Below are 144,179 nucleotides of genomic sequence, written 5' to 3' on the forward strand. Positions count from 1 at the left end.
GGGAGGAAACTGGTGTTTCCAACAAAAATTAACAGGGAGAACTTACAAATTCTACAGTGTACTCATAAGTCATGCGTAGAAATATCACTGCCGGCTTTGTTATTGTAACAACCAAATTTAGATATAATAAGTCTAGATTTAATATTTTTCTTAATGATATGTGTTTAGTTAAGGTGTAGAGCATACCAAGGTTGCACAACAACCAATAAATCTCTTAATATTTGTGACTGTTATACTCCCATACTCTTACCACACTGTCAGGTATTACAGTTTAGCAATTCCCCTTTCCTGTAACCTCAGGCAATTATGTACAACACCAAAAGAGGCAGGAGAAAAATTACACATTTATTTATTTATTATAGGACAAATAGATATTGCCACTAAACCAAAATGCAATATAGCATGTGAACATCATACAGTCCAGCACTGCTAGATGTTATGTCTTTTCCGGGCAGCCAATTTCTTGCTATGATTGAAGTGTCTGCTGTAATTCAGTGCATTCTTAAATTGACTTTTCCCACAGCCTTTCGGATCAAAAAACTAATCTAGGCACGATGTGGTCATCTTGTCTCCAAGATAACTTTACCTTATTAAAATAAAATTTCTTATCTATGTAAAGTGCACTCAGGACTCAGATGTTTCTGTCATTAGAGTCTGAAGTCTATAGTGAGGTGTGCTTGTGTAACTAGGAATAAAAATTTTATAAAAGTTGATAAAATTAAAAATCATGTTTCCAAAATCAGCTACTTTAGCGTCCACCTTTTTAAAGAACTACTTTTTAAATATTACAAGAAATGTCCTTTTCTTTCCAGAAAAGTTCTGCTCATTTCTCCAACAGAGTCCTACATGGTGGCTGCCTGTTCCATGGCCAGCAGTCTGGTAATCTCATAAGAGGTAGAACTCATTGTTCTTATTTTCCTGCTCATTGTTCCTATTTTCCTGCTTTACTGGTTGACTCCTATTCAACCAGGAGCTAGCCAGGGGTGGGCAAAGTCATTCCTGGAGGGCCGCAGTGGCTGGAGGTTTTTGTTCCAACCCAATTGGTTAATAAGAAGTACTTATTGCTCAAGTAACACTTCTGCTTCATTTCAGTTGTTTCACCCATTAAGATTTTGAACCCTTAATGCTTATTTTAGTCTTAAACAGCTGTATTTTTGGTTTTTAATTACACCTTATTAGCAACCAGATGCAAATGACAAAAGAAACCAGCATTTCTCCATTTAGTTTGTTTTCATTTACACTTGTGTGTATGTATTGTGCACTATTTGGTTTAATTAAATAGAAAAAAGTGAAGGACTGAGAATTACTCATCTGTTTTAGTCTTCAGATCATTTGGATGATATCCTTATGTAACCCTATTCTTAACCCTAGGGGTTAATTTAATTGTATATTCAACAAGAATCCTGGATCCCCGGCAGTTGAATGGTGAATTAGGCCGGTAACGTCTTTACTTTCAGTTTTAAACTTTAGCAGTAACTTGCCTCTCTAGTCTTAATGAAACCCAGACTACAAAATTGTAACAAGAAAACAAAATAATGATTTATTGTATGACAATAATATAATAGTGGTCAAATGAAAAAAACATAAACCTCTTCTCCATTCTCCTTTTAACTTTGTCTATTGGAATAAATAGCAACTTGGTTAAAACCCTGGTCAAAGACCTTATTTCCCCTCAGGACTATCTAATACCAGAAAACCCTAAAACAAACTAACAATACCTCATCCCTCCCAGGTGAGTTCAACACTCGAGAAAAAAAATGCAATTCACAAAAGTACGTGAGTCCGTCAAATAGTTCAAAAGTTGGATCGATCGTTAACGTTGGGGCCCATTCGTTGGTGCACTAAACAGAAGATGAATTTCAATATCAATCCTTCCAAAAACTTACTTTCTCCGATGAGTTAATTAAGCAATCGTATATTCACCGTACAGCACGAAGACTCAGCGTTGTTCACGAGCCGTCTTGAGATCCCAAATGGATTCCGTCGATCCACGTCAAAAGAAGAAATGCCCGCTCTGTCCTGTTTGCGGCACTTCTGAAGACTTCGGCGGTGATAATTGTTTTATCAGCCATTCTCGCTCGTTTCACACAAATGTCTCTCCCGTTTCTAGGCATGTGAGTAACACACACCTCGCAGCGTAACGAAGTGAGGACTTAATATCGGGAAGTGTCGCCAGTGTGGGCCAGATATCACAGTCAATACCCTAGTCTCCAAAATCAGATGACCCCCCCTCTTCTTTTCTTTCCCTTGTCACGACAAGAAAAAAAGAAAAACCCCTATCGCTGGTTACACACCCTCTTAACCAGCTAGACTCAATCCCGCCCCATCTCGTGACCAAAATCAGGCCACCTCAAGTTCAACAGCGATTGGCCCGCATCAGTCACCCCATATCCCACGAACTTCCCCCTTTTTTTTTCTCATTGGATAGTGCTTCCTGGGGTTCCTACACTTAGAAAGGAAAAATAAAATCTAGGATATGAGAATTACCTGACATGGCAGAGTTAAAGCACTAGCAAGCCATGACATTAAATAATTGACAAAGATTGTTTTTAAATTAAGCAGCTGGGTTGAAACAAAAACCTGCAGCCACTTTGGCCTTCCAGGACTGAATTTGCCCACCCCTGAGCTAGCCTATATCATGTTTATCTGTGTATCTGTCTGTCAAACCTACCTAAGTGTCCGCTGCTTTCTGTCTTTCCTGTCTAGCTGTTAACAGTATGGACAACTGTTTTGTCTCTTAAAAACTTCCGGCTTGAACTCTGTATAAAATTCTGTTTTGTTACACTTATTATTACACCCTGTGAACACGCCTATTTTTTTTATTTGGGCACTCCTTAATGCTTAAGTCAGATTGCTCACTTTTGGGATAATTATATTTGTGTCTAGATAGTATAGCATCTTGAGGTAACAAAATACATGCTTTAATTAAGTGATTTGTATGATATTCAAATTCTTGACTTCTCCAGCCCACATATAATATCGACAATCCAAAGCTTAAAAGACAAAATGTTTTCGGTTTTTTTTATTTTATTATTTGCACATTCAGGTGAAAGTTTGTAAAATTTGTTGTGTTTTTAAGCAATACAAAATCAGTTTATTTGTATTTTATTTTTAGCTTTAATTTAATGTTCATATCTTCTTTTGCAAATGCACAGTGATGTTACTCATTCCTTTAATCAAACTCTTGTTTTGAATGGAAATAGTTATACCTACAACAGCATGCCAAGGGAACTGCCATCTGTGAAGCCATAAATTGTACTTAATAAATAGTACTTAATGTATCTTCTCAATGCAGCTTCCCATTCTCCTTGACTTTTCTCTCTATTAATTAATTCATAACACAAAGTATGATGGAATTACTTCATGTTTAAGTTTAACTTTAAAAACAAATCTCTAATCTAGTACGTACAGGGTCGTCTTTGCTTTTAATTTTTTTAACCAAATTTACTGTACTTTTTTGACCTTTCTGTTACAGGAACATTGGTTTCTTGTACTTGTAAGTATTTTCTGTCTGAATCAGATTTGCTACTTATATGCCAGCAGTGATGCTTATCGTAACAGAAGTGTAATTTATAACTGCCACCTACAATCGGAAAAGCTCACTGTTACCTAAATAAGCAGGGATACCCTTTTGCTCTTGAAAAATAGCTCAGTTTTCCAGTACTTCATACTCTATATATCTATTACTTCTATTAGAAAAACTATACACCATTGCCTTGAAATAAACTATAACAAATCAAAAAAAATGCAAAAATTATTTTGCAATCTTATTATTTTTGAAAATCTCCATTATGACAATTACAGCCTAATATTATGAGGTATAAGACAAACTAGAGTACAACAGTGGAGTGGAAACCTTTCAGGGAGTGGATGTAGAGGTGGTGCACCCCTAAAAGTACTTGGGGGGTCCACATTAATGACAGGTTGGACTGGTCTCTGTCCTTTTAAAAGCAGCAGTGGAAGAAGTGTGTATGTTGATGGTCTCATTATGTCAGTGTTTCTCAGTCAAACAGTGATACTGACCATAGGTGTAAGGTGTACATGGGTATAATGCCTGCCAAAATGACCTACAAAAGGCTTTAATTTCCAGGCCAGGCATCCTTGGCCTGCGTGGTAAAGACTCAGCCCAATGGGATGTAATCTCAACTTTACTGGCCTGCCTCAGGCCTAGCATGTCCGAAAAGGACTGAAAACTTCTAAAAGAAGCTTAAAAGTCCTAAAAATATAACAAACAGCCCCACATGTAGAAGGGTTGCTGTAAACCTTGTCGTGTAACCAAAAAGACATTAAAGTGATATTTAAAAAAGAAGGATTTATTAACAAAAAATAAAAAAGAAAAATTGGAAGCAAGTATCCACAGAGAAAAAACAGACAAAAACAAACACTGTGGGAGATACTGTATACATCTAGGATGGTGCTCCACTGACAATGTTGTTCATTTAACTTCCTTTTTATTTATTCAAAATATCCTGTATTTCATTAACCAAACAGGGATTGCTTACAAGGTTATTAAAAACATGTGGATGAAACTAAGGGGAGAGAAAGACTTTAAAGAGAAAGAAAAAGCAGCTAAAGAAGCAGTTGTTAAGTTCAAGTTCAAGTTCATGAACATTTGAGGAATCGGAAAAAAGAATGGATCAGCCACAGCCTCACAATGCATCCACTCTGGACGACAGAGAATATGGGACCAAAAAAGCAAAAAGGAAGCGAGGAGGGAAGTTAAAAGGTACTGATCACCACTCTCAGGTTGGATTTTAAAGGATATAAAGAGGTCATATTGACATAGGTCATAAAGAAAACACTCAGCAGATTAAATATGCTGAACCAGGACATTAAGGGTCAGGAGATACTGTACATTTAAGCAATAACTTTGATGTAAAGTTAAGAGAAAATCTAGCAAAATTAGACAAAATATATAGGAAAATATGAGAAAAATTGAGAATAAAATTAAAGTACTTGGTACTCACCTGAAGAAGATGTTTATGACTTGCATCATAAAGTAAAACAATCTGTTCCAATAAAAAATAACTGCTCTAGAATCCAAATCCAAATGATCTCTGATAAACTAACACTCTTTGAAGAAAGTTATCGAATGAATAACATCAGAATCAAAGGGCTTCCTGAAAACCATATAAAGTCTTAATCCAGTGAAACTCATAGTTGAATTATTTTCTACAATATTTGGAGACAACTTTAAATCTGATTTTGAGATCTCAACTGCTCATTACATGTGTGGACTGAATTCCTCAAAGCCTAGAAGTCTGATTGTGAGATCTGACAAATTATGGCATAAAGAAAATTTGATGTCAGTTCTCAGACAGAAATAGATTATATTCGGAAACAGATGAATTTGCATTTCCCATATTTCTCTCCTTCAAATGCTGCAAAACAAGATGCATTTTACAGAATCAAACAGAGCTCACGCAAAGCTGAAATTAGATAAAGCTGCTTGTTTCCAGCTAAATGGAAAATAACATTCAGTGACCAACTCTATTTCTTTTACCTAAAAAGCAGAACAAAAGCAAAGAGGACTGATCCCAACATCCTTTACAACATTAACAGGAGTCCTATCGTGTCTTGGTCTATCTTCAATATAACAAGTTTACTATAATACCTTTTTTTCTTTTCTGACACTTTTTCAGTTACTATATTGTATTTTCTTTTATTAAAACTGTCAGTGACAGTAGATATAATACAAGTGTGCATGGAGGTTTGTATGTATTGTATTTACATGTGCATAATCTTTTATATATAAGTGTATGAAACTAATTTTAATCCTTGTTGGTTTTGGTTAAACCACACAAGTGGAATAAATAGAAGATAAAGCTATAGATAAACCATATAAAAGTATATAACACATGTTGCACATCTCTTTTAGAATATCTATTCAATTGAACAAAACATCTAATTTTTTTTCTTCTTCTTCTTTCAAGAGACTGTCTAACATCTTATTCTAGGTTTAATTGTATCCAGACTGTGCCCTTATATGTGAATTTAATCCTTCCTAAACCGAGTGTCTCTTTTTGTTTTGACTATGTCCTGTCTCTTGACATTTCAGAGGACTGAGACTCTGTAAAATATGCTGTAGCCACACTTGAGGAGGAAAACTGGGTGAGGATTGTGAGAGTTAGTTACTATTTATATATTCTTTTTACCACCCACAATTCTAAGTGTGAAGGCAATGTCAAGTTCCTTAGCCATAATACCTGCCAATAACAATACAAAACCAGTGTTAAAGCAAAATTATGAGGTAATGCACTACTTTTACTTAAGATTGTTAAGAAGCAGTATTTCTCTGACCAAAAACATTAAACTTTGTAACCTAGAAAGTCAAAGTCCTCAATCATGATCTAAAGTAGGGATGTCTAACTCAATCACAAGGAGGGGCCAAAATTTAAAACATAGTTCAAGTTGTGGGCCAGACAGAATTAACATTTATTGAACAGTCTAAAACTGTTTTTTATTGGAAATATGAATTTTAACAGACAGCTTTTCCAACTTTTTCCTCATAATAAAATGAATTGTTATTGAAAATAATTGTTTTCTTCAACAGTAACATCAAACAAAATGAGAGTATTTAAAATGTAAAAAAGCTAGTGAAAATGTGAAAATCTTTCAAATAAAAAATTGTTGCAATTTTAGAAAAAAAGGGCCAGAACAAATATCAAAAAACAATTGAGCTCTTCTATTTAGTTTTCTCTCTCATGTCATTTTATCCGAGCCAGATTCTTAACATCTTTTTTTAGCTAAAAGTTTATTCATATTTAGGGTTAGGCTCTGAACTGTGGAAACTCTCAGTATGGAGTAAAGATGTTCATCAGTGAGACAACTTCATGGTGTGTTTTTGTTCACACAAAAATGGAGAGCAGAAGCAAACATGGAGAGCATTCGAGTAGCCTGTTGGTGGAGCTGCGGCATCACTTTAGGGATGAAGCTGGGAACTGTGCGGGCCCCACAGAGTTATACTTTGCCATCAGTGTGCTGTTACACAGGAGTTCTATCAGCTCCATCTGGATGTTTACAGGTGCTTTCGCCACGTCAACTGTAAGCAGTTCAAAATAAACTTTCTGTGCTTTAAAGCGCTGTGTGAACTCCATGCAAAGTTTGCTTAGTTTATCAGCAAAACAGGCAGCTGGAAACACAGCAGTGAAGACCTGGTTTGCAATTATTTGTGAAGTTCCTTCTCTGCGTCTGTGTCTCTCACAGTTGTAGCTCGACCTGAAAAGCTTTCACTGCATCATACATGTTCATAATCACACTGTTCCATCCCTGAAGCTTGAGGAGTAATGCATTCAGATGCTTCGATATGTCGCAGCTCGAAAAATCTGTTAAGCACTTTTTCTCGGCTCAGCTAGCGCACCTCTGTGTGATAAGCCATGTCACAAAATTCAGACTTATTTCCTCCAAAGAATAATGAAACTCACAGTGATTTAAGCCTTTGGCTCTTACAAAGTTAACTGTCTGTGTTATAGTACTCATGATCTTCAGGACAGCATAGTGTCTCCTGGTGTATGATGCAGTGATACGCTATCAGCTTACCTGTGCCATTCTCCCTCTGCATCTATTCCCGCTTCCTTCCCACCAATCCACTCTTCTCCCCACACATTGCAGGTGCTCCATCCATCATCAATGCTGTAAGGTTGTCCCAGGGCAGTCTCATGTCATTAACACATTTAGATACATCTTCAAATATCCCTTTTCATGTGGTTGTGCCATGAATTGTTTTAATACCCAAATGTTTCACTGTAACGCATAAACTGGAATCCACTCCACGAATGAAGATTGACAGCTGTGTAGTGTCAGTCGTGTCAGCTATGCTTGTAAATCAGTGGTAAGCTCACATATCCGATCAGCAACAGTATTTCTGCTGAGACTTACATTTGAAAATCCCTGCTTTTTGTCTGAACACAAGATTTCCCACTCTTTAAATGGCCGGGCTGATTTGGCTATCTCATCTGCCACTATAAAACTAGCTTTCACTGTAGCTTCACTTTGTGATTTTGCTTTTGTGAACATAGCCTGCTGTGACACCAGACTCTTTTTAAACTATTCTGCCTTCTGTAGCTTCAGCTGTGTGTCCAGGTTTTTGTATTTGTCCTGATGTTTTGTCTCATAGTGCCGTCTTATGTTATATTCCTTAATTACAGCCACATTAGCTCGACATTCGAGGCACACAGGTTTACCTCTGATGTCTACAAATAGGTACTCTGCCTCCCATCTGCTTTGAAACTCCCTGTTTTCCAAGTCCACTTTTCGTTTAGCCATTTATTTTGGGGGCTAGTTTAATTGTGATTGTAAAAGTGCTAATCAATGCATTCATCTGCTGACCACTGATCAGTGTTTCATTAAAGCAGTAGAACAGTGGGAGGAGCGATGGTGCACTGGTCCAGGTGTTACAGTGCATTGTGGGATTTGTAGTGGGAGTGATATTTACCAGTGAGTCATTAATAATAGACATATAAAATTATCTTGCGGGCCATATATAATTATAGCATGTGGCCCACAGGCCTTGAGTTTGACATGTTTGATCTAAATTGAATAAAACATATTCTCCCACCTTACAGGCCTAAAGGCTAAAGCAGTATTTTTGCAGGAGGCTTACTTAATAGATAGATAGATAGATAGATAGATACTTTATTAATCCCAAGGGGAAATTAACATACTCCAGCAGTAGGAAACTGATAAAGAACAATATTAAACTAAAGAGTGCTAACAATGAAGGTATAACAGACAGACAATTTCGTATAATATTAACGTTTACCCCCCTGGGTGGAACTGAAGAGTCGCATAGTGTGGGGGAGGAACGATCTCTTCCGTCTGTCAATGGAGCAGGACAGTGACAGCAGTCTGTCGCTGAAGCTGCTCCTCTGTCTGGAGATGATCCTGTTCAGTGGATGCAGGGGATTTTCCATTATTGACAGGAGCCTGCTCAGTGCCCGTCGCTCTGCCATGGATGTCAAACTGTCCAGCTCCATGTCTACAATAGAGCCTGCCTTCCTCTCTAGTTTGTCCAGGCATGAGGCATCCCTCTTCTTTATGCTGCCTCCCCAGCACACCACCGCATAGAAGAGGGCGCTCGTCACAACTGTCTGATAGAACATCTGCAGCATCTTATTGCAGATGTTGAAGGATACCAGCCTTCTAAGGAAGTATAGTCAGCTCTGTCTTTTCTTACACAAAGCATTAGTATTGGCAGTCCAGTCCAATTTATCATCCAGCTGCACTCCCAGGTATTTATAGGTCTGCACCCTCTGCACACAGTCACCTCTGATGATCACAGGGTCCATGAGGGGCCTGGGCCTCCTAAAATCCACCACCAGCTCTTTGGTTTTGTTGGTGTTTAGTGGTAGGTGGTTTGAGATGCACCATTTAACAAACTCCTTGATTAGTTTCCTATACTCCTCCTCCTGCCCACTCCTGATGTAGCAGTGTCTTCTGCAAACTTTTGCACATGGCAGGACTCCGAGTTGTATTGGAAGTCCAATGTATACAGGATGAACAGGACCAGAGAAAGTACAGTCCCCTGTGGCGCTCCTGTGTTGCTGACCACAATGTCAGACCTGCAGTTCCCGAGACGCACATACTGAAGTCTGTCTTTAAGATAGTCCACGATCCATGCTACCAGATATGAATCTACTCCCATCTCTGTCAGCTTGTTTCTAAAGAGCAGAGGTTGGATGGTGTTGAAGGCGCTAGAGAAGTCCAGAAACATAATTCTTACAGTACCACTGCCTCTGTCCAAGTGGGAGAGGGATTGGTGTAGCATACAGATGATGGGATCCTCCTCTTCCACCTTCTCCTGGTATGCGAACTGCAGAGGGTCAAGGGCATGGCGGACCTGTGGCCTCAGGTGGTGAAGCAGCAGCCGCTCCATGGTCTTCATCATATGTGACGTCAGAGCGACAGGCCGGAAGTCATTCAGCTCACTAGGACATGATACCTTTGGGACTGGGGTGATGCAAGATGTTTTCCAAAGCCTCGGGACTCTCCCCTGTTCAAGGCTCAGGTTGAAGATGCGCTGTAGAGGACTCCCCAGCTCCAACACACAGGCCTTCAGCAGTTGTGGCAATACTCCATCTGGACCTGTTGCTTTGCTGGCACAAAGTCTCCTCAACTCTCTGCTTACCTGGGCTGGTGTAATTGTGGGTTGGGGGAAACTCTCTCATATGATGGTATCATCAGAAGGATGGGTGGAGGGTGCAGTACTCTGAGGTGAGAGTGGGTTAGGGTGGTCAAACCAGTTGAAGAAGTTGTTCATTTGGTTTGCTCTCTTCATGTCTCTCTCCATGGTGGCACCCTGCTTCTAGCTGCAGCCAGTGATGATCTTCATCCCATCCCACACTTCCTTCATGCTGTTATTCTGCAACTTCTGCTCCAGCTTTCTCCTGTACTGCTCCTTCGTCACCCTGAGATGGACTCAGAGTTCCTTCTGCACACGCTTGAGCTCATGCTGATCACCACTTTAAAAGCCCTTTTCTTCTAGTTCAAGAGGCCCTTGATGTCACTATTAATCCATGGCTTGTTGTTAGCATAGCAGCGTACTGTTCGTACTAGAACTATGTCCATACAGAAGTTGATGTAGTCAGTAGTGCAGTCAACAACCTCCTCAATGTTCTCACTATGTGACCCCTGCAGGATATCCCAGTCCGTAGTTCCAAAGCAGTCTCTCAGAGCCTGCTCTGCCTCAGGGGACCACTTCCTGAATGAGCGTGTGGTTGTAGGTAGCTCCCTCACTCTTGGTTTGTAGTGAGGCTGAAGCAAAACCAGGTTATGATCTGCTTTCCCAAGAGCAGGCAGCGGGGTGGCGCTGTATGTGTCTTTTACATTTGCATATAGTTGGTCGATAGTCGTATTTCCACGGGTGTTACAATCCACATACTGGGAGAAGGCAGGTAATGTTTTGTCCAGCGTCACATTGTTAAAGTCTCCAGTGATTAGCACAAGTGCCTTAGGGTGCTGTGTTTGTAACTTAGCAACCGCAGAATGAATGATGCCACCCGCTAGCTACACATCCGCCTGAGAAGGGATGTAAACAATAACAACAATGACGTGTTTAAACTCTCTGGGCAAGTAATGGGGACGCAAACTTATGGCCAACAGTTCGATGTCCCTGCAGCAAGTGGAGATTTTAACGTTTACATGTCCAGATTTCCACCACCTTGTATTGACATAGAGAGTGACACCCACTCCTTTCTGCTTCCCGCAGGTACTTGCATCTCTGTCCGCTCTAACTGTGCTAAACCAGGGTAACTCCTTGTTAGCATCTGGGATGTTAGTTGTTAGCCACGTTTCACTAAAACACAGCAAACTGCATTCTCTGTAGGTCCTGACAATTTTTCACCAGTGCAACCAGTTTGTCGATCTTATTTGGTAGTGAGTTCACATTTCCCAGGATCACAGAAGGCACCAAAGGTTTCTAGCGCCACTTTCTCACTAGATGCTTGACTTTCATCTTAGCGCCGGCTCTGCTGCCCCGATACCGCCTTCTTACCTCTTCAGGTAAATAGGGAACCACACCGGCATGGGCATTTGTCCTCAGTGCTTGAAGTTGACTACTTGAATAGACGAGTCTCGGCATGTAAAAATCCATGTACAAGTGTTAAAAGTAGTAAAAAGTGTCCAGGGAACGAGTCCACATAAAAGAAAAATGGTAGGAATGTAATAAGCACCACTTTCAACTGCAAAAGGACTGGAACAGTCACATTTTCCATTCTAGTAATATAAAGAAAACAAGAGGTGTGGAAATTTATAGACAAAGCAAGCCCATTTGTAGCATCAGATATATCATCTAATCCTGAAGGCCACTATGTCATGGTGATGGGTACTCTATTCAAATGTAAAGTAATTTTGATAAATATATGTGCGCCTAATGTAGATGATAGGGGTTTTATTCAAAACCTATTTGCCTCCTGGTGATTTTAATTGTGTTTTAAATCCAAATGTGAATGGATCTTCAACTTCAGGTAAGATAACATCTAATACTGCAAAGATAATTACACAGTTTGTAATGGATCATAACTTATCATATCCATGTAGATTCTTAAATTCAAAATTAAATGGAATATTCCTTCTTCTCCACAGTACATTGGGCTACTCCAGAACTGATTATTTTTATTAATATTATATTAGTATATTAGTATTTATTTATTATAACTTACTGCCCACTATTAAATCTTATAAGTATGACACTACTGTTATCACTGATAATGCTTCTTTTATCTTGGAGCTTGGATCATTATACCCTGCAGACTTATCTCATAACTGTCATCTGAACCTCTTGTTGTTAGCAGATGTGAAGTTTACAGGGTTCATCTTCAAAGAAATTGATTATTTTTAGAGACTAATGCAACCTCAGCGTTTTCTGCTGGAATACCTTGGATAAACTTTGAAGATGTCTTTAAGAGGGTAGATTATTTCACATATCTCTCATGAAATAAAATGGAGAGCAAAAAGTAATCAGAGTTAATCAGTGAAATTTCTGGAATAGATCATGAATACGCCATGTCACCAAATGAGGCACCTTACTGGGTCTACAATCAGAATTTAATCTCTTGTCAAAAAAAGAAATTGAACAACTCATCTTTAAATTGTGGCATCATCATTATGAACATGAAGAAAAAGCCAAAAAAAAGAGCTCAACAAATCCACAAGCAGGAAGTTTTCAACTCAATAACAGAAATTACCAATGTAACTGATAAAAATATAACTTACACATTTAAGGAGCCATTTTATTTTACTCAGTTCAAAGAGGATGAGACACAATCTAAGTTTTTTTCTTTTACTTTTTTGTTTTGGTACAGTGCTATTATAACAGCTCAATACTCTTAGCGCAGAAGAACTTAACAAACCTTTGATACTCTCTGAAATACAGGATGCTATGAACTCACTTGAAATAGGAAAGCAGCAGGACCTGATGGCTACCTAGTGAAATTTTATAAAACAAAATTCAACTAAGTTAGCTCCATTATTATTAACAGCATTCACAACAAGATTTCACCTCAAGCAGACATTATCATTTTTACAAAAGAAAAATAAGAACTTACTGTACATCACAAAGACTGATTTCACTTCTGAATAATTATGTTAAGGGGCAGCATGGTGCCGCAGTGGTAGCACTGCTGCCTCGCAGTTAGGAGACCCGGGTTCGCATCCCGGGTCCTCCCTGCATGGAGTTTGCATGTTCTCTCCGTGTCCGCATGGGTTTCCTCCGGGTACTCCGGTTTCCTCCCACAGTCCAAAGACATGCAGGTTAGGTGGATAGGCGATTCTAAATTGTCCCTAATGTGTGCTGTGGGTGTGTGTGTCCTGCAGTGGGTTGGCACCCTGCCTGAGATTGGTTCCTGCATTGCGCCCTGTATTGGCTGGGATTGGCTCCAGCAGAACCCCGTGACCCTGTGTTCGGATTCAATGGGTTGGAAAATGGATGGATGGATGGATGGATATTCTCCAAAGCTTTAGCTAGATGGATTGAGAAAGTGCTTCTTTCTGTAAAATCATAAAACCAAACCGGTTTCATTAAAGGCAGTCCCTTAACTTCAAATCTTTGGTGCCTATTTAATGTAATATACCCATCCATAAAATCTAACACTCCAGAAGTCTTATTATCTTTGGACACAGAAAAAGCCTTTAACAGAGTCAAATGGGACTGTCTGCTCACAACATTGCACACATTTGGGTTTAGCGCAAATATATCTGTGTAGATAAAATTCCAGAAGACTCCATTCATATTAACAATATAAACACAGAGTACTTCAAACATAGGCACTTGACAATGGTACCCTCTACCACCATTGCTTTTTGAAACATCAGCTGAGTCATTGGCCATTCATTTTCAAATATATCAGAGATAAATAATATTAACAGGTCTGGAACAGAAAATATCAAGATGATATGGTTCTGTGCATATATAAACACAAATATCTTTACTATTAGTCCTTAATGCACTTGCATAAGGCTCCTCATGAGTGAGCTCCAGTTTCCTTCCACTGTACTAAAACATAACGATTATGTGAATTGGTGATGCAAAATCAGCCCCTGATGTGTGTATGTGTGTTTACCCAGCGATGGGCTGGCGCTGAGGCTCCATTAGTACAGATTCATTGTCAGCTTCAGTGCAACAGCAAAACTATGTTTAAACTCAGCAAATTGTGCATGTATGAAGCGAACAGTTCAAGAAAAGCGGCACAAGTGTCATGTCTGTTAATAATAACCTAGGGGATTACTTTGATAAAATGGTGTAAATACTGTATTCTTTCTTGTTATAGTGTATAAAATCTACAAATTATTCTCTATATTTTTATTATTATATTTTGCTCAATACCAACAAGATGAATTCAGATGTAGGACATTTGTATGAGCATTATAATAAAAAGACATATTCTTTTTCCTTACTTTTATAACAGTTGTTCACAGCATAGTGCTAAAATGGCTTTACAGCCTGGGAAAGGAAGACTGAGCCTGATGCCTCAGGATATTGATTAATTTATGGATGGACACCTGGGACAACAATTTGGTTTACAGTCTGGGAAAAGATAGATTAAAGAGTTTGAGCAAAATTCATCCATCATATTGACAGTCAGCCAATCAGGTGCATGTAACAATCATGTGTTGTAAAACCATGGCATGAAACTTTATAATAAATATGCCTCATTTGAAAGCAACATCAGAAGAAGACAAAACAGCGACAGCGGAAAAGTGACATCAGAGAAGAAAACAAAGAAACGTGTGACCAGTTTTTATCTGATTGTCAATTAACAGCATTTTCATGAACATTGATTGCTAACGCTGCCTGGGACATTCATCCTTGACATCACTGATTCCTTGTCATTTCTACTTTTTTCCATAAGCTTTTTCTAAAGACTATATATATATCCAGACTTTTCTATCAGTCTTATTTTCTATTATTCTTTGTTACAGTGGTATTATTATTATTCTTGTAATAAATACCATGCTGCGTTTAACTTTCTATGCTTTGTCTTAATGTTTATAGAGTGATTGAAGTAATAAGTTATATTTCTTTGAGCACCTGGTGCAGCCAGAGATTTGCCATTACCGCTGTGCTGCAAGGTTTATTAAGGCTGCGAGTGAGAGCTCCACTCAATAGTAGGGAACAGTACATGTAGTAAGGTATTCTTGGCTGATAAATGGCCTATAGTCAAGAGTGCTGAGTCTTTGTATGTGTAAATGTATTCTTGCAGACCCAAAGTAATATTTAGGTCTGAGATATCATTAAAACACCATATGTTGTTTGTGACGATTATAAATAAGTCTCTTGAAGTGCTGAGTGACAGGCTGTGTTATTCCTAAAGCACTTATGTGGTTTAAAGTGCTAAAGGTTAATCAGCATCTGTGTGTCATTCATGGGGCACTGTTGTGGTTAGGGTCTGTGTGTAAGCGTATAGTTATGTATGTGTGTGTTCATCTTAAAGTGCAACAGTAAACCAACCCGATAACGAGCTTGATGAGTACACTTACCCTTGAGCGAAAACCTGTAAAGGGTAAGTAGAGGGAAATACTACGATAATACATTTCTGTATTTATTTTTATAAATTTATTGGTGTTACTTTTTGACTTGTCACAGTTGTAATTCCACCCTGAGCCAAGGGTTGGCACTGATACCTAATGCTTCTCCTCCTTTTATTCCTACAGATTAGCAACCAGTAGTCCCTGAGATGCCACTTCCAGGTTGTCTTCTCTTGGCCCCATTCCTACTGGTCTGACTTACTCTTAAGGGGTAGCACCACCCTCTTTGCCTCAATCAAATATCTAACTCCAGTCTGAAAAGACTTTTGAAGCTTTTACCTCCATTCCTTAACTTTTGGTGTCCAATATATGGGGTTTGCCTTTGAAGTGCCTCAACTCTAAGTGTCCTTTGTTTTTTATTACAGACTTTATAATATACTTACAACTACATTTGATAAATTATAAGGTTTATTAAAATAAACAGTTTAAATTTTATATATGGTTGCTACTTCATTTGATAAATGAGAAGGTTTATTAATGTAAACAGTTTATGCAAAAATATGGTATGTTTGTATTGCTAAATGTGATAATTCATTCTTAAAAGCAGTTCCTCCAGCTTTGATATAAATAGCATTTACTTTAAAATGCATCTAAGTTAGTGAGGGATGATTTTGAGTTTTCTTGAAATCTTGCTCTCCCAGATAAAATGCCATTGCAGATAAGACACAGTTTCTATTTTAGTTAAATAATTTACATCCAAAAAAGCCTTAAATGAAGTCTGAGTGTGTTTACTGGTTAAAGGCTAGATTGCTCTTATATTTTATGAAAATTTTATCACTAGTTTACATAATATAGAGAAAAACGTAAAGGAAAGGTAAATTCAACAATTCATTTCACACAAATGGCAGTAAGCATTAAATACAAATACAGTACACTTTTTAAATATATCAAAACATTTTACTTGCATGTGATTATATATTAATTATTTTGGTAATTATTTCACCTATAATATTTTATTTCAGATGAATCCAATGCTGTATTGAGAACAATATCAATGTGCACTAAACATATTTTGCTGATCAAACCCTTCAGGTCTTGGTCCATGAGCTGCTGGAAGGTGGCCCCAGCATTTTAAAGCCCAAACAGCATGACTATGAATTGGAATATGCCTTCCGGGTTATGACTGTGGTCTTCTTCTTACTCCTCTCATCCATCGGCACCTGCCAGTAGCCGCTGTAGAGTTCCAAAGTGATAAATATAGCAGCTCCTTTCAGCGATTCCAAGATCTCATGAACCAGAGGTATGGGGTTTGCGTCCAGGCTGGTCTTCACGTTCACTCCCCTGTAGTCCACACAGAAGCGATAGCTGTTATCAGATTTCTTAATGAGGACTACAGGGGACTCCCAGGTGGAGATATTTGGTTCAATGATTCCCTTGTCAAGCATCTTAACTAGGTGTTCCTTGATTGCTGCCTTCTTCTGCGGAGAAACCTGATACACCCGGTACCATAGGGGAACTTCATCAGAGGTATGGATCTTCTGGGTGACCCCACATGCGACGTTTCAGAAACACCTCCGGCCATTTTTTCAGCACCAGCTTCCCTCCTCAGATTGTTTCTCCACAGGGGCTGCTGCCAAAATAACGTGATCCCTCCTTTTGGCCTTCAACATAAGTCCAGATCAGGTCTTCTCTAGCTTTTTGTGCAAAATCTCATACCCCTTCCCCTGGCACCATATACCACCAGGGATTGAGATGAATGGTCATCTTGATGGTCGTCAATGACTCCAACCCCAGGAGTAACGGGATGGACAGGTGCCGATCATCCAGGACATAGGTGTCAATCTCCCAACATGTGGAGTGCAAGCTGTACCTCAAAGGGACTTTGCCCAAGACTGTGAGTTCATTCCCATCCGCCAACAAAAACTTGATGAATGGGGCAGATGTCAAACTGTTAGACAGTCAGCAGATCTTCTTCCAAGTGTTATGCTGAATCAGGTTGTGGTGACTACAAGTATCAACCACTGCATCCAATTGCCACCCTTGTAGTATCACTGGGATGACACAAGTGAGAGGACAGCTTTTGACTGGCCAGGCTTGGCCCACTGGGATTTTAGGGACTGGGTATCTCGGGCCCTGGACTGTACTTTATTCCAATATGCTTTGGAGTTAGCCCAGTCCTGTTCCACTTACGAGACAATTCTCACCAGGTCTTCCACCTAGAATGGACTGGTGGCCACCGGAAGGACAGGAGACGTTCTCTAACCTACCTCTGTAGAGAATCTTCCCAGCGTTTATCCCACCTCTGGAGTCTAAGTTGTTCATTAACATATTAATTTGTTTCCTCCTGGAAGTTGCTGATCCAAGAGCGGAGGTTGTCTTCATGAGCTATTGTGCTTTCGGTTACCTCTGTAATCCTCTCGTCCAGCTGGTCTAACTGCTGTGCCACATCTTCCCACAGAGGCAAGGGGTTGTCCTGGCACTCCTCTTCAGGTCCATGGTGATTGTTGAGGTACAGCAACTGCAATGAATCCACCACCTTTTGAACCACTGAATATGTTCAGACCGTTACGGGCAGCACCCTGGCTACTCCTTCATCACACTGCACCGAGTCAACAATGGTATCATCCTGCTCGGCACGCAAAAATGACATGATGGTAATTCGAGAAGTAAAAAGAAAGGGTAGACAGTAGGACTAATCTAATATCTAAGTCCTCAGAGAGGGCACCACTTTTGTAATGATCGACCCACTCGAATGGCAGCTACACCACCAAGACCCATGGCCTGGCAAACTGAGGAAACATTACACCAGACGAGCCGTATTTCTTCCAAATAACTTCCCCCAATCGACAGAAAAATCATGAAAAAGTGCAGTATATAAAATAATATAGTATATATATGTTGAAAGTGAAAACAAATAACAAAACAATATATATTTCTCTCCCTCCAAAGTCCCCACACAACACATAACCCCAAAAGTGACTGGTGCTAGTAATAAAATGTGCATCGATAAATACACAACACAAACTCTCCCTTGTCCCGAGACTGAACATGAAACAAGTATGACGCACAGAAAACCTAAAAATAAAAGTCCAAAAGATTAAACAGAGAACGATTAGTGAATGTGAACCCTGTCCACCTGGAAAGTGTCCTACGGCAATTATAGTCAAAATGGAATTGTTGGCTTGCTCCTCTCCCAAACGACAAAAAACAGTCTCACTGCATTACCTTCTGCGGGTCGGTATAATCCAGGGTTTTGAAGAGTGATGGTAAAGTCGTTGATGTCTGGCATTGAAAGCGGCAAGCAGGAAAAGGTGTAAAGTGATCCATATTGGTGTTCTCTCTTGGCTATTTTATCTACGGTGAAGTGTTGGTGTGGTAAGAATCCCCATTTTCCTATCGTTCTCTTGTTTAAATAGCAATGGCCTGGATGGAACTGATGTGTTTGACAGGGAAAATTACCTTGAGGGGTCATGGTTCCACAGCACTCTCCTCTCCGCCTTTGTTTCCAGGGGACAACATTTAAACAGACACACATAGACCATATAAACAGGACAACACTATAAAAGACACAACAGAACACATTTAAGACATTCATTTATATAGCACCGCTACACCTATAAATTTTATTTCTTAACGTATCAGTAAATGGTAACATTTAAAGGCACATCTGTTTCTGTCTAATGGCAAAACACAGACATGTAACACATGCAATTGCTCTGCAAAGACAGTTTTGTGCTGCAGTAACAACAACATCTGTTTTATGATAAACTAAACATTTTTGAAGAACTTGTTTACAGTTGCACATATTCCCTATTAGAGCTGTAGAACATGTCTCAAACCACACAGAAAGGCACATTGCTGAAACATTTTTGAACACAGTGCATAAACTATAAATTATATTATGAAAAAATAAAAATGTTAAGCTCTCTTCAGACATTTTTTTTTTTGCTTAAATAACAATAACAACAACAACATTTATTTATATAGCACATTTTCATACAAAAAAAAATGTAGCTCAATGTGCTTTGCAAAATGAAGAATAGAAAAATAAAAGACACAGTAAGAAAACAAAATAAGTCAACATTAATTAACATAAAATAAGTAAGGTCCGATGGCCAGGGTGGACAGAAAAAAAAAAAAACAAAAACAAAATAAAAATAAAATAAAATAGTTTATTTTAAAGCAAAGAGCTTGTTTAATCTATCATAAAAAAGTGACTTCTAATAAAGACAGTAAAGTCGCTCTGTTTAGTATTGTAGCCTTATAGGTTAAGCCCATGTTTGCTTGCTTTTTTGTAGAGTTTGAACACTTGCCCTTGTCTACATAAGCTTTCTCTGAATAGGCTTGTTTTCTACCACATAACATAGAATGCAGGTTAAGCATCCTGTGCAGGGTTGATTTCTGAATGGTATCTAATGCTTGTGCTCTAGGTTCCGACACCTTAGGGAGCCATTAAATAAATGAATGTTTAGATGAAATGTATGCCATTGGAATCTTATGTGAACCCTGAGCCTATAGATGCAATGTTAGATCATTTTGTCGCTAAGAATCCAAATAGATATGGTAGCTTTGATTTTTAATACATATGTAATGCTCAGATGGCATCAATGCACATGTTTATTTTGTCTGTGTTTATAAAAAAGGCACAATTATATCACCATTGGATACAGAATTCACAAGTTCCAAAGAATAAGAAGCATTCCTCTAAAAAATCCTATTTCCAACTGAAACAGACATTTAAAAAGCTGGAAACTGAAAGTCCTGTTCTACTGAAAGCTGCTCAAGTTGAAATGGGGGTATGTGAGGTTATAAGCTAAACAGCAGTAGGTAAGCTCTGTTCAGAATAAAGTTATTCATTTGTTGTGAATCTATCTGTCAGAAACAAATTGCTCTGTGATTTCTTTTTTTAAGCTTAGTTTTTTTTTTGTTAAATTGTAAAGGAGTGAAAATGGGCTGTCTTTACAATCAAATGATAACGCAATTTTGGCAGACTGTAAAATGCATTACATTTAATTAGGTACATTATTCTAAAAGTGGATTGGACCCACATTTGTCCTCAAAACATTCTGAATTTGTGAGGACAGGACTCAATAAAATGGCAGAAGTGTGGCTCAAGAATAAGTATAATGATTTATATTATGGCTTTTCTGTCTAACATAGTTTCTGTAAATTATCTAGTGGATGGAATAACTCATTCTATCTAATTCCACAGATATTGACTTTAACTGATATAAAGTGATTAGGACGATTTCATATTTAAGATAAATTTACTTTCACTTTTTTGGTTTCTTTTTAAGACTTCCTTAGCCTTGTTTCAAAGTTTATTACTTTGTACAAGCCTTGAAAGTCTTCTTCAGTCTCTTTCATCAAGTCTTTTTCTGACTAATGGATCTCCATTAGCTGGATGGTTTTTAGGTTAAAGCTTATTCTGGAGAACAGAAAACTATACTTTTGAGCGAAAAACCTCTGTGGTATTGTTGTTCGTGATATAGTCATGCTGGCACATCTGGCATCAACTAACATGTCTTATTCATGGACACTTAAATCTTCAGTCTTGCTTATTCCATTTCCCACTAAACTTATATCCATTTTTTATGGTGACAATTACAGCAATAATACAGTACTTAGACATCCTAGATTTATTTGATATTTACTTTTATCTTTTCCATTAGTGCATTGAAAAGAAAAATTTGGCAAAAAATAATGTTATAGAGAAATGTTTGTATTTCATTAAAGAAAGAAACATATTATATAACAGAGTTATATATAAAGGTTATTATATAACTTTTCAGATTACTTTGCAGGCCTATAAGCCAATGCATGATGAAAGAAAATAACAAAAAGGGCTTAAAGATCAATGACATAATTAGATAGATAGATAGATAGATAGATAGATAGATAGATAGATAGATAGATAGATAGATAGATAGATAGATAGATAGATAGATACTTTATTAATCCTAAGGGGAATATCACATATTCCACCAGCAGCAAACCGATAAAAAACAATATTAAATTAAAGAGTGATAAAAATGCAGGTATAACAGACAATAACTTTATATGATGTTAATATTTACCCCCCCCGGGTGGAACTGAAGAGTTGCACAGTGTGGGGGAGGAACGATCTCCTCAGTCTGTCAGTGGAGCAGGACTGTGACAGCAGTCTGTTGTTGAAGCTGCTCCTCTGTCTGGAGATGATACTGTTCAGTGGATGCAGTTGATTCTCCATGATTGACAGAAGCCTGCTCAGCGCCTGTCGCTCTGTCACAGGTGTCAAACTGTCCAGCTCTGTGCCTACAATAGAGCCTGCCTTCCTCACCAGTTTGTCCAGGCATGAGGCGTCCCTCTTCTTTATGCTGCCTCCCCAGCATACCACCGCGTAGAAGAGGGCGCTCGCTACAACCGTCAAATAGAACATCTGCAGCATCTTATTGCAGAGGTTGAAAGACGCCAGCCTTCTAAGGAAGTATAGTCCTCTCTTGCACATAGCATCAGTATTGGCAGTCCAGTCCAATTTATCATCCAGCGGCACTCCCAGATATTTATAGGTCTGCACCCTCTGCACATAGTCACCTCTGATGATAACGGGGTCCATGAGGGGCCTGGGCCTCCTAAAATCCACCACCAGCTCCTTGGTTTTGCTGGTGTTCAGTTGTAGGTAGTTTGAGTCCCACCATTTAACAAAGTCCTTGATTAGGTTCCTATACTCCTCCTCCTCCCCACTCCTGATGCAGCCTACGATAGCAGTGTCATCAGCAAACTTTTGCACGTGGCAGGACTCTGAGTTGTATAGGAAGTCCGATGTATATAGGCTGAACAGGACCGGAAAAAGCACAGTCCCCTGCGGCACTCCTGTGCGGCTGACCACAATGTCAGACCAGCAGTTCCCCGAAACGCACATACTGAGATCTGTCTGTAAAATAGTCCACGATCCATGCCACCAAGTGTGAGTCTACTCCTATCTCTGTCAGCTTGTCCCTAAGGAGCAGAGGTTGGATGGTGTTGAAGGCGCTAGAGAAATCCAGAACCATAATTTTTACAGCACCACTGCCTCTGTCCAGGTGGGTGAAGCTAATTGAACCAAACTGATTAACAAAATAAAAGGTCTGGATGTGGCAGATGTAGTAGTGTAAACTTCAAATTGTCAGTTCTTATACAATGGAAAGAATAAGCATATCATCAAGAAATACAGTGGTCATTCTGCATCAGCGAAATCTGACCTTACCATTTGTTTTTTGTTACTTATTCTTTAATGTTATTGCCTATTCTTAATTATTTTTTTTATTAGGGGGCTTTACACGCCAACCCTCGTGTTTGGTTTTCCAGATACACACTTGTAAGATTTTTTTTCTTTGAATTGTTACTATTTCATTAGTTTCACTTTTATTTCAGAACTTCTGTAAAACCAAAATTTGAAATCTTTCGTGTCCCAGCATGCTGAATCTTTAAATTGAGGTCTGTGAGACTTGTGTTTTATGACTTTGTACCATAATTTAGGATAGGTTACTCTGTTTGTAATTTCAGCACAGACAAAATGATCCACGTCATCAGCAGTTAATAAGTTTTTAGCAAAGTAACCAATAGATGCATTTGAGTTAAAACCCGTTTTTGAAATTCTCTGACTTAAACTAATTTCCTTTTGTTTTTTGTCAGTGGGATCTGTGCTATCTTTTTTTTGATACTGTAGCGACTGACATAAGTGTCACAAAAGTTCTACTTTAACAATCGCCGACTGCATAACCCCAAACATAACTTTCTAGCACCCTCTCCAACCCATCCTCCCACGAGTCTCGCCTCCCCTTTACCGCATCAATCAGCACCCAGCTATCAGTATGCTGTGCTGTACTCTGCCCTTCCTCGAGCGGACTTAACAGTCACTTAAAACAAAAAAGGCTTCAGCTTTGCTGGGACGCTACAATACTTTCGCCTGTTACTGCTTTCACATTCTGTACCTTTCTCTGCATACAGTATGTATCGCGCCTTGGGTGTCTTTTCAACGTGCTGCTCTTTCTTCTTTGCTAAAGGCACAGGATCTGTGTGTGCCACGTGACTTTACATGACTGAATGTTTTGCTGGCTGTCCTTGGTCTTATTTGATAAGAAGGGCATGTCTTGCAAGAATCTTATCTTCCATGGTCATGCGAGACGCTCCGTTGTCAGTCTTTTTTGGCTCGCAGGTCTTTAAAATGTCTTTCGAGAACTTCCGAGAAAATGACGTCTCGTCGCCTGGCTTTTACATTCCAGGATTTTCTTTTATATATAGAGAGATGGCTTGTAAAGCACTTTGAGCTACATTGTATGGAAATATGCTATATAAATAAATTTTGTTGTTGTTTTTATGTCCAGAATCTAAAGAAGCACATAGAAATGTGCAAGGCTGAGGACCAGAAATACAGATATTGCCCAAATAAACTGAGTACTACAAACAGGAGATACAATAAACTGACACCCTTTCAGAAGACTTTAGGACAACATTATCAGAAAAGCAACCCTTATGATCCCTAACTCTATGCTATCCTCATCATGGTTGTGCCTTGATATAGTGTTCAATCAAGTCATTAAACTTATCCTTGGTGGGGACCCTCTGTCACATTAATAAGACTTAACTGAATATCAAATATTTCAACACAGCTATTATGTATAAGTGAATCAGAATCTCACCAGAATCCCATATTCTTGTAGCATCTACCACACAATACAAGATCCACAAAGCACATGTACACAAGATTTGAAAATTCCAATGATCCTTCAAATATTTTTGCAAAGATAAAATACTGATGCATTACTCCATGGCTAGGATAAAATTTGAATTGACTCTCTAGTCTAGACCCAGTGCAAAGGCTTTCCCAGGGAATGTGAGGAGTGCTGTTCCTCAAATAAGCACAAGTTAGTTCCTTTTTATTTTCTCGTATACAAAGTATAGGAAAAGTATTGTAATCGTCCAAAGATTCAATGTTGAGATTAAGATGAATCTCAATGTTTCAGACCTCCCTGAGTCCGAAAATACCATTTTTGGAGTTATGTCTGCATGTCTGTCTGTGTGCTTGTATGAAACACAATAACTTGAGTAAGCGTTTATACTTTTTATTAGGTACAAAGTGTAGATTTCTATCAACTTTTGGGCTATTTCCACTAACCAATAGTGGTACTTTTCCTTTTATTCATGCAGCCGCAGAGTCCAATTTATTCAACTTTACTTTTATAATAATTGTATATTGTTAATTTGACTTGATTTGTTGTTGATGGTTCTTTAATGTACATAATATAAAAATATCATCATTGTCTTGCGGTTTACTCCTCAAATATCTATCCCCATATCTGAGTTTACGAGAAAGTCTACCACCATCCAAGTCAGCCAGAGGCACTTTATTTTCTCATAACTGTAAAAATGTGCCTTGAAACCTCTGCAAAATCGAGTGCTTTCAGGATTAGTAGCTGATTTTCATTCATGCCGACAGCCTTGCCACTATGTTGATTTTCATGAACATAACAACCTAAGCCACAGAAATCGATCAAACCCAACTAATGCTTCTAGCACTGCCTCATCATTGTCAACTTAATTTAGGTGTTTCTCAAAGTATTCCTTTACAAAATGTTTGAGAACAGCCTGGGCATTGTCTCAACTATCCTTCCAGAGTTATCAAATCATTTGCTATAATCTTTCATGCCACCCAAAAATCATTCTAAATATCCTCACCAATCTTTTCCTGCACATGGGCAATCTCTTCAGCTACTGCCACCCTTCACCTTGCAGGTGCTGAACCCACACTGTGGGTTCTTGTGACTTTGTCAGAGAGATTCCAACCAAGTTATGTGGACCAAAGGGCCACCAGACACTTACCAAGTCCAAATCGTTTGCCCAGCTCAGACATCTTTCATTCCTAATTTCCATCTACTTTGTTAAATACCAACATACAGTAGCTGAAATATGGTATACTTCAGATGCCACACGTAATTTCTTGTTTGTTTCACATTTCATTTCAAATGTTATGAATTTGAGTCAACTTCTATATGAAGCTTGAATGTTTTCTCCACGTGTATATGTTTTTTCACATTCTAAACATTAACTGGCATCTCTAAATTGGCACAATATATCATCATATATGTGCTTGTGTGTTTGAGGGGCTCTGTAATGGACTATTCCTTTTCAAAGTTGGCTGTCACGTTGTACCTAAAGCTGCTATGGCAAGTTTCTGCACCCCATGACCTCTGATTGGATTAATAAAGTTTGGGGACTGTTATAGCAAAATCTCTGAATACAGCACGCCCATCACCTTGTGATTCTTAAAACAATGAAAAGCACATGTCCTTCTTTATACATATTGCTAATGGGAAAAACCATCAACTGAATTGTTTTTTTTTTTTTTTTAAGTTTGAACAATAAAGTCATTAAAAATGTTATAATATGGCCTTAAGAAATATACTTGTTTTAATAAAAAACAACATACAGCCCCCATTTTAATGCACTACCTTGACCTTTGCATATATTAACAGCATTCTGAAAATTGTTTTAAACCGTTAATTAATAAGTGGGTCTGTGTCACTTTAATTGCCAAAATGATGTACTTCAGTTATTCTGCTTCACCAAGCACATCTATTCCCTTTAATCAAGGTTTTCTTACCTTTGTTCCATTTATTAAGTGATCCACTGGAGCTGAAAAAGACTCTCATACTTTCTAAGTTATCTTTGGGATAAGGTTTGTTTTATATACAGGTTCAAAAGTATAGTGTCATTCAGGTTAAGTTGATTGACTAACTACATTACTTATGTTCACTTCTTTAGATAATCACAGTATCAGAATTAAAACTATTAAACCATGAAGATTAAATCTAGACGAGTGATACAGAGTCAGATGAGAGGTTAGCAAAGTGTGATTTTGTAATCTTATTTAGTCTGGTTGCTTTGATACTTGCTGATTAAATTTTATTATATCAGATTATCTGGATATCCCAGACACTCTGACATAATAATCATATTTCTACATAATATAATCCAATATATTAAAAAAACTAATTTTGGGATCATACAGAATTTGAACCTAGACTTAGGAGAATGCTCAGGGACATACAGTACATGAAACTGACGGATTTTCTTTGGAATATACAGGCAGTCCCTGGGTTACGTACAAGATAGGGACTGTAGGTTTGTACTTAAGTTGAATTTGTATGTAAGTCGGAACAGGTATATTATTTTAATAAATGCTATTGTTGACCGACTGTAACCAAGTGCTCTGCCAATGGATGATGGAGTTTCACCTCTCTCTGACATTTTATTATTTGTAGTTTATTTTCAATGGTGATGGTTTTTCTCTTCTTTACTGTATCACCAACACTTGCATCAGATTTGTGTTTCATAGACATTCTTGAAGGGTGCAGATAAAAGGTTAAGATGAGCTCTTCTGCACAGCACTGTACACGCTATCACAGCAGGAAGGCACCAGTCGTCAACACATCTGATGTACTGACAAGAGACAATTTCTTGCTATGTGTGTACAAACAGGCTTGCTATTGAGAATGACTTGGGGTGGCGGGTTTCATCACTCACCCACCACACAGTTACCTCCACTACAGTATGCTGCCTTCAGCGTCCGCCCACCAAGAATGAACACGGTGCGGCCAAAGGCGGGTAGTGAATCGCCCAACCCCAATTCAACAGGCAGCCATCCGAGGAACACTACAATGCTACCCCCTGCCGCCTGTTAACCCTCAATGGCTTCCATTCAGCCACAACCGGGTCAGCGCTTGCAGCATTACCAGCCGTGTGTGCTGGGCAGGCAGTGAAACGGCACCCTCGGTTCCATTCATCCTGCGTCCAGTTAGGAGCAGTAGCTGCAGCGGCGTAGTTGGCGGGCAGCGAACCATTGTCCTGCACACGAGCGATAGCTGTGGCCCCGTTGACTATGGACCACGGGTCACCGCTTGCCACTGGGAGCTGCCCAAGGGACACTACACTGCACGAGCAGTGAAATCGCCCCCCCCTCCAGCCACCGCTTGCAGCATCCCCAGGCCGAAGATGATGGAGCGGCAGTTACTAAGGTGCATACATCGCAGCTGTGGCCTCATTCGTAAGTTGTAGGTCGGATGTCAGTAACCTGTACTTGTTTAATTGTTTAATTGTTTAATTCGGATCAGAGGTTATGACAATATTAGAAGTTACCCAATCACTGTATTGCTTATTATGCACTGTAAACTGGACATTTAAAGAAGTTACAGAGGTCATAAAGAGCATTCTTTCATAAAGCAGCATTGACCCTTTTTTCTTGCCCTGCATTAAATGATAAGGATAACAAATCTTTGAGTCAGTATTTCCTATTCACATCCCAACTGCTTAGCTTGTTTAATGTTTTCTTTTGCATAATCTGACTGGTCATTAAGATATATGTAACTTTAAAATTAAAAGCTTTTGTTAAATCAAAGGCAGTTTTGTATGTGTTGGTTACTGTTCATCTACTAGATTGATGAATTTTCATGATAGTTTTTAGATGTCATCCAGATTCAGTCCTATATGTAAGAAACTGACCTATGCTTTGTTCTCTTTGACTTTGCTTTTCTCTTTACCCCTAAAGGAACATGTCCTGTCTTGTATGTATGCCATCCTTCACCTGTCCAAATTCATTTCTGTTTTTCTTTGTGAAACTCTCACTGGATATAGAAAACAACTGCTCTCTGAAAAGTGCAACAAACTGAATACACATATTCTAACCAATTATCAATATTACAATTTAACATTTTTCACTGCCATTTAGTAAATAACATTGATATAATTTGCTAGCCGTGTTGAAATGTAAACATAAATACGTTGTTCTTTCTGTAGTCTTCAAATGAGATGAGTAAAAAAGTGTCCAATTTTGATTGCAACCTTAAACTTTAATGTGCATCAATGTCATCTACCTAGAGGAATCTAAGGTCTGTGTGTCATATTTTGTGCAAATGTGTACCAAAGAAACAAATATACTTTTTAATATAATGTAAAGTGTATCTGCTATATGGCCTCAGCCATCCTCCACATGCAGCATCAAAAAAAAATAAATAAATAAATAAAGACACTTTGCCTGAGATGCCACATTTAATACCTCAGCATTTCATTTTGAAGGTAAGAATAGCAGAGTGTAAAAACATTCAGCAAAATAAGCAAATGGGTTCAACATGAAATAGAAAGACTGACTGAATGCCTGGCCAACAAAGTCTGGGAAGAGGGTGGAAGTGATGACAAGGGACTATGTTACCATTAGACACAAGACACATTGATATATTTATATACATAATAATGATAACAATGGAAAAGCATTTTATTATAAAGAATTTTTAAGAATATCAAAATAATAAGGAGACCATACTAGACTAGGACAAAATATGCAGTGTCTGCCACGGCTGCCTGAATGCATCCCTACTGATGATAAAATGGGAAAAAGCAACACAGAGGCCACTTTAAAGAAAGAAGGGATGCGAGTAAAGTTCCTCTAGAAGTCACAAGAGCCATTGTTCATTGGAAACACTGGATTTCCACCCATATTATTAGCCATACATATCTCTTCTTCATTGGTTTTGAAATTATGTGGCTTCCTGCTGCTTTGGTCAACACATTGCTGTCCAATACAAATTCTTTGTAACTTTTATATTTTAATGTTCAATTTAAAAGATTTTAAAGCACTGACTTTGCTTTAAAGTATATTGCATACAATCCACACCTAGTTTGTTAGAAAAGTTTGTGTCTGGAGTTGATTTCCTTGTACTTCAAACTCTTTTAGAAAAGTAGACCATCCTGTTTCTTTCACAGTTGGCTTGCTTTTCTCTCAGAGGTAGTGAACACTAAGCTCTGGGTTTTTTTTTTTTGTATTTGTCCATTGGCATAGTGGAGAAGGTGTTATTGCTGCAGCCTTACAGCTTCAGATCCCTTGCCTTGATTCACATCCTGGTCACTATCCATGAAGAGTGTGCATGCTCTTCCCATTTCTAATGGCAAGAAGGAGAAATTCCACTATTTTGTATCCAACTAAAAATATCTATGTGAAATAAATATGCTTTTTTAATATCCTCATGAGTAGAAATCAGATTCATGCTCAGTACTTGTTTTTAGGTTTTAGTTAAATTGCCTTTGAGAAAACACATGTGGGTTACTTTTTAAGAATAGTCAAGTACTGAGAATCATAGTGGTTAAGGGATTGGATTTCAAATCCTGAGGTTGTGGGTTTAAATCCCACTACTGATACTGTGAGACCAGGACTAAGCCAATTCACCTGCCTCAGCTGAAACTGGAAAATACAAAAGAAAGGTAACCAATTGTATCCCTGAAATGTTATAGGTCACCTTGGATAAATAATAAGTAATAATAAAATGAATAATTAGTAGCAGTAGTAGTAGCAGCATCTTCATGGTTTATGGTTAAATTTAACACTGTAAATAATATCTATACAATTATGATGTATTATGTATATAACAGGGAACACATTGAGGAACTATGAATTGTAAAGAATGAGCCATAAAATAAGTTTCACCTTATTATGACAGACCGCAGACATAGCATCTAAGGCTAGCATCAAACTACAAAACTTTTCCATGATTTGTCAGCCATAGCTTTCTTTTACATATATTTAGAAAGCTGTAACTAGTCACAGTTATGGGCTATAATGGGGAAGAATCTGGAATAATTGTGGGGGGCTCATAAATGGTCAGTGTAGAAATTTATTTTTTTGTAAGGTGTCATCAGTTACAATATTCACCAAAGGCAGAGGCAACAACTGTATGGACTACAGAAGGCAGAAATATACTGTATAACGACTTGAACTGAGCAGACTATAATGCAAATCGGTTCTCTGCTTCTATAACCCCACTACCCACAATAGGACAACCTCAGATATTTCACAGGTCTGACCAGTGATCCATCTAAAAATAGGGGTTTGAAATCTTTGAGAGAATACCTCCTTAATTTGCAACAATGTACCATGAAAGACTGAACAGCCTTGTCATCCTGTCAATTGAGTGGGACCCTGTGCATCAAATGAGTTTTGTAGATGTCAATAATGACTTTGCAACTGAGAATTCTTGGAGGAGGATTCTGTAGAAATTAATGCAGTATTTACTAGCTTTGTTTTACCTGAGTGTAGTGTTACGAAATACAACTTAATAATCTTTTGTATTTGAATTTAAATAAAAAAATAACAAGAAACCTGCTGATAATGTTTTGCATTTAATTGGTAATGTTATAAAACATTAAAATGGCACAACAGGTCCCAGTGTTCGCCTGTGAACTCCAGTCATTAAGAGTGACATGGTCTCCAACTCAAAGTTGTATAGTGAGATGCCGGCCTATGGATATTTTAAAAATCTGAGTTGAATTCAAAGGTGTACAACATAGAATGCAGAAATAGTTCATCCAAAAAACTGCAAGATTACAGAGATGAGTTAGTACAAAGATTAAAATAGCTAAAATCAAATACAGGGCTTGGCTAAGGAGGATACAAATAAAATATTGAACAAACTTATTAAATATATACTTGGACAGAATTCAAACTTGGATAGATAATGGCTTAATGGGAGGCATGAAACTTTAACGTAAACCTTATAAGAGAGTCCACAATCTATGCTGTCTACATAAAGACAATGAATAACAGGTTTATTTAAGAAGGCTAATAGGATGTTAGCTTACATAACAGTCCGTGTGGAAAACAAGAGAGGTTGATTTGAAACTGTACAATGTACCTGTAAATGTTTTGTGCAGGTTTATCTTCAAATTGCTGAATTGTTTAGTTAAAGTGGTACAGCAAAAATGCATCTATTGTTCATTGACTCTTATGTAACAAGACCTTAAAAATGCTTTGGTTGGTCTTCATAACACTTATAAAACATCAGTAGATTGGTTATTCATCTCTTTGCAGTCTGGCATACTGACATATTGGAAACATTACTTGTTAATGTGAACGATTCACAGGTCTTATACAAATTATGTAATATCAAGAGAAATGTGTCTCAGCTAAGCCACCAGTCCAAAGTGAACTTTTGTTAGTAGATCACATTGCAGAGATGAATAAGCACTTTATTGAAGGTTTGTAAATTTAAGAAGACCCCAAGACGTGTTTGTTAAGGTGTTGTATAATAGTAAATGAGTAACCGGTGAATTTTGCTGTACCTAAAGTATTACCACTATGGCAAATTAATATTAAAATAAACAAAAATGTTTAACTTTATGAGGCGCAATTACTAGATTTCATCTAATATTTAAATGATGTTGTGAAGGATGGCCAGCTATATATTCCGGACCTCCCAGCGGCATGGAGGTTCACCGAATTTCAGCAGAGCCTCATGAACCTTGTAGTTTTTATAAACAGACCTGCTGGATACCATGGGGGCCACCAGGAGCCACTATAGGGAGGCTTGGGGAGTGCTACGTGCCCTATAACCCGGAAGTACGTCCTGGTCATGTGAACAGTAGGAACGACGTACTTCCGGGGTGAAGAAAAAAACTTTGTATCTGACCCAGAACTGATAAGGAATCTCACGGACTGTAGGGTGGATTCACTTCCGGGTCAGGAGATATAAAAGGACCATGGGAAGTCCCAGATGCTGAGCTGGAATTGGGAGGAAGTGCAACAGAGCATCTGGGAGGTGTGGAGGATTGATTGATTATTGTATTAAAGTATTGTTTGAGCAGTGTGGATTAGTGGTGCTTGGTGCACATTATTATTATAATAAATAATAATTATTGGACTTTTAGCTGGTGTTTGGCGTGGTACCTGACGGTTCAAGGGAGCAATAGCGCCAACTACTGTCACAATGTCAAAAACAAGAACACAAAGACAAAGGTGTTTAAAGGTAAATTTCATACTGCAAACTGCAAATATTTTTATATAGGGAACAATGGATACTTTAAGTAACCAAGCAACTTATAAGATAGTGGTAGCATGGATACATTTAAATATGCAATCTTCAATATTTTGAACATTCAGAAAATGAGGAGTTTTTTCAGCCATAATTAACTGTTCTTATCATTTTTATACTTTTAATAATGTTTTAGTGTGTCTTTTGATAATTTTAGGTTTTACTATTATTTATCCATAACTTGCTTATTTGATTTTTCGACGATTTGTTTTTTTTATACTGGAGCATTGAATATTTAAGCATAAAAGAGTAAAATTAATTCTTACTTTTTTACTATTTTTTTTATATCAGCTACTGTATAATCACGAATCAGCACAGTAGTGATATGAGTAGTACTGTTGCCTAACAGCTGCAGTATACAACTGACTGCCAATATGAAGTGGGCACCATCTCCTGGGTCTTCTCTGGATACTCCCGTTTCCTCCAACACCCCATATTCAAAAAATACACATCTTTACTTAAATGCCATTTCTAAACTGGCATAAGAAAAGTAGTTTGATAACAGATTTTAATTCTCACATTGAAACTGGTTTGAACAAAACCCTTAAAAAGCACGAGCTAAACTAAGGAAATAATCACATTCTTAGATATTAGGATTAGAGTAGCCAGCTTTTCCCCTGCAGTACTGTATATGCAGTAAATAGCATTAATTTATTATTAAACAATTTTAGTAATCAGAGAAAAATGTAACTTTCTTTATATGGCCCATATATTAAATGTTTTTCTTTTTGTCCTGATTCTCTTTTGTTTTATGTGAACTATGAAAAGATGTGTTTAACTTTTTGAATTACAGTGGAATAAGACCATGGTATTATACATTAAATAACATTCTTAGTATGTCATTCAGGAGTTATAAAATTGTTTTATTTTACATTGAGCTTGTTATATGGGACACTGACCCTTTGTGTCTGATAAGCGAAAATCAGCTTCAAAGTCTATTGTACAAACTTTCTTCCAGTGTGACAATGAAATATTAAAAAATTTAACAAGTGAACAGAACTGAAAGAAATCAGTGATAAAAAGAATGTGCATTAACACCCTTGAACAAGTTCTCTGTTGTATTTTCAACTGAAAATTCCCTTTAGTTGAACATCAGATCAGCAAACTATGTGAAGTGTCTGTGTATGTTGCCACAATCCAGCTTTTAAGTGGAAGAGATAACTGTAGGTCCACTGATCCTTCAGTTCAAATCATTAAGCTTGCTGATGACACCACCATTATTTGTCTACTTAATAATGGCAGTGAAACACATTAAAGAAAAGAGGTGTCTCATCAAATGTCTTGGTGTGCTTCCAACAACCTAGTGCTCAATACCAGCAAGATAGTAGAAATGGTCATTGATTTTTGCAAACAGCAGTTATAGCCTCTGCCACTAGAAATTAATGATTCTGCAGTCAATATGGTGGAATCCTACACATTTTTGGGCACAACTATCACAAACACTCTCATCTGGGACATTAACACCACTTCCATCAATAAAAAGGCACAGCAGTGATTGCACTTCTTATGCCAACTAAAGAAATTAAACATTTCCCAGCCAATCCTAGTTCAATTTTACAAAGCTATGACTGAAAGTGTAATCACATTCTCCATTGTTGTCTGGTTTGGCTCAGCAGCGGCACACTCCATATCTACTTTAAATTAGAGCAAGTTGCGAGGTCTGCTGAGAAAATAATTGGCTGTGCTCCTCCATCTGTGGCAGACCAGTAGACATCTCATTTCACTAACCATGTCAAAAGGACTCATCTCACCCTGCTCATCACTTATTTCAAAAACTGCTTTCAGGTAAATGCAAAAAAGGTCAAATAAAACTAAAACTAACAGACACCACAACAGTTTCTTTCCCCGAGCCATAACTCTCTCAAACCAGTAACTTATCCTGCCTCCTTTGTATATTCATGCATTTTGTCAGATACTGTACGAATGTGTGTGTGTGTGTACAGTATATGTACATGTAGGTGTGTGCATGTGCATACACACTACATACTCACACTTTCACTTGCATATCATCATTTCCACATTTCCTTTATAGTGGTACTATTCTGTAAACTTTTATGAAGTTTTTCTTTTTAACTTATGTTATTAAAATGTTTGTATATGATGTTGTGTTCTGTTTAAGCAGCTCCAAATGTACCTAGTCAAATTCCTATACATTAAGTACTGGCTAATAAAAGTGGTTCTGACTCTGATTCTGATGACATAAAACAAAGGTAGGCTTTTGCTACTGGAAAAAATACTTGCAAAGTATTACTTACTATGGAAAAAGTACTCTGTCTAGTAGGCAAACTTCAGTCAAAAATACTAATATTGACAAAACTAACAAAAAGAAAATAAAAAAGATTTCTTGATGATAGAAGAAACCTAGAAAATTAGTACGAGAGTTGTGTTATCGTCTCTCTTTCTGGAATAAACGGTGCTGCAGGCTTGAATAGTCAGCTAGTCGCTGTCCATGAAAAGCAAAGAATAAACAAGACAGATACACCAAGCAGCCAAGGCCTGAGTGGCTGGGCCAGAGGAACAGAACTAAGCAGATATCTGTAGCTGACAAGCTAGAGAGTTTAAAGAAGAGCAAGGGCTGTAACTGAGGAGAATGGGCAATAGCAACTGCAGAGACGAAAATGGAACAAGGCAGCTGTTGTATGTATATCCACCAATTACATAGACATGACAAGAAAATGACCTCGGCTGCTAAGAAATAGAATTGCCCAGAAACCACTCTTTGATTAAGTTCATCAGCCCCAGAAACAAAAGAAGGAGAAGGAGAAGGATTGGACAAGGGGAAAATAGACAGCACCATCAGCACATAGCTTGTGAATGAAAATACTCAGAGGAGTAGTGACATTGTTGAATTCTAAAAGGAATTCTATATTAACGTACTGTATATGTAGCCCAAGCAGGTAGCGTCAATAGAAGTGGTTCCTGAAAAGGATTTAAAACCACCTTAAGCGAAAACTGCATGGAGTTTCTAATTTGGATATGACATTGACTTTAAGTATTTCTAGTGGAAAAGAGACATGAGACAGAAACACGGGACATGAGAAGAAAACTTTTATACACATGATGCCACCTAACAGACAAGCGTGCAATCAAGCAATAACTAGAGCTGGGTGGCTGCCAGGATTTTGTTTGTTTATCGAGTATGTTTTAGTTCTGTTTGTAATATCTTATACTGTATATAAACGTCTACGCAAGTGTGTGTCTGTCTGTCCGGCCCAGATGTGCAAGGCTACAGCATGAAGTTCAAAGAGCCGGCAAGGCGTCCCCAAGTTAACAAGTCGGAAGAAGAAAGGACAAGGCTACAGCATGAAGCTGAAAGAAACTGACTCCATTGCCAAAGGAAACCACAGAGGAAAGACAAACGAGAGAGAAACTTGCTTAGCCGATGATAGACAAGGGGGGTGAGGACGTCCATAAAATGAAACTGCCGAGTCAGCTTTTCAATTTTTTACTGACGATTTCAATAGTTTCTAGGAGCCTAGACTTTTTACAGCACAGGCTTACACAGCTAGTAAAGTAATAAACAAGGTATATAGTATCTCTTTGATCTCCAATATTAAGCAGAGCAAACTTCTCACCTATTATTTCATTATACCCTCACATTTATGACAATGAGAGGAGAGACATGTCGCAAGAAAATGCTTAAAGCGTACTGTATAGCAGATCTGGGTAGCTAGCTGTGTCACCTGGCTTTTCCTGAGAAATGTGCTATGTCACTGGGCCTTAGTTATAAAATCCAAAATAGAAAGACAATACTATGCTAACAACAAGCCATAGATTACAATTGATATCAAGGGCCTTTTGAACCAGAAGAAAAGGGCTTTTAAAGGCAGTGATCAGCATGAGCTCAAGTGCGTGCAGAAGGAACTCTGAGTCCAGCTCAGGGCAGCAAAGGAGCAGTACAGGAGTTTTCCCCCCATCCACAATTACAGCAGCCCAGGTAAGCAGAGAGCTGAGGAGACTTTGTGCCAGCAAAGCAGTAGGTCCAGATGGAGTATCGCCACGACTGCTGAAGGCCTGTGCGCTGGAGCTGGGGAGTCCTCTACAGTGCATCTTCAACCTGAGCCTGAAACAGGGGAGAGTCCCGAGGTTTTGGAAAACATCTTGTATCACCCCAGTCCCAAAGGTATCACATCCTAGTGAGCTGAATGACTTCAAGCCTTTCTCTCTGACGTCATATGTGATGAAGACCATGGAGCAGCTGCTGCTTCACCACCTGAGGCCACAGGTCTGCCACGTCCTCGACCCTCTGCAGTTCGCATACTAGGAGAAGGTGGGAGCGGAGGATGCCATCATTTATATGTTACACCGATCCCTCTCCCACTTGGACAACAACAACAACATTTATTTATATAGCACATTTTCATACAAAAGAATGTAGCTCAAAGTGCTTTACATAATGAAAAGGAAATTTTGGAAATGGACAAAGGCAATGGTGCTGTAAGAATTATGTTTCTGGACTTCTCTAGCACCTTCAACACCATCCAAACTCTGCTCCTTAGTGACAAGCTGACAGAGATGGGAGTAGATTCACACCTGGTGGCATGGATCGTGGACTATCTTACAGACAGACCCCAGTATGTGCATCTCGTGAACTGCAGGTGTGACATTGTGGTCAGCAACACAGGAACTCCACAGGGGACTGTGCTTTCTCCGGTCCTGTTCAGCCTATATACATCGGACTTCCAATACAACTCGGATTCCTGCCACGTGCAAAAGTTTGCTGACGAAACTGCTATCGTAGGCTGCATCAGGCAGGAGGAGGAGTATAGGAACCTAATCAAGGACTTTGCTAAATGGTGCGACTCAAACCACTTACCAGCAACCAAGGAGGTGGTGGTGGATTTTAGGAGACCCAGGCCCCTCCTGGACCCCGTGATCATCAGAGGTGACTGTGTGCAGAGGGTGCAGACCTATAAATATCTGGGAGTGCAGCTGGATGACAAATTGGACTGGACTGCCAATACTGATGCTCTGTGCAAGAGAGGATACATCCTTAGAAGGCTGGCGTCCTTCAACATCTGCAATAAGAAGCTGCAGATGTTCTATCAGATGGTTGTGATGAGTGCCCTCTTCTATGCAGTGGTGTGCTGGGGAGGCTGGGTTCAGTGGTTGGGGAATGATAGATTGGATGTAATAATTATAGCAAGTATGATTGATCTGGATTCGAATAGGGATCATGCATGTTATATAGATTCTACAATACATGTCCGCTTTACAAAAATTCCAATAGTGTTCTTCCCAAAAACAACAGGTTGTGTGAATTTTACATTTTCACTTTCAAGTATTAAAACAGACTTATTCACCCTTTACAGAATTTCAAATTAATCACTGCCCACAGGAAAAACAAAAATTTAAAAGATTTACTATTAGGAAGAAAAACAAATTTGCTTGGGAAATTCCATTTGTCAGCAGAAACATTATAACAAAAAACATGAAAGTGAAATACCAATTTTTCAGAAATTCAAAATTTAAACTCAAAACTGTATTTATGCAATTCAATGTGGACTGTGGAGCAATATACATAGGAGAGAGGTTCATCCAGCATCACAGGTTGATGGAGAGCCAAATTAAAAATATTTTTCAGATAGTACTCATCACTCCATCATGTTTGGCATGGAGCATCATAATAGGTGGAATAAAACTCAATGTTTAAAAAAAGAAAAAGAGAAAGAGTGGATTGAGACTTTGAATATGTTTTTCCCAATGGCCTAAATGGAAAATAATATTAGGATACACACACACACACACACACACACACACAATTTAATTTTTTTGGTGTTTGTCTTTTTTACTGAAATATGTAGTAGTGTAATCATGTTTTATTAACAGGAACCAGTCTCACTCCTGAGCAGCGTATTTACAATAATTGGCACTCCAGAGCAAGATGGGTTGTAGAGAATGCTTTTGGAATTCTTGCTGCCAAGTGGAGAATTTTTGAAAAGGCCATGGATTGTTCAGTTGACAAAGCACAAGACATCACAAAAGCATGTATTGCTCTATACAGCTGCTTCTGCGCTGGTGACAGTATGGAGCCTGAAGCAGCACAATATGTGTCCAGACACCTGGTGGATGACGGGGACACCTCCAGGACACCTCACTGCCAGCCGGGCTATAAGGACTGTCACTCTTGTTCGTGACTGTCTGAAGGAATATTTTCAGACTGTTGCAGGGAAAGTGTCCTTCCAGAATACGGTGTTCCAGGGAGGCTCAAACAAAACTGTGTTTATGCTATTTGTCATTATTGGTCCCTCAAAGGTTTAGAATGTAAATAGTTATCAAGATGCCCTGCAGTGGGCTGGCGCCCTGCCCGGGGTTTGTTTCCTGCCTTGTGTCCTATGTTGGCTGGGATTGGCTCCAGCAGACCCCTGTGACCCTGTAGTTAGGATATAGCGGGTTGCATAATGGATGGATGGATAGTTACCAAGATTTTAGGAGATTGTCATTTTTTTTAAATACGTGACTTTTTTTGAAGAAATATTTTACTTTTGTTGCACCAATGCTGTACAGTTCTGTAAGATCTTTCACACAGAGTTGTTTTGTTATATGTGTAAAACTTTAAATAAACATGCTATTTTTAAAAATGTTTGACATGCAAAAACATATGTAAACAATCATAACACTTATTGTCCTTATTTAAACATAAATAAATGTCAAAGTCCAATAAATAAACACTAATATATATGCAGTTTCCACCTTCAACAATGAAAACAATTGCAAACATGAACCTGTAAACAGTCCTCTCCTTCTTTCAGCTGGTGCCGTTAGGGTTTGCCATAGTGGATCACCTTTTTCCATAATAAACCTATAAACAGTATGTGCAAAAAATAAATACAAATGTGTACATACAGTAGTTTCCACCTTCAAACATTAAAAGCTATTTTAAACATAAACCAATAAAATGCATAGTACAATAAATAAACAGAAATGTATATGCAGTTCACACTTATAACAACTGAAAAGTATTCTAAACATCAACATGTAAAACTCAATTTGCAAAAAAAAAAAAAAAAAACGTATTTACAGTTTGCATCTTTCAATGAAGGCTGTAAGTGTAAAACTTTAGTGGTTTTGAAATGCTGCTCATAAACTTGCAAGAGTTGCTTTACCTCTTTTACCAGTCTCTTGGCATCTGGTTCTGCAAAAGGAACTGTTTTAAGTAATTATAAAATACACTGTACATGTTTTGGTGAATATGCTGATGGGATAAAGTCTGAAAAATAGCAACATCAACAGGGTTGACTTTATTGTCTCACTTTCTCCTCCATGATGCTTCTGAAGCTGTTGGTGTTGAAGACCGTCCCGGACTCAGAAGGACCTTGTGAAAGGAACTCAGTTGTTGGTAAAGTTACATTTATTGTACTTGGTCTGGGAATTTCCTGGTTTCTTGTCTGTAACCACAATGAATAATGCAATTTATCTCTGTCAACAAACTGTATTGACTGCAATATGTGAGCAAAAAATATTTGGGGGCAATATACCTTTACATTTACTTATTTGTCTGATGCCTTTATCCAAAGTCGACTTCCAAAATTTTAAATACAACTGGTAGCATTTCATTTGTTTTTGCACAGGTGGGTGAAGTGACTTGACCTGGGTCATACAGGATTTTACAGTGGGATTTTAACCCAAGATCTCATGGTTTGAAGTTTAAAGCCACAGTGCCACACTGCCTATATACACAACGTATGTGTAAATATTTCACATGTTGCTAAAAGATAATTAGGATAATAATACATAAAGAAAACAGAGTAAAAATAATTTACTCCATAAATACAGGGTAAGGTAATTTTATCTAGGCCTTGAATTAAAATAAAGTATACTATACTAAACAATATACTATAATATATACTATATGTTAAACATGAGGCTTTAGCAGTTACCACAGTATCGAAATATATGTCGGTTGTGTGATGGGTCATGAAGTTTTGCAGCCATGCAAGATGCTTGACAATCTCAGGACAAGATATAGCTTCGGTCGAATCCCTGCTTCTTTTTCCGGACATTTTCCACTTTGCACGGACATTCCTATATTGAATTTGCTTCCACTTCCATAACCACTTATAAAGACCTGCCGATTTGATTCCAAACGTGTTCTGACATGTTTGTTTGTCACCGTGGAGAGGGGTCATCACATTTTAAAGATGACGATATTTTCCAGCCTCTTCTATCAGCTCTTTCTTGAAGCATCATATTCCACCTTGAACACTCTGTGCTCCCCTGTTTTTTTGCTGGTACTTCAACTTGCGCGCACATTGCGTCAATTTCTGAGGATGTGCTCAGAGGACGTGTCAGATGAATGCTGGGAGCGCGTGGCAGCCATGATACATGCGTGTATACATTCTGAGCGTGAAGTATAAACCGGCCCAAAGCCTAACAGAAGCCGTGAAGTGCTATCCCATCAGTGAAAACAACAAAGAATGTAAAAGCCTGTGAGTACCCACAATAGGCTAAGATATTTTTTTAGGAAATAAATGTACAAATGTCTATTATTCATTCATTCAAGAGAGAAAGAGCACAAGTATAATAATGTATAATGTATTTTATTATCATGTAATGTTGATAATCATCTTTTTTTGTTTTGTTTTATTCTGTTGATATGCTCAGCATCAAAGTGTGTCCTTTTTTTGCATTAGTTTCTCTGCGCAGCTGTTGAACATAACAAGCAGGGAGCTACAATACAAAATTTCTATGTGCATCCAGCCATTCCCTGTCTTTAGTGGCTGCTGTCCTCTTTCCTCATTTTGTCTATGCAGTCTCTTGGCCTCATGAGACCAGCAGCTGCTATGTTCTTTTTTTTTTGCACAGTTGGCCTCCTAAAAATCAGTTCCCTTGTCTGTTTTCTGGATCCAGCAGGCTTAAAAGGGAAAATGTATTGCTTTTTCTTCTTAGTTTATTTGGCAAATCTACAGAACCCAATTTCCTCCAGTTAAATGTATAAATCATGTTAAATGTATTTTTATACTTTTCATGCACCTTATGTGCTAAACAAACCAAGCTTAATTTATGCTTAAGTATCATTTATCATATTTTGCTTTACAGATTTTACTTGAATAATGTAACAGTAATATAATCACTTACATTGGCTTTTACACAACAAGAGGTATTAGTATGGTGTGCTTTTACTGATGTTGCCCTCTACTCTGGCATCTAATCATGCACTGTAGTTATGCCTAATTTGGAAGTATTTGCTTGGCTGCTGTTAAGACTGGCAGAGGCTCACCTGCATCACAGAGAACAACATGCTTCATAACATAAATTACCCAACTTGTTATCTCCTTTTTAAAATACATTTAAATTTCATTTTTAAAAATGATGACTACTGTTTTTGCAGAAATACATTATTTGATATTTTAATTTAAGTTTGCTTCTTGATTATGCTGATTTGTATTCAGAATATACAGCCATGCATGAGTGACTGAGGATCACCTTCCAGGCTTCTATAAAGTATGCAATACTATTTCAGGACTAGAGGGGGCACTATCACTAACAGCATCATGTCTTTTTCCTCTGCCATGCAATGAGTTCAGCCTGTTCCCATCCTCTGTCTCTTCCAGTTGAGGCAACCCATATTGGAAAAGAGACCCCCAATATTGATCCACTTCAAAGAACTGATCATTTGGACAAGCCTAATAGACTCCATGGACATTTATTTTGACTTTCTGTTGCACAACTGCATGCTCATATTTGTTCTTTTTTTGTGGACTTTGGCAGTAAATGGGGTGGCTCATTTGGCACCCCACCTATTTTTTGCATCTCCTCTGCTTTGTTCAACCATGATACTGCATACAGATCTAATTATTGCTACAAGTTGTAACCTCAGTCAGCAGTGGTCCTGTACATCTGTGGGTTATGCCTTCAGGGGTGGTTGCCCTCTTAGCATGACCCTCTTCTCAGGTTGAGCCAGTTGCACCAAGTGAGGCCTGTGAGGATATAGAGCAATATGATGCCCACTTGTCTATGGTAGGCTGCTTAAGCCAAGATAGGGTTACCAACCTGAGTGAGAAAGTAGAAGAGGAGCCTTGACAAAGAGTGAAGAAAAGGAAAAAAAAAACGATTGTAAGTATAATCCAAAGAACAGGAAAACTTTCAAAACAAACAAGCAGACAAAGCACAGAAAAAGGTCAAAAACAGGAAGGCACCAAGACTTAAAAAGTAACTAAACTAAACTATTTTGCAAGGCTGCCTCTTTTATTCTCTTTGCTTCTCCTATCAGATGATTGCAGTGCAATTAACTTCACTTGGAAGTCTATGTTAGGAGGAGGGGCCATTGGTAAAAAGAACACAACATTTTATTTGAACTCCACAATGTTATTAATTATACTCCATTTTACGAAGTACGAAGAAAGTTGTGCTTTTGCTTCCACATAAGACATATCTATATACCCTGTAGTTCATCCAAACGGAATAAGATGTCTTAGGGAATTGTTATTTAAATAACAGCTAAGATCACCAATTCAATGTATCCAATGAACAACCTTTATTCAACAGATCTGAGGGAAACACAGAATTGATTGCATTTATAAAAGCTGAGCTAATTTGCATAGTCTCGTTATAACATTCACTATTCTGCAGCAATCAAGACAAAGAGAATAGCATATTCAATTTAACAACCTGTATCTTGCATGGCTGTGAAAGATACCACATTATCTGGACAGATTAAAAATCTTATCATTGAATAGAAACTACTTATATAAATACTACAGTTAATGAAAGATGATCTCATCATCTTTATGGTGGACACACTGGAAGTGATAGGCATACTGAAAAGCACATAGTAAATGTCCCTTAGAGATACCAAAGTATTTCAAAGGGATTAGATTGATCTTGAAGAAAACGTTTGCCATAAAATCTCCCGTATTGCAGCAAATACTCCCCAAAAATAACATCTAGAACTCTTAATTACTTATGAATGAACACTGCAAAGTTCACTTTGAATTATAATGGTGAAATGGCCTTTTAAATGCCCCTGGATTCTAGGAAAATGTCTGCTGATTGTGCTGGAACAGTGTTTTTTGGCAAAAATGTGACCTGAGCTGTGAGGCAGCAGTGCTAAACATAAACAATTAATAGCCACAAACTAGCAATGAGTAAAAAAAAAATACCAGTCTTTGGTGCACTGATTAGCTCTGCCACAAATGACAGCATGGAACAGGCTAATTCCATTTTGTGAAGTCATGGCTTCACTCAGCTGACACATCATTTTTGCTTCCAAACTATCTGTGCAGATGCTTCTGACTTTTTTCCTCTATCAAAATGGTGCCCTGTAAATAGTAAAAACATCTTTCACTATCATCATTATTATTATTATTTTGCAGGAACTTGTTTGTTTTATGACTCTGGGAGGGAGAAAGGGAGTGCTCCTTAAAGCATTATTTTTGACTCAATGATGCATGGCTAATTCCACATGCTATATATATATTTTTTTTTTTTTAGTAAACTGCATTTTCTTTAATGTGAATAGTGACATCCTTCACATCTTATATAACTCTGTGATGGCCAGTACAATATTCTACACTGTGATGTGCTGGGCTGGTAACATCACTTTAAGAGAGGTCCACTGAATAGACAAGCTAATTAAAAGTTCAGGCTGAGTTACAAGACACACTCTGGACCCCTGTGGTTGGGAGCAAAGAAAAGAATGTAAACAAAACAAAATGCTGTACATCCTCTCAATGACACATTAAGACTGAGTACTTTCAGCCAACATATTATTCAGCAGAGGTGTGCCAAAAAACACTATTGGGGCTCCTTTATACCAACAGTAATACGCTTGCATAATGCCTCACTATGACTGTGATGGGCTAAGCCAGATGTTTTCTTTCTTTTTAATTTTCTTTCTTTTTAGTTGTTCTGGTGTGTGTTCAGACCATAGTGTTTCTATCTATCTATCTATCTATCTAAAGACATTCTGTAAAAAGACAAAGTTCCCTTTAGGAAAAATAAAGTCTATCTATTTATCTATCTTTATATAGATTGCCAGTGAGTGGGCTGGGTCTCCAGCTGCTGGGACTAGAAGAGTGGTTCTCACTACTCTGTAATGGCACTTCCTTGTCTGAGCTTTAGAGTACCACCTGTCAGATACTGTATATGAGGGATCCACATTAAAAACTCAGGGACTGTGCCTGTTACTACCTGATCTGTGCGATATAGCAAGGAGTATAATGTGCCTAATTCATAAGTGAAGATTCCAAGATCAATGAATCTATGCAAAACAACAAAATATTTTTATCATATTATCACTACAGTCAGCTAATATAAATTTTCAGATAACCTAAGAACCCATGTTGAATATAGATGTTCAAGTAATGTTGCATTCTTGTATGTTTATTTTTATAAATATGTTGCAGATATGTTTTGAATTACTGTTGTATTTATCAACTATAGGTAGGAAATTTACTGCAGCCTCAAGAAGTCAACTGTGTATCAATAGGAAGTTAACACCTAGCTAAAAAGCTCCACTAAGACAGCAATATTCGGTCTTTTGACTTAGTTGTGGCTCTTTTAACTGAACTATCTACAGCAAATGTGTCAGAGTTGCATCTCTTGTTCTAAAGAACAATTTGGACTTGAGCCTGTGATGAGAAAGACAGTCAGCAAGGAGTTTAAAAACCCAAAGGTATGGACAGAGAAGTTCAGTATAATTAATGAAAAGTTTCGGTGCACAACAAGGCAAAGAGATCTAATAAATGTAAGCAGTCTACTGTGGCACAGTAAGGAATTATCAACAGATTCACATACATATTTGATGACCAAATGATGCTACTACACCTCCTTCAATACCAAAAGGTAACAGGGTAACAGCTGCATCAAATTATTTCCATGTTGCATCTAAATCAGGATAATTTCTGTATAATCAGACAATGAAAACTGGATAAGTATTATTTTACTACGATGTTGCTGTGATTACTGAGATAGGCTAATGCATAATACCTAGGGAAAAATCAAACTATTTGTAAATAGTGTAACTCTGAGTAAAGTTTACTAAAAAAAATCACATTAGAAAATAGGTGCTGAAAAGCTGAGTTTCAAATTAGGTTCAGTCATTGAAAGGAGTGTACAATCATCTGAAAGTGAACCCAACTTAAAATCATTAAGCATGTAACAATATTCTATAGATTATTCTGCTTTTCATGTTTTGTTTGTTATATAAGCATTTTCTTCATGTTATACAGTAAATATGAAGGAGGCATGCAGTGTGAACACTTTGCCTCTTAGGTAAGGAGGCAGGGAAATCCAGATGCCTCAAAGTATGCTAAAGGAAGTATTCAACTAAAACCACACTGAGAGAAGTCAAAAAGAACGTAAAGGAGGTTGCAGAGCACATAAAGGTCATCATGTAGACCGCTCCTTCTGGGTAGCTGACTCTAGCATCAGATAAATTAGCACAGCACAAAGGACTGGCTGGTCACTTATGGTAAAAAAAAAGGGAAGTACTCTTCTCTGAACTAGACAAGCAGACATTGTATGCAAAGAAGTTACCTAATATTGAAGACTTGGAAGAAGAAAGAAGATGACAAAGGCAGCTGTAGAGTCTCCATTATTGGACTTATTTGATTCTGAGAAAATCTCCTGAATATAATTAAAGGAAAATTTTTTTTTAGAACTTTGTGAAGCCCGGTGAAGGACATTCTTTCTTATATTCATTTATCCTTCATTAAGGAATCTCTTGCTTTAAGAGACAAAAAAATCTTAAAGAAATTTCGTTAAACTTTATATAAAACTCCAAGGTGTTTATTATTAGGAAGAACACAATGCACAACATAAGGGTAAAACAATAAAAACCCACAGGACCTACACATACAGGTGTATACACTGTATTATCATGTTTAGTGTCTGTTCAGCTTACCCACAGTACTAATAAAAAAACTAACACTGCTCCACCTGGCCTCTTTTCCCCCTGCTAGTTGAGCCCTTGTCACATGCTGAAATCCCATCTCTTAGTTCAAAACCCAGGGGCTTTTAATCCTTAGCCAGAAACTAAATCTGAGTGCTTCCTTTGAATTACATGTCAGGTTCCAGAAGTTGTATTGAAGCCCAGAGGTTATATGCCTTTGGTGGCCCCAAGTGCTCCTGCACTCCCAAACATCAACCATTATTTAAAGAGAAATATAACCTCACAGAGACATGTCAACAGAACAGCTGTGACAAGAACAGGCCATGCACCATTCACCCCAGCAAGTTCGCCTTTGGTATATAACACAAGGCAGACGCCCCTGAATGATTTGTGTTTATATATATTGTGGAGCCGACCAGAACACAGACAGGCGGACATGTTGTTGAATCGCCACCACACGTATTTATTTACAATATTTACAAATCAAAGTCCAAAAGTGCACAAACAAACCCCAATACACACAGTCCTGGCCACTCAATGCCTTCTTCTCGGGCCACCTCCACTCTCCTCTCTCCTCTCTTGTCTCGTCCTGCTTCCACCCGACTCCAGCCTTGAATGAAGGGAGACGGCCCCTTTTATACTCTCCCGGATGAGCTCCAGGTGGTTCCCGGCATTCCCCTCTTGGCCACGCCCCAGCGTGGCGGAAGTGCCGGCTGTCCTCCCAGCAGCTCTCCGGGTAACCTTCTAAGTCTTCCCCCCAGCACTTCCTGGTGTGGCGGAAGTGCTGAGGCAAGAGGTCCCCAAGGCATTGGGGCGCCTCCTGGCAGTGACCACGGGCCCCTACAGGGTGGGGCTTCCATGCCCTCAACCCGTGGCCCCCAGAGTAACCAGGAAGGCGGCCCCCACGTGATCCAGGGTGGGCTTTGACCCTCTTCCAGTCCCTCATGGCGTCCCGGCCGGGTCGTTGCCCCTGGCTTCCCTGACAATATATATATATATATACAGGATATAGCGGGTTGGAAAATGACTGACTGACTGACTATATATTATATATATATATATATATATAAACGTATATTAAAACGTATTTTGGGTATAACACTAGAATTACCAGAGCCTACGAAAAAACTCGTAATTCCGTCCCACCTTAAACTGCTTCTTAAATCCCTTCACACCTCTCCGCCAGCATCTTTTATCCTCTAAATGTGCTGATAAAGAGAAGCTAGGAGCAGCTGGCTATTCCATCCCCCCACCAATTTAGAACGTGCACGAACTTCTCTCAGCTCACGCCTTGATTGAGTATCTGGGAGTGAAGTGGAGTTTTAGAGTGGAAATAATAGATCGTTGTTTGGAACACACGCATTTCATGTCTGTTCCGTTTCTAAAGTAATCTGTGTCAACACATTGTTAAAACAGAAACGTTTTTTATATTCTAGTAGTAGATGACAAAATGTAGGCATAAACTATATAATGTATGAAGCCTGAAGTCCTAATAGCAAAGAAACATTTTCACAAGAATAACACAATTGCGCTTTTATTCAAAAATATAACTGCAGAAACAAAAAGCCGCCTAAACATGCGACATTGACACCACTTTATTGTAACTGCCTCTGTGGTTCAATAGACTCAACCCCGCTTGGGAATGAAGAGGTCACGAGTTCGATCCTGCGCCCCTCCTTTTTGAGAAGTAAACTGCTCTTATTCTTACTGTATTAGAATAAAAGCATACATTTGATTTCAGCCTATAACAGCCGGTGCAATTTATGATCCTTGTAAAGGTTAGCTTTTTTTTATTATTCACTTTTCATTCTCTCAGTCGCGTTCAGAATCAATCCATACAACCCCATCTGACACGGCTGTTTTCACTAAAGACGCGCTATAGCTCTGCAGTGTACCACGATGCATACTAACGCCAAACAACCCCCCCCGGGTTCTGACACACAAACGCTGGCGAAGCTGCCTTCTTCGTATCTCACCGTCACTTGCTTTTCTTTTTATTCAGTTTTCTTGAGTGTCCCTGCATGTTACTGTATGCTTTTTCTTTTGTACTCCAGCACATGCAGAGGAAAGAATGGTAAAGACCAGTAACTTCGGCGCTATATGCAATCATCAGACACTCCCCATCTGCCCGTGTCATTCAAACACAGGAACATATATTGGTGTAAAAGTATAACAAAAGTGCACTTTTATTCAAGTGCACTTTTTCCATCGCCTTTTCCTGTAAGAAGCAATGTCTCTCTATGCTGTGGTTTCTATTACACACCTGAAAGAAAGAGACAATACATGTGAAAATATCCAGCATACAGCAACATGCGGGGACTGGCAGGAACACTCAATAAAACTGAAATAAAAGAAAAGCAAGTGACGGTGAGATACGAAGACTAATAAAAAGAAAGAAAACACTTTAGAAACCAAAGTGGAAAATCACTTATAGAGATTAACCCCTTTAATAAGGGTCACTTTTTATTAATTTCCTGTTTACAAAAATGATGAAGTAAAATGGTGTATATCTGTAGGAGCAGCAATGATGTTTTTGAAAAAGATTTAGATGCCTTACAAGCACTGAATTATGAAACTATAAACAACTAGCATTCAAAGTGCCATGTGTGAATACTCCATAATCAAAAACATTATCTCTGAATATATCAAACATGCTTTACAACCAGACATTTAAAAGCAATAGTTCATTAACCTGAACATTTCTCCGGATGTCACTGATGTGATTTTTAGAAGCATAATGTAAAATATCTTGTTTTAAATCTTTAGTTTAGTGTCAGAAGTGATTTTTCTCCAATTAAATACACAAACAAAGCACACTGCTGTAGATAAGCAGGAGAAGGTAATTATCTTTCCATATCTCTAATTACATTTTAAAAGCTCAAGTGAATTTGTAATATTCTAGCAATTGCATAAAAGGGAAATAGTATGCATCACTAACAACCAGTGTATTGTGCAGTCAGCCTTCCAGACTCTCATTTAGTGAAAAACTAAACACATGACATGGCAGATGGCTGTAGTAAATATGGGATAATGCAGGACAAGTCCTTCCTTTTTACTTCAGTCAAATATAGTTTCTGGGTTTCAGTTAATTATGTATTTTTTGTTAAATATTCCACACGCAACCATCTGGATCTAATTTAAGAATCATAAGTTAATGGTCTAAATAATACAAACTGCAGGTTTTGTAAAAAAACATTTTAAATTGTAATTCCCTATAACTGCTTGGTTAAATTTAATATAAATTGATAAGAAGACTCATTTTCTGTTTAAATTCATATAAAATTACAAGACAAAATTTGTGTAAACTAAATTTTAACTACAATGCAAAAATATACATTAAAGAGCAGAAAACGCATGGCACATGCACATACACTGACACAAGCTTTCTTGAAGGCACAGCTGCTTGACAGGACCATGTGAACACCACTTTGAACAGTGACATCATGGTAGCCATCTATGGACATGCAACACATATAAAACTTGCTTAAACTTTGTTAAAAAGGCTTTTTTGGGGAAGGAAATAATACTTTGAAGAAACAATTATTTTAAGACTTCTGGGAGATTTCTGGGGCTTTGACTTAAGTTGAGTTAGGGTTTTGATTCATTTTCCACCCATACTGTTGCAAAAAGGAACATTTAGAAATAATTAAAAAACAAATTCTGTCATTCCTAAAACAAAAAAAATGATCAGCTGATCATCCCACTTTGTCATTTGTGTTAATGATGAAAATGACATGCAAACCATCTTTAATTTTTTTAATTTTTTTTTAAATTAAAGCAGACAAAATTAAGTATGTAAAGACCAAATTAACAGTTTTTTTTGGAGGGGTGGGGGTTCATCACAGCATACTGTCTAGTCTGATGTATTGCAGCCTTCATTTACACTAGAAACTATAGTAGCTTCTTTTTTATTTTTACATTCTTGGTATGCACATTTTAAAATTATTCGAATTCCACATTAAACAGCTACAGAACATGTTTTACATTGTGTTTGTTTATGATATTGTAGCATTCCTGTAGCCTGGCAGATGAAGGACTTCTGAGACTCTTCTGAGACTAGGAGGGAGGGTGGAGAGCGGCACGGAGGACTGCCGTCAAGGAAATAAATGATGGAAGAAAAGGAGTAGTAACCTGAACAGAGGAGCTGAAAAGGGAGGTAGGGGTTTCTGGACATTTCGGAGGGAGACGAGAAGGTAAGGAAGGTGTGATATATAAGAGTGAGATATGACCTTAGAAAAAGAAAGAAGAGAGGATTCAGCGTTGGGAAACAGAATATTTAGGATGTCTTTCATGACCACAACAATGAAACAAGTATAGGTAATTGTAAATAGTTTCTGTTTAATTTCCTCCTGTGTTGTTTTACGTTGTTGTGTTTTTTTTTTTTGTTCTTGCAACGACTTCATTTTTCTGCTGTGTTTTCCCTCCAAACCTTTAACGAGTTGTCACTTCAATATTCCAACGATAGAATCCAGTTTATAGACTGTTGTTTACATGACAACCTCATCTATGCCAGCTGGAACAAAATGAAAACATATAAAATTTATTATAGAGTAACAGCAGACAATCACCATAGTAATTCCTGTCAATTTTCTCATCTTTTTATGTCTTTTTGCTTAAACTAAAAAAGTTCTATGTACTTTCTCTAATGATTTACTTCTTTTTTGTAGTACTAGGTCAAAAACTGCACACAGTACTCCAGCTGAGGCCTCACATTACATAGCTTAATTATAACGTCCTTGGACTTGTAATTCATACATTGTACTATATAACCCAAACATCATGTTACCCTTCTTAATTTCTTGTGTACACTGTCTAGATGTAAAAAAGTGAAGAGCCACCCATGATCCCTAGCTTCTTCTCATAAGCTTTCAAGTTATATTCATTGAGTATTCAAATACAGTATTCATTGTGTGTTCCAACATGCAATTAAATACATTTATTTACATTAAATTTCATTTGTTACAATTGGGCCCAAAGCTGTATTCTATCGAAGTCCCCCTGGAACAATTTAGTGGATTTTACATTATCAGTCATTCCACTTAATTGGGTATCATCCGCAAATCAGCTTTTTATTTACAGCATACTCTTACCAAGAGAGGCACTGACCCCAAAATGGCAACACTTTTAATACCTTTTCACTTAATACAAATTGTAATTTTGCTCTCCTCTAAACAGTTGCTTTTGAATTCCAAGTTCTTTTAGTGTGAAAATAAGCCTCTCATGACAGAACATTTTAAAAGTTTTCCTGAAAAATCAAGATTAGTAATATCATATGCATCTCTCTTATCGTATGGTTTTGTTGGCTGCTTATAAAATTCCAGCATGTTAGTGAAACACAACCTGCCCTGTCCAAACATATGCAGACAGTTTAATAATATACCTGCTCTTGTTGTGTGTTGCTCCATCTTTATCTTAATAATTGCTTCTCTTAATATACTTGTGATACATGTTAAGATTACTGGCCTATATTTATTTGGATTAGCCTAATCATCTTTTTTTATATAGTTGGGTAACATTTCCTATCAGTGTGAAGTGATTTTTGAAAAGTATGTGTCAAGGGTTTATATGTGTACTAACTATCCTCTTTAAGCATTCAAGTATTAATATTATCTTGATTTGGCGATTTGTTTGATTTCAGTCATTTTAATCAAAGCAGCACTTCTCTCCCTCTCTCTTCATTTTCCAAATCTCTATGTGCCTTCTTGGTAGTCCCTACAACTGCTGAGAGGTTATAGAGTTACTTGCATGTGATACTTTAGAAAAATATGAATGCAGAGCATTTGATAATTTTCTGTCTGTATATGTTAGCTTGCCCTACTGTTCCGAATTCCCTTCATTTCCTCATTGACTATTTTTTTTACTACTTGTTTACTGAAAGAATCTCATTGGATCATTGTTTGCCTTTTCTCTTTAATTGCCTTGTAGCCTTCCTACTATTTTTAACTGAGTAATGTGTGGTGTTTGCAAGTACTGTTCTTTTTTTTTTTTAGTTTAATTTAATAATTTAGGTTGACGGCACACTGTTAACTAGTCTGATAGAAGTTAGTGCATTTTTGTTTCTATGAATGGCTTATGATTAGCTATCTTGTACCCTATCTTCTTTGACCCTTGAAAGGATTCAGATGGTTAAAGATGGATGGATATATAAGTGACAGAAAATTAAATAAGTGTGAGGATGAATGAAAATTTGACAAAATATTTCTAGTGATGTAAACTGAAAGGTAACTCTTATGTTTTAAATTAAATCTTGAATGGCTAAGGGCATCACAGAGGTGCAGTAATATCTCAAAGTGGTGGAGTGTTGGGTAACACTGATTTACTGTAAAGTTGGTAGCGTTTCTTAACATAGTGATAAAGCATTATTGCTAATCCAGGATGTTCTTCTGATTATTAGCACACAGCTCACAGGTTCATTTCTCAACCACAAACATTCATATAAGTTACAATACAATACAATACAATACAATACAGTTTATTTTTGTATAGCCCAAAATCACACAGGAAGTGCCGCAATGGGCTTTAACAGGCCCTGCCTTTTGACAGCCCCCCAGCCTTGACTCTCTGAGAAGACAAGGAAAACTCCCAAAAAACCTTGTAGGGAAAATGGAAGAAACCTGGAAAGGCAGTTCAAAGAGACCCTTTCCAGGTAGGTTGGGCGTGCAGTGGGTGTCAAAAGTAGGGGGTCAATACAATACAATACACAGAACAGAACAATTCCTTAATACAGCATAATAATAAAAATTTTAGAAGTACGGGTTAACAGTAGATGATATGACATAATTAGGTTTGGATATTTTTAGAGTCCTGGAGACCTCATCCATCTAGCTGCCTCCCCATTTGGCCATGCCACGACTGAAACGTTGCTCCGATGAAATGACCCCTCTTTCCCATGATTCCTGTGATCCTCCATCAGGGATGACTTTACCATAGGCAGGCAAACAACTTGGCAAGTGGGCCGTGGCACCAATGGCCACATTTGGGTACCGAGAAAAGAAACAGAATAGGTGAGGGTTAGTATTCAACTATAATTATCATGTTACTTATGTTTTAGTGCTAATGACTAACAACAGAGATGCAGTATGTACAGTAAATCAGCAGCTCTAGTCAGGATATGCTAAACTGAAGTAGTGAGTCTTCAGCCGGGATTTAAAGGCTGAGACTGAAGGGGCATCTCTTATGGAAGCAGGAAGACCATTCCACAGTTTAGGGGCCCTGTAACTAAAAGCTCGACCTATTAGTGTCACTCATTTGTTTTAACTGATATTTCTTGCACAAAATGTTCTAACCTTATGAAGTTTGGTGCTGGACTATTTTAAATGTCACCAGAAGGCTAAACTTGTAAAATGAATGAATTATGTTAATAAAACCTGAATATCTTTGAAAGTTATTTGAAAAAATAAGTTTAAAACTATGAATAATACATTGAACATGTTCTAAACAAATGAATTTTGCTTTGACACTTTGGAGACATGGTTAAAAATTCACTGTTTAGTTAAGTCCAGACTCTGATTCTACAATGTATAAAACATTGAGAATGGTTAATTTTAGCATGGTGTCTGTATGTTTTGTGTGTGTGTTTGTGCCTGTGGATGGTAAATCAAAATTGATTTTCATATCTTAAAATTACATTTACTAGCAGAAAATTATGCATTTTTGGTGTTGTGTAGTTCCTGAAAATCCGTCCTGAACTCCGAGAACCTATGCACAATGATAGCATCAAAAAAAATCTACATTTTCCAAACAAGTCCCATTGTGTTTGTCTTGTTACAGGCTTTAAACCCATTGTTTTTAGTCCAGCAGCTCTCCCCATATCCTTCAAAAATGGTTTGACCCTTATGTCCAACAATAGCTGCTTTAGGAATTGCTTACTTCTTAAAATTATGAAAAAAATATCTTCATTTTCTGCCAGTTTATGGTGCTGCTATATTTTGTTTTGTATTTTAGTATGTATATTAAAAGAGATATATTTTTGTTGTGTGTCTATGAAGAATTTTCAGTAAGATTTTTTGAACTCAATGAATGTGAATGTGTGGCGTGGTGGCGTAGTGGTAGCACTGCTCTCTCGCAGTAAGGAGAACAGGGTTCATGTCCCGGGTTCCACTTGTGTGGGGTTTTCAAGTTCTTCCTGTGTCTACATGTGTACCATGCTTTCCAGGTTCCTCCCTCTATCCAAAGACATGCAGATTAGGTGAAATGGTAACGTTAACTTGGTCACAGTGTGTGTTTGGAGTGCATGTTCACCCTGTGAGGGACTGGCGTTCTGTCCAGGGATTGTTTCAGTCTTGCGCTCTATGCTAGTTGTGATAAGCTCCAGCCAAAGTGACCTTGGTCTGGATTAAGCGTGTTAGATAATGACATGACATGAATGTGAATTCAATATGCACTCTAAAGAATTAAATCAGTATTTTTTATTAGCCCATAGAAATTCAATATTAAAAACTATGAAATCCTTCTTGAAATATGCATACTGAAATTATTTTTCATATTGGATAAAGTGGAATGAAAATTAGCTATCTAAAAGGTACATCTTAGATTCAATGTAACTATTAAAATGCTGTAGATAGCCTGAAGGGACTTGATGTTCAGAATTAATTTTTATTTTAATTTTTTTCTTATTAATGGTTACTTCAATTATTGCAATTCATTGGAAGTGCAAATTAACACTGTTCTATAAATGTTAAATGATATCCAGATAAATTACACAGTCGTAATATACAGTAAATTTTACTCATTGTAACCTAACAATATGGCTTTTTATAGAAAACAGTAACAAGAGAGCAAGCAACTAAGTTTTAAATGAAGTTGCATACCAAACAAGGACATCTAACTCTCTTATGAAAGATTTTAATTTAGGGAGTATACAGTGCTACTTTTTACTGTTAAAGTACTGGGTGCTTGTCTTGGTAGTTACATGTGTTTTTTCCAAAAATGTTCTTTCTTACGTACTCATTTTACTGATCAAAGATGGCTGTCCCTTAGGATTAACATTTACTCTTTTAAAGGATGATAAAAGACATGAACATCTGAAAAATATTAGATTATCAATGTCAATTCTGATTTTCTAGATAACAATCACACACTGCAAAATACATGCATTGCACATGTTGCATTTTGGCAACTTTTTATAAGACTATTTGAAACATAGTTGCCTTCTGACATTTCTAAACCTGACAATTACAGTGGTGCTTGAAAGTTTGTGAACCCTTTAGAATTTTCTATATTTCTGCATAAATATGACCTAAAACATCATCAGATTTTCACTCAAGTCCTAAAAGTAGATAAAGAGAAATCAGTTGAACAAATGAGACAAAAATATTATACTTGGTCATTTATTTATTAAGTCATTTGTTTAACTGGTTTCTCTTTATCTACTTTTAGGACTTGAGAGAACATCTTATGATGTTTTAGGTCATATTTATGCAGAAATATAGAAACTTCTAAAGGGTTCACAAACTTTCAAGCACAACTGTATATTGGTTGTAGTTAGGCTTATGTCACTTTTAAGCCTCAGAACATTAATAATTCACAAAAGAAACTAACATGACTAATTACCAAGTAAAATAGTGCATGGCTTTCATTTACCAGTAAAAAGGAAATGACAACGCTTTGTTTATTCTCAATGCCTTAATGTAAAAGGCCCTTTCATTTTTTTTGTATAAAGCATAATTACAAAGTGTCTTTTCCATATCAGTACTATGTTTCTTACAAGTGGAAGGGCACAAAAGGTGAGGGCTTCTCAGAGAAAAATGCCTATAATTATTAACAGTGGGCTATCTATGACAATCAAAATTAACTGCAATGCGTTCTGAAACATTATGCTGTAAATGCCAATGCCTTATCACGTACAGTACTGCATAATTATTTAAAATCAGACAACTTTACCTACTCAAACTGTGCAAACTAGAAAAGATTATAAACTATTCTTTCTTTACCCCAATCTTTCAATTTTCAGAGTCTGCTGGGAAAAGTGCAAAATAAAGACATGACAGGTGCACCTTGGCAATAATCTGACACTTGAGATCGTCCTTTCAGGTCCCAGTCCCTTAGCAATATACTGTCACAAGTGCTTTTAAGAAATACTGAGGACTCACAAAAAGACTGCATTATTAACTCAAAAACAGTTCTGCTTCACCAGGGTTGAGGCATTTTAAGAAGTTAAGTGCATAGACACCTGCAAACGAGCAATCAAGGAGCAAATGTTCTTTTCAACTTTTGCCAAGTGAAAGACAAAGGCTCATTGTTCTTCAAAACATCAAAAGGTACAGCGTAAGGAAGAAAAGAACAGAAAAGATCCAATTGCAGACTTTCAATTTATTTGTGTTTGATTAACTTATTGTTTGATGGTTATGCCTTTGGTCTAAATGAAAAATAATTTATTATTGCAGCTTTTCAAAATAATCCTTCAACCCTAACATGTAATTATACAGTAATACATTGTTCATTCATGTACAGGAGAGAGCTACATTCATTGAGAATAACCGAGAAAGACAGATAACAGCAGAAGCAGTTTGTTCATACTGAGCATTTGCCAGCTTCCATACAAGCATAAAAAAGTTGCATTTTTTTTGCAATTCCACATATAAGCTCAGCACAGTGCTTATACTTCAAAACACACTAAATCCCACCGTGACCCATAGAAAATAAAGGCCATGGAAATGACAGCTGTGTAAAATAATAAGAAAAAAATCAACAGTCATTACAATTAATTAAAAAGCAATGTGAAACACCCAAGATTTTCCATCCATTTATCTATTATCCAACCCGCTATATCATAAATATAGGGTCACGGGGGTGTCTGCTGGAGCCAATCCCAGGCAACACAGGGCACAAGTAACCCGGGTCTCCAAACTGCGAGGCAGCAGCGCTACCCACTACACCACCATGCAGCCACCCAAGATTATGTTATCCTAAAATAAGGAGTGTTCAGCTTTAAATTAAATGTTTAGACCACTGTGGCTTTCTCTAACATTGGTAGGCAAATTGTACCACATAGCAAAAGGTTCTGCCTCCAACTCTAGTTTTAATTACACTCAGAATATTAAGGAGGCCTGTATTCTTCAGAGGCTAGGATCTTGAAGGCAAGTAGTAAGAATAACCTTTTATGAGTTTATACAGGAGTAGGTCAAAATCTGAACTAAGCTTAAAAGAAAGGCACTGAAGTGAGTTAGGAACTTAGTTTAAGTGAAAATTTTGAACAATCTGGTCAAAAACCATTACCAGAGTCAGTTATTCATGAATAAACTAAATTTTCAAGATGCTGCTGCTTAAGAAATCACCATAACTGTGCATTTCTATTAGTAAGTATTTCAATGTATGTGTTATAGGAAAGTTGTGCTACCATATTCATTATTAGTTACTGTATATTGGTAAAAGAAGTATTCATTACCTTCAGCTAATGCATGCTTTCAGTTTTCTTAAATTTTGGAAGGGGCCTAATGCCCAAACATCCACAATAAATATAGAAAAACTAATTATAATGCATGTTCAGTATCATATTCTTATATTATGATGATGCAGCATTAATTATCTGAAAGATGCAAATATATGACAAGAATATAAGACAGTATACTTGGACAGATTTCAAGACTTTCAAGAATGATAGAATGATATAGTGATCAAGAGAATATGAACTTTAAGACTCAATGAAAGAATATCATGGTGGTATTTAATGTAGTTTGTGAAAAAGTACCTGAAAGAAAGTTGCCACAACTGAATCATTGGATTACAGCATAAATATACAGAAAGATCGAATAAAAAAAATAAAAATGGAATTTAAGAACAGCAAAAGCAGCAGCATAGTTGCAAGTAAAAATATGAAACAAATGTATAATATAATCAGAAAGCTGACAGGGAAGCATGCACAAGCAGTACAGCCAATAACTGACAAGGATGTCAACACAGTAATGTGGTGGAGCAGCAGCATAACAGATGGACATAATATTTTGAAGAATTGCTATAGAGACCAGCCACTGCAAATCCACCTGATATTAAAGAGGGAATGAGAGATTTACCCATTGAAATCAACAAGCTTTTGACAACAGAGATCAGAAGGGCAGCAGTACAAATATGAATGGAAAATCACCTAACTTTTTGATTCCAACAAAGGCACTAAGGAAGATGCAGACATGGACATAGCTGTTTGAAAGGATATGGGTGGAAGAAAATTTTCAAGCAGAGTGGAAAGAAGGAAATTTGTTCAAAACCTTAAATAAAGGCCAATATTCAAACTGTGGAGGTATCATTCTTCTGTCAGTGCCTGTCAAGGTATTCAGTATAATCTTATTAGACAGATTGAAGTGCCAAGGGAACCAGAAATTTCAGGATCAACAGACAGGCTTCAGACTGTACAGATCATACATTTGTTTACAACCTTTCGGGTCATAGTAGAATAGTTCATCAAGCGGACTTCATTATTTTGTACACTATGAGAACATGATTGACAGTACAGACACAGAGCCACTTTGGAAGTTGCTATGACACTATAATGTCCAAAAGAATATTATGAACTTGACACATGAAGAAATGTATAGATTTTTGTCTGACCAACTTTCAGAATACTAGAAAGTCATTAAAAGCCTGTAAATGTGCTAACCAGTACTGTTTGGAAACCCAGTACAGGGTTTAGCTACCGGCCAATGCCTCATTTTTGTAAAAAGTTTATAAGTTTATGAAAACAAAGGAAAAAAGCGGTCATATGGACCAGAAAGCAAAGCATATGGTGAAGAAGGATGTAAGTATGAAGTCATGTGGTAAAATGGAAACTATATGCTGGAAACCGACGAACCGTATGGAAAGCAATCTAACCAACAACCAAGGCTAAAATTGATTGTATTAATGTAACAGCTATAGGTCAAGATTGAGATGGCAGAAATGAAATGATATGTAGAACTCTGGAGAAGAATGGTGTGGATGTATGTGGTCAGGTAAGGTCAGAAATTATGTCATCATACGGCGATCGGAAGTGATGTCATCTACAGGAGCCGGAAGTGATGGAATGGAAAAGGAGCCATTTTGGGAACCCAGGATAGTGAGTGAGTTAATTTATGTTTTTTCATCAGTAATTCTGGTGAAAGAAGGAGAGAAGCATTAATACCCGATATTACCTCTTTGTCTCGTAATAGTTTACTCACCTCAGGGCTTGTTGGCTGCCTCCTAAGCACACGTGTGTGACAAATACATACCTAAATACTCACTACAGCAGAAATGCACAAGGTACAAACAGTTAGGTAGATCACCTCTTGATTAACCGAAGAAGGCGAACATCAGTAAAAGACACAAGAGTGTATTCGGGGGCGGGGGGCAAATTTCACCAATACAGACCATTGCCTGCTCCTATCAAAGATCAAGATTAACTTAAAAACAAGGAAAACTCAAAGTATGGCGACTCAAATAGATTTAGTGTGATTGCAGAATCCAGAAATAACACTTGACTTCGAACTGAAGATGAAAAACAAATCTGCATTATTGAGAGATGAAGATCTGGAAAAGAGATGGGAGCGTATGAAAGAAGCAACATCAAATGTAGCTCAAGTAAAATAAGTAAAATAAGAAATAATGGTTTTATAACATAGTTAAAGGTCTAGTCAAAACAAACGTTAATTATTTAACAAATGGCAAGCAATTGGTACTGGGCTCTAGTTCCTTGGCATTAAAATTTCTAGTTTTTGTGCTGACTCCACCAGGTGACAGCAGTTGAGAGCTTCAGATCATTGGTGGAAGTCGGGAAGTAGGACCTTAGCACAGAGAAGATGAGGGCTCATACAGGCAAAAACTTGGCTGACTTGGAACTCGTGCAGAGGCACTGGGTACGTGAGCACGTATCTCAATAATTTCAGTGTCAAATAAAACTCTGGAGCAAAGTTATGCTTCCGCTGTCTGTGCAGGGCCAGGCCTTCCTGGGTCTACGTGGGCCAATCAAAGATGTATTTATAAATAGTTTTCTAGCGATGCGACTGGACCCAACTGGCGAGGCAAACATCAACCAGAGGTGTTGACACTGGCAATGAAGACCTCTTCTGATCTTGGGAGGCAGGCTCGAATACGCATGCGGTCCAAGACGCTGCGAGTTCCATGGACACAGGCAGCTTAGCCTGAAGGCCAAAGGAGTCCAGTAGATTTGAGGTGGTCTATCGCCCTCGGGTGGAAGTCTTGTTTTCGCGTGACTAACAGCCTTGGCGGACAGCAGATTAACTGTCTGCGAAGCCTGCGGACTGAGAAGACACAGAATTGATAGGCATTGTGAATGATGTCTACTGTAGCTCAGGGGACAGTGCCGAGGAATCCGCCTGCTACAGGAGTGATTGGGAGTGTCTCTGCTGCACCAGGAAGACTATGAATGCGGATAGGAACTGCCAGTACTCGGAAAAACTCAATCTGACTGTGAGAGTGGCCTCAAGGAGCAGCTGTCGCTGTGAGCTTGACGTAAATCCTAGACTGTTTCTTTCATCAGGGCTGGCAGTGGTCGAGAAGTCCTCGTGACCAGCCAACGTTTAAGAAGACTGCGTGTCTAGGTGACATATGAGTGCAGTATCGGACATTCGAGTAGCAACTAGCTAGCGCTGGAAGGATGCTACGGCAAACTACGCTGTGGTATATCTCACAGAGGTGAAAGCTAGGAGTTGCAAGTTTCAACATGTCTAGTGACAACTTTGGATACTGATAGCTTGCAAGAGCAAACTCGTCGACAGAGGCGGTGGTTTCATCAGCAAAAGAAATCCACATTTGTTCTTGAAATGTCATTTTTTCCCTTCAGCTTCCATGCTAACACGGCCACTGTGAAATATTAGCAATTTAAGATGTCCTTGTCTATAAAATGCCCCTACTAAACATTCACCAAAAAATCATCCCTCATTGGAAATCAATAAGGTTTGAACAACTGGGAATTTTTATATGTTGTCATAAACATGATGTAATGTTAATTCTTTAAATAATTCAGTGACCCGAATTTGGGTAGCTGTACCCCTTTCTCAATATCACTTTTATACATTATTTACATAAATGTTTCCATTATTTTCTCAACTAGTTCTGAGTTAAAAAGAAAAACGTAAAGCAAAACAACAAATTCCACTTTTTTTCTCCTTATGGTAAAACTCTAGCACTAACATGAAAGAACGGTCACAGAGTCATGGATATTTTGCTAGGGTCATTCGCAGAATGCAGTACTCATGGACTAGACAGTCTATTGTTCTAGCTAGATGCTTTTAGCCTATGGGTTTCAAGATTTCACTTCAAATAGTCTCTTAAGAAGCTAATTTATCTTTTATTAACTCCTGACTTAATTAATTTTTAACTTTCAAATTTCTGTGCTCTTCAGTGGTGTATACATCTTCCAGAGGTTTCTGTGTTGCTTTCCTAAAAATGTAATAAAACATTACTGTCTCTGTTTTTTTTTTCAATTTTAATACTAAAATGGGAAAGAACTATGCAGAATAGACTCAGGAGTAAATCACAAAGTGTTTGATGTGGGAATGATTCCCTGTCATTCAAAAACTTTTCCTTGTTCATTGCAAATTTTGTATTGGTTAAAAAATTATTAGGGCTGTATTCAGGGCAAGATCCAACCTGTGAACGCTGCAAACTAGTTCCAGCCTCACTAGGTCACATGTTCTGGGCCTGCACCAAATTAACATTATTCTGGACAAAAATTTTTAATTACCTTTCAGATAGCCTTGGACTCACAATCCCTCCTAACCCATTAACAGCTGTGTTTGGGGTTCTTCCAGAGGGGCTTAAAGTGGAGAAGGACAAACAAATTGTGACTGCATTCACTACACTGTTGGCATGCAGACTTATTCTGATAAACTGGAAGAACCCAAACTCTCCTCTTTTAAGTCAGTGGGAAACTGATGTGTTATATTATTTGAAATTGGAAAAAATCAAATACTCAGTTAGAGGATCTGTGCAGACTTTTTTCAAAACATGGCAGGATCTAATCAGTAATATTTTAAAATAAGTTCATGAAGCATAGAGAATTTATTAATTTAGGTATGTTTAAAAGCTGTAAAATTTTTTATGCAGTTTGGCTTGCTCTCTCTCTCAAGGGTGGGGATTGATCTGTTCTTAACTCTATTTTTCTTTTTGTAAAAACTTGATTGCTTTGTATGGAGTGAAATAAAATTAATAAAAATAATAAAAAAAAAAATAAAAAAAATGATTAGGGCAAAAATAAATAGTCTGAATAGTAACAACTCTTCTGTTATGTTTTATATCAAATCCCCAAAAATCAAATGAATGAATGAATGAACTGTGAATCTAAATGAATTTTTCTAATTTTGTAGGATAAACAGATACATATCAAACATACATATTGATGTGTATTCCCAAGATCAGTAGACACTGTATAACAATATACTTGGAATTATTTTGGTAACAAACTATCTGTCCAAAACCATATATATTTTCATTCATATTTGTATGAGCATGAAAAATTTGCTTTAGTTGGAGAAATGGCATATCTGGGAAGAGTAATCACTCACCCCTTCAGCCATGCATGCCTTTGTATGAAGTGCATGAGTGATGTGAACTTGGCAAATAAGACAATAAACTTTCTCATAAAAATGTGCATCTCAATGATCCTTACTAGTTTGTTGTATGAAGATATGAGCCTTAGATAATATTATCCGTGGAAAGTTGTTCTAAGGGCAGGAGACAGACAAAAAGCAATCCATGAATGATCCTCACGTTTATATTCCAACTAAGATACAGCAGACTTTTGGGGAATGATGGAAATACTTGGGGAGGCATGACTGGGTGGAGTGGCCTTGATCTGATTGTGAGCAGTCAGTTGTTAATGGATAATGGTGATAATTATGGATTAGTGTAACAAATACCACCTTAAACCAAAAAAGAAATTTATAATTGTGTCAAGTACCTAAGTTCAATGATTGAATTTGTTATTGTGTAATCTGATTTGAGCCCATATAATTTGGACACTTGGATGAAGATATGCTGCACTTTCAACTGATTATTACTTGGTCATGAGCTGGGTCAGACAGATAGAGGGGCCACTTTACTAACCTGGCAGATACTGGGTTGGGATAAACTAGCAGATCCTCTGATTAGAATGAGTTCAACTTTCAGCTATGAAAAAGCTTCTCCAGCACTTTGGGAGGAGCCTGAGTTATTCAGGGTTGAGTCTGAATGGGCCTTGTTCAAGACTTTGACTGCAATGATCAGTTTCCAGAAGAAGAATATAAGCGTCCTTCCTTTTATTTTTAACAGGAGATTCTCTACATCTGTAATATGAGAGACTGGCAGGCAAAAATGGTACCAGCTACTAAACCTACTGAAAATGACACCAGTGTGGGGCTCGTAATTAATCCAGAAGCCTCAAAGAGGAGCTGGCAAGACTCATACCTCTAAGAAACGGACTTCTTTAAAACTAAATGAGTAAACCATGATCAACATTATTCTGCTCAATAATGCTTAAATGCGAAAATGCATGCAGACAGAAAAGAAGTAAAAGACCTTTATGATAAATTGGTGTCTCTTTTTTAATTAATACAGGCATCAAGGTGTAAAAGAATCCTTATAAGTTATGTGCCCAATTCATATGTTTTTAAGGGGAAAGATAGGAATGTAGTGTAAAGACAGATAACAGGCTTTGTAAAAGCAGTAGAAAGTGAGTGAGAACAGGCAGAAATAACATGGGACTGTTGGGAGCAGCCTGGAGTGAGATCAAAAAATTAGTACCACACAGAGTTTTACCTGAATCCAAGCATAAGAGTTTAAAGAGTTTGAGTTCTGATTTATCCTCAGTGATTTGAAATATTTACAGAATTCCAGAGCACAAATAAATTTTTAGTGAAACCTTCTTCACCACACTTGTTTTTTCTCTTGCAGTTAAAGTAACTTGGGTCTACTGCTTCATAAGCGAACAACCTAAAGGTTAACTGCTTGCCTTTCACCTATGAAGAAAGAGTCAGTGAGTTTATCTTCTTTTGTGTCCCAATGAAATTATTTAGGAAAAATATTCACTGAATGCTAAGTTCTTCTAGAAACATACTCAAAATATAGTGTTTAATGAAATGAAAATTAAAAATAAAATGTAAAAATACATTATATGGTAAATCTAGGTTTACATTTTTACAATTCTGCTACTCTTATTGGAAGGGATTGCTGTTGTAACTTCTAAATATTATTATTTATAGTCCACAAAATAATGAACAAGGTATGATTAAAAAAGAGAAGGAGTAAAATGACATGTTGTTAACACTGTTACCTGAAAACATTAGGCATTAGAGTCACCAAAATGGTATTTGATAAGCTAAATTTAAAAAGTGAATAAAGTCTACTTTTCACGATTTCAGGCATAATTTTCTTATGAAGGCAATGGATCAATAAATAGTAAATTTTTCCATTAATCCATTCATGAAACTCACTTTCTTAAATGCAGGTTCAGAGAAAGCGAAAACCACACTTTATTGTAGAATGCCAATCTAAACTTGGCAGTTGATGTAAAGTGCATGTTCTTGTGTTATGGTAGAAAATTGAAGTGGCAGGAGAAAACCACAAGGACACTTAAACAACCTTCAGCGCCCACAAATTAAAAATAAGTGATCTCTCTTCCATAAACTTCCTTGGAGCTCTGTGGTAGCTGGGCTAATCACCATACAATGACAGCTGACATATTATAGACGTTTTATATTTTTATGTGTGTTTTGGATTGTCCTATGAATTTTACTGTTATCTCTGATAGAAGCCTAGTGAGCTGTAAGAGCATTGTGTGTATAACAGGTTAAAACTATAACTATTTCTAATATGTAAAGAATACATTTATTTATACGTGGATGGAAATTTAAAATTTCCCTAAAAAGTTTTTATATTTAATTTATCAATTACAAAATACTGTACAAAGAAGATTTCTAAAACCATCCACATGGCACACCATTTTACTTTTGCGCCCTTTGTAAGTAAAGCCTTGGTGAAGTTCACAGAGCATAGTGTGAAAACTGTTTGCCAACAGAATACTCATTTCCTTTTTAGTGTTGCAATACAGCCCTGGAGGAGTAATTACTTTAAGGAACCTAATAAAGAATAGATTAAGCCTTAGCTTTGAAGAACTCATCTCAAAGGGCCAAGGAACTGGTGTCTGAAGGCAACATTATCAAGTATTTGAACATGAAAAAAAAATGTTGTGGCAGATTTAGGTCACTTTACTGTTTAAGAAAATAACAAAAAAAGTTGCAAATGTCTAATTTAATGTTATGTTTACTATCTTCATTTTAGTTAGTTTTATTTGCATTTTCCTAATATAGGTTTAAGCCATTTTCTCCTTGTGTAAAAAAGGGATTTTATTGAACCAATTGTTAAGCTTGTTTGTTTAAATTTGGGTTAGTTTTTTTTTTTGTAATTAGTTAATGTAGGCTGACGTAAGTGCTGATTCTGATGTTTTCATTTATTTCCTGTTTGGCTACATCCGCACAATCACACTTATACAAAAAAACACAGCATATACTTGAATTCTCGTGGCAGTGAAACATTTAAATGACAGCTTGTTATATTTTGGATTAAGGATTTTATGAAACATGCCTTATTTAAATATTTTTAAGGAATGAAAATACATTTATTTTACAGCTTTTGATTGTGGTCCCCAAGAGATTGCTGTGCATGTCACAGACTGCAAGGCAGACAAATCAGTTTTGCATGAGATCAAACCTGATTACGCACTTGGATCATCTACAGTCAAGCTGAAATAAAAATATCTGGGACACATCATGTGAAAAGATAGCTAAGTACAGAAAAAGCACTATTGCTGTGAAAAGTAAAACAAAAAGGATGAAAAGAAATACAGAAAACAAAATGGAGAGCTACCATCAACAAATATGGTACAATTAGTAACAAGAATTAAAAAAAATATATATATATCATTGCCAAAAAAAAAGGTAAATTCTTGTCCAGTGAGTAAAAAAGAAGCAATTATATCAAGAGTGGAGATGCGCCACAGTTTCTACATGCTGTCAATCCTAGTGGTATCTTAATCGATACCCGGTTTTCATCTTTTAGGATTATGATTTAATATTAAATAAATTATTGTTTTGTACTTTATGCATTTTTTTATCAAACAAATAAGTTTGACATTGTCAATGTGACTCACAAAACATAAGAATTAAAAAGTATTAATAAAAGAGAATTAAGTCATGATATTAAGTCTTACTTTTGGAGAGTTAGGGGCTAGTGGTGAATGGTTATACGTTGTATTTTTTTGGTTTCTGACCTTGACTAGGAATCTGGCTCTCTATGGACCTATATCATAGGGTTCAAATGTCAAAATTGTTCTATTAAAATTGAGAATATTTAAATGTAAGCACATATTTTAATCTTTCAAATATTTGATACAACTTTTCTTGTTTATTTGTAACTTTTCTTGTTTATATGTATTTCTGTCTCATAATGTAAATCATTCAGATTCTTATGAACATCCTGAATTAGGCCAGGTTATTCAAATTCAGATTTTCCGTTTTTGTATCATAGAATGTTTACCGTGTCGCCATTTTGTTTTCAAATAGATGCTGCCGTTTAGTGAAGCCATTGCCTGGTCCCAACAGTCCGTTGCTAGGTGTGGGGTTCCAGAAGATAAGAAGTGACACATCACAGTTGTAACAGTATGGAAGATGTTGACTTAGAATCAATGTCATCTGAAAGAACATTGCGTGCATTTTTTCCTTTTATTTTTTTTTTCTGATTTCTTTCTTTTGATTAGTGTTTTGGGATGGATAACCACTTTTGTGGTTTAGTCTCTGTCTTTCTAACCTGGTCACCATCCCTTCATGCACTTAGACTATGCTCCATCTTTCGGTCCATATTCTCCATTTTTCTCTCTGTGCAGGTTTCTTGGCAGAACCACCCTGCCTACTGAGGCTATGCACAAGCAGGGCAGGGTAGAAAATTATGAAATCCCCAGTGCCTGTAGCCATGGGCATTTTCCATTCCCCGAGATATCGATAGTCATGAAGCATGAACTGTTTAATCAGCCAAATGCAAATAAATGGACAGTTTTATTATCCCTTGTCATCCAATAAATAATTCCAATACTTCAACTCAAATAGTTAAATAAATAGTATCGTAAAATTCTCATCACAATAAAAATGGTTCTCTTTAGTATTGGATGAAAAATTAATTTGTCAATCAAAAAAAAATGCTGTAAAAATGATCCCAATCCCTGGACCTCCTTACTAGTTAAAAACAAAACCTGAAACTCTTCTTTCGAGTATATGGGATCAAAACCAGATGTGCCATCCTGCATTTGCTAAGATTGGATCCCGGTTTCCCTTCAAGCATCATCAGACTTACTGCTTCCATGCACTGGCCTTCCCAGTGATCTCACTGTACCACCTAGTTTTGCTTCCCCCCTGCCATTTATGTGCTATTCATCTGTCTCTCTATTACAGTTGCTCAGTGTTTGAACTGCACTTGCCTTTCCTTCCTGCTTTGTCTATTACCTCCAAGTCTGCATCTCCCCTCAGTTTTTGTGGTCTTCATCCATTCCTCTCTTTCATTCTTTCAGTGAAAGAATCTAAGCTGTGCATACACCCCAGTATCCAAATGTCCTAGTCAGCTGTACATCACTCCCTGCCTTGGCCAGGCACACTCACGCATTAAACTAACGCTCTTCCCTCAACCAGAGGTCACTCACAATCAATAATTGACATACTTTATCATTCCCACTTTCTTACCTGTAGTCACCTTTCTGGCTCCTCTCCTTTCAGCGCACTCTGTCTACAGTACCCCTTCCATGATGCCTACAAGCTTCACCACAGCTGGTTACCTCAAATGGGTCCTGTGGCATCCCAACCACAAAACTACAGAAAAATTATTAACAGCATTACACAATCCCAAAATCATTACTAACTAAAGTAACCATACTTAATTTCTGCTTCACAGATTTCAGCTGTGTTCTAGTTAAAGAACTGATTTTAGAAAAACATTAGCAATGTTTTTATGTCTATAATGTCATAGTTTCTCTCCATATTCTTGGAATACATTTTACATGCCAATATTTTGTTTTTAACAATGATCACTATTATTTTTAATATTGGTGTTGTCATACATTATGCTTTCATACTAGGTTGCCAGCCTTGACTAGCATCATGTCATGACTGTGGCTTAGTAATAGGTTGCCAATTTTTAATCAATCATCACACCCCAAGAAGGTGCAAGTACCAAATAGGTGCAGATGTGTGTAAGTGTGTTTCGCTCAACAGTTAATCAGGGATCTGGCTGGCCACTCCGCATACATGTGTGGAGGTGGACAGATCAGCTCCTCACACCCAAACTCAGTTGAATCGGCACTATAAAGGAGAGCCTGCACGGGGCAGAGGTAAAAGAAAAAAATGAAAGAAGGGAGAGAGACACAGGTTAATAGAAGGGTGATAAGCAGGCAGGAAGACGGTGAGACCCCGGAATGTGAGTGAGCAAGAGAGCGAAAGAAGGTAGGCAGCGAGGAGGAGAACCCCTTGAAAGGAGTGTGTGGCCAGTTCTCAGGGGCTGGTGAAGTCTACTCCCGGTGAGTCATCAGGGAGCTGAAGTAACCACCAGATGCTGTTTCCGGGTAAGTCTGAGAAGGCAGCGGTAGTCAGGGTGATCCTTACCGGGGCCACAGATGGCCGCAGGGATCCAAGCTTTGAAGTGACGTCTGAATTGGAAGTTCTCCTGGGTGCAATGGGGCAGCACAGACCCGGACCTGAGGAAGAAGATTGGCTGTGCCTGTCGGTTGATCTTCTTCTCTGCATCAAGGCCCCATTTGGGGTTAGCAGAGGAGACATCAATTTTAAAAGACTGCACCTGGGACTGGTTATTAAACAAGTTTCCTACCTGGGACTTTTAACCTCGTTTTTTTGGATTTATTTATCTTAAATTTTAAACCTCCCCTTGTACTATGATTATTTATTTATTGAACTTTTGAGCCCTGGACACTGAAGCAGTGGTCATATGGACACTTTGGTTTTCAATAAAAGCACTAATCATTTCATGCACCTACACCTTGCTTTGTGTGTCTCTTCATTTGCCTAGCGGTGGCAGGTTCAAGAGGCTTCAAGAAGGTACCAGTCGCATACAGCTGATCCGCACCATCACAGACACCAAATGTATAAAAAATGGCAATGAACAGATCACAACGTCCAAGTGTATGGATTAAAAAAAACCCAAACAAACAATAAATCAAGAATTACAAATCATATATTGAAAAACTCATTATTTAGGACCTCATGCTTTGTTTTTTTCACTTTGTCTTCCGCTTCATATTTTGTTGTTGTCTTTTGGAATATTTTGGTCTTTAACTAATTTTGGTCAGTTAATTGGTCCCTTTGACTAACTTTTTATAGCCCTTTGCCCCCTGTCAATTTCTTAACAGTGCTTGAGACAAGCTATTTTTCCCATCTTGTCTGATACATGGTAATGCATATTTCTACCACAAATACTGTTTGCTTAAAATAAAATAATTGAATTTTTCAACATTTTCTCTCAAAACTCATTATTTCCCTTTTTGTGTAATAGGGAAATTAACTGGTGACCGGAAGCTATAACACCTAAAGAAGTGGCAGTGTCTATAACCAAAACAAAAACTGAAGCTCAGAGGCAGATATACTAGATAACCAAGAAGTCCTAGCTAGACAAACTTTGCCTAACTAGTAATGAATAAAATGATTCAATTGAAATTGAATTAATAAAAAATGGATTCGTAAAAATGCTAAGAAGTTTGCTTAGGCAAAAAAAAAATAAAAATATTGAAGCATTAATAAAGGTGTTTTTTCCCTGTCTGGAAGTGTTTTCTTGCATTGTTTCCACCTGTGTCTGCCTGTCATTTACTGTTTAAAAAAAACCACTGGACTCATTTTCTGTCACATGTGAACATGATACATGTGTTATGATTACTCTCATAGTGCAATGCCCTCTTTCCCAATAATGATGACAGTCTTGGTAAAAATGAAACTTGAAGTTGCATAGCGCTTTCATCCTGAATATGCTAATCATTATCTACAAGAATCAAGAAACAGGAAACAGTGGTTGTTAGAAAAATGGCAATGGGATACTTTCCATATATTCGGTTAATCTGCAGAGAACATAGTAATGTGTGCAGTCATTCATTTTGGTGTGACTTTGTGTGGAAATTATTCAGCATATCAAATTTTTAAAAAAATGCCTTGCACTCATCTGCAGTAATGTGAATGAGAGAGATAAAATAGAACTGATTTGACTGGCTGAATGCTGTGGTTTACCTGCATTATGCAACTGTTATAAAACACAGGTAAATGCAGTATGAATTAGTTTTAGGGAGCAAATTTCTTGTGTTTTACTTCCAAACCCCACAGAACTCTTTCAAGTGAGTTTCATATTTTGCGACTGTGAAATATTATACAAAATAAATTTTAGCATCAATTTCATTAAACCGTATGCAATATGAAACTTGGCTTTTTCACTAATCACTACCACTAGACTCAAAATGTGTTCATAACACTTGTTCCTTGTGGTTCTGACATTATTCTGGATTGTTCTGGGCTTTCTCGAGCCCTGTTTAGAACTTTTTTCCAAATATGGGAGCAAATCTTTACATCACCTTCTACATGTATCACAAGGTAAAAGTAACCTCCATTGATTTCGGCTTTATACAGAGTGTTATGTCATTCAACATTTGATTTAGCTCCTTAATCATTACTCTGCACAGTCTTCTTCTGGACAATGTTAAGTCCAACAGAAGAGACAAGCCTTTTCCAAGTTTAAGACGCCTCCAAATTGTAATTAAATGCAGTATTTTTTGTGTAAACCTTTACTTTTATTTATATTAAACTTTATCTACCACGTCTGCATTGTCCTCAGGTCTATCTGCATTGATGTTTCTGCCACTAGTTTATCTGTCAGTCCTTCTGTTTTAGTGCCTTCTGCAAATCTTCATCCTTATTCGGATTAAAAAAATAGTAGCATTAACATTAATGTCTAAGGCAACCCATTTTTAAAACCACCTAATTTGAAACATGTTCTTTGCACCCCCAAGCGTCACTTATTGCACATAATTCTGCATCCATCTGAAATCTTAATCCACAGTCTCTGCCTCCAGTTTGATCACTAGTGTCTCATGGAGAACCTTATTAAAACTTTTTTAACATTAAGGTGAATAATATCTCATGTGACGCTTTGCTTAATTTACGTCCACTTCCTTATATAATTCAAACATTTAACTTGAAATAAATCTTTCCATCTAAATATTCTCTTTTATTTCTGAAAAGTAGACTTCGTCTTTTGTTTTAGATATTTATGTATAGTTTTCATAATGGATTTTAAAAAAATCAAGTATTTTTGCAAGAAACAACCATAGCTGTGAGTAATAATATTGATCTTCCACAGAAAGAGAGAGATAATTAAGAGGTTCTGTAAAAGTAATTCACATTTAAATAAGTAGTAAACGAGAAAGCATTAAAATGCGGAAGTCAATGAAAGGCACAAAATATCCTCTAAATTAAAAAGAATATTTGCATTGAAAACTTGACGGTGGCCCTTCTGGATTAAAGGCCAGTAATAGAACTGATTTTTCTTGGATTCTTATGATGTATGAAACATTTCTTCCAGACATCCCTGAGCTGTGAGATTAATCTAGTGTTGCATTCCATGATAATTTTTCCTAATTTATTAATATTGATGTTTTCTCCCTCTGTATGAAATCAGTAATGACCATGTTGACTATGTACTTTGTGTATGTAGATAAGAATAGAAGGTGTTATTTCACAACTTAATTATACACCATCAGTTTTGTCTCATCAGCTGACCTGGTTCATGTATGAAACTATGTTACATCTCCTCAATTAACAAAATACTGTAACTATGCCAGCTAATGAACTGAGAGTTTGAAAACAAGGAGCATATTAAGTCGCTCTGGAACTCAAGACAATTGAAAGTACACACTGATTCAGAGTACTTGTATCTATACTAATAAAAGGCGAAGCCCTCACTGACCGACTGACTCACTGACTCATCATTAATTCTCCAACTTCCCGTGTAGGTAGAAGGCTGAAATTTGGCAGGCTCATTCCTTACAGCTTACTTACAAAAGTTAGGCAGGTTTCATTTCGAAATTCTAAGTGTAACGGTCATAACTGGAACCTACTTACATACATATATATACGGCCATAGCCTGCAGCTCGGTCGCCGTGTGAGGCGGAGTTGCATCCCTCATCGTCACGCCTCCCACGTAATTGAGTGCCTGCCCATATAAGGCCATCCGTCAGAAGCAATCCAATAGACATGCTGCCGCTAAATATTCGTGGGTGAAGGACTGTGCTTATGCAAATGAAGATGAGATGGTCAGGGATAGACTAGTGTTTGGCACAAACTCAGCGAAAGTGCGAGAGAAACTTTTATGCAGAGAACAAGCAAAAGCTCCAAAGAGCACTGAAGAAAAAACGCATTACACAATTGAGAAGGCAGCAAAAGAATATGAAGCGAGTGATGCATGCAAGCATATTCATAATCAATCAACATTTATTTATATAGCACATATTCATACAAAAAATGTAGCTCAAAGCGCTTTACAAAATGAATAGAGAAATAGAAGACACAATAAAAGATAAACATAAGTCAACATTAATTAACATAGAATAAGAGTAAGGTCCGATGGCCAGGGTGGACAGAAAAACAAAAAAAAACTCCAAAGGCTGGAGAAAAAATAAAATCTGTAGGGGTTCCAGACCAAGAGACCGCCCAGTCCCCTCTGGGCAATCTACCTAACATAAATCAAACAGTCCTCTTTGTATTTAGCGTTTTCATCGAAGGACCTGATGATGATGGTCACGTAGACTTCTGGCTTTCAGTCCATCAATGTTGGTGCATCATGATGCTTTGAGTAGGTGGTGGTGGCGCAGGCCGCCACCACAAAGAAACCGGAAAAAGAAACAGAAGAGAGAGTAGGGGTCAGTACGGATTTTAGAGCCACCATGAATAGTTATTATGAAGAATTGAACATACAGAGTATCAGTATTAAGTTAAAGTGAAGTTATAAAAAGGCCATGTTAAAATAATGTGTTTTCAGCAGTGTTTTAAAGTGCTCTACTGTATTTGCCTGGCGAATTCCTATTGGAATATATAAGTGCACCTACTGCGGAAACAAAGCACAGTGTAAACCTTAAGTTTAAATTAAGTTCATAGACACGCTGCCACTGGCATTTGTCATGCCTAAGACGAATACGATATTCAAGAGATACAAGTTTACTGAGAGGGCGCAGGGCATAAACGAGACTTTTGATCACTTTGTAACTGAGTTAAAATTGCTGGTGAAGGACTGTGCTTATGCAAACGAAGATGAGATGGTCAGGGATAGAATAGTGTTAGACACAAACTCAGCAAAAGTGCAAGAGAAACTTTTAAGTGCCTGGTCTGAGCTAACATTAAGTAATTGCTGGTGAAGGACTGTGCTTATGCAAATGGATAGGAAAGCAAGGTGTAAAGCTTAACTTTAAATTAAGTTCATAGACACGCTGCCGCTAAATATTCGCAGGCAAATCCACAACTTAATACCGGGAATGCCTGTTAAACATCTTAGATTCACGAGTACCGATTTGTGTAGTGAACACTTAGATGAATGAAATCACTTATCTTTACAACGGTTGACAAACACAGAATATAACACATCCTCCAAATACGAACCTGATTCAAAGAAATAATGATAATCAAATCCTTGATGACAGCAACACTCATAACAGTCACAAAACAATTACATTGACAATTATGTTACGTTATTTTTAAAATGTTTCATTTTCTTTTTCATAACTTCTTTAACACACTACTTCTCCGCTGCAAAGCACGAGTATTTTGCTAGTATTCAATAAAACACAAAAAACTGAAATACTTCCAAGAAACATTTTCATTCTTAAAAAGTTTCTGGAATAACAAATATCTCATTATAACATCATTACTGTTGACCACTCTTCACTAGCAGCACACTATGTACATTTCCATGCTATTTTTTATAATTTCTGATTAATATTTCTTCAGAAATGTTCAGTTACCACCTGCCACTTAAGTTCTCCAAATCAATTGACTTTACTTTCATATATCCTTTCCTTGTTGAATGTTGTGGTGACAAAGAGTCAGGCTGGATATTTTATATTACTACCTGAATGTATGTGTATTTTATGTTTTGGTGATATTTTTAAATTATTTTTCAAATCTTTATATTACTTATGTGATGTAATTATGTACTATAACTTTAAGTGTGCCTCCATTCCATGTACTTCCATGTCCCACTAGGAGGCGTGTCCACCCCAACATCACTACTCTTGAGCCTTCCCCCTGGATATTTAAGGCAAGAGAAGAGGAAGCGCAAGTAGTGTTTGCATCTGGAGTTGTGCGAGTATGGACATTTCTTAGTATTTTCTGTTTTTGTGATTTTTGCTCTTGTTTTCTTCGATTTCTGACTCATAGAGTATATTGGGGCATGTTTGCCATGGATTGCCTTTTTAGGCAACTTGCTTTTGCTCTTTTGAATATTTTACTCTATTTTTGTATTTTTATTAAATAAATCCCTCATTATATAAAGATTATTTGCATGACTTTTCTCTGCAAGTCAGATTTTCGTGACTTCTCCCTCCCTTGTGTGACATTTTGAGATATTGTGGAACTTTGCTTGTAATTTGAACTTTTAAAGCTAGCTTTTCATTGTTGGGGTCTATCAGTAGGTAGTAAGTGGAGCCTGACTGATTTTAGGTGTACTTGTAGAAGGAAAAATTTTAATATTAGCATAAAAATAGCAAATTAACATAAAGAGCCATAAAAGTAATTAAAAGCTTCTACAACATTAGATTAAGCATAAATTAGAATGTTAAGCAAATAGTTAACTAAAAATTAGTCATATTTCATTATTTTTCCAGCTTACAGCAGAATTGCTAGTGTGAGAACGTACAGAAAAAGAACATAACAAGAACAAAAAACCAGCTTAGAACAGGATAGGAGATTGAGAACACCTGTGTTCAAGGCTGGGAAGCTAAGGAAAAGATACCACAGATAGAAAATGGCTGTTGTAGGCATGTAAAGAAGCCAGCTGGGTTGATGAGTCAGCAGAAAGGCAACAAAAGGCTTTTGCTGTAAGCAAGGTCACACTGATGTAATGTATGAACGAAACATTAGTATATTCAGGTATTAGCAATACATTTAGAAGAATATATTAGAAATTAAGACAAGTCAGGACTACCACACGATGATTAAATAAAAGCATATACCATATTTCTTTTAAATTAAAGTTGAGCTTTGGGCATCAGACAACCCGGCTCAAGTCTGAGAAAGAGGAAGTGATGAGAGGAAAGCCCATATAAGGAAGATGAATGTCTGTACCGGCCTTGGCCAGTGAAAGAAATGAGCAAAACAGAAACTAGAAATGAACAATAGACAGTGAAATACTAGGAGCCCAGCTGCAGGGAGACGAGAAATTGGCTGGACAGGAGTAGAAGGGAGTCAGAGGAGAACAGCAAATGAGCTAATTGAACGAGGTCAAAAGTGATTGTAAAGAAATTGTTATATAAGCTTTGATTACTGAACTCAGCTCAATTTGGCTGTATTGGGTTGAGTCCTTGCTATTTTTTGTGTTGTTTTATTACAATAAAGCTTTAAAACTCTGTCTGTCTATCCCGAGTCCTAATAGCCTTCATTTTCAGGTAAAAAGCCTTCTGATGACAAATTTTTCGCCATGACATACTTCATTTATAAAACTGTGCATGGTATACTACAAGCATGAAAGTATGCTTTAAAAAAGGAAAAAAAATGAATACAGCAAAAAAAAATCTGATTTATAGAACCTAGCATACACACTTTTCTATGCAATTTACTTTTATAAATCACAATGATCATGTAAATGTGCATAGTCAATATGCCTCTAACTCCATCTGGTTGCCAACCCAACATGCACTATGCTAATTAACCTCTTACATATACAGTCATAATGCTGTAGACCAGGGGTACAGAACATATGGCTCAAGGGACGCATATGGCCCACCACATGGTTTTGTCCGGCACATGATCTGATTAGTAAAATACAATAAATATTGTCTGCTGTTTATGTATATGTACTCATAGGCTGCAACAGAAGCAGTGGAAACTGAGTGGCTCCCATAAATGGCAGTTTTTAATTTATCCAGTAGATGACAGTTCTGGTTTGCACTTGTACCATTTCTGTCTTTTTGCCAGACTTGTTTTTTCTTTATTTGTTTGATTTGTTTTGTTTGTCGAAATTCAGTAAATTTGATTGGAGAATTGCTAGTAACCATTCAGATTAAGATTGTTTTAGGATGTAATTCACTTTAGTTTTGGCTGTCTTTCCATTCAAAACCATCTTATTAATCTGCCAACCCTGATTTATTAGATATGTGAACTAAACTTTTTTTCATTTGCAGTTTGAACGAGATAAGTCAAAATGTCTTTATCTAAGAAATGCAAGGTGGATGTTGAATGTCAAGTATTCCAGAAGAAATGGACAACATAATATTTTTCTATGAGTGTGGACCACAAACCGACTTGCTTAGTTTGTTCTCAACAAGTGGTGGTAGCCAGAGAATTTAACATCTGAATGCATTACAAAACCAACTGCTCTTAAAAAGCAACAGTCTGTCTTCAGTCGTAGTCATTATACAAATGATGCAGCCGTGAAGGCCAGTGAAAATTTTTGCCAGTGAAACTGCATTGGCATCGAAGATGTTTTCTGAAGGAGAGTTCATTAAAATGTATATGGTGTAAGCAGCTGAACTTGTTTGCCCCAACAGACGTCAGGCTTTTACGAATATAAGTTTATCGAGACAAACGGTTGCAGAGTTGTAGATATGGCACAAGACTTGCACAGGCAATTGAAGGGGAAAGTAAAGACATTTGTTTTTCTATTGCAATAGAAGAGAACACAGATGTGACTGATGTGGCCAGTCTTCCACAGAGCAAGAGGTTTAGATGAATGTTTGAATATTTATGAGGAGCTTGTTGAACTTATTCTTATGGCTGACACAACTTCCAGTGACATGTTCACATGTTTAGTCAAATGATTGGACAAGTGAACTGGTTTCTTACTGTAAGTCTAGCTACCAATAGTGCACTGTTGATGTGTGGAAAGAAAGCAGAAGTTGTCGCCAAATACAAAGAAAAGTTAAATCAATTGTAGGTAAAGAATTTTGGGGAATACATTGCACTCCCCACTATGAAGCATTATGCAGTAAATCACTTAAAATGGATAACATCGTGAATGTAGTTATCAAAACTGTGAACTTCAACCTTCTCAAAAGGACTCAGCCACCAGCAGTTCTATACCTTGCTTAATAAACACAATGTCAGACAAGGTGTACAATGCCACACAGAAGTGAGGGTAGTGAAGTTGCAGAGCTGTGCAAGAGGGTTTTTAAGAACTGGTAATAAAAAAGGGGTGAGAGAACTGGATGATCCAAGATGGATTCATGACCTGGCATTTATGGTGGATACAACTGAGCACTTAAATGTTCTGAATACAAATCTGCCAGGTCAAAACAAACTTGTAAATGAGTACATCGATTGTATCCGTGCATTTCAACGTAAACTGAATCTGTGGGAGACACAACTTGTGGCTAACAATCCTGTACATTTACCCTGTTTGAAAGAATCAAATACTGAAGGAGTGAATGACAACATGGATCAATACAAGAATAAAATAACATCACTAAAAACTGAGTTTCGGCAGTTTTTTCTTGGACAGACTCGGTCTGATAATCAAGAAATTTACCTCATCTTTCATCATCCACCCCTTCTGATCCACCCATAGACCTGCACTGACTTACAGTGCAATTCTGTGTTGAGAAACAAATTTGCCACTGTAGGTCTGCACAGCTTTTACCAGTGTCTTCTGCCAAAATATTCACAACTGACTGCCTTTGGTTCAGTAGTTCTGAGCGTGTTTGGAAGTACTTACATTTATGAGGAAGCATTTTCAGTTATAAATGTAAATAAGTCAAAATTGGCTTTTTGTCTAAAACACATACACTTACATGATATTATGAAAGTTGCCATTACTCAGAGGATTTCTCCTGATACTGAAGAGCTGGTTAAAGCCATAAGATGACAGGTATCTTCTTTTAAATAGAAGCCTAATGTTATAACTCTAATGGCAGTTATATGGATTATAATATACTTCATACAGAAGGAATATTTGTCACATAATTTAACTATGTGAGCTTTTATGTAGCATATTAGAATGTCTTTGGTATGAATATTATTGAATATTAATGCTCCAATAGAGGCCCCCGGCGTTTATTTGTAAAACTAGCCTCGGCTCCCAGCGCTTAATAGAGACCGGCTGCTATTAAAGACCAGCCATTATTAAGAAAAACCTTCAGAACGCAGTATTTTTTTCACGCGTGTTGGTACAGGTAGGTACACAAAAATATCGGCTAATATTACAAACAGCTACTTTATTTGAATTTCACATGCTGCATAAGACTGTTAAAGATAAATGGCAATGTTTTTCTGTACCTTTCGCTGCTATTAGTTGTCCGAATCCGCAATGACGGCTTTGTTGTTGTCCAGTTCACTATCATCTTCCTCTTCTTCCAGGTTTGTCCGTATTTTGGTCAACCCGGCACGAAAATGAAAGGTTTTAGAAACCGGTATATACATATTTCTTATATATGCAACATGCTGACTTGCACATGTATTACACACGTCTATAAAGATACAGACGCTTACAATGTACGCCATTAGGCAAATATCAAAGACCCGGCTACTGTTAGAGACTGGCTATTATTTGGTCGCGTCCCCTCTGAAGCCCGGCGCTTATTAGAGATAAGATACAATAAGAGGCTCTGCGTTTATTGGAACATATATGGTATATTATATAATTATATATACTGTATATATAGTGTACCTCTGGGAGGATTGAATACAAGCAATGATGAAGCATATTCAGTACCATGTTTTACTATTCAGTAAATATCACAGTCACATGCAATGTAAATGTGTTTTAGAAAATGGTTACAACATACATCTATTGATGCACTTGGACACTTCATCAGTGATGTAACCTAGAGTAATCGAGTGTTTTAGGTATGTCAACATCAGACACCCTCATCCAGGTGACCCAACCAGGAGTGATCAATTCCCAGCTTGTACCCAAATAGTAAGTGACCACAGTTCATACTTTTCTTTATTACGCTCATGGGTCTCCTCAATCCTCTCCTTGCAGGGATCTATAAATTCCAACATAACCATCTGCTTGGATGTTTCAGAAAACAAGATGATGTCTGGCCCTAAGTTGATCTCTTTGATGCTATCTGGAAATCAGAGCTACTTCCTCAGGTCTAACTTCACCTGTCAGTCTGGTGCTGTTTTCAAGAACTCCAGTGCTGCCCTTGGCTGATGTCTGGGCTTTTCTTCCACTTTGACAAAAGCAATCCTCTACCTCAGTGGTCCACCAGCACTTGACCAGATCTCTGGCACTTGAGATAGTCCCTGCAATCACCTTCAAAACTTGGTCATGCTGCCAATGATAGTGACCCTCATCCAATGCTTTTGGGCAACTGCTAAGTATATGCTCAAGTGTCTGTCCTCTCTGGCACAAGGGACATGCTGAAGAGTCAACCTTGACCCAGCAGATGAGGTTGGAGGGACTTGGCAGGATGTCATAAACATCGGAAACCTGATCTGGAAAGGCTTGGCCTGCCGTAGCACGGACAAGGAGATCTTGTTGTCCATAGCCCATTCCTACCACTTGACTCCCCCAAACTTCCTCGACCCTTGCTCTCACTTGCTCTTGTACTAGGTGGTGCCTGACTTTGCCTTGGGCCCTATCATAACAGGTTGTTGGAATGCTTCCAAGCCCTCCTCGGACAGATGTCACTGGCTCCACCAGAGTCCTGTGGCGTAGCAATGCCTCTGCCCAGTCCACTGTATCCTCCACCCTCCACTTCCTTCCAGTCCTTACCTCAGTGCAGGCCTTGGAGACTTTAAGGTCGCTAGACTTCCTGTATTGAAGCACCTCTCTTGTACGGATAACTATAAACTCCTCACTCAGCCTACTCAAAGAGACATCTTAGTTTGTTCTTTCTCCCATCCAGAGCGATGCTGTTCAGGCATTGTGGGAATCCCAGAAATTTATGTAGATGATGGCTGATTCTTTTCTCAAAGCTCTCTACTGTTGACAATGGAACCTTGTGCACAAGCAGTGGCCACAATATCCTGGGAGTATACCATGCTGAAAAATCCAGACTTTAAAACTACTCGGCAGGCCTGACCTATCAACTACTGCAAACCAAGCCTCTATCTGCTGGTTTGTGGCCTTGATAGACCAAAATTCCTTCAGGATGTTGTCAAAGATCTTGCCAATGCCCTTGACTGGTTTCTCAGAGATTGTTGGAACTTGTGTACCATCCAGAAAGAAGCAAACCTGATCAGTCTCTTTCCCTTTCCTTAATACCAGAGACTTGGATTTAGTTGACTTAAAGCACATCCTTGCCCCAATGATGAATCACTGTAAGCACTGTAGAATCCATCTGCATCCTGATACTGACATTGTTTTTAGTCAGGTCAACCATAAAGGCTCTAATGGGTGTCGTCTGACAAAGGACTTGGTTAGCGGGCCTTGACTCTCTACCTCAGCTGACTTGACCAGCATGTTCATTGCCAAAGTAAAGAAAACCACTGAAATGCTACATCCAGTAATAATCCCTTTCTCCAGCTGGTGCCACTTTGATGTAAAAGACCCAGCTGTGACTCTCACATTGAAATTTCTGTAACAGTCCGAAATGTGGTCTATAATCTTATCTGGGACCTAGTGTTGTTTTATTGTGATCTTAATCAGATTATGAGGTATAGATCCATATGCATTTGTCAAATCCAACCACAGAACTGTCAAGTCTCCCTTACCTTCTTGTGCCTCTCTGATGAGCTGGGCAACCACTCTTAACATCCAGGCACTCTTGGGATTTCCCCCCTCATTAATGTGGTGTCAATATACTGGTTCTTCAGGAGATATTCACTCAGACATCATGCGACAATGCTGAAAAATATCTTCCCCTCAACACTTAGCATGTAGATTGGCCTAAACTGTTTGATCATCCTTGAGTTTTCCTCTTTAGAAATGCAGACACCTTCTATAAGTCTCCACTGATGGGCTACCTTGGCCCTCCTCCATATCACCTTCAGGATCTTCCACAGTTGGTGCAACAGCCTGTGACACCTTTTGTACACTAATATGGCACTCCGCTGGGCCCAGGAGCTGAACTGGCTCTGGTAGTTTTCACCACCTCTTCGATCTCTTTCCAACTGGGCTCTTTGCTGGCAAAATCAGTTGTGGGTCTAGGCTGTTTGATCAGAGCCCTACACTCTCCTAGCTCCTATTCCCTCACTTCATCACTAATGGTGTTGTGGAGATAATGGTCCATGTCCTCTTGGGAGCCAATAAGGTGTCCAGTTCGTTTCTGGCCCAACAACTGCTTGGTGAATACAAAGGGATTTGAGATAAAAACTGTTCATTTCCTGGTGCTCTCTTTCACCTCTCCTTCTATGCCATTCAGGTCTGTGCTAATCTAAATAAAAATGTTATTGCATTAGAACAAACAAAACAATTCTGTTTATTTATCCAATACCAAAAAGGTGGATAGAATTAATGATTCTAATGTTTTATCATATACAGGTAACAATTGGTTGAATTTTTGTGATAAACTGTTTTTGCCCCATGTCTCTGAATTTTTTACTAATGTAGCCTCCATCGATAAATGAAATTTTCCACCCTTGCAGTAGACCTTGGCTGGCAGAGCAGCCTCACAGTTAACACATCTTGCTGCGCTCTGCAACAGAGTGTGCCAATAATATGCATGGCATTGCAGCACCTCTCCTCTGTGCTCTGCCGGTCAGCATCTGAATGGGAACCGAATATCATTTGGCACATGTAAAGATATGATTACTGTCACAAGGAATAGTACAGGCTATATGAAAATCTGAAGGGTCAGTCAGTTGTAGTAATCCAGCGATTGTATAGAGACCCATCAGCAAATCGCCTACTAAAGCTACTTTGCCTCAAAATAAATTAATCATGGGTCAACGCAGGTCACCAAGTCATCATGTTGGTCAGTCTCACTTTGACTTCATAGATGATTTGTTTGTTAATAAAATCCAACAGCTTATGGTTAACAAAAGCAGCATCATTCTTGCTTACAATATGAGTGCTGTCAATTGCCCTGATTACTCAAAGAAAACCAGGCACTACTGCGTTTTTTTATGTTGTCACATACAACCAGACCATATGGAAACTGGATGTAATGCCTCATCATTTGTTTATGTCTTCCATTACAGTGGGCATGATGGTGCTGAAACTTTGGTAAAATATTCCTGACTTGTCGACCAGTCATTGCTGGTATGTGCCTGTTGCTGGAAAGTCGACCATTTTTAAAACCTGAATATATACAAGTAGAGCCTGATTTCAGGTGTTCTGCCTTTCTAAGGCCGGGTCCAACTCAGTACAAAGTTCTAAGAGAATGGCACTAGAAAGTCCATGTTGGCTTGTAAGCCAGTCATTATCACTGGCAAAAAAAATATTGCTGTTACTTAAAAACTCATTCCCTTTATTTATGGCCATTTGCATGGTCTTCAAGCAGTGCTCAATAAGCTATGTTTGTAAAAAAGGAAAAAGGTTTTCTAAAAGTATAATTGGAATCTAAGAAAAACAAAGCAAAATCTTTTAGCCAGGCTAGACATAACTTGTGCTGAAAGTCTGCTTTATGTTTCATGCTTTTTGGGATTCATGTCATGGCTGATCAGTATTGAACAAAGGATCTTAATTATTTATATTTTTTACCAACCATTATAAAAATGAAAGGGAAATTGTAACAACTGACCAAGTAAGTAAGTAAGTAAAAGCAGAAAACTGTGGATGACAAAGATAAAAAAAAATTAAAATAATGACAATACTAAAAGCAAGAACATATTGTAATTGATCGATTTATCTAATGTATTTTTTATAATGATTTTTATCTGACCCTCAATTTATGCTTTATAAAAATCCAGTTCAGGGTCACTGAACAGTATCTATCTATATATCTATATACTGCTTTAATCAAACTTGAGTTTTTTTTTTTGCTTAGTAGAACCCAACCACTTAATTCTGGCCAAGGGCAAAATCACCATTTATTTTTGAGATTTATAAAAGAACTTTCTCTTGTATATTTTTGGATTTTTGCTAAACATCCCCTAGGGCCAACAAAATGTTCTCATCTGACAACTACACTCAAAAATACCACTCTTCAAACTATCAAAGTTAACCTTCTTTTCTAAGATGATTTTCTGATACTGACAATGCCAAAAGACATAACTTTTCAAAAGCTAGTGATTTCAAAGCATTTCTGCAGGTTTGACTTTATTTCAAACTTGGAGGCTAAAAGATGGAAAAATTACAATTTTTATCTCAGTCATTCAACCACATTGGACAACACAGTAGAGACATTCTCAAAACAGTCAACCTGTCATGCAAAACACTAATGTGATTAGCCAAACTCATCATTGTATCTGCAAAGATATGCCAATCAAAACAATAAACACTTTCAGGAAATTCAAATAATTAAATTAAAACAGAAGCTCACAGGATTACATCACTAAAACATACAAAGCAGTTGCAGGATTATTACTGGTAAAACTATGAGAATACTGATTTGGCATGAACAGTGTGAGCAATTGTCAAGTGTGATGCTTTTTGCTTACTGAATGCCAAAGATCGGGGCATCTACTCCATGATTGTAAACACAATGATCACAATTCCAATCATGAATAGTAACAATGAAGGACCAAAGTATGACATATAAGAATGAAAAAACATTCACAGTCTTCACTGTCAATGACAAAACTGCTCATGACTTTATAGTACAATAACATTGATCTGTTCTGTGCATAATATTGGGCCACATACATCACAGCATTAACATTACATACAATGTGCTCCCTAGTGATGCAGTGATATGCATATCTAATTAAGCTCTGGCAATCTGACACAGTGATTACCTGACAAACATTAGTCATAGTGTTCATCAGTTCCATTGAGTTGTAAGGATGTGGCCATCCGTAAAAGGACTGAATAATGGAGGGTATGGTAGAAGGAATTCCATTGACATTTGTAGTTCAGACTGAAACCAGTCTGACACTGCAGATAAGTGGTGAAGCCCAAAGGAAAACATATTGTGGGGCCACTGATCATAATATCCTGTACCCCTTCAGACACAAAGAGTAATCTATAAAACCCATCAAGAAATGTGATAAGGTGTGTTCAGTTACATGGCCTAATTGCTGGGGTGTATGCTAGAACACAAAATCTGATATGGTGGCACACATAATAATGTTTGTACTTCTGACTATACCAGGATTGCCAATATTCCTTCCATACTTCCTTTCTTAGACATATTGAAGCCTGCTCATCAACATAGGATGAATTTTATGTGGTACATACTGAACTTTAGCTTTATTAATCTCTGTAATTACAATAACCACAACAGAGAATACAAAGTTAAACTCAAGGATAAAAAGGAATATAATACCTGTTTGTAAAACCTACATGTATGATTTGAGCAACTTACATGTATATATACAAATACCTTAGTTATTTAACCCTGTCACTGTGTTAAGTGGTCCTTGGCAAAGCGTAATTTTAAAAAAATAATCAGGTCCCGGCTCATGCAGGCTCTGAACAGGTATGGATATGTAAATGCCAGTGCTGCTCTGGGGCTGATTGGGGTGCTTAGCCGATTGTACATTCTCGTGCAAATGCGAGCGGATTAGTCAGGTGCCTTATTCCCACCTGAGAGTAAATGGAGGACAACACCTGCACCGAATCAGGCAGTATATAGGAAGCCTGCACAGCAGCAAGGGGAGGAAATCAAAGAAAAGAAGGAGGAAGAAAGATCAGAGGTTAAGGATGAAGAAAGAGGCAGGACTGGTGAGGAGCATATGTGCATGATTTTAACCTTGTTTTTTATTGACTTATTTACTGTATTTTAACTTCCACTACGAAGTTGACTGTGTGTGTCCTCATTTGCCCAGCTTATTTCGGTTAATGACTATCGATGGTTCTGAGATCAAAATGCTCTTAGAAAGAACCAGGGAGCATGGAATCAACCCAGACCATCACAGTCACTATTTCCATTGAAGAGTACTTTGTAGATCTGTTTCAAAGTGGGGTGCTTCAACACCTGAACAATATATACTAACACTATGGATATTTGAGAAGGTGTTTCAGTCTGCAATTACAGCTGCCTATATTCCATGCAAACGAGTGGAGTTGTTCAAATGCGCAATTTGAACAATTACTGCCGTTTGTCTACTACTGAACACCATGGCCTGCCACCAGCCAGAGGTTTTCTTGCGGTTGTAGTAAAAACCACAAGTAAAAAATCCTTCCTTTTAAAGATCCCAGAGTACAGTGTGAAAGGCTCTCTTACTCAACATTTCAGAAACAGAGTGGAAGGCAGCCACGCACAGAATTCACTCTAGCTCTATATGCACAATCTTTTATCGAGCACACCTATCTCGCTTAAAATTGTCTAAAATGTTTCCAGGGAAAGATCCAACCTGCGAACATTAACAATTGAGCTCCAGCTTCACTACGCCACGTGTTTTGGGTGTGTGCCAAATTAACATCATTCTAGACAGAAATTTTTAAATGCCTATCAGACAGCCTGGGTGTCAAAATCACTCCTAACCCATTAACAACTGTGTCCGGTGGAGAAGGACAAACAAACTGTAATTGCCTTTACTTCACTACTAGCACATAGACTTATCTTGCTAAACTGGAAGAATCCTAACCCAGTTCTCTTAACACTAGAATTACCAGAGTCTACGAAAAAAGGCCCACCTTAAAAACCATTCTCACCTCTAGGCCACCCTCTTTTGTATTCTAAATGTGCCGATTAAGACGAGCAGCAAGCAGCCGGCTATTCCATCCCCCACCATCACAGTACTTTCACTAAGTTTTCCCAGCTCGTGCCTTGTTTGATTATATGGGAGTGACTGAACTGCTGGAGTGTTAGAGTGGAAGCAATAGATCATTATTTGGAACACATGCATTTCATGTGTATTCCGTTTCTACAGTCATCTGTGTAAAGACATTGTTAAAACAGAAACTTTTTTATATTGTAGTAATAAATGTTACAAAATATAGGCATAAACTATAGAATGTGTGAAGCCGGATTTCCAAAGATCAAATAAACACTTTCACAAAAGGTTCAAGAATGATACCACAGCTTCTGTGGCGTAGCATTAAGATTTGCATCTCAGAGCGCAGCAGGCTTACTGTGCCTCAGAGACCTGAGTTCGATTCCCCACTGGGGAGAAAGTGTTACTTTTTTTTTCTTTTCAACCATGGCCGCTCTGCCTGCAAGCTTCTGCTTTCTGGGGCGTTTTTCTTAAGTAAATCATTAAGTTTAACATGTCGATCACAGTTATTTCTGTTGATTAATTCATGCTTTCATTCATTATAGCTAATACTGTTATCAAAGTGGTTGCTATTTTTGCCTGTTGTATACAATCTATCTAGCGTCTTTATCTCCACTGTCACTGCCCGCTTGCCTGCGTGCAGCCTGTGTTGACTGATGTATGATTTAATGTATTTCTTTTTGACAATTCTCCGAGTTGTAAAATACATATATATTATATATAAAACAAAACTACTATATAGCTAATACTGTTATGTATCTGTCTAGTGTCTTCCATATCTATCCATTTTTCTAGTGCTTTTCACATGTGAATGTAGTCTCACTGCCTGCTTGCCTTTCTGCAGCACCTGTCATATAGTGCCTTTCATATCTATCTATCTATCTATCTATCAACTTCTGTCTGTGCATTATTCAGTGATCTGTCTGACAGTGTGCGTCTTACAGAACTTAAAAATAAGAACATTTATAAGGACACTTGTTCATGTTAATTGCAGTCTCAATTGTTAAAAAAATATTTTAAAAGGAGCATCCCACATGAAAATATAACAATCTCATTAACTGACAGTGCATACCAGTTTATAAATTTTATGTCCGTTTCAGGTTAAAAAAAAACATTACATTAAATCATATATCACTCAACACACGCTGCACGCAGGCAAGCGGGCAATGAGAATGGAGATAAAGATGCTAAATAGATTGTATACAACAGGCAAAAATAGCGACCACTTGATAACAGAATTAGCTATAATGAATGAAAGCATGAATTAATCAACAGAAATAACAGAGATCGGCATTTTAAACTTAAAGATTTACTTAAGAAAAAAAAAAAGAAAAAACACCCCAGCACGCAGAAAGCAGACGCTTGCAGGCGGGCAGAGCGGCCATGGTTAAAAAGAAAAAAAAATAATGCTTTCTCCCAAGTGGGAAATCGAACTTGGGTCTCTGAGGCACAGTAAGCCTGCTGTGCTCCGAGAAGCAAATCTGAGTGTGCTACACCACAGAAGCTGTTGTATTGTTCTTGAACCCTTTGTGAAAGTGTTTATTTGATGTTTGGACTTCATGCTTCACACATCCTATAGTTTATGCCTACATTTTGTAACATTTATTACTAAAATATGAAAAAGTTTCTGCTTTAACAATGTGTTTACACAGATTACTGTAGAAACGGAACACACATGAAATGCATGTGTTCCAAATAATGATCTATTATTTCCACTCTAAAACTCCAGCAGTTCAGTCACTCCCAGATAATCAAACAAGGCATGAGCTGGGAAAACTTAGTGAGCGTTCTGCGAAGGTGGGGGATGGAATAGCCATCTGCTTGCTGCTTGTCTTAATCGGCACATTCAGAAGACAAAAGATGACGGCAGAGAGGTGAGAACAGTTTTAAGGTGGGCCAGATCTACGAGTTTTTTCGTAGACTCTGGTAATTCTAGTGTTAAGTCAGTGGGAAACTGATGTTATATAATATTTGAAATTGAAAAAAAATCAAATTCTCACATAGCGGATCTGTTCAAAACTTTTTTAAAACCTGGGAGGACTTTATATAAAATATGCTACCATGGCTGTTTGTTTCTCTGTCCAGGATTTTAAATGACCTGTAGCTCTCAAATCTTTTGAATTATTGAACTGAAATTTGGTACACATATACTACGCGACCTCTACTATCCTTTTTCGGGTGATGATTGACCTCCAAGGTTATTCCTCTATTTATTTTTATTTAATTCTATTGTAGAATCAACTCTCGGCAGCAGCCATGCTTATGGGCGCCGTTCTCATTCCCTACAACCTTCACCGTCACTTCCCCTACCTCTTCATATCTTAAAACATTCTTGAGGCTGATTGAAGACTTACGTGAAAAATTAAAGAAAATGTACTAAGTAATTGCAACACAAACACTAACTTAATCAGTTTTAATGTGAAAAGATGCTAATGAAAGAAGAGAAGAAGTGGGCCGCTAGAGTGGAGAAAAGAAGAGCTGCTGGGAAAGCAGCAAGCGCATCAACCTCTGAGCAAACGAATGCTAAACGTACAGAGAAAGAGTATGAAAACTATGAATGCTCAAGTCAAGTGTAGTCACTGCACGTTATCGTGCATTGCGCCGTTACTGGTCAATAATAATTTAGAATAAGCATCTGTCCTGGGGGAAAAGACTCCTTTCTCTCTACTATCTATTGTTTTACTCTGGCCGTTGGCCTTCCTCTATTTCTCATGGGTTGGGTTTGATTTGAATTTAGTTTCGTTAAGTTTTGACTCGACTGTATGGAATGTTATATGTTTTTAATAAATTCAAAAAAGATAAAAAAACAACAATTACTGAGCACATTTACTGTAGTGCATTATTGGAAGAGGGAAAACTGTATCATTTTAAACATGGGTGTCAAGCTCAGTTGCATATCTTATGGTGTTATTTTGCTGCGATTCTGTTTCAAGAAGGGCAGAAAAATGAATACCACACATGCACGTGGCCCATTAAGGCTGTACCCTTAGTCCTGGTCTGATTCATGATGTCCTTCACAGTTGTCTTCTATTGGTTCTTTCAGATCTTGTCTGAACTCTTCCTTTCCTCTTCCTGCTCCTTTATGTTTTGTTTCCTATGCACAGCTCCACCAATCACTTTCATGTATCACCAGGTTTGTAATCATTACTTAATGCTTTGCAAAACAGAGCCGCTTTGTATCAATGATTTAGGATTGATTGCTATTAGCTGGGGGCATTTTATTGTTTTACCAGATCTCATACATTCAATTGATTTTTATGTCTAGTCATGACTGCTGTATCTAGTTCATTAGGAATTGGGAGTGGTGTACATGAAATATGAAATGTTTGATTCTTGAGGTGGTTAATGCTTTGCTAATATAGCCTTTAGGAACGACCACGTGTACCATTGGCCAGATCAAGCTGTTTAGGCAACTGAGAACAACTGTAAAAATGTTCTAACAGGACAAATACCACCTTTTAAGTCAAGCAGCATCAGGGGTGTTTCGTTTCTTAAATATTCTGTCAATAAAAAAGAAGAAATCAAAATCAGATACATATTTTTTTTCAACAAGAACATTATCACCACTCCAAATCCTCAATGCAATTACTGAAGTGCTCTTCAGAAATCATACGTGAACAAGTAAAATGGAATTCATTGTTGAAAGCAGCAGCCTTGTACTAGCACGTTATTATAACCCACACTTAATCAAAAGTTAAACCAAAATGTTGTTAACATTTAAATAAATAGAGAAGCTGTCATGATTTTATTCATCAAATAATAATCCTTTTGAAAGAGAAGTGTCCTCAAATACACAGTAATTATTTTAACAACAATGCTTTCATGTAAAATGAATTTAAAAATAAAAACCAGTTGTAAAACAAAATTAACAAATGTGTATTATTAGTACAGATTACAGTCCTGAGTATTTATTTGTTAATGATGAATGATAAATTGCGAGAGTACATTTCTCTCAATTCTCAATTGTCTTTTGCTCCTTTTTAATAAAAAAATACATGTGGGACATGCTGTAGATGGAATGTTCTGATATTTATTTCTCGGGTTAACAACTCTATAAATGGATAAATGTTTGGTGTAAAACAAGTCTGACTCATGTTAAGTCACCTTCACAGTACTAACACTGAAAAGTCCTGAGTACTTGTCATCTTTGCTTTCCTTTGAAATGGCTGTTTAACAACATTGATCATTTGAAGATGACATTTTGACTCTTCTTTAGTTTCGATTTATCAGCCTTAGTGAATGTTATCAGAGCACTGTGGTATCAACTCCTTGAACTTTTTTTATTATGTCAATTCAAGTGTTTTTATGTTTATGTGTTTTTTATGGATATATGTTTCAATCCAAATTAAACTCATATTCCTGTCTGTCCTTTGTTATTCTGTTTCTGATTTTCTGACTATGCCTATCTTCTTGTGTAACTTGTTTTCCCGTTTCTGGATTGCCTGACTCAATTGTTAATTTCTTTCAGATGTAACACTATCTTCCTAAAGCACATTAAGATAACATTTTTTTCAAAGACTCTTCCTTCTGTCCATTTTCAAGTCTGTTTTGTATAGTTCAGAGGTGAAGAGTGTCAGGCTTTCAGAGGTGTTATACACAAACGTCAATTGATGTATTCATGTAGTTTACAGATGTTTTTAATGAGTAGTTTATTGAAGGGTAGTATTTATTTACCATGAAGTAAGATAATTAATTATTCATTTTGGAGTACGAAGTCTATACAACTCAGATAAAAAAGATGAATAAATGGATGGGTGAGTCAATTTTCCAATGTAATTTCCAGTTTAGACGTCCATTTGTCAAACAACTGCAGGACATAATGTAATTAATTATGTGAGGTTTTAGGACTGAAAACAAATCATCTTGCAGTAATCTGGCATATACTAGTTTGCGAAAGAACCAGTGGTATTAATGAGTGTTTACATGATCAATAAGGTTTATAAAGAAGACATGTACATGTTGACAAATAAATATGTGCATTGCATGTAACAACTAAAAATTGAACTACTAACTTTAGAATGTTTTTCAGGCAAACTGCACTGATTTCCAGTATGCCTGTAGGTTTTCTTAATTAGGGAATTACTACTTCTTTTGCAAGTAAGTATACAACAAAATCAATCTAAAGTGCACATTTTATTTTACTTAAAAAATTGACATAATGTTATTGTGACCTTCTCCAGGACAAGAACAAAATGGATGAATGAATGGATTAATAGTTTTTTATATATTCAACTACATTAAATTCCTTCTTTTCTTTTAAGAAATTGAGTGGGATATCAATATGATTATATTTTTCATAGACAACTGTACACATTTTTTTAAACTAGTTTATAACCTCTAGAAAGCATATACAATATGTTAGGACACTTATTAGTCTACTTTTTCAAACTTCTCTATACTAATTTAATACTGCTTTTGTCACTGATATTGATTATTTATTGGACTTCAATAAATTATTAATAAGCATGAATACACAGCTTTCCTTTGTAACGTTTTTACTTGAATTCTTTCTTTAAGTGACTCACTGACATTTGTGTCTCTTCCATATACTTATGCAGTCTGCAACAAATACCTGAAACCTACGAAAAAAACTTGTAATCCCAACCCACCTTAAGTTTCTTTACATCTCTCCGTCAGCGTCTTTTGTTTTGTAAATGTGTCGATCAGCACAAGCAGCAAGCAACCTGCTATCCTATCTCCCACTGCCGCAACTCTGCTTGGGCAAAAAGTTCTTTCAGCTTAAGTCTTGTTTATCTGGGTTTGAGGTGCCTGGAATTGTATAGGGTGAATAATATATTGTTATTTGGAACAGATGCATTTCGTGTGTTCTGTGTCTATAATGATCTATGTAAATGTGGGATGGTGAGAAATGCAAGAAATGTTGAACGCATACCTAAAACAGAAACTTTTTTCATGTTATGGTACTAACGACAAAATTATGACATTGTGTATAATGTATGAAGACTGAAGTCCAAATATCAAATAAATACCTTCACAAAAGGTACACATATTACAAAACAAGTGCACTTTTATTCAAGAATATAAGCAAAGAAAAAGAAATCAGGTTAGGGTGCAACACTGACATAACTGCTTGGGTGGTGCAGTGGTAAGAATTGTTGACTCATAATCAAAAAGTCATGGGTTTGATTCCGGGCATTTCCCAGAATTACAGTTTTGAGTAGCAAGCTGCTGTTATTGTTACAATTATAGAATAAAAACATAATTTTGATTTGAGCTTGTAACAGCAGGTGTAAATTTCTGGTACTTGTGAAGGTTAGCTTTTTTTTCATTCAGTTTGTGATAGCAGGCTGATTGCTGCTTGTGCTGATCAACACATTTACAAAACAAAAGATGCTAATGGAGAGGTGGCTCGGTTTTTTAGTAGGCTTCAAGGATTCTAGTGTTAAAGATAACATGAGCATCAGTGCTTCTTTCTCAAATTGACATCTCCTCTACACACCCTTTGAACTTCAGCAAGATGAGATGTCTATGGGCAAGCAGAGTCAACCCGTGAGCCCTGTTCCTTTCTTCCACTGCCACTTAGCAGGAGTCCACTCAGAGCTATTGGATGATCCTTCTCCTTGAATGCTCAGCAGGAGTGACTCTACTCCGTGAGGACCGTCAGCTCACTTCTCTCAGGGGCCACTTCCTGACCAATTGCTTTCACACTACCATACTGGCTCTACAACAATCCATCATCTCTTTGCTTCTCATTTTTATCACTAAACTTCTGAACTTCTCCATTCATTTCTTTTTCTGTGTTTGCCTACTGTCTAGATTTATATATATATTTTTTTCTTTTCAACTTCTCATTACCTTTTTCAGGTCTCTTAATTCACACCTGTGGGCAGAGTGCTCTGATTACAATCTGTGGAGTGCCGATGTGGAGCAGCTGAGCTAATTAAGCAATTGGTTCGCCTCCACACTGAACACCTTACAGCTGCCCAGCTTCTCCACCCACAGAACCTGTATTGAACTGTTTTTATTGAACTCCACACATTCCCACGGCCCCCAAATGCATTTTAACACAAGCCCAATAAAATGCTTCCATTTCTTGTTACCCTTGGTGGAAATCTCCCTCTCTGCTATTCAAAAACTTTTGAGTTATTTATTTCAATTAAAAGTATGAAAATTGAAGGCTTTTTACTTCATGTCAAATTGCACTATTGTACGTACATAAAAAAAATAATTATTTAAAAAAATGGTATAGAATAGAGAATTTTAAGACACACACACATACAAACAAACCTGCTTATAACCTGTTAAAGCTACTCACTACAATATTATTGGGCAGATAAAAAATGTAGCCTTTAGGTTTACCTAATTACAGTTCTGGGGGGTATTTTCCGTACGTCGCTTAAATCATCCGAAATCAGATGCTTCATCTTGGATGAGTTAATGCTGGTGAAACTCATCCAGGATAAGTCGGTTTTTCAAACGCAGCCGTGTAGTAGATTAGTCTAGCTGCAAATAACAGGTTAAGGGCCATGCGGTCCAGACCTAACCCCTGCAGAAGAGTTGGCTCTCCAGCAAAATGCCCATCGCCCTGCTTCTGAGGGCATTCCAGGGGGAAGCTCCTCCTCAGAACCAGTGGCAGAATGCAGTGGTCACTTCATTTCAGGCAAAGGATATATATTCAGTCATTGCATATATTTGTTCTCAATGTGTGCCATAGGTATGTTCCATATAGCCCTCTTTTTTGTTGGGTCAGTTGCAGGGAATGTCATAGCTCCAGAACCTGTTTCTAACCAACGAGATATTGACGAAGGTCAAATGAAGACACTGTGTCTGATTATTTATCAGGAGGAGAGGTAAATTTTCCAAATTATGTTTGAACAAACTCCACTCTGATCAGTCCCATGTGCCCCAATCACATTGTGAGTGTTTTTGCCTGTGTATTACCTACCTGCAATGGCATGAAACTCCTCTTTCCTGTCCAGGAAACACTATGAAAACCCGAAGGAAATATTTCAGAGCCACATGGACTTTATGAATTGCCTGGCAAACTGCATCGCCTACAGTATATAAAAAAAGTGCCGCTTGCAAAAAACCTCAAAACAATGCAAACTGTCTGTGTGGTTGTGAGAGCCTGACTCCGCCTAGTTTGACTTTGAATATAAGGTGCTAAAAATCTTTAAGGTACAATATCCCCCCCAACCCCGGTATCTTTCAAAAAGAATTTCCTCTGGGAGCAATACAGGATCTTGCCGATTGCACAAAACCTTCTCTATATGAAATTCTCTTCTTATAATTATATTAATTGGTCGCTCATTCAGAACCGACAGATCCATGATTATGCCAAATTGTCAACAATTACATCCGGCTAAATGAGTAATCCACGTATGAAAAATACCCCCCAGTACTACACTTAAGACAAAAATAAATGGTGGTACCTAAGAAGATTTAAATTTTTCGTATGGGTGTGCCAAGTAAAAGCGTTCTGCTCTAAAGTAATTTTAGTTATTTTAGATATTATCTTAGTTAAATGACACAGTGGTGCAGTTCAGTAGTAAGGGCTGCAGCTCCAAAAGACTTGGTGAGAATCCCACCTAACCACTGTCTCAGTGACTGGCAATTCTTAATTGTTCCTGTGTGAATGAGTGCAGCTCAAATAGGTTTTGAATTCCCAGAATCCTGAATTGAAGTGCTTGAGAACCAGCTTCCAGTATTACAGTAAGTGAGCACATTTTTCTCTAGTGACCATATTAACTATTTTGTCAAGAAACGTTTCTGTTTCAAACATCAAGGGCTTGGATTTTTGTATATTGCCAGTCTGAACGTATTTGTATTGAAAAAGTGTAAAACAAAACTGGATTAGAATTTATTTTCTGCCGTACACAGATGTTGGTAGTGACAACCTAGAGGTCAGCTCTGTTTATGAAACAAGCATAAAAAATAAGTAGTTAGAGTGATTCAAATTTACTAAGTGCAGACACAGGGTTGGAAGCAAGTGGAACTGACAAATGATGAATAAAGGCCTGTCTTCTAAATATAAGAATAGAACTATTGATGAGACATCTTGAAATTGTTTTTTAGCATTTTCATTAAGCAGAGTTCATAGATTCTGCCTTCTGGTTTGTCACTCTGCTACACAATTTCTGTTTCTGTCTCTTACAGAAGTGGAAAGCGCTAAAGTATCAGTTGACAGGGATGGTGACAAATCAGTGTAATTTTGTTTTTTTTTTCCAAACTGTGTTTCATTTTCAGCTATATGTACAGACAGAGTTCATCACCATCCCATGGCAGTTCTCCACCCCCTTGTAAGCATCTGTAGTTCAGTTCATGGACATAGAAGTCTTGGGTCAGAGCAAAAAAATGATTATCATTATTGTCAATTTTAAAATGTACATGTGGAAGTGGTGAGCTAAATGAGAAAAGATAAGAGCTGACTTACAAAAAAGGTCAATAGTGCAAGAAAACAACAAACAGAATCAATTATGAAGTTCATTCTGTAAATATCAAGGCCAAATAAACTCAAACAAATATCAAATGATACTACATTTGTTACTGTTATGTGACAACCACTAACTGTGGGGTTGGCTTTGTCTTTAGGTATAAAAGCGCGGCTAAGCCACCTAGTGAATTATGGGCACTACAACCCTAGAATTGGAACACTAAGTATTGCAAACAATTACAAAATCAAGCAAAAAAATGTGCTTAGGTAAAATGAAAAATCTCACAACACAAACTGCACATCCACAAAACACTAAATATACGTGCTAAAAGAAAAAAAACACATTAAATGTGACAGCAATTTCTATTGTCAAGGATTATACAGGCCATAAAATAAGAGAAGCGCAAAAACAAAACAAAGCAGCAAACAGAGTTGAAAGAAATTAGTAGTTTTCAACGTGTGTGGGAAAGAATGTGCCGACATCAGTCTCCAGGGATTATTGTGAGTGAATTAAAAGACCGGGGCCTCATGTATAATGCCATGTATAGAATTCACACAAAAACTTGGCGTATGGACATTTCCGCAATGTCCGTACACATAAAAAAATCCAGATGTATAAATCTGTGCGTATGCCAACTTCTACATTCTTTCACTCCATAAATCCAGGTCAACGTGAAAAGTAACGCTCATGTATGCGCCTGTCGCTCCACTCTGACTCCTCCCAGAATTATGCCTCTTTGAATATGCAAATCAATGCAAATAGCCCCTTATGTTATACATTCAGTGAAAAGACAATGGCAAAAGCATGGGGAAAACGAAGAACTTCAGCGAATAGCAAGTAGAGGGAAGGAAAAAACTTACTATTTGTTGTTTTAAGCAGTGATATAAACAACAAAAGGAAGTTGTTCGAATGACAGAGTGGCGGAGAAACTCGAAAGTTCAAGTTCGGAAAGTCGCACAGTGCCCAAACTAAATATGAAGTGGTCAGATATCAGAGTCGCTGTGAAAAGGCAAATTGTATCCCACCATCTAAGTCTCATATGGAAGCGTATTAGGGTACAGTGAAAAGAAAAAAAGCTGGGACACAGTGGGGGAAAAAAGGTGAAATTTCCACTATAATCACATAGTTTATTTTGTCATTAATGTAGAACGTGATAAACTTCATCTTAAAATCACTTAATTTAACAGTTGCTCAAATGCCATCATAACTAAATAGCACGTTAAATGCTTAGTATTCTGTGTACTCTTACGTGTGTGAATCAGTATATGCTTCTTAAACAGGCTTTCTCCTACGCCGATAGACACAGAATTACATTTATGATGTTACAGCTCTCTGAACAATTTAAATACTAAGATGTATACTTCATATAATTTTCATGATGATAGAAATAAAAGCATATATAAAACATTGAGGCACGTTGACATAGTGGTAGAGGCGAGCTGGCACCCCTTCCAGAGATTGTTCCTGCCTCAAACAAGATGCTTGCTGCCCCGTGCACAAACCTCAATAAAATAATTTATTACAGTAGTACTGTCTTTTTCAAACGTACTAACCCCTGATTCCTGTCCTTCCTTTTCTTTCTCCAAATAACCATTCGCCAAACAATCAGCTCTTTAATAAATGTCAAGCCATCTGCAAACGTAGAATGCTCATTCTTCAAAACTTTTAAGGAATATTGAAATATAGTTGTAGTACATGTTAATTATTCCATCCATCTGTCCATCCAGGGTTGTGCCACCCCCAGAAAGCATACAGCACAAGGAAGGAATGATCCCTGAACGGGGCGCCAGCTCATTCCTGATGCTGCGCCACCGAGTCCTTGCATATTTAATCAATAACAATATACAGTAGTTATTTAAATGAAGTTTAAAATGTATCTGTATTTTATATATATATATATATATATATATATATATATATATATATATATATATATATATATATATACTTTAATGCATTTCATCTTTAAAATGATATCAAGAGCTCCACGAAGACAGCGCCTGAAAATCTAAATCGACTTAGAAGCCAGTCGTCATCATCTGTAAATACACACTCTCAATTTAATTGAATTCTTTTATTGTTAGTGTATTGTACAATGAGATTCAATATGCAAATCCTCCACAAACTTATTATCCTATAAAATGGTAAAATAACAATAATAATAGATTAAAAAACAGTAAAAAAGATGCAATATGAAAGCATAAAGGGCTCAGGTTGTGCAATATTACAACTGTAATGCAAGTTTACAGTGAGCCAATTGTACTTATAAGTACAAACAATTCTGCCGGGAGCACTTGATGGGCTGAATAAGTGCATTTATGGCTCTTGGAATGAAGCTGTTTCCGAATGGCAAGGTCCTTACAGGAAAGCCTCTGAAGCATTTGCCGAATGACAGAAGTTCAAATAGACTGTGCCCATGGCTGAGACAGAATGTGCTAGATGCTGTATCCAGATATGTCTCCCTGCTCTTGACAAAATCTGCAGTAGAGCTTTCCAATCATCTGCTGTAGAGCTGTGATGCCACACTCAGATACAGTGGGATAAATACTCTGAGTGGTGCACTGACGGCGACAACACTAAAGCAGTTATAGTATTTGCAATAGCTTGACCATTCTGTGCACCATTATATGGTTACGGGTTGATTACAATCAGATGACAAAATGCAGTTAATTTCAGTCTATTGGATAAAGCCACATCTGGGGCCTCATGTATAACGCCGTGCGTAGAACTCGCACTATAACATGGCGTAAGCACAAAAGTCGAAATGTGCTTACGCACAGAAAATTTCAGATGCAGGAATCTGTGCGTACTCCAACTTCCACGTTCTTTCGCTACATAAATCCCAGTCAGCGTGGAAATTAGCGCACGTGCACGAGCTTACTGCCCCACCCCAACTCCTCCCAGAATTACTTTGAATATGCAAATCAATATAAATAGCCCCTTACCGTCAGCGCTTCAGCAAGACAATGGCAAAAGCATGTGGAAAAACCAAAAAAACCAGGTCCTGCTAGCTGAAATAGAGGCCAGGAAAAATGTTTTATTTGGCAACCTAGGAAGCGGCATCAGCAACAAAAGGAAAGTGATGGAGTGGCATAGCGTGGCGGACGCAGTCAAGAGTGCTGGGGCAGAAGATCGTACTGTGAGCGAATTAAAAAAGAAGTGGTCAGACATCAAAGTTGCCGTGAAAAGGAGAGTGGCAGCTCATCGTCTGCATGTTAGCTCCACTGGAGGAGGCACTGAACTCCCGGAGCTCACACCATTTGAACAGCGAGTTGCAGCAATAATTGGCGACACACTCATTGTCGGCATTCTACCTGTGGGTGAGGGGGATTCTGACATCACCGCAGGTGCGGGTGAGTTTTTATTTCTTTTTTGATTACCATTATCTATACTCGTGTAAAAACTTTGCATGAGTTATAAGACAAAACAATCAGGTATTAATTACTGTTTATTTACTTCTAGACAATAGTACAAAAGCTGACCCAAATGAGGAGAACATGGTTCCGGGCGATGCTGGTGCTGCTTCTATGCCGACCACATCTTCGGGCGCTGGCTGCTCACACACCCCTGCTTCGGAAACTGGTGGACGATCATCTGGCCGTGTACTGACTGATGCAGTCCTAGAATCACAAAATGCATTAGTGAATGCGGTGAGAGATGTGGCCAGTGCACAACGGGATGTAGCCAATGAACTAAGAAATATCAAGGCCGTATTGCATGACATTAGCGAAAGATTAACTGTATTTGGTAAGAAAATAAATGAATCTACTTACCTGTTTTTACATTCTGTCTATTACATTCATTCGACATTGTAATGCTGTCCGGTGTGGCTGATCATTTGGTGGTCCAGGGTCAGGTTCATCATACTGCATCTCTTCAGGTACCGGCAAGTTACGAAGGAGTGCCATATTATGTAGAATGGTACATGCTTGCACGATGCAACAGACTTTGTGTGGACTATAGAGCAGCACTCCACCAGTCTTATCCAGGCAGCGCCAACGGCCCTTAAGCTGCCCTATAGTACGTTCTACCACCGCCCGAGCCCGTGAGTGAAGGTCAGTATAACGTCGCTCTTGTTCAGTCAGTGGGTTGGCGAGAGGGGTGAGGAGCCACGTCTTCAGCGGGTACCCACAGTCACCTAAGTAATTGTGTTATATGGTTACATCGTACAGATAACATACAACTGTAACCAAAATGGTAATGAATGTCTTATCTTACCGAGAAGCCAGCCATCACGCACAGCACCATTTTCAAGTTTGTTCCCCACACTACTATGTCTCAGGATGAATGAATCATGAGTTGAGCCAGGCCATCTCGCAACAACATTAGTGAGGCGCATTTTCGCATCACTGATGACTTGCACATTAATAGAGTGAAAATGCTTTCTATTCACATACACAAATTCATTCTGTGAAGGTGCCTTTATAGCAATGTGTGTGCAGTCGATCGCTCCGATTACATTGGGAAAATCGGACATTGCTGCAAATTGCACTTTGATGTTTGCCTGTTCAACCGTAGTGTACGGAAATCTTATATATCTGCTTGACAAGCGGATAATACCATCCCATACAGCTGGCATGGCACGACTCAGTGATGACTGAGAAATACCGGATCGGTCAGCCAGTTCACGCTGAAAAGCTCCTGTGGCTAAAAACCCGGAGTGGACAAAACTTGCAAAGGAGCAGGTAGAGCACAATTCCTTACAGTCTGCCTTTGTAAAGCCGGCGCCAGTTCAGCACACAGCTCCAAGAGGATTGCTCTTGGAAATCTAAACCGACTTAGAAGCCAGTCATCATCATGTGCCAAGAAATCAGTATGATCACGGAATACGCATTCTTTTCTAAGCCTTCCATTTGCGAGGTCCTCTAGCAACGCTAAAGCAGCCATGCTAGTGGAATAGTTTGGCCATTCTGTGCACCGTTATATTATTACAGGTTGATTACAATCAGGTGCCTTAAATTCATGAACGATATGCGGTTAATTTCAGTGTATTTGATAAAGCCGCCGTCGTGGATGTGGATCTAAGAATAGGTTCACCACACAGGAACAGTAGCACTGCTTTGACGCTGGGTGCCGCCAGTCTGCAAAACCGAGCGGAGAACTTGCGTAAGACAAGGCATGAGGTACCGTGGAAAAGTGCGTAGCTTTACGCCAAGTGTAGGTTTTATACATCGCGATTTGAAAGTGGAAAAGTTCTTACGCAACATTTCTGTGCGTACGCACCGTTTATACATGAGGCCCCAGGACTGTAAATTTAAAAAATAAAGGGAAACCACACAGGAACAGTAGCATGAAAACGTGTGTGTCTTTACAGCATGTTTAGTTTTTATACATCGTGATGTGAGCGTGGAAAAACTGACATATACAACATTTTTGTGTGTACGCACCATTTACACATGAGGCCCCAGGAGATACGAAACACAACACAGAAATCATTATTGAGTCCAGGCAAGGTCAAAATTACAGGGTCAAAAAGGAAATCAAACAAATGAAGCACGGGGTTAAATCAGAAATCAAGTCAATAATATAAATTTTTGTAGTTTATATAACTGAAGGATGAATTGACCCGGCACCAGCATTATATTTATATTGTCCGGCGACATAACTAATGTGAATCAGAATCACACAATGCGTCTATGATATAAACAAAAAAATGATAATAAGACTATTACATAAAAAAACATTTACCACATATTAACAACATATTATAACAATATTAATTTGAAAAGACCATTTTCATTTCAAATTTAATTTTCACAATGATATTAAACTGCTACTTGTGTTCATCAGTGAAACAATCACAATGAAATACATTGCACCTCCATAATGTAGCAGAATATAATAGAAAAAAATCTAAATAATTGGTCACTAGAAGTATGCCTAAAGTAAAAAAACACATTTAAAAAGGTTTGTAATATAAAGATGAAAAGGAGTGAATTTTGGCATTCTTCTTTTTTTCTGTGCCTTTAATAGATTTGGGTCTCTCTGCTCCGAGTCTACATAATGATAGTTCAATGTTCACTTATCTTTCTCCTTAATTGATAAACAAGGATGTGTCAATTACAATAAGCTAGTGGGATTGTCAAACTCCAAAGTCCAGAATGACAGTTTTAGTACAAATCACATATTCCTAAGTTTATTCCTCCTGTTCTGTGCCCCTATGAAATCCTCAATGCAAAAGGTATGCTGTTGTTATGGCAATATATAGCCTACATCAAATACATATGTTGATGAAAAGCTGTAATATGCTTGTGCTTTATCACTGTCTAATAGTTCCTTAATGAAATGTCCTTTACTTGTGAAAACTTGTTTTAGACAACTTTCCTGACTTATTCTATTTTATGTAGCATCTCTGCTTTTATAAGTTCAGCATCTGTAGTATTTGTTTCAAGTCACAAATGCTCATTTGGAGGCAGGCTCTAAATGAGCACTGCCAATTTTGATCATTGATTTTTCATGCTCATTTTTCAATCTGTTTGTGGATTTGGCAGTGTGTTCTGGATTGCATTCTTCATGAAAAATATATTTGTGAAATAGGCCTGACGGCAAACAACACATGTCATCACAGAGTAAAATGTTATTTTTTAAAATAAAAATTCAGTATTTCGAAAGATAAACCCATTGTATCAGGAAAAAAATATTTAAGATAAATATCTACCCAACTAATTTTACATTTTTCTTATTTCAATTTAGTATTCTGGGAAGCCAGAGTCTATTTTAGCAGCATTCACTCATACAGGGCCAATTAACACTAGAATTCCCAGAGCCCAAGCAGCCTTATTAAACCCCCACCCCCTCCCACCCCCATTGCCTCCATGGCCAAGAAGTTCTCCCAATTTCTGACTTGATTGATTATCTGGTAGTGAGCTACTCAGAATTGTAAGGAGAAATAACTTGATGTGTGTTTTATGTCTAAGCAATCTATGTAAACAAATCTTTAAAACAGAAACGCTTTTCATGTTTTAGTAATAAATGACAAAATGTACATGTGAACTATATAATATGTAAAGGGTGATGGCCAAATATCAAATAAACACTTCCATAAAATGGGCAACTACAATACAACAGATTCCGTGGTGCAGCGGTTAGAGCTGTCAACTTATAATCCAAAGGTCGTGAGTTTGAAATCAGCTCCCCTGCATGTTTACTGTTTTAAGTAGTTAGCTGCTCTTATTGTTACTATTATACAATAAAAATATGCCTTTCATTTGTGTCTGTAACAGCCGGTGTAAATTTATAGTACTTATAAAAGTTAGCATTTTTTTTTATCTCTTATTTTCTCAGTCACGATCACGATATAATGTCCAATGCCCCATGCCTATACCCCCGCCCCAGCCCCAGATCTGACATGGTTACTTTTTATCTAAAACTGGGAATAACTGTAGATGTCAGTGGTGTTTTGAGATAATGGCACTGGAAATTCTCTGATCTGGTGGGGTAAAAGCTGACACACAAATGCTGGTGAATCTGCCTTCTTCGTATCTCACTGTCACTTGAACTTTTTTAAATTCAGTTTTATTGAGTGTTCCTGCTCATGCTGAATTAGTATGCACCTTATGGTCCATGATGTCAAACAACTCATTTTATGACCTGTATAGTACATTTTGGAAAACATTGTGGCACTGGTTCAACATCACTAATCAGTGATTGCGTTTTTTTTTTTTTCGATCTTGCCAGTGTCCACATTTTGGTGCACAGTACTATTTCTTTTGTATTCAAGGACATGTAGAGGAAGGAATAGGACAGATAGGTTAGTTCCGTGCTATATGCAATCATCAGATTCAAATGTTAACAGTTCACACACACCCAAGGACAGTCTTTTCTACGTTTAGGACATATGTACCTGATGCAATGTACACACTTTTCTCTGTGCTATGGTTACTATTACACTGAAGAGGCAATGTCTTCGGTCTTGGAACAGAAGCTTGTTGATGTTGCATCCTCTTTTGCTTTATCCATCGCCTTTTCTTGTAAGAAACGATGACGAAGCTCCTCTGCAAGTTGAGCAAAGAGCAGTCTTCTTTTCTCAGTGCTTACCGTGCATGCCTTGTAGAGTACATGCGCACGGATTGCCGCCAAGTCAACCGTGTAATATCACACAGCAACTGGCCACTAGCGTGCTCCTGCCGCACTGAATAAGTTCATGCCTTCTGGTACACAATGTCAACACAACACTGGAGGAAAAAAAGAAAGAGACGAATATATGTGCCATTTTGAAGAAATCATTTTATGACCTGAATAATACCAATCAGAAAACAGCGCATAAGTTTGCAATGCAATATTATTTGAAAATGAATAGCATCAGATTGGGTATGAAGTTATACTGGTGCTGTTCGTTTTCAAATAAATTGCATTAGTACAATGCTGTGCAAAGGGATTTAAGGTGGACTGGAATTTTTTCGTTGGCTCTAGTAATTTTAGTGTTAAGAACTGTCAGTCAATCCAACCGACACATCTTTGGCATGGGGAATGAAACTTGAGGTGACATTGCCAAGGCAGGATTTTTTATTATTTACGCTTGCTTCATAAACAGAGCAATAAGGTTCAAATGAAGTCAAAAGTAAAAAGTACAGAATCAAGTCTTCCACACATCAAAAACATGAAATGGACCAAAAAATATGTGTAATAAAATAAAGGACAATAAAATAAACACCATAGATACTTTAGTATTTGCTTTTTTTTACCCTTTTCACATATTTTTCATTGCTTGCTCTTATTGTTCAATTGTTTTGTTTAAAAAAAACCTTTTCTTTAGTCTGTATTTTTCAGGTTATCACTTGTGAATGGGGAAGGCTCACCAATGCACAATAAATGAACTTTACCCAGGGCGAGCCAATGGATGGAGTCAATCACCAACTTCTGGACAGTGCAGGGAACAAACATATACTCTATGTCATTCTTCTATATTAAGCTATGACCCCGTACTATGTTTATTTAATTTTATAAGTTGTCAATGAATCTTTAGCATCACAAACTGTTTGGCAATCATGTACAGTCATATTTTTTACCAAGGACATTAGATCTTGTTGCAGAACTCTAAATTGTGAAATAAGCAATAAATATTTTTAAGGAGACCAAAGATATTGAACATTTAAAACTATACATTCATTCCTTTTGTCTTGGTATGCTGACAGATTTTATAAGTTAGATGTCTCAACACCCCGGCACAGTCTAGAAGTCAAATACTTCAGTAATTGCAGAAAGTAGGGAATTTTCTGCCTGCATCAGAAATAACAGATAACCACACTGTTAGAAGATTAAACATCTCATGATGGAAGAAAATTAGAACAGACTTTGTTTTTGATAGTAGCTGCATAATTAAATGTAGAATAAAAATCAGAACCTAGTCTAATTAATGCCTTTATCATCTCTCCATTGTTTATCAAAATATGATCAAATGATGTTATTGACATCTCATCCTTGTCATTGCTAAAGCAATTACACCTTGACAGGTCTGAAAAAACAAAATTTTTAGTAAATTCATACTACCAAAATCCCCTCTGCAGTAAAAATGATGTTATTGTGAAATAATCACTACACTTCTGAGCAATCAGTCCCTCATGAATTTGCTCCAAAATTTGCATTTTTGCTTATAGAAAAACAGCAGACAGTTAACCAGCTGCTGTTCTAAATGACTTCATATTTTCACACACCTCTGACTATCAGAAATGTTTAAACAGGGAGTTTCAATGGACACACTGACTCTACACCAATCTGATGATGGCTATTTATTTTGGCACTGTTGCAAATCATCCTCACTGGACACCCAGGATGCAAACTCAGGTCTTGACAGAAGGCAGAAAGCAGACATCACAGTTAGTTAATCCAAAGGAAGAATATGCTGTTTGAAGTTTCTGACTGCATGGGTACATTTTGTCTGCAGTAGACTTGCTCCTGTTAAATTTTGATTCACTAACTTCTCACAGAAAACGTATTCTCCATGGCAAAGTGCTTCTTACAACTCCTCTCTGTTATTATTACATTGCAAGTTGTATTAAGTTATATTATTATATTGCAAGTTCATTAGTACTTGTGTTGGTTATGTTCATTATTTTTTTCTGCATTAATCTTGCAGCTACTGTTATTTTTTTATCTGTTATATATTGTTTTACAAGAATTGCCATGAGCTTCCTAGCAGTGGCAACCAGTTAAAGCCACAAGAGTAACAAGGTATCAGCACAGTGTTTTGAGCCTGACTTTGGGATGATTAAAACCCAAAATATGTAGTGCTAAAGTATGTTTAAATGCTGGTGCATGTATTGAATCACATAGACAATGTTTTAAAAACAGATCCATACTCACATATTTTTTATTTCCTAAATGGTGCCTTCATGGATGAGTCCCATATTTCATCAATGTTCTCACTTTCAGGTACTTTACAATCTTGGCAACAGTTTAATGTAGCTTAAGGAATAAAAAAACAGCTCTTTGTTGTCACATTGGTAAAAATGGTTGGGTCTGCCATGTCAATGAAAACAGTTAAGAGTCTCTTCCAGCACTGATATCTTCACTTGTGGGTTGCTCCACTCACAGTGTGCTGTCTCACATGTTCTCCTTTTCCTATGTCAAATTGATGCTGACTGTATACTTTGTATAGTGTCAGCTTTGCCATTGTTTTAGACACCTGGCACAGTTTGTGTTATAAATAAGAGCAGAGCATTGATGTACAGTTATTTTGAATGAAATGTTGTTGCCTTTTCACTCAGTGTAGATCAAACAAATTCGTCCAGATTCAAATTTTGAATAGCTACTTATGTAAATAACAAATATATACCAAAAAGGAATATTATATTTGGAGAAAAAGCCCACTTGATTACCAGGGAAAAGCAGCCTGCAGTCACTGAAAATGGTGACACAGGCAATGGGAGAACTGTCACTGCTGACAATAGTTTCACATCACTTTCCATGGCAAATAAGCTATTTGCCTAAAAGTCAAGTCTCCTTCCATATCAAACTGTAAAAAAAACAAGATGGTATCTGCCAGCCCTCTATGAAAGAGAACCCAACAGTTGAACAAGAAAATAGACACCTCTACAGTCAATGTACAATACCAGGTGAAACTATGCACATTCAACAAAACAAAAGTGAATGAAGCAATGCAACCATTTTGTGAGTGGCAGCCACTCACAGGCTCCAAAAATAAGTATGGGCTGCTGGTGTGGACAGATGTTAGTCTGTTATGTTGCTTTCTATTTACATAAATATTCTGTGAAATATGTAGGTATGGCTGTAATTTTTATAAATGATTTACAGTATATAGAAAAAGATTACTTTGTATTTGATATATTTTATGTTTCGAGCGAATTGAAAAATGTTGTTTTGAGTTTTATGATGAAATACTGGAGGTTTTATGCCAACAGCATCCCTTAGGGTCTCCCTCATTCACAGTACATTGACACAGGGCCAAGTGGAAAGGTGTACATAACAAAAGAAAATAAAACTGTAAAGAGTCATATTAATAACACCAAGAATCTGTGCAGACTGCTGATGTGGATTGCTTTATAGTAAGCCTACATTCCCCCTGCTATGTAAGTGTTTACATCTCCACAAAATATGTATTGTAAATTTCCAACTGTTTCTACAAAAGCAGTATTTTCTACTTTGTTATTTTATGTGCTTAACTGGGTGGTATCAGGATGCAGAGCTAGTGAGCCAATGCATGAAACAATCCACATATTGTACACTTTATGTAATCCATGGTAACTGTGGCACAAAATTTTCTTGGGTCATGTACACCTTGACAGTGAAGGTACTTCTGGCACAACATTTACTGCACATCCATTTCTGTTTCCGTGACAGGCTCTTGACCAACTATCTCTGTAGGAAAGGATTTTTGGGGTTCTGCAATGAACCTGAATCTTTCAGCTCCTCTAAAACATTTTCTAGTCACAAGTCTTAGATCACATCACACTTACCTTTGGCTCTGATCAAATCAGTAAGACATTTCAAAGTCTGTCTACTTACTATATATTTCACAAAAACATAACATTAGTGACAAACACCTCATTAGAATGTGAACAACTTCCCAACTTGCATTTTATATGCCTTTGTTTCTGTTTTAATTGAATGTTTAAAGTTAATTGAATATTATATCTGAACTTCTTTCAAATTTAGCACTATCCAATCCAAATGGTATATTCTTCTTGTAAATATCTGCTGCTGCTGCCTATTAATTTGTCCTCTTTGGAATGGTATGATACCAGAATAAACATTTTGACAATGACAGTTTAGCACTAACACTACTCCATTATCCAAAATGATTAACTGAGGAAGTCTAAACACACTGAAACTTTGCCTTCAGTTCTCCGTTGTAATATTAATATATATTCATGTTGAATGAGCATCAGCAATGACCAAGAACATTTCAACTTAGTCAACATGGAGCTTTGAGCGTTATGCTTGAGGCCACTACTGTGTATATAAAAAGCAGACAAATGTTTCAGGCATTCCCCACACAACTGCACCTCTTTACACATCCTGATGAATGAATGGCCACCAAACGTAAAATTTGTCTGTACTTTTCATTCTTGAAAGGGATAGCTCTGAATGCTGAGTGCGAGTGTGGGAACAGTGAGACACATATAGTAGTCTATATGAATAAGGTGTACAATGAGCACCACATTATGTCAACACCATTTAAGTAATTCTTTTGTAATGAAAACCTGCAGAGTGTGCAGTCCTTCACAAACAATGAGAGATGGCTCTGTTTAGTGGTTGAAGAAAAAGACTTTTATATTTTATATTAATGAGACTGTTCTCAATACTAAACAGAAAACTGAGTCAGAGAGAAATTTTTGAAGAATTTAAGATCAAAACTTAGAATCACATGTTACAACTAGTATGGGGTAAATGAACCGATTAAAGATTCCATCATCTTTTAAGAGATGTCATCTTCAATATTCCTTCCTGCATTCAGTGTGAATAATACAGCATATTACAATGTTTAAATTATATTTAATGGATTTCTCCTTGGTAAAGAAAAGTAATCATGTTCTTGTCATATGCAACAATAACGGATTATGACAGTATGTCAGAAGTTATACTCTGGAGGGAAACAGTGTTACAGCTGTAGTATTTTAAATTATTCACATGGTTTACAAATTAATGTTTTGATTACTGTATGAGCAGGAAATAAATAAATTGCATTTTCAGGTTTTTACTTATTCATTCATTTGTTGTGGAAACCTCTAAATTAATTTAGAACAGAAATGGCATTCAGTTTCTTAGACTAAAATATATTTCTCCATCTGCATATTAAAATTTAAACCCTATAGAGTACAATGTACAGTAATTCACAATTCCTGAAGTTAAGTTTTGAAATGAAATTTGATGTTGCTAATCACATTAATCATATAGTATAGCTTATATTACAATGAAATCTTGTTCATGTTTAGTTACAAAGGAACCAACGGATTATGAATTACACTGTGCTTTCTCACCTTTATTCGGAAAGAATATCTGAAAATTATAGTGGAATGAAAAAAAAATCAAATGGAAACAAAGTGTGAAAAAGCAGAATGTAACCATTTGTTTTCAGGATTTTTGCTATTCAATAAAATATTAAGAGTAATTAATTTTTGTGAACTTTTAAAATGTGTTTATTGTTCAACGTTAGTGCTCCAACTCATTCCAGTCTTTGTTTTGAGCCTGTTATGGTTAGAACAGGCTGTGACCACCAGATATGAAGTACTTTTTAACTAGTCCGTGTTTATTTATTTATTTCCAACCACTATTGCTACTGTTAAATTTTATTACTATTGCATTCAATGAAAAGTGCAATAATTTTTAAAAACAAGAGATGTCCTTTCACAAGTTATTTGATCTTGGTGTTAGTAATTTCAAAAAGTTGATTCATCCACAGTATCAGCTATACAGAAATTTTATACAAGCAATATTAATAGCAGGTTTTCTATATAAGAATATACAAAGGTCATCTACAGTTCCATTATACCCTTTGTGTAAGTTTTTTAAAATAAAAATACAATAAAAACAAATGATTTAATAGCTTAAGCTCAGTGGGGCTTGACGATTTGGGGTTGCCAGGTTACATTACATTAATGATCTGTTGTTTGTAGCAAGAAACATCATCTGATTTTTGTCACTAGTAATAGTGAAAATCATCTGTCTCATATTCAAGCAAGTCTGTCATAAACTAGGAGTCCCATAACATGAAAGTCCTAAAACCACTTCCAAAAATGACCACTAGGCCAATAGGTGAACACAGAATCTTTATGCAATAAAACGTTTATTCTCACAAAATGATCTTTTACACTGTGAAGCTTCAAAGAGCACAAAGAAGATGCTAACAAAACAATTCAAATCAACCATGTTCCAAAACGGGATACAAAGAAATGTTAGCAAAAACTGAACACAGAAGTTCAAAAATCCAAAAAATCTAAGTTTAACAATAAACATAAGTAAACTCACTAACTCCTTAACACATTCACACTTAACTGCCAGAAATGGTGGGAGTCCCTCTGAACTTATAGGCGGAGGGCAGTTCCTGGCAGCGATTGGCAAGATGGAACCACTAACAACATACATAGAACATCACCAAGGCATTGAAACATAAGCATAACCAATAGGAAATAAGTATAAATAAAATAATTACATACAAAAGAATCAAAAATGAACAAAGACATCATAACATATGAACTTGAACCACAACCATGGCAGAAATATAATAAAGTCTAAAGAAATACAAGAATTGAAAAAAAAATCCCACATGAAGTATACACATTTTCCCCATGTCTAGTTACTCCAGGACAAGGTTTTCATTTAGTTATGTTTACATGGGGAAATATGAAATTTGCCATTCCAGATTACACCCAAACAATAATAGATTAACAAAGCACTGAGACAAAAGGATATAGCTGAAATATTTTGATAAATACTTCCAACAATTTCAACATACATACTGTGCCTAAAAAAATTATTCACTCATTAGAGTTTTCATATTTTATCATTATGCAACATTGAATCACAGTTGGTTTCATCTGGCTTTTTTGACACTCGTCAAAGTGAAGACAGATCCTCTGCAAAGTGGTCTAAATTAGTTACAAATATAAAGCACAAAATAATTGATCAGATAAGTGTTCTCCCACTTTATGACATGGCTATTGTTTTCCTTTAAAACCCTCAGAAAGGTTTACATGATATTTTTACTGGTAACTCTAACATAGGTAATCCTGTATGAAAGTGGGTAGGAGCAGTAAGTGTGCACTACAATCTGTCTTTCGACCAAGGCTGATTCTTGCCTTGGGCCCAGTGATGCCAGAGTAGTCGATGGCCCCCCTGCATCTCTGAACTGGATTAAGCCAGTTTAAGATTGTGTGTGCATGTAAGAAAGTTACTTATCCACATTGCTTTAATTATACACTTCACTTACTTTTAAGGCTAATCATTTATAACCTTATTGAGAGCTAAACCCCATCCCAACAGCATCAGACCCAAGGCAGAAATCAACTTTTTGATGGAATGGCAGTCCAGTACAGTGTACACTCACATGTGTATATTAACTCATATACAGCCAATTCAATAGTTAACACGTGTCTTTACAGTATGATAAGACACAAATATTATTTGCAGTCTCATTTTTTCTTCAGTTGCTTTCATGCAGTGCAAAATTATTTTTGGCTGAAGCTTAACCTAATTAAAATTCTACTTTTTTGTCAATAAAGTATAAGCACAAGAAGTAATCGAGAAAATTAGCAGTATTACAAATATTTATGTATAATTTATATGTACACTGTTTAGAAAAGGAGACAGGGACACGTGACGCACACATTGTCATTTCATTCACATTGGTTTTATTTGAGTGACCAGTTTTTTTCCAATATTCCAAAGATCTGCATGTTAAGTTGATTTTTGACTCCAAACTGACCCCATATGAGTTTGATGCAGTGGGGTTACAGCCAAAGTTGATTATTGTATAGTGTCCAGTGTTGTGAGGACAGGCTCCGTTCTGCCTGCAACCCTGACATAAAATAAATAAGTTCATTAGGATATTAGAACAAATGTGAGAAGAACAGGCATATCACCCCAACACAGTTGTCCACCCTATTAACCTATACCAGCGTTTTTAACCATGGCACAGTGTTGTGCTATGTAATAATAATAGTGCAGCATACCTGGGTCTGAACTTGTGAGGGACAAGATCATCAGGTGGTCGATCTGTCTGAGAAGGACAGTATTACCTGGAGTAGATGGCATAAACGCAGCTCAGCAACCTCTGTGTTGCAGACACTTGAGCACTTGAGACGCTTCTCCTGGCTTTTAGACTCCATTTGCCTAGGTGTATGGGTCACCAGCAATCCTCACATGGCTGGAGGATAGTGGAAATATGAGTTGACTCTTAGGGCAGAGAGGGGCGGGCAAAGGGATGAAGTAGCTGGGAGATGCCATCAAAGTTCTCACAAAGTGCTGTGTCTGCAAATGCTGATCTTGAAGCTGCTTTTTTACCAGGTTCTTCAGGCAGTTAAGTACAGTATGAGATATAATGTTTTTCTGGCTAGTAAAATAGTGGCGTGCATTAGGATGTTTTTCGTTACAAAAGTGTGCCACCACAGAAAAAAAGGTTGACAAATACTGACTTAACATCAAGTCAAAATTTGTAGGTTCCCTAAAGTCCTGCTCCTGACCACACTACTTGGTATTTATTCCATGTGTTTATGGTTCTTTATGTAAAGAAAAACATTCTAGCATTTACAGTATATTGAAGCTGTCCTTAACAAGTTTTGAACCATATTCCCATGTTCTTTTTGCAAAATTTATTTTAATGTAACAGCTGAGATTTACTATTCTAATTCCTTTCAGAAAATGTACTGGTGTAGAAAAATGCAAAAAAAAGACTATAACTGTTTATATATTCAGGATAAAACTTTAGCAGATTCAAGAAGTCTTGATGTTTTTTGAAAGTAAATTGAAAGTTACAGTAAAATGCTTTGTTGTTAACAAGTTCATATATCACTGCAAATCCCCTAAACAAATGGCTACATTTCTCGAATCATTCTGTTCTCATGTTTCATGTGGATATTGGTTGAGTATATGTGTAACCGATATGAACAAAGATATTAAAATATTGCAGCAGTGTACACTGAGTGTGTCTGTGCTTCAGCCCCAGATTGCTAAAGACTAAAAAAAAAATCACATTTGTTCATTTGCATATAGTAATAAGATGTGCAGACTGTCTCGGTTTCTTTTTATAACACATCTATTTTAATATCAAAATCAATGACTAAATGATTGTTATAAAAGTGAAACATAATATTTTTATTATTTAATTAAGCTAATAAAATTAAAAAGTAGACTTTTTAATACTCTTTATAAATAGTAGTTTACATATACCATCTGAGTGATTTCCAAGAAAATATCATTCTCTGATCTGCATCCCACACAATTAATGTGATTTAATTAGTTTTTCCAGCTTAACATGATATACTTTTGATGAAAACAACATGCCTTGGAGAGCACAGCAGTCTGTAAAGCCATACCATCTTCCCTGACTTAATTAAACCTACAACTTCAGAAGCCTTTCTTTATAGACAGAAAAATAATTAATTTTGATTTTAGTGCTGCTTCATGTCTGATCTTATAGCCAAATGTCCATGATTGTGCAAAACCAGCTAGCTATACATTTTGTATCCCAACTATAGCAGTACAGCCAACTTTGATTTATCTTTTTTGAGTCCTAAGACGGATTTGTGAAGGGAGACCTGTTGTTTTAGATAACCGTGAATAGTTCATTATATCTACTGAGCAGATCAATCTCACTTTAAAGCTATTATATTTGTGCAGTTGAAAATGATAAATGTGGCATGTGATCCTGTTATATCCGTTAATTTTCTAAGAAAGATAAATGATCTTCTATTAAATGTCAGCACCTTTAACAATGTTTATATTCAGTGTACATGTACAGTATATATACACACATTGTCACAGCTGATTCTGAGAGCACTGAGGAAGGAATGAAAAATTCTGGAGGCCGAAGAGCTTGTTTTTGAAAAGGAATACATGAAGTCCAGAACATTGTGCTTTACATATCGTTCTGTGTGCATAGTTATTTTTGTTATAAAGTTGATTTTACTGCTTCCCATTGTGTTTTAAACATAGTGATCAACCCATGTATTTGCTTGTCTGCCTGATACGGCATAGTTTCATTCTTTTTAACAAGTTTTGCCCTTTGCTTTGCGTTGGTAATTGCTGATTGGTAATTGCTAGTGAGCTGGGCTTACTGCTGCTCCCTACTTAAGGAGACACAAGGATCTACGCAAGTGTCAGCCCTTGTGTTAAGACCTACCATACTTATGTAAAGACTATGTGTTCACCAAGAAAGGACACCGTACAAGGCACTGGACACTACTGCTTGGCTAAGGTAACTTTTTACTTCCAATAACATCTTCAGCATATCTTACCAATTCACTCTTGTTCTTAACAATGCCCCTTAAGCAGGACAGAGAGAAGCCCATGCAACCCTTCATCTGCTCTGTCAAGACCCCACCTCTGATTCTCTCTTCTACTTTGGCTTGTGTCTCTGCCAGTCTGCAGTCAACAAAGCAGGCTTTATTCTAACTTTCGCCATGCAAAGGGGTTTCTAAGTTGTGATTCTAGAAGAGGCATGGATTCGACCAGAAAACATGGTAATGCCAAAAGTACTTTCCTCTGCATTCAACTTCTCCCACTCCTGCCACTCCACTGGTACAGGTGGGGGAACAGATGTTCTTACATCTAAGAGCTGGAAATTCACAGCCTCTGGGTAATGTATGCAATTTTACTGCTTTTGAATTCTATGCTATTACTGTCTCCTCTCCAATTAATATGATCACTGTTGTTGTTTGTCACCCTCCAGGTTTGCTCAGAATATTCCTTGATGAGCTGAACAGACTACTGTTTCCCCTCCAAGATGACAGCAGCCCACTTCTAATTCTCAGAACCTGAACATCCACCTGAACAGCCCTCCTGCTGCTGACGTTCTCACTCTTCTGTCCTCCTTCAACATCACACAGCTCCACGCCCCAAACACTAACAAAGCTGGCAATCTGCTTGACTTTATTCTGTCACACAACTGCACCCCTCAAATGAAACTATCACTCCACTACACGTCTGACCACTTTTTCATTCAGTTCTTTCTGCTGCTTCACTCTTCTTGTGATGATGTGGGTTCTACTGTATGCTCCCATCACCGTTTTGGGAGCGCTTGAACTCGACACTGTTGGTAGTGTTACTGGATGAGCTGGACAGTGAAGACATCAGGAAGCAAGGGGATGGTGCAAAAAGGTGCAAAGTGCTTTGATGTTTAATCAATATAAAATACATTTGGGGTGAAACCTTTGACATCTAGGGAACCTAAAAGGGGACTGTAAGAATCGGGTTAAAAAAGACCCAGAAGACATAGTGTTCAATCAGCATTTTAACTCATTGTTCAGGTTAAATAAGAGGTGATGGGGGGAGTCACAAAAATTCACAGAATTATTAAAAAAAAAACTATTATACAACTTACAAGAATTTAATTTTAGTCACCACAGAAATACTTCCTTTGAGATGCAGAACACTTATCCCAGGGCTTCTTCCATTATTGCAAACATTTCCTGTATTCTTCTTTTGTTACTATGTCTGGAGCCTCCTGCAATTTTTTTCCTAGATTTCTTACATGGTAGCAAATTGTCTTCCTTTTCATCTCAATTTTAATTCCGGGAACAAAAAGAAGTCACAGGGAGTGTGATCTAGAAAATTCTGAGAGTGCATAGTGACAATCACATTGTGTTGTCAAAAACTCTTTCACTGACAACACTGTGTGATCCAGTGTACTATCATGGTTTACCGGTAGTGTGCAAATGTGCTGTCAAGTTGCAAAATGCAGTTTTGCTTGTATCACTGCTCCATACTTTTTTTTGCTGATGTTCGCTGTAGATACTTCAGCATTTCAGTGTAATATATTTAATATATATAATATATATAGAATAAATCTGTCAAAAAAATGCAACCACCATTGTCTTGATGTTCAGTAATGACCTGATGTGCTTTTTTCGGAATGAAGAAAAAAAATCACTAAAGTCACACACTGTATTGTAGAATAAATATCAAAAACATGCACTTGATTAGATCAGCATGATACCACTTTGAGGACTGATTAACAAGACTATAGGCTTATAATACCTAGCAGCATGGTCATTAAGTACACCCTTATGCTATACCAGTGAAGAATTCAGGGGAATTTTGGTTTTCCCCTTGTATAATTATTTTTAGGTGGTTAAGTCCATATGAAAAGGTTTATTTTCCCAGCCTGGTTTTTATTTCTGCTTTGCTTCCAGAACCCTGCTCCACTAATTTCACTCCCATCTCCGCACCATCTGACATTGTTTTATAAGTTTAATATTCACCCCTCCATTTCCAGCATTACATATTACTTCATCAGTGTCACAGAGATCCACAAAATTTTTTTTAGCAACAGAGGGTACAGTTAGAAATGATCTACGAAGTGGAAAACAATTGATCTCCTGACCAAAAGACAAACCATACCATCATTGTTTAAACATTATCACTTTTTAACACAAAGTAGCTCGAAAGTTCAAGAATTTGAAGGGTAGAAAATAAACCAAATAGGATGAATCTGAAAAACATTTTTTTCCTGTGACATGTTCTTGGATAAAGTATTGTTTTGTATTTTAATTTTGAGAAAAAAGATATCTGCCTTTATGTTACACAATTATTGATGATCATTACTTCACAGCTGATACTAAAAGTCACACATCACATTCTATGGTCTCTCTCTGAAGAGAGGGCAAATGGACAGCAGGTGTAAAACTAATAAAGCAAGATGTGCTTTATTGAACTTGTAATTGAGGTCCATAGGTGAGACAGTGAAGGATTACAACAGCTTATAGAAAACATGAGCACCTCACTGTCTTTGTCATTCTACTATAAAATGCAGTTTTAGATAGGAAAAAGTAATAATATTCATAAAGATCATTTGTAGAATAACCTTCTTTGATGGAATTTGGCTGAAAGCTCATAGTTTTATATTTTTAGAAATATTATGTATAGTTTTAAAGCGTAACATGATTTAACATGGTTTTGGTATTAGTAATTATTCTGGAAATGACAATTTTGTTCTACAATTTATGCATACAGTATATCCCATTACTATCAAATCACTTTGACATTTTTTCAGTTTTCAATTAAGCTGAATCACTCCTTCTCCTTTTGAGTTTTCTACAAAGTGTTGTGTCTTTCCTACACAAAGCATTTGTGTGGTATATTACCTATTTTTCACTGCTTATACATTAGTTGTTATAACATAGAGCACTGTGTTCACCGGGTTATGAATACGATTGATTCTGGCAATTTCTTAACATTGCCAATATTTGATCTTTTTTTAGTTTTGGTTTTCTCATCTGTACTCCTCTCTCTCTTTTTCTGTCTTTGTCTGTTTCTCACAACTTTGCTTTCTTCGTCATGCCAGTGAACCTTAAAGCCACCATTCATTCTAAGTCTATGCTTAATAACTACTTCTGGTCAACACCTGTAACTAATTCTGGGGTTAGAGACAGTCATAGTTTTGTTATAGAACCACAAGGGTAAAACTCCATTTAGTGACTCCTGCTATTCCAGTACAACCTAGCCATGAGTAACTCTTAAAGGACTGGGTCTTTCAGGTAGCTTCCATGCTTACTTTCTTAAAGGACCAATTGTACTGCTGCACCAGAAGGATGGGCAGAAAAGTAGTCCCAGTCTTCCTTAGGTTAATCCATGAATGGACACCCTTGTTTCTCCTTTCCAAGCCACTGTTTTGTGATACCACCTGTCAGCCAAAAGATTTTTGTGGCTTCTTACTGTACTATCCGCACTTGGCATTACTTTCTCTAGAAAGACATCCCTGGATCTGACTGGTTGCTTACCATAGTGTCCTGAACTGGTCCACAAGCCTGTTACCCTTCTCGGGGCACACATTCTGTACAGAGTTCTCACCCTGTGAGTACCCCTGTATTTTCAAAAACATATATATCAGTTTTCTCTAAACCAGGCTTTTTTATATCTCTCTCCACCAGAATATTTTTTGCAACTGTCCTCTGCCCTGCTTTGTCCTGTTGGTACCTTTGCCCCTAACAACCTCTTGAACAACAGGCACCAATTCTAACACATTGTTATTTCTTAAGACTAATATGTACATTACTGTATTTTTATTACCCTTTACCTGTCACTTGACATTAGAATTACAAAATCCTACAAAAAAAGTGTAATCCCAGCCCACCTAAAATCTGTTTGCACCGCTCCGTCCGTGCCTTTTGCGTTGAAAATAAGTAGCAGCCTGCTGTCCCATCCCATCCATCCATCCATTTTCTAACCCGCTGAATCCGAATACAGGGTCACGGGGGTCTGCTGGAGCCAATCCCAGCCAACACAGGGCACAAGGTAGGAACCAATCCAGGGCAGGGTGCCAACCCACCGCAGGACACACACAAACACACCAAGCACACACTAGGGCCAATGTAGAATTGCCAATCCACCTAACCTGCATGTCTTTGGATTGTGGGAGGAAACCGGAGCGCCCGGAGGAGACCCACGCAGACACAGGGAGAACATGCAAACTCCACGCAGGGAGGACCCGGGAAGTGAACCGCTGTCCCATCCCCCTCCCATTATTTAATTTGCAAAGAAGGTTCCCAGTGCTCAGTGTTTATCTTGGAGTGAAGTGCCTGGAGTTGTAGAGGGTAAATACAGTAATATATTATTTGAAATACATCCATTTCATGTGTGTTTCGTGACTACAGCAATCTATGTAAACACAATGTTAAAACAGAAAAGTTTTTTCATGTTTTAGTAATAATTGACAAAATGTAGACATGAAGTGTATAATGTGTGAAGCCTAAAGTCCAAATATCAAATAAACACCTTCACAAAAGGTACAAGTGTAACAAAACAAGTGCACTTTTATTCAAGAACTGCTGACTCCCAATCAAGAGGTCATGGGTTCAATACTGGCTGCTTCCCAAATTGAGTAGTGAGCTGCTCTTATTGTTAATATTATACAATAAAAACATACATTTGATTTGTGTGTGTAAAAGCCAGTGTAAATTTATATTACTTGTCAAAGTTAGTGTTTTTTTTTTTTTTCAATTTTATTCTCTCACTCGGGTGGCACAGTGGAGCAGTGGGTGGTGCTGCTGCCTCGCATTTAGGAGACCCAGGTTCGCTTCCCGGGTCCTCCCTGCATGGACTTTGTATGTTCTCCCTGTGTCTGCGTGGGTTTCCTCCGAGTACTCCGGTTTCCTCCCACAGTCCACAGACTTGTTTTGTTATACCACCTCTTTATTTGAAAATAGTGTCAGATCTTGTGCGTGAACGAGACTGGGACTGGGAAAACTATGGACGTGGATGTGAGTGGTGTGCGTGACTGAGAATGAATATGGATGTGAATTTTTTTTATTCAGATTTATTCTTGAGTGTTCCTGCTCATGCTGAATTAGTATGCACCTTCTGGACCATGATGTCAAAGCCGCACTGACAAAAAAGAAAGACATAGGTATATATGACATTTGGAATTTTATGATCTGTATAGTACACGTACCTGTATAAAACATTGTTGCACTAATGCAATATTATATTCATTCGCATACCTTCATGCAGTTGTAGTCAGAGACCACAGTTTTTTTTTTCTCAATCTTGCCCAGTCTCCACATTTTTGGTGCATGGGTGGTGTTTCTTTTGTACTCCATTAAGGTATGTGAATGAATATAATGTTGTAAAAACTGCTACTAATCTCCCACTATATCAGAGCGCTTCTTTACAAGTCTTAATCTGTGCTACTTTATACCCAGTTCAGTGTTCAAACTTCTTTTAAAGCCTGAACCTTTTGTCTCACATTTTGAATATATAATTTTATTCTGCGTGCCATTCTACAATTATAATTCATCCATCCATGATGCAACCCGCTATATCCTAACTACAGGGTCATGGGGGTCCGCGCAAGGCAGGAAACAAACCCCAGGTAGGGCGCCAGCCCACTACAAGGCACACACACACACACACTAGGGACAGTTTAGAATTGCCAATGCACCTAGCCTGCATGTCTTTGGACTGTGGAAGGAAACTGGAGTACCCGGAGGAAACCCACGCAGACACGAGTAGAACATGCAAACTCCACGGAGGGAGGACTTGGGAAGCGAACCCAGGTCTCCTAACTGCGAGGCAGCAGTGCTACCCACTGCACCACCCATTATATTTCATTTAGTTGTGAATTTAACTTTGCATTTTGGAGGAAGTCTGGAATGTAGAGTATAGTGTCAAAACATCAACAGAGAAGGCAGTGTCCAATGACAGGCTCATATGTAAGTGGTGAGGCCATGGAGATTGAAAGGTCTTTCAGGAAAAGTTCTGACCAACAATTCAAAGACTCAAGAAAGGTAGATGAATTGTACTCAGGCTGTTCTCAGCAAGGTTTGGGTAATGTTGACCTCAACTGAGGAAACCATTGAAAAGTAGATGGAGTACTTTGAGGAACTCCTAAATCCAGCATATACACCTTCCTCTTAAGGGGTTGGCAGTGTCAGAGGCATCTGTTTTGATTAGAGATTTAAGCTATGATATTTATTAAAAAAAATTCTATCGGCAAGTTTTGGAGGGTGGGTGGTGCATTGTACCAGAGCTGTACTGCACTGTTGGTTCCATTTTTAGAAACAGGACAGGTTGCTTAAGATCTTAAGGCTTGCATCTCTGCTATATGCAAAGATGTACTCCTCTCGCTTTCTTTAAACCTTGATTATCAGTGTGCATTGAAACAGTCCCCAGCTAACTGTGATGCTGACAGGATGTTAATTAGCGCTTCCAAATAAGAGGTCATGGTCTTTTCCCAAAAGAGAGTGGCTTGTACTCTCCAGATAAGGGGTAAGCAGCTTTATTAAAAGGAGCAGTTCAAGTTCTTCTTAATGAGTGAAGGTAAAGGTGATAAGTAATATTTCTGCAGGTTTTGTAGCAGACTTTGGGGATTAAGCAGGAGATATGTCCTTAGACAGTCGATATCCCCATTCTAACCTATGCTCTTGTACTCTCCATGATAAAGGGAGATCCTAAGAAGTGCAGGAGGAGCTCAGAATGAAAGAAGCCAGCTGAGATGGTTGAACTGGCTTAGGCTTGTTCTTAGCATTACTATGGCATTATGCTTCTCCCATGGTAGGTGTACAAGGAAAGCACACCAGCTGAGAGCTGTTTACATTTTAGTCTTTGGAAGGTGTCACAAGAATGGACAGGAGACATAAAAAGGTTTGGGACAGCCACCCGTGTATTATGCCCTGACTGCAAAAGGGTTAATTATTAAGGAGTTGTGTCTGGTTCAATATCCGAAACAGAACTGACATGTGACAAAGATGGCAGCTTTAAATGTCTGGACTGGAAGTGACATCATCTGCCAGGAGGTGACATCATCACAGGCACCAGAACCGGAAGTTACATCATCTGGATAGGAAGTGACGTCATCACGGGAGCCAGATCCCTTTGAAATTTCCCGTGAATGGTTTGCAGAGGACTGAGAGAAAAAGTCAATGCACCTCGTCACCCCCTGGTCAGACATGGAATTATCACTATACAAGCCCTTTAGTTGCCACCCATGTGCATGTGTGTGACAAAGGATAGAAAAGAATATTTTAGTTCTTAGTAGTAGAAAGCAACAGAAAACAGTATTGTTTAATAGAAGAAGAGTAAAAGGAAATGTTTGAAGGTAAGAGCAAAGGAGAACAGTTGCTTAGGTGTTAAAAAGCTGAGGAAAACTTGAGTGTTTAAGGAAACTAAACAGAAGGAAGATGTGTTTGTATTTAAAGAGGAAATATGTGTGCATGAACCTCTGTAGATTCAGTTATATTTTGGCAAAGTTTAAAAAGACAAAATTGTTTTTAATGGAGGGTACGTAATCATTGGGCGAATTGATCAGTGACCTTTATTGATCAAAGTGAGCACTTCATTTTGTATTTTAGGTTCAAGGTCCTGTATGCTTGGCATTTGACCTTGTTGAGTTTCTGACTGATTCTCCTTAGGTTTAGATGCCTTAGGTTTAAATTTGGAATTTGGTTAATGACCCTGCATTTTTCTAGCAGGCAGATTACGTAACCAAAGTCACTGAGGAGAAAAAGAAGCAATTTAGCAACCAGAAAGTAGAATTATTTATTTTTTCTAGTTGGTTAGATTGAGACAGTATGTTAAAGTAGTTTTGATACAGGATTCTTCATTAAAAATGAATAAGTCTGACTGAATGAGCTAGGTCATAACTGGAGCACTGCAGTGAATGGAATATTTGTGGGAACGAGATGTTGATGCATACAGTCACTGCTCAACATACAGCGTGCAACAAATATATTTTTATCTTCTACATCTGTGCAGTTGTTTGCCATCATATAATCAAACTTTTTACTCTTCTTTTGACCTGTATCAATTTTAAAATATTCTTTTGCATTACTAATGTGCTCTTTATTTCTTTTGAATAATCAGTCTTTACTCTTTTCCAGTTTACTAAAAAAGGTATGTTGCTCCAATTTCTCACCCAGATGTCAGGATAGCAAAAAGTACGATCAATCCATATCAGTGTCTACAAACCCAACACTATTTATCAACCCCAGTGTATTTCATATTTAAAAACTTAAGATTTACTCTACTTCTACTTTTAATTCTGGGTGCTGTACAAGCAATAGCCTTATTACAAAAGCTCTGTATTTCTCACTGTTTTTCTTTTGTTTATTTACTAGTTACTAGTCCTATTTAAAATTAGACTTGATTTGGGTTCTGGCTTGTCACTAATAGTAGACACTAGAAATCAGATGGATTTTAAATTTACAAGCAAACCCAAGGATTTGTCTGTAATTCAGACAAGCTGCAAACTTGAATGGAGTCGTGAAGAGGACCCGAAGGCTGCCTTATGTCTACAACACCTGAAACAGTAAGAGACAGTGAGGCAATGAAAGTGGGGTGTGTTAAGAACTCCCATAATCAGCTACTTGTACTGCAATCGCAAGCGCCTAAGCAGCTCAGTTTCACTTCACTGCAGGAGATGTTTGTCTACAGACAGAGAGGGCGATATGCCAGTGTGAGAGTAAAAGCAAGGCAAAAAGGTTTTAGAAATGGTCTACCATTTATTGTAATTGGAACTGTATGACTGCTGTCAAATAAGATACATAAACTGCGCTTACAGCAGGTCATGGCACACACTGTACAAGTGCAGTGGCATTTTGTGCTTTACAGAAAGGTTGTTTAAACCTGATATATCTGACACTGTTCTAATGCTGGACAGATTTCATCTTATTCGAGCAGACATAGACCCAGTGTGGAAAAAAGACAGGAGGGGAACAGGTCATCTATCTGAATAAGGAATGGTGTAAAAGGGAGCATATTATAAATAATACTACAGTTTTTAATTCAGATATTTAAATTCTTGTCAGAATTCATCCACATTATTTGCCCAGGGAGATAAATTATATCATCCTTATTAATGCTTATATTCGTCACTTCATAAATGGAAATGTTTCATTCTATCACCAACACTCCGACCTTGCAGTCATGTGGTGACTAACCATGTGCCTTTGTAAGGAACAATTATACATTTCTACCAGTTTGTGACCAGTTCCACTCGAGGAAATAACAAGCTGGACCTGTCTATTCAAATGTTAAAGATCCCTTTAAAGTTAATCTGCTTGCTCCATTGGGAATATCTGACCACAACCTGATTCATTTTATTCCTAGCTAGAAGCCTGTTATTAGATGACAACCTGTTACCAACAGAGTAGTGAAGAAATGGCACAGCCTGGAGGTGGAAATGGAATGGCTACTTCCAAATGATGGACAGGGAAATGATGTGCAAGTCACATAGTGACAATATTGAGGGACTCACTGCATGACTGTATTAACTTCTGTGTTGACTCAGTGGTACCCACAAAGAAGGTGTGTTGTTTTCCAAACAGCTATCCCTGGATTACTAATGAGTCACAGTAAAAGGTCTCCTGAATAAGAAAAAGTGAGCATTCAAATCCAGTGACAAAGAGGCTCGTACAGCATGTGAAGAAAAACCTGAGTGAAGGAAAGGATGCTTACAGATGCTAAAATATAAAACAAGCTCACTGAGAATTACATGAAAGATGTCTGGAATGGATTGGGTATAATTACAGGACTTAAGCAACCCAGAGCTCAGGTGGTAGAAGGGGATTTGGATAAAGCTAATACCTTTACACCAATTTTTAATAGATTTTCACTTCCACTTCCACTGCTAATTTGTTCCAATGGCCAGACTCCCCACACCATTCCTACTACATCAACAACTCCTACCACATCAAATGGAATGGCTAGTGACAAGTCGACCTCTGAACATCAGTGCGGACTATTCATAACTGAAGACCAAGTAAAAACACAACTAAGGAAGCAACACACAGGAGAAGCTACAGGGCCAGATGGAGTCAGTCCTTGAGTTCTTAAGGAATGTTCTCTGTCACCTGTTCAGTCTGACCCTAAGGTTTCAAAAAGCACCACTGCTGTGGAAAACATCCTGCATTGTTCTTGTTTCAAAGAAGGCAGGTGCCTCTTCACCTAATGACTACAGACCAGTGGCACATCTCACATTATTCTATTATTATTATTATTATTCTATTATTATTATTATTATTTTATTATTACTATGTGAGTCCTCCTGTGGTAGACCACCTAGATCCTCTGAAGTTTGCCTATTGGACAAACTTTGGGATGGATGATACCATTATCTCTCTGCACCACAAGGCTTATTCTCACCTGGACAATGCTGGTGGCACTGTGAGGATTATGTTTTTTGATATCTCCAGCACCTTCAATACCATCCAGCCATCCCTTTTAAAGCGTAAACTCAAAGAGATGCAGGTGGATGAGCCTATGGTGCCTGGGTAATGGACTTTATGTTGGGAAGACTGCAGTTTGTGATATTGAGATTTTCTATGCTGTGGCATGCCTTGCTGGTAACATCACTTCAACAGAGGCCCACTGAATCAACAAGCTAAATAAGGGTATGCTCAGTTATTAGACACATTATGGACCCCCTGAAGGTAGTAGGAAAGGAGAGAATTAAAACAAAACTGAATGCCATTAGAAGAATGCTGCATATCCTCCCTCTGACACACTAACACTGAGGACTTTCAGCCAACAAATAATTCAGCAAGAAACGCTACTGGAGCTTCTTTATACCAACAGAAATATGTCTGCATAATGCCTCACTGTGACTGAGACTGCCAAGTCAGAACTTTCTTTCAAATTTTCTTGCTTTATAGTCATTCTGGTGTGTGTTCAGACCAAAGTGTGTCTGCATTTATTTATTTACGTATCCACCTATTTATGTATTTATTTTTTTCATCCATCTATCTATCTATCTATCTATCTAAGGTTAAATGTACAGCCTGCAACAATAATAGTAATTCCTGTGATAGACGAACACTGTGGACTATGAAGGTACATGTGTGTAATTTATATATATTTTTAAAAATATGTCTAAAGAGAAAGAGAGATACTGAAATTGTATAAATAAGGAGATGGATTAAAAACTGTTTTTATTTTAATAGGCAAACAATTAGATACAGATATAGATGGAATGTCATTCTTTAAAATTAAATGAAGACAATCAAAAATTAAATGAAGACAATCAGAAAGAAAGTTTTATTTAATTCTAATTAACTATCATCCAGTGTGTCTAACACTCAACAGACATGCTTGTAATGGGCTCACATTTTAATAATAATTAACTCAAACAGCCTGTTGCACCTCCACATGCAGCCATTAATTGTCTTTTATTCTTGCTACCCAATTATTTCTAGTTGATTTTGCCATTCATTAAAGGTATAATTCTATCATTGTTTAGCTCTACATATTATACTTTTATTTTTAGTCCTCTGTTTTTCATATAAATATATTTTGTAGGGTTTGGTTTTAACTATTACACTTTTAAAGCTATAGTAACTGTATATGAAGCATAAAACAAAAGTGTTAAATTTACTTCCCATAGTGGCTGCTACAGAATTCTGCTAAAATCAAAGCCATACCACAATTTTATTACAAAACCTCTAAGAATGATTCTCTGTCCCCTGGGCCACAGCTCAACTTTCATCAGCCCTAGTCTGTTTTCTTCTCGATGAATACAGCTAAACCTCTCTATAAGTGTATTTGCTCTCAGCTAATAATATGCCCATTGTTTTTTTTATTCAAGAAATAAAAAACATATTAATAAGATGAGTGGAAGAAGAATTTGAAGAAATAATCAAAACAAAACCAATAACATCCATCTTCCAAACCCACTTTTCCAGAGTAAGGACGCATGGATGCTGAAGCCGATCCCAGAAAGTGTCAACCGTAAGGAAGGAACAATCCCTAGACAGAGTGCCAGCCCATCACAAGGTGAACACACACACACATATCAGGGTACAACTACACAAACACATACACACGCTGCCTCTCAACAATAATATTAAATAGATAAAATGAATCTTACAGTGGCAGGTTTTGTTCCGCAGGTTTGTTGCAACTGCAAGTCTGTTTGCTACCAATGACCTAATTAGGCATTAAATAATATAAATGCACTTGTAACTTCACAACTCTTATTCCTAGAGTTCTACAAATGAACTGATGAATGCAATAAATAGTAAAATAGTACATTTTATATTTTGTATGTCATTTTATAGAAAATAATTGATAATGAAAATACCTTCTACAGAATAATAAAAATGTAAACAGATAAGTGACCCAGTATATATAAAATCTGTACAACAGACTGGTACCTTATCTGAGGCAATTATTTCCATCTTGCACCCAAATGCATACTTCAGACATCATAAAGACCTTTGAAAGGTTGATCCCCCTGCTTAAAGAACATCTTGATCCTCTGCAGTCTGCCTATCGGGCACATATAGGTGTAGGAGATGCTCTGATCTGCATTCTCCACAGAGCCTGCTCCCACTTGAACAAAGCCAGCACCATAGTAAGGATAATGTTCTTTGATTTTTCTAATGCCTTTAACACCATTCTGCTTCATCAAATGTGAAAAAAGGTCAAATCTATGCATCTTGATACACTCACAATCTCCTAGATCATGGATTAACGAAATAATAGACTGCAGTTTGTGATGCTGAGGGACTGTGTGTCAGAAATGGTGGTGTGTATAAGAGAAGCACATCAGGGAACTGTCTTGTCACCTTGTTTACCAACAAAATGGATTTCCAGTGCAATACCAGTGACTGCTATCTACAGAAATTCATAGATGATTCCTCCATCACAGGCTGCATTAATAACGAAGAAGATTCAGTGCACAGGAAACTCAACATCAGAAGAACAACAGTTGTGATGGACTTCTGGAGACTCAAATAGCTTCTGAGACCAGTCACCATCAGGAGGAGGATGTGAAAGTGGTATAGAGCTATAGATACCTGAGTGCTCACATAAACTGAAAACTGGACTGGTGTGCCTACACAGTAGCGCTGTACAAGAAGGGCCAGAGCAGACTGTACTTTCTGAGATGACAGGTCTTTTGATGTATGCTACTGTCAAAGTTCTACCAGCCCATAGTAGCCAGTGTGTTGTTCTTTGTTTTGGTCTCCTTGGGAAGCAACTTGAGTTCAAAAATTACATAATGCCTGAACAAACTTATTAGGGAAGCGTGCTCTATCACAGGGCTTATCCTGGACACACTGAAAGCTGTTGTGGAATATAGAATGGGTGTAATATTGCATGCAATCCCATGCCATGAAAAATTGCCACCATCCACCCCAGGAGGTGCTTTCTTTTAGCCACAGATACATTCTGCTTTCCTGTGCTAAGAAGTACCTCTGAGGTTGTTTTCTACATGCGGCTATCAGGGAATTCAATCCTTCCTGGTGATGTCTCAAACTAAATGCTTAATAACTTTAAATTAATTTAGCCATTTCTACACAATGTATATTTATTGCTTATTTATCTATCTATTGCTTGATTATATTATTTGTTCTGTAAATCTGTATCTTGGGTTTTATTTATGTTTCTGCTTCTGTATGCATCTACATGTCTTTTTGGGATTAATAAAATTAATCTAATCTATCCCAAACAATTTTTTAGAGAGTGAAGGAAGTGAGTTCATCCCAGTTTGACTATGGTATTTTACTTCATTCATGTCCCACAACACTACTTTACCTCTAGACTTCATTGTTTATTTTTGTCTTCTGTAATAGTAAAACATCCAAGAAGAGGAGGCATAGTGGCAAAATGTACAATACATCACTCTTTTCCTTTTTTCTGTTTTGATTAGATTAGATTACATTACATGATTCCTCGAGGGTGTTGTGGACCCAAGCAGTCGGATCAGGCCAAGTGGATGCCCACGTAACATCTGGTTGAGGCAGACAGATGTTTTTTTCCAGAGGATGGGAATGGACCACATATCTGCCAAGGGGGTTGCCAACCAGGATCCTGAGCTGTTTCATTGTGTGGTGGGTGCAGCAATGCGCTGTACCAGTGCATGCTACCCAACCTGACCTGACCTTATATTACGTAAATCATCAATTGCTGCAAATTGCTTTTTAATTGCGACTTGGTTTTCCTGACAGCAAGGGTTATATCAATTATAAGATCCCATACAGATGGAATGGAGTGGCTCAGGAATGATCGTGATATCCCTGACCAGCAAGCCACTTCATGCTGAAAAGCACCCCTTGCCAAAAACCTCACAGATTTAAAACCAGTAATGGAGGAGATATCACAGGATTTCTGTGTGATAGTCCCTGTAACATAGGCTTCAATTTTGCACACAACTCCAGGAGGACAGCTCTAGAAAATCTAAATTGGCTTAAAAGCCAGTCATACTCATAAGCCAAAAATCATTGTGATCCCTGAAAACGTACTTTAGCCTGACGTTGGTGGTATCCTTCAAAAAAGCTAATGCTGCCATTGAAAGCTATGTTGTACAACACACAGCACACTAATTTTGTTGGCAAAATAGACAAGCTAAACAATAAGGCAGTTAGGCATATGTATTAGGCGTTATTACCAACATTGAAGACTGTAGTACTTAGAGAACATGTCAGTTACCTGTGATATGATTAGTTCTAGACCATCAGAATCTGACTGATTCATTGAAATGTGCAATAAAATGAGATTTTCTGTTTACTTCATCGTCATACCATCTGGAGTAGCTAAAACTACAACAACAAAAATGTCTGCATAGGAATTATGGATGGCCAGAGCTTGCTGTAACTTTTACCCAATTTTCACACCAAGTTTGTGTTATAAATCCCGACATTTGTGTAAGAAATGGCTTATGCACATTTCCAAACATAAGCAAGTTTTATGGATTAGGGTCCTAGTGGCTATACAAATGAAACACGTAATTCTGTTAAAATACATAACAGGTCACAATAACAACCTAGGATAATAGCTAAAGTTCAAAGGGCTTATGAATGAGTATGGATGTGCAGCCTTAACTAATCTGAAATACCAGGAATAAGTGTTGAGAAGAAGGAAAGGAAAGGGAAGGGAAAATGACCAAGAGACGAAAAGGTCACTCCCTGTTCTTAATTGGGAAAACAAGGAAAACCAAAACATGAAATCCAAATCATCCATCCATCCATCCATCCATCCTCTTTCGCTTATCCGAGGTCGGGTCGCGGGGGCAGCAGCTTAAGCAGAGAAGCCCAGACTTCCCTCTCCCTGACCACTTCTTCCAGTTCTTCCGGGAGAATCCCAAGGCGTTCCCAGGCCATCCGGGAGACATAGTCCCTCCAGCGTGTCCTGGGTCTTCCACGGGGCCTCCTCCCGGTTGGACGTGCCCGGAACACCTCACCAGGGAGGCGTCCAGGAGGCATCCTGATCAGATGCCCGAGCCACCTCATCTGACTCCTCTCGATGCGGAGGAGCAGCGGCTCTACTCTGAGCCCCTCCCGGATGACCATAGGTGAGGGTAGGAGCGTAGATCGACTGGTAAATTGAGAGCTTTGCCTTACAGCTCAGCTCCTTTTTCACCACGACAGACCGATGCAGAGCCCGCATCACTGCGGATGCCGCACCGATCCGCCTGTCGATCTCACGCTCCATTCTTCCCTCACTCGTGAACAAGACCCCGAGATACTTGAACTCCTCCACTTGGGACAGGATCTCTCCCCCAACCCTGAGAGGGCACTCCACCCTTTTCCGGCTGAGGACCATGCTCTCGGATTTGGAGGTGCTGATTCTCATCCCAGCCGCTTCACACTCAGCTGCGAACCGATCCAGAGAGAGCTGAAGATCACGGCCTGATGAAGCAAACAGGACAACATCATCTGCAAAAAGCAGTGACCCAATCCTGAGTCCACCAAACCGGACCCCTTCAACACCCTGGCTGCGCTAGAAATTCTGTCCATAAAAGTTATGAACAGAATCGGTGACAAAGGGCAGCCCTGGCGGAGTCCAACTCTCACTGGAAACAGGCTCGACTTACTGCCGGCAATGCGGACCAAGCTCTGACACTGGTTGTACAGAGACCGAACAGCTCTTATCAGGGGTCCGTACCCCATACTCCCGAGCACCCCCAACAGGATTCCCGAGGGACACGGTCGAATGCCTTTTCCAAGTCCACAAAACACATGTAGACCGGTCGGGCAAACTCCCATGCACCCTCCAGGACTCTGCTAAGGGTGAAGAGCTGGTCCACTGTTCCGCGACCAGGATGAAAACCACACTGTTCCTCCTGAATCCGAGGTTCGACTATCCGACGGACCCTCCTCTCCAGAACCCCCGAATAGACTTTTCCAGGAAGGCTGAGGAGTGTGATCCCTCTATAGTTGGAACACACCCTCCGGTCCCCCTTTTTAAAGAGGGGGACCACCACCCCAGTCTGCCAATCCAGAGGCACTGTCCCCGATGTCCATGCGATGTTGCAGAGACGTGTCAACCAAGACAGTCCTACAACATCCACAGCCTTAAGGAACTCCGGGCGTATCTCATCCACCCCCGGGGCCCTGCCACCAAGGAGTTTTTTGACCACCTCGGTGACTTCAGTCCCAGAGATGGGAGAGCCCACCTCAGAGTCCCCAGGCTCTGCTTCCTCATTGGAAGGCATGTTAGTGGGATTGAGGAGGTCTTCGAAGTACTCCTCCCACCGACCAACAACGTCCCAAGTCGAGGTCAGCAGCGCACCATCCCCACCACCCAACTCACACTGCACCCAACCTCCTTGGCCCCTCCCATAGGTGGTGAGCATATGGGGAGGATGAAATCCAAATCACAAACCAAAATCATAGCCAAAGAACAGAACCAAGTATTGTATGTTCATACTAATTTGTTTTCCTATCCCCCTAACTAACACTAATGCCAAAGTCATAAAAATATGAATTCAAACCGAGAATGGCAGCAGCAGATTACTTCTAAATTAGAGTATATAGGCAGGATAAGAAGATCTAATATGCCATATGGCTTGAAACAAGCATAGCACCATAAACAATATGGCAACAACCATGCAGTAATCAACACCAAATTTTGGCAACCAAACCGAAACCAGAAACAGAATTAATCAACAGGATTGAATATAAAATAATGCAAAAAAGAGATTCCAAAACCTAAATGTATGACATCTATACAGTGAGACATGAGATTCTGCCTAAGCCAAGTACCTCCTAAAGAGCAAAATTTATGTAAAGAAAAAGTGTGTTTAAAAATGCCAAATGTACAAATAAAAGGAAATATGTAGTGTAAGTAATAACAAAATAACCATTAAGTTGAACATAATTGAAGTCTTCCTTTGTAATTTAGATTAAAACAGCTGACAGTCATATCACATATCCAGAATAAATTTTATAGGGAAAAATGGCTTCAGTTATATCATATGTCGACACACTTGGGCACACCAACTATCACTCTTCATAACTCACTGCATGATGGCACAATGTCCTATATTTAATACCAGAAAATATTAGTGGATCAGCAATACAGTGTCAAACATAACAAAGAAATAAAAAGATAAAATATGCATAAAGGAAAAACATATGCTGCACAAACAGGATCCACAAAAAAAAAAATTATGTAAGCTTGGAGAGAACATGCAAATTCTCCACATTAGGCTTCTTATTTGGGAATAGGATTAGTGATGGAATGCTGTAAGGAAAATGCTATGTCATTTTCATGAATATTATTAAATGCTGACAAAAGAAATTATTATCAAAACCTTTCTAAAAATGCTTCCAAGACCAAGCATTTGCTAAAGCAGGCAATGGTTTAAGGCAATGTTTTAAGCATGTAATAATCCACCTGAACTAGACCATGTTGATTACTACAATTTGTGTCAATGCTCCTCTGCCCATTTGTAATACACAAAGCAGACATGACTACAATTAGCTCTGCAATGATCTGAGGAATATAGCAAGGGAAATCATCCGTCAAGTCATATGTCATTTTCTTTCTGATTTTTCTGTACAACATAGAAGAAAAAACCTTAATGATCTTGTGAACATAACAACTGATATGTATTAACACACTTTATTAAAAATGTGTGAATTTCCTCAAAAAGGCATTGATTGAGGTTATTATATTTGACAATTAGGTTAATATAGTTACTGATTTCTACAGCATAGCTGATAAAAAGAACAAGAATGTTATGTTCTCTCCATATTCACATTAGAGCTTGATTTTCCATGCTAATGCCTCGGAGCAAGGTGTCAGATAATTGGAAGGCTCTGCAGATTGCAGATGACACGTGGCCTACTGAATGATACACATATTATAATGTGTCATCAAGCAGTGAGCCCCAGTTTTGCTTTAAATTTATGCTTTCTATAGTGAACATTCTGCTTCAAAAACAGTGTATTCAAGATTAAATTAATAATTGTTTGCTCAGCATTAATGCCTTCCTGGCATTAAAAAGGTTACTTTGCTTAGTAGTTATTTTCAAAAACCTTTGTCATAGTACTGAAGCATTATTTAGCCATGCTTTTTAACTCAGTGCTGTTTTCTTAGTTCCCTGATTGTGCCATTGTGTCAGTCCTCCACACACAGAGGATGTCCAAGCAGGCAAAGTGTGCAAGAAACAGTTCCAAAAAAGCAACATAAAACAGGGATGAACATGGAAATAAATAAAGTGCAAAGTATTACTGAAAGACTAGGAAAACCCTATTGCCAATCTCTGCCTGACTTTATAGGTCTTGATCCCTTAAGTGCCTGATGAGGTTTGTTAGCCACTCATCCTTCTACAAAATTTTCTTTATTTCTCCCACTCTGTGCCTTACTATTTTAATTATCTTTGTGCCACCAACTGAGCTGTCATTTCAGCTATAGATTCAAAGTGCCTTAATTGAAATGACAGTGTACATATACATCTTATATAGAGTTGTCATGAGTAAAAAGAAAAACCCATGCATGCAGTTGGACGGCCACAGATAGAAAAACATATGCCACTAGAGCAGGCATGTCCAAAGTCCGACCCATGGGCCAGTCACGGCCCGAGATTGGATTTTATATGGCCTGTACCTTTTGTCTCAAAATGTGTATTTTTTGCCTTGCAGGCACAAACAGAATAAATAAATCATACAGATTCAAAATGCAGTTTCTCTTTTAAACTCATGGTGGCAGCACTTTATAACAGAGTCTGCCAACTGCCATAAAACCTCAAACAGAAAAAGATTGAATGATTGACCAATCACATCTCTCGCTGGACGCACGATGCTATGGGGCTTGGGTGGGTTTAACACTGAGGATTCTGCAGGTGTACGCTGCCAATTTGAAAGTACTCTGTATGGCTCTGTAAAATTTGCTCTAACCCTACAACTGTCATGGTTACAGCAAGTAAAAAAAGGAAAGTTGATAATGAAGGACGCTGCATACAGGCAAGGTGCAAGTTACAATATTTTTTCACTGAAATCCGAAACAACTGTGTCTACCTAATTTGCCACGAGACTGTTGCGTTGTATATGGAATATAATGTGAAGAGACACTACAAGAAAAAACATGCTAGTACATATGACAAGCTATCAGAGATTGACTGTGCTGAAAAAGTGAAGCAACTCGAGGAGAGCTTAGCCGCCCAGCAGCGGTTCTTTACATGGGCCCATGAGTCAAATGAAAATATCACCAAAGCTACCTATGAAGTGACTATGTTAATTGCTAAACATGGAAAACCTTTTACAGAAGGTGAGTTTGTTAAAGACAGTGTCATGAAAATAGCAGAACATATTTGCCCCAAAAAGAAGTAAGACTTTACCAACATTTGCCTCGCTCGTAACAGTGTGGCACAGAGAATTGAAGAGCTGTCATCAGATGTTAGAAGACAACTGGGAGACAAGTCAACAATTTTGATTTTTTTTCTTTGGCCTGCGATGAAAGCACAGATGCATCAGACACTGCTCAGTTACTGACTTTTTTGAGAGGTGTTTATGGTGACCTAAACATAACAGAAGAGATGTTGGACCTCAAAAGCCTCAAAGGCCAAACAAGAGGAACTGATTTATTTCATAATGTTTGTTCAGCTGTTGATGACATGAAACTACCATGGAGCAAGCTTAGTGGGATGGTGCGCCTGCCATGGCTGGTGAACGAAGTGGATTGTCCACACTTATCTGTAACAAAGTCAGCGACAAAGGAGGCAAAGCAGTTAAACGTTCATTGCATCATTCATCAGCAGGTTCTTTGCACCAAACATTTAAGATTTGATCATGTCATGAATCCAGTGGTAAAGGCAATTAATTTCATCTGTTCTAAAGCTCTAAACCACAGCCAGTTCCCACAGTTCCTGCTTGACATCCAGGCTGAATATGGAGATGTAATATATCATAACAACGTGAGGTGGCTCAGCAGGGGAACCGCATTGCAGCGATTTTTCTCTCTTAAAGGGGAAATTGAACAGTATTTGGCTGAAAAGAAACAGCCAATGCAAGAACTGTCAGATACTGAGTGGATAGCAGGCTTGGCTTTTTTGGTTGACAAAACAAAGCATCTGAATGCACTCAACGTTAACCATCAAAGACAAAACGCAGTAGTGAGACAACTATATTCACACATAAAGGCCTTTAAAACAACTGCAACTTTTCCAGAGACATTTGTCACAAACGGAGCCCTGCACCACACATTTCCCAGCTTTGCGGGATGTCATGGTTGGTAATGTGGGAGTGCAAACAAACAAAATTGCATCTCTTTTCAGCGAGTTCAACGACCGCTTTTGAGATTTTGCCACAATTGAAAAGGACTTGTTGCTGTTCTCTTCATCTTTAAACATGGACACTGATGAGGCTCCAGCTCTCCTACAGCTAGAGCTGATTGAGCTTCAGTGTGACAATGAGTGCCGTAGCCGACAGCAGCAGCTCTCTCTCGTGCCTTTTTACTGGCAGCTGGATAAAGGCAAGTTTCCAGAAATGCGAACATTTGCAAAGAAAATGTTGTGCTTGTTTGGCTCTATATATTTGTGTGAGCAGACTTTCTCTGTTCTGAACTTAAACAAGAACCACTTGAGATCAAAACTTAGTGACTCCCACCTACATGAAATTTTACGCATGTCTACTACTGCTCTCGAACCAGACCTGGCCTGTGTACTGAAATCCAGATCTCAGTTTCACCCTTCACATTAGTGTCAATAGCTTACCTGTTGCTCTATTATCAGAATTAGACACAGCTGTATTTTACAGAGTTTCTGAATCTTTTTTAATTTCTGCTAGAAATTCAGATAACTTGTATGACTTGATCTGTATATCTAAATGGTTAAATTTGCATATTTTTTTCTTTTGCTGTGAGAAAATGACAACATTAAATAATAGAATATTCATATTCATTTTTTATTGTGTAAAAAATGTCACCAGGGGCTGTAGGCCCTCGGGCACTTTCACATTATCAAATCTGGCCCTCCTTAAAAAAAGTTTGGACACCCCTGCACTAGGGTGTCTGACAAGTGAATTCCCCTGGTAACACTTAAGTGAAAGGGAGATTGTCAAGGCAAAAAACATTCACGTTTCCACATAGATGTTACCAAATAAGTGGAGTAAAAACAGTTGGGGTCTATCTATTGGTATATGAAGCCTGCTGTATAAATGCATATTAAAGTTTAGGAGCACAATGGATCATTACATTTTCATTGACACTAGTTCTGAAGCCATTAACTCAGCTGTACCTTGTTTGCCACTTAAGAAATTATTATAATAATTACCAGCCTAACCATTCTTTCACCTTTCATAGCTCTTTCTCAGAATATTTTTATGATTATTTTTATTTATCTATTTTTTGCTTTGGTCACCTATTCGTTTATCTCTCCTACTATCTCCGACTGCACAGAAATAAGTGGTCCAGATGAACTCCAGTATCATCTCTTGTCAGTTGCTCTTAAAGAATTTTTAGTTAATATATAAAAATATTGTATAGTCTATTACAAGTATAAATATATATATATATGAGTTGTTAAAAATAAGGAAAGGGACTGAATGTAACTCAAGGGTTAACTAAATGTAACTTAAAATTTAACAGCATCTTAGAGAAGCTACCAGCATAATTTTCCAAGATTAGAATGAGGTAAATTATAAATGAACACCCCTCCAGAAAACTGGGATAAACAGATAGGAAACCCCATACACCCCTCTCCTGTGAAGCAGTGCTAAGATCAATAGGACCATCGGATAAACACTTGAATGAAACTGAATGAGTCATAAATTACTAGTGGTGTTAGTTGATTGGAGGAGGTAATAAAGTTCTGCATATTAAGAGTGGGATGATGTAATTTTTTTAGATGAGAAAGAAGTATAAAGGGAGATGAATTGTTTAATTGATTACTCACTCCATGGACTGAGACATTTGTGCAATTGCCAAATAACAATTAGCACCACACAAAAACACATCATAAGCAACTAAAAGCCAGGGAGAAAAAAAAGGGTTTTTAGCAAAGGTTTAAAAATTGACAGGGTTGGAGCTGCTCTTATCTAAAGCAGTAGGCTCTTCCAGAACTGAGAAGCAGTCACTGCAAAAGCATGATCAAACCATTTCTTTTGCCTTGATCATGGTAAGGCTAGAAGCAACTAGACGATCTCAGGGATCGAGAAGGGGTGTAGGAGATAAGGGAGTCAGACAGATAAACTGGGGCCAGACTTTTAACATTTAAAGTATGGAATAATTTTTTAAAATCTATTCTAAGACTGAAGCCAAAATAGGAGTGACGTGCTTACACTTACGTGACCCAGTTAAGAGCCTCATAGCAGAGTTTTGGACCAGCTGTACAATGAGCTACAATAGTGAAGATAGGATGAAAGAAGGGCATGAAGAATATTTTCCAAATCAATAAAATAAAGAAAAGACTTGATTTTTTTTTAACGATTCTTAACTAGAAAAAGCAGCTTTGTACAAAAGAGTTTATCTGCTTATCCAGTTTAAGACGGTTGTCGAGAATAACATTCAGATGTTTTGCAGGTATTTTGCAGTATTACGCTAATGGGCTTAAGTTAGTAATAGGTACACCAAATGCACTGGACTAAACTGCACAACTTCAGTTTTACTTTTATTTAAGTCAAGAAAATTTGACAAAATCCAGCTCTTTACATCATTCATGCAAGCCAAAAGAGACCCCAGGGAGTTGTTTTTAAGCAGGAGATCAATTTGGGTGCCATCTGCAAAACAGAAAGGTACATTATGTTTAGGAAAAAAGAGCCGACAGGAAGCATGTATAATGAAAACTGAATTGGGCCAATGATAGAACCTTGTGGGATCCCTTATTTTAGTTGAGTGTGGGAAGATGACAATTCACCGAAATTAACTGAAAAAAACACTTTCACAAAAATGATAATAAAATCAATGTAGAGCAGTACCTTAAATGCACATAACATTCTTTAGACAAAAGCTGTAGTCAAATCCAAGAGTAGAAGTACAACAGTAACCCAGAATCAACAGACAATAAGTCATCATTAAGAACGTTAAAAAAAGTTGTTTCAGTGCTGTGATGTTGTTTAAAATCACTGAAAATTTTAATGGATGTCATTATCCTCTAAAAATGTTTGCAATTGATCAAGTACAATTATTTCCAGGGGCTTCATGCATAACGCTGTGCGTAGAACTCACACTATAACATGACATAAGCACAAAAGCCGAAATGTGCTTACGCACAGAAAAATCCAGATGCAGGAATCTGTGCGTACTCCAACTTCCGCGTTCTTCCGCTACATAAATCCCAGTCAGCGTGAAAAGTAATGCTCATGCACGCGCATACTGTCCCACCCCAATTCCTTCCAGAATTATGACTCTTTGACTATGCAAATCAATATAAATAGCCCTTAAGCTCAGCCTTCTGTGAAAAGACAATGGGAAAAGCACGGGGGAAAATATAAGAATTTCAGCGAATACCAAGTAGAGGCAAAGGAAAAACATACTATTTGTTGATTTAAACCGTGGTATAATCAACAAATGGAAGTTGATCAAGTGACATAGCGTGTTGGAGAAACTTGAAAGCTCAAGTTCACAAAGTCGCACAGTTCTGGAAATAAAAAAGAAGTTGTCAGATATCAAAGTCGCCGTGAAAAGGCGAGTTGTAGCCCACCATCTCAGTGTCATATGAAAGCTTATTAGGGTACAGAGAAAAAAAAGGCACACAGTGGGGAAAAAGCAAGAAATGTCAACTTCAATCTCGAAATTTCCACTTTAATCATGTAGTTTATTTTGTCATTAAAGTAATACATCATAAATTCATCTTAAAATCATTTAATTAACCAGTTTGTCAAATCACATCGTAATTGAAGTAGCACGTTAAATGCTTTGTTTTGTATTTGATCTTCTATGTGCTCTATGTGTGTGAATCACTACGTGCTTCTTAAACCAGCTGTCTTCCTCTGACAGGAGACAGAATCCAATATATTCGTGATATTACAGCTCTCTGAATAACTAAAATACTGACATGTATACGTGATATAATTTTCATGATGATAGGAGTTAAAGCACGTTATTAAACATGGGTTTCATGGCGCAGTGATTGTGCGCAACCTTTGATAAAATTATTTATTGCAGCAGTACTCATGGGCGGCTCTAGGCTCGTGGCGGCCCTGGGCAGAGAAAGAATCAGTGGCCCCTTCGCCCGCCAATGTCAATATGGTATCTTATGCATGGTGGATGGCCACGTCCTTTGCAGACACTGCATAGCCGCCTTGTGCTCATGACACAAGCGTTTAACTTTTGTCGAAATTTGCCATTGCATTTTTAGCTGTGTTGTTATTTTCTCTTTCTGTTTTATATTCAATATATATTGGCGTGGCTCCCCTGCAGTCCTTGCTTTTCTTTCTCCTAGTAACTGATTGCCACACAATCAGCTCTGTAATAGACGTTAAGCCATCTATAAGCTGTGGACGAAGTCGAGACAACAGCAGGCAGACACCAATTCAAACAAGCAGAATTCTTTTATTTCTTTATACTTGGTGAGTAGAGGGTCTTTGCCTTACAGAGACTAAGTGCAAAAAGCCCCCTCATAGGGGGTGAGTTGCATTTTTATAACAGAAATCTTCAAAGAAGCGGTTAGAAAAAATAAGCTCAGTTTCATGTAAAGGTCAAAGAACATTCTTACACAATTGATTACAACGGAAAGCAGAAATTCTAGTCTTTTGTTATATTTTTAATTAAGCTTATCAAAAAAAAAACTTGTCATACGTTTGGCATCTTAATTAGATGATAACCTAGACACTGCTGAGGCAAGCTGGGAAATAGCCAAAAACTGCATTCTACACTGGCAGCCCTACTCTATGTATAACGCTTATTGATCTTTTATAATAATACATAGCCATACAGAGAACCTGCAGATTTTCATACAGAAGCTAGCAATAGATTTTAACTTCCATTCCACAAAGCTTAGAGCGCCGATTCTTCAAAACTTTTAAGGAATATTGAAATAGCTTCGTAGTACATCTTTAATTATTCTATTCTTCACGCCAGTCCCAGTGAAGAATATAGATTATTTAAATGAAGTTAAAGTTTTTTCTGTATAATATAATAAACATATTTTGCTGCATTTCATCTTAAAAATGATATCGTCATCATATGCAAATATGCGCTTTATAAAGTGGCTCAGGTGGTGCAATATTACAACTGTAGTGCAAGTTTACAGTGAGGTAATTCTTCTTATAAGTACAGATAGTTCTACAAGTAGCAATTGATTGAGTGCATTTATAGTTCTTGGGATGAAACTGTTTCGGAAACGCAAGGTTTGTACAGGAAAGGCTTTGAAACGTTTTGCCGTGGCTGAGACAGCTTATGCTTGATACTGTATACCGATAATTCTCTTTCCGATCAGCTGCTGCTGTGATTCCCTACTCAGATGCAGTGATATAAAGGGAGCAGCTGAAAGAAGAAAAAGAAAAAGAAGGTGCAGTGAGAGTAACAACGCTAAAGCAGTTATGGTATTTGGAATACTATTCCCTGGACCATTATATTGTTACAGATTAATTACAATCCGATGCATTACACTAATAAACAATATGTGATTAATTTCAGTGTATTTATAAAGCTGCGTCAGGAAAGGAAAGGATAACCATACAGGAACAGTAGCACTGCTTTGACGCTGGGTGCTGCCAGTCTGCAAACCTGAGCGGAGAACTTGCATACAACAGGGTATGAGGTACTGTGGAAATGTGCGTGGCTTTACTCCAAGTTTAGGTTTTATACATTGCGGTTTGAACGTGGAAACGTTCTTACGCAACATTTCTGTGCATATGCACCGTTTATACATGAGGCCCCAGGACCTTTGACATAAAAGGTGTCACGCACGCGCGAGTAGGAGGCCGCGGATTGATTCGATAGCACCTGGGAAACCATTCGCCGCCAGGGAATGGCGGGGGATTAACTTTCTCCCTCTGCTTCCTCGTAGAAAGAAAGACCTTCCTGCACCATAGGTTTGGATTGACCGCAGTGCGGTACTTCCGCCCTTCCTCCGCCATCTTGCCCTGACGTCATCCTTCCCATCCTCCCTTGCGGTCCTTCCCGGCATCCCTCCACTTCCGGCTCCACCCCAATAAAATGGCCGCGACGCCAGGAGTCGGCGTCGCGTTATGAACTCTTTGGTTTATACTTTTGACCACTTTAATTTCTGTACAAGTTTCTGTACAATATACGGGGCCGGAAACCCCAACCCTTATTGCTGTCTCCTCGGTCCTTTCACAAAGGGTAGATGATATATTGTTCTAAAATTTGACAGTACAGTCGGATCAAGATTTTTTTTTTTTCTTTAAGAGGCACACCACAGCATGTTTAAAATAGGATGAACCAGTTTTGAGGGAGGTATTAATAATACTCATAATGAAAGGCCCAAGAGTTTCAAACACTTCCTTTAACAATGATGTAGGAATTACATCAGAGGGACAGGTTGTGGACTTTAGATGCCTGACCAACTGGGACAAAGCTGGAAGACAGACAGGTACAAATCAATTTAAAAACACAGAGCAGCTTGGGGAGTTATGTTCATCATAGCAGAGTGGTGAAAAACTAGATCTGATTATAAAAGTAGTGTTGCAGTCTCTTGCATTGACCATTTATAAACCTTAAAAATATTTTATCAAGGAATTTTAATATGTATAATAATAACTAACTATAACAGGTTCTAAATTGTAGGCAATTTCAAATTTCATATAACCTGTGTGACACTAAAGCCAGAGAATCCATAACGTTACTGCACTATTTTGATCTTAGGATGTCAGTCAGCCTACACATACAATGTGCAGTCGGGGATGGACAGCATTTGGCCTAGGAATCCTCGCAGATTTTATTTTTTTTCCCATCTTATCTGGAGTTTTTTTTTCTGTGCTCCTGTCTATCTGAGCTTATCATCATACTCATCTTTAGAGACTTAGAATGCAATATTATATATAAAAACTCTACTTTTCTACCTATTATATATCTATATCATGTAAGCCCATATTGATTTATTTGTTATTATTTATCCATTATTACCTTGCCTAATTTAGGCAGTTTTTATTTTTTGTAACTTTTTGATACCTTTTTTGTAACTATTTGATTGTAAAGCACTTTGAGCTACATTCTGTGTATAAAAATGTGCTATAGAAATAAATATAGTTGTTGTTGCTCTTCTCCCGAGCATTCACCTCGTTTCCTGTCGCACTCACCGTCGCACTCAAGGGTTTCCCACCATACTCACTGCTCGCTGTCTTTCTCTTGAATGTTCTCTTGTCACATATTTATTTGTTCATTCAAGGCTCATTGCTGCTCTCTCCTCAAGTGCAATCCCAACATTTTGCTGCTCTTTCTACAGCCCTCTCCTAACAATTAATAGTCACTCTAGGCTTTCCCCAACTAGCACTCAACTGGTGCATTATCTACCTCAGACTAATTAGCATTCATTGTTTTCACCACAAATCAACACATGAGTTATATGCCATTTAGCCTACTATACACCAGACCAGCTGCTTTTTAAATCCTCAGTAACATGGGGTACCACACCAACTAATGCTTCTCAAGTTATCGAACTACAAAACAGTGCTAACCTCAAAAACAAAATAAATTAAAAATCAAATGTTAACAAAAAGTAAAATAAATTAAAATGAATAATAAACATTACATAAATCATGAAAAGTACATTAGTGCTCAGATTAAAAATGTATTTTGAACAGAGAAAAATGTGAAAATCTGAAATGTTACAATAATATCAAAGTAGACGTCAGACACTTCTTTTTCATAATATATGGATCAGGATAAGATATGCTCTTACATAATGTAGATGTCAGTGGATGCAGTGGATTTTTCATGATTGACAGGAGTTTACTTAGTGCCCGTCGCTCTGCTACAGATGTTAAACTGTCCAACTTTACTCCTATAATAGAGTCTGCCTTCTTAACAAGTTTGTCCAGGCGTGAGGCGTCCTTCATCTTTATGCTGCCTCCCCAGCACACCACCGTGTAGAAGAGGGCACTCGCCACAACTGTCTGGTAGAACATCTGCAGCATCTTATTGCAGATGTTGAAGGACACTAACCTTTTAAAAAAGTATAGTCGGCTATGACCTTTCTTACACAGAGCATCAGTATTGGCAGCCCAGTCCAATTTGTCATCCAGCTGCACCCCCAGGTATTTATAGGTCTGTACCCTCTGCATACAGTCTCCTCTGATGATCACGGGGTCCATGAGGGGCCTGGGCCTCCTAAAATCCACCACCAGTTCCTTGGTCTTGCTGGTGTTCAGGTGTAAGTGGTTTGAGTCGCACCATTTAACAAAGTCTTTGATTACCTTCCTGCACTCCTCCTCCTGCCCACTCCTGATGCAGCCCACAATAGCAGTGTTATCAGCGAACTTTTTGCTCTCTCCACGTCTTTCTCGATGGTGGCACCCCGCTTCGAGCTGCAGCCAGTGATAATCTTCATCCCATCCCACACTTCCTTCATGCTGTTATTCTGCAACTTCTGCTCCAGCTTTCTCCTGTACTGCTCTTTCGCCTTTGATGTCACTTGTAATCCATGGCTTGTTGTTAGCATAGCAGCGTACTGTTCTTACTGGAACTACAATGTCCATACTTCCACTTCCTGAATGACTGTGTGGTTGTAGGTAGCGCCTTCACTCTTGGTTTGTAGTAAGGCTGAAGCAGAACTAGGTTATGATCTGCTTTCCCAAGCGCATGCAGCGGGGTGGCGATATATGTGTCTTTAACGTTTGCATACAGTAGGTTGATAGTCCTATATCCCCAGGTGTTGCAGTCCACATACTGGAAGAAGGCAGGTAATGTTTTATCCAGCGTTACATGGTTAAAGTCTCCAGCGATTAGCACAAGCGCCTCAGGGTGCTGCGTTCATAACTTAGCAACTGCGGAAGGGATGATGTCATCTGCTAGCTCCGCGTTCACTTGAGGGGGGATGTATACAATAACAACAATCACGTGTCAAAACTTTCTGGGCAATTAATAGAGACGCACTTACGGCCAACAGTTCAATGTCCCTGCAGCAAGTGGAGATTTTAATGTTTACATGTCCTGAGTTGCACCACTTTGTATTGACATAGAGAGCGAGACCTCCTTTCTTCTTCCCGCTAGTATTTGCGTCTCTGTCCACTCTAACTGTGCTAAACCCGGGTAGCTCCACGTTAGCATCTGGGATGGTAGTTGTTAGCCACGTTTTCACTAAAACACAGCAAGCTGCATTCTCTGTAGGTTCTGACATTTTTCACCAGCACAGACAGTTTGTCCATCTTATTTGGTAGTGAGTTCACATTTCCCAGGATCACAGAAGGCACCAATGGTTTATAACGGCATTTTCTCTCAAGCTGCTTGGCTTTCCCGATATCGTCTTCTTACCTCATCAGGTAAATAGGGAACCAGACCAGTGTGGGCATTTCTTCTCAGTGCTTTAAGTTGACTATTTGAATAGGCGAGTCTCGGCGTGTAAAAATCCATGTCAAGTAGTAAAAATATTAAAAAGTGTCCAGGGAGCGATTCCACATAAAAGAAAGTGGTAGAAGTGATCAGTGAAATAGAGAAAAATAGAAAAAAAAGGTAAAAAGATAAAGTCATACACGGAGCTCCAGGAATGGCTGCCACTCGCTGCGGCGCCAGAAATGAATAATGTACAACACAGTTGCAAAGTTCAATTCCATTTTTCACCAAAAAATAAACTTTGAATGTAATTTTATTTACATAAGTGTTGAAATACGTTTCCAGTCACCAAAAAAGTGATACACAGTGTATTAGCAATAACAGAAAATGGTTATCAAGTGTCAACAGTTAACATGTATAGTTTTACTGTTTTGAAGTAATAAAAAATATAATCCTTTTTCTGTGATTTTTCTTTTTTTTTTCAAATAAGTAACC

The sequence above is a fragment of the Polypterus senegalus genome, chromosome 1, assembly GCF_016835505.1.
Source record: "Polypterus senegalus isolate Bchr_013 chromosome 1, ASM1683550v1, whole genome shotgun sequence".
Lineage (NCBI taxonomy): Eukaryota > Metazoa > Chordata > Cladistia > Polypteriformes > Polypteridae > Polypterus > Polypterus senegalus.